This window comes from Ammospiza nelsoni, chromosome 5, assembly GCF_027579445.1.
Source record: "Ammospiza nelsoni isolate bAmmNel1 chromosome 5, bAmmNel1.pri, whole genome shotgun sequence".
Classification (NCBI taxonomy): domain Eukaryota; kingdom Metazoa; phylum Chordata; class Aves; order Passeriformes; family Passerellidae; genus Ammospiza; species Ammospiza nelsoni.
Window position 1 is genome coordinate 1,437,983 of NC_080637.1, and position 141,624 is coordinate 1,579,606.

Sequence of the window (141,624 nt, forward strand, 5' to 3'; positions counted from 1 at the left end):
TGGGATTTCAGGGATTTGGGGTTGGGATTCCAGGGATTGGGGTTGGGATTCCAGGGATTGGGCTTGGGGTTGGGATTCCAGGGATTGGGGTTGGGATTCCAGGGATTGGGATTGGAATTCCAGGGTTTGGAGTTGGGATTCCAGGGATTGGGGTTGGGAATCCAGGGATTGGGATTGGGATTTCAGGGATTTGGGGTTGGGATTCCAGGGATTGGGGTTGGGATTCCAGGGATTGGGCTTGGGGTTGGGATTCCAGGGATTGGGGTTGGGAATCCAGGGATTGGGATTGGAATTCCAGGGTTTGGGGTTGGGATTCCAGGGATTGGGGTTGGGATTCCAGGGATTGGGATTGGGATTTCAGGGATTTGGGGTTGGGATTCCAGGGATTGGGGTTGGGATTCCAGGGATTGGGCTTGGGGTTGGGATTCCAGGGATTGGGGTTGGGATTCCAGGGATTGGGATTGGGATTCCAGGGCTTGGGGTTGGGAATCCAGGGATTGGGGTTGGGGTTGGGATTCCAGGGATTGGGGTTGGGATTCCAGGGATTTGGGGTTGGGATTCCAGGGATTTGGGCTGGGATTCCAGGGATTTGGGGTTGGGATTCCAGGGATTGGGGTTGGGATTCCAGGCCTGAATCCCAGCTGGAATTCCTGGAATTCCTGGGGCACCTGGAGCTTTCTGAGCTGGGATTCTCCTCCCCCTTCCAAGTTTTCCATTTTTCCCAACAATCCTGGAAAATCCCAGAGTTTTCCCCACAAGAACAAATTCCTCCCAAATCCTGGGATCCAGGCTGGGAATGCTGAATGCACTTTATGGGGTTTTAGTTTGAATTTTCATTTATTTGTTCATTTATTTATTCCTCCCTCCCCCTTTTTTATCCCCCAAATCCCAATCCCTGCTGTTCCCATCCCGAGGTTTGGGCTGGGATCCCCAGAAATGTGAAATTGTGGGAGCTCAGGGAAGCCCCAGGGGGGTTTTGTGGGATTCATCCCTGGGGATGGCAGGGAAAGCTTTTGTGGGACAGCTTAGGGATCCCAAATCCCTTTCTAGGATCCCACATCTCTTTTTAGGGATCCCAAATCCCTTTTCAGAATCCCAAATTTATTTTTAGGATCCCAGATCCCTCTGGGGGGATCCCAAGTCCCTGTTTTGGATCCCAAATCACTTCCTAGGATCCCAAATCCCTTTTCAAGCATCCAAGTCCCTTTTTAGGGATCCCAAATCTCTTTTTAGGATCCCAGATCCCTTTTCAAGGATCCAAATCTCGTTTTAGAATCCCAAATCCCCTTTAGGGATCCCAAATCTCTTTTCAGGATCCCAGATCCCTTTTCAAGGATCCAAATCTCGTTTTAGAATCCCAAATCCCTTTTCAGGGGCTCAAATCCCTTTTTAGGGTTCCCAAATCCCTTTTGAGGATCCCAAATCCCCTTTAGGGATCCCAAATCCCTTTTTAGCATCCCAAACCCCTTTTGAGGATCCCAAGTCCCTATTTAGAATCCCAAATCCCCTTTAGGGATCTCAAATCTCTATTTAGGATCCCAGATCCCTCTGGGGGGATCCCAAGTTCCTATTTTGGATCCCAAATCACTTCCTAGGATCCCAAATCCCTTTTCAAGCATCCAAATCCCTTTTTAGGGATCCCAAATCTCTTTTTAGGATCCCAGATCCCTTTTCAAGGATCCAAATCTCGTTTTAGAATCCCAAATCCCTTTTCAGGGGCTCAAATCCCTTTTGAGGATCCCAAATCCCCTTTAGGGATCCCAAATCCCTTTTTAGCATCCCAAATCCCCTTTAGGGATCCCAAATCCCTATTTAGAATCCCAAATCCCCTTTTGAGGATCCCAAGTCCCTATTTAGAATCCCAAATCCCCTTTAGGGATCTCAAATCTCTATTTAGGATCCCAGATCCCTCTGGGGGGATCCCAAGTTCCTGTTTTGGATCCCAAATCACTTCCTAGGATCCCAAATCCCTTTTCAAGCATCCAAGTCCCTTTTTAGGGATCCCAAATCTCTTTTTAGGATCCCAGATCCCTTTTCAAGGATCCAAATCTCGTTTTAGAATCCCAAATCCCCTTTAGGTATCCCAAATCCCTTTTTAGGATCCCAAATCCCTTTTGAGGATCCCAAGTCCCTATTTAGAATCCCAAATCCCCTTTAGGGATCCCAAATCCCTTTTTAGCATCCCAAATCCCATTTTATGGTTCCCAAATCCCTTTTTAGGTGATTTTTCCAGCCCTGCCCACACCAGTACAATAATGGAATTCCCAAATCCAAATTTCCCTTGGAAAAGCAAAAAGGTTCCTTGGAGAACCCACAGGAAATTCCCCAAGCCCGAGGACTCCGTCCTCATTTCCCTGATTTTGGAGCCTTCCTGGGGAATCCCAAACTTTGGGGTTTTGTCTCAAATCCATTGGAGGAATTCCTGCTGCTGGGATTTGGGAGAGCTTCAGGAATTCCAGCTGGGAAAACTGGGAATGGCATTGGGGCTGTGAACGCTCCTGATCCATGAATTGCTGGGAATAATCCCATTAATTCCATTATTTATCCCATTAATCCCATTTTTTCCCATATATTCAATTTATTCCATTTATCTCATTACTTAAATTTTTCTAATTTATCCCATTTTTCCCATATATTCAATTTATTCAATTTATCCCATTTAGTCCATTTATCCCATTTCCTCAGTTTATCCCATTTCTTCAATTTTTCCCATTAATTAAATTTATCCCATTTATCCCATTTATTCCATTTATCCCATTAATCCCATTTATTCAATTTGTCCCATATATTCAATTTATGCCATTTATCCCATTTATTCCATTTATCCCATTAATTCCTTTTATCCCATTTATCCCATTAATTAAATTTTTATCATTAATCCCATTAATCCCAATTCCAAACCAATCCCAGTTTATTTAATCCCAGAATTTTTGGGGATATTCCCTGGGTTTTTGGGATCACCTGGATCTCCTCTGGATCAGGTTTGGGATGAAAACCCAAATCCAAGCACCCCAATCCCTCATGGATCTCAGGGTCTGGGGACGTTCCTGGGGATTTGTGGGATTTGGGATTTCTGGGAATGCCAGAAGCAGCTGAACCCTGGAATAATGGGAACGAAGCCCTGCACTGTTGATTTTGGGGTCCCTTTGGAAAATCCCTTCCCCCTTAATTCCCAAATCCAGGCCTGGACCCATCCCAGATCCCACCAGGCCATTCCTGCTTTGTCCTCCCCTTCCCAGCTTCCAAACCCAGAAAATTTGGGATAATTCCCCTTCCCTGGGGGTTTGCTGTGCATGCAGCAGGGCAGGGAGTGATCCAAATTCTGATCCCATTTTTATCCCCTTTCTGATCCCCTGTTCCTGCTGTTATCCCATTTCTGATCCCCTTTTTCCCATTTCTGATCCCCCTTTCCTGGTTCTATCCCATTTCTGATCCCATTTTCCCCATTTCTGATCCCATTTTTCCCCTTTCTGATCCCCTTTTCCTGCTGTTATCCCATTTCTGATCCCCCTTTTCCCATTTCTGATCCCTTTTTCCCCCCATTTCTGATCCCCTTTTCCTGGTTCTATCCCATTTCTGATCCCATTTTCCTGCTGTTATCCCATTTCTGATCCCGTTTTTATCCCATTTCTGATCCCATTTTTCCCATTTCTGATCCCATTTTTTCCCCATTTCTGATCCCATTTTTTCCCCATTTCTGATCCCATTTTTCCCATTTCTGACCCCATTTTTTCCCCATTTCTGATCCCATTTTCCAGCTGTTATCCCATTTCTGATCCCATTTTTTCCCCATTTCTGATCCCATTTTCCCCCATTTCTGATCCCATTTTTCCCCATTTCTGATCCCATTTTTCCTGTTTCGGATCCTGTGATCCCGTTTTGATCCCGTTTCTGATCCCAAATCCCAATTCTGATCCCAAATCCCAATTCTGATCCCTCCCATTTCCCGCTTTGGGAATTTGCCTCCATCCATGGGAATCTTTGGGATTTCTCCTGGCTGCAATTTGGGCTGGAGAAGGGGAGCTGGATCCTGGCAGCTTTTCCCAAAAATTAAATTTATCTGGGATTGGATTGGAGCCATTCCTTGGGAAACTGGAAAATTTCACTCCTGGATCCCCTGGCTGAGGGAAATCCCTGTGGGGTTTGTGCTGCAGCTTCCCAAATCCCTGGAAAAATCTGGGAAAAGGGGAAATTCCCATAAAAAACAGGATTGGGATTCCTGATTTCACCTTCAGGGCTCTTGGAGTGAGGGGAGAAAATTCCCAGGAGTTTTCCTGAGCTTTGCACCCCTCAGCTCCTCTGGAATGGGGCAGGAGCAAAGCTGGAATTGTGTCCCACCTGAATTTTGGGAATAAATCCACCCAAACACCCAAATCTGGAGGATTTTCCTGAGTTTTTCCGCGCCCTCCTTTTCCCAGGAAAATCCAGGGTGATCCTGCAGAGCTTTGGGTGCCCATCCCAAACTTTTGGGTGGATTTGGGGAGTGTGGAGAAAACCCCAGGAGCAGCAGGTCGTGGTTTGAGCCCCAAATTCGACATTTTGGGGTTACAAAGCAAAGCCCAGGGGGGATCAAACCCCACGGATTTGTTGGGATTTCTGGAAAATTGGGGGAATCCTGTGGCTGTTCCCAGGAGGGATCAAACCCCACGGATTTCTTGGGATTCCAAAATTGGAAAATTGGATTTCTTGGGATTCCCAAATTGGAAAATTGGATTTCTTGGGATTCCAAAATTGGAAAATGGGAGGAATCCTTTGGCTGTTCCCAGGAGGGATCAAATGCCATGGATTTCTTGGGATTCCAAAATGGGAAAAGTGGATTTCTTGGGATTCCAAAATGGGAAAATTTGGTTTCTTGGGATTCCAGAATTGGAAAATTGGATTTCTTGGGATTCCCAAATTGGAAACTTGGGTGAATCCTTTGGCTGTTCCCACCCCTCCTGCACATCACAAAATCCTTGGATCCTAAAAAACCCAAACTCCCTCACTTTGAGATGGATCCTGAGCTTTTGGTGGTGCCCTAAAACCGAAATCCCGGATTTTCCATGGATTCAGGAACTTGGGAGGTGCTGGAAAGGGCAGGAACTCCTCAGAGTTGGGAATTTGGGCACCTGGGATTTATTCCCGATTAAAGGGAATCGGGGAAGGGGAGAGGCTGGGGCTGCCCCTGATCCCTGGAATGGCCAAGGAAGGATTGGAGAAATCTGGGATGGTGGCATTGGAATGGGATGGGCTTGAAGGGCCCTTCCCACCCAAACCATTCTGGGATTTGGGACACTCAGAATCCATCCCCAGGGATTTTTATGGAAGTTGGGGATGGCAAAGGGAAGGGAGACCCTTCCTGGAGTGCTGAGATTGCCAGTGAAGCCCCCAGACCCCAAAATCCCTTCCTGGAGAGGAGTCGGGGTGGGGATGGATCCAATGCCAGGCTGGGAGAGCTGGGAATGGAGGGAATTCCCTGGAGAGGGAGCCTGGGGTGGGATTTTGGGAAGGGATTCCCAGAGCAGCTGGGGCTGCCCCTGATCCCTGCAACGGCCAAGGTTGGGCACTGGGATCAGGAATTGTCCCTGCCCTTGGAATGGGGCTGGAATTGGAGGATCCTGAAGGTCCCTTCCCACCCAACCCATTCCATGATTCCATAAAACCCCACAATGTCCATCCCCTTCCCAAAACCTTTCATTCCTCATTTTCCATAGAAAACCTGGGAAGGAAATCTGGGACTGGGGAATCTCCCTGAGAAATCCTGAGCTCTGGGAGGAATCAGAGGTGGAAAAATCCCAAAAAACTGGGAGGGAAACGATGCTGGGAAAAACGGGAAAATCCCTTTTTTATTTTCCCCTTAAGGAATCCTCTCCGCCCACTCCTTATCCCGGAGCCGCCCGGGATGTCCCTCGTCCCCGGATGGGGAAGAGCCGCCCGGGGCTTTTGGAGGAGGAAATTTTGGGAGGAATCGTGGCTCAAATTCCCACAGTTCCCACACGAACCCTCTGAAACCCTCAGGATTGGGATCGGGAGCCTCTCCCCGGCGCGGCGCCGCTGGGCGGAGCTGCTGCCCCCGGAAAGCTCCGGGAACGGCAATGCCCGAGCGGCCGGGAGTGCCCGCCACCCAACCCGGGACTTCTGCTGCCCGGATCCCAAATCCCTCCGATCCCAAATTCCCTTCGATCCCAAATCCCTCTGATCCCAAATCCCTCCGATCCCAAATGTCTCCGATCCCAAATCCCTCTGATCCCAATTCCTCTGATCCCAAATCCCTCCGATCCCAAATCCCTCCGATCCCAAATGCCTCCGATCCCAATTCCTCTGATCCCAAATTCCCTTCGATCCCAAATCCCTCTGATCCCAAATCCCTCTGACCCCAAATCCCTCTGACCCCAAATCCCTCTGATCCCAAATCCCTCCGATCCCAAATGCCTCCGATCCCAAATCCCTCTGATCCCAATTCCTCTGATCCCAATTCCTCTGATCCCAAATCCCTCCGATCCCAAATCCCTCTGATCCCAATTCCTCTGATCCCAAATTCCTCTGATCCCAAATTCCTCCGATCCCAAATCCCTCTGATCCCAAATCCCTCTGACCCCAAATCCCTCTGACCCCAAATTCCCTTTGATCCCAAATCCCTCTGATCCCAAATCCCTCCGATCCCAATTCCTCTGATCCCAAATCCCTCCGATCCCAAATCCCTCTGATCCCAAATCCCTCTGATCCCAAATCCCTCTGATCCCAAATTCCCTTCGATCCCAAATCCCTCTGATCCCAAATTCCTCTGATCCCAAATTCCCTTTGATCCCAGCAAATCCCAGTCCCAAACACGGATCCCGCTAATCCCGGAGTTGGGAATTCCGATTAGTTTTTGATTTTTGGGAATAACACATCCAGAGGGTTCAGTTCCCACCTCCAGACTCCCAATTCTCCCGGTCCCAAAAGGAATTCCGGATCTGAAATAAAATTCCCTCTGCTCTCGGCTCAGGGCAGGCGCGTTTTTAAGGAGAAAAACTGGAATTTCGGGAAAACTTGGAATGGGAGGGAATGGGGGAACGGGGAAGGCTGTGCATCTGGATGGGCTGAAAATCGGGAAAAACGGGAAAATTGTTATTCCTTCTTTTCAGCTTATTTTATTTTATTTTATTTTATCTTATTTGTTATTTTATTTTATTTTATTTTTTAATCTTAATTTATATTATTTCATAATATTTTTATTATATTTTATATTTTATATTTTATATTTTATATTTTATATTTTATATTTTATATTATTATTTATTTTATATTATTTTCTATAATTTTATTTTTATTTTATTTATTATATTTTATTTTAATTTATTTTATATTATATTTTATTTTATTTATTATTTATTTTATTTTATTTTTATCTTATTTTATCCTTTTATTATTTTATTTTATTTTATTTTATTTTTTTAAATTTAATTTTTTTTTTTTTTAATTTATTTTTCTCCTTCCCAGAGCTTATTTGGGATCAGTTTGGGAATTCCAGGTGGGTTTTTCGAGGGAAAAGTGGAGCTGGGAATGGGGGGTGTGGGAATTTTAGTTGTTCATCCCTGGGCTGTTTCTGGAGCAGCAGCTCCATCCTCCTGCTTATCCCGGAGGGAAAAAAGAGAGAAAATATTCCCAAATCCCTCCGTGGTGCGGCGGGCTGAGCTCCTGTTCCCATAAATCCCCGTCTGTGGAATTCCCGTCTGTGGAATTCCTGTTTGTGGAATTCCTGTCTGTGAAATTCCCGTCTGTGGAATTCCTGTTTGTGGAATTCCATCTGTGGAATTCCTGTTTGTGGAATTCCCGTCTGTGGAATTCCTGTTTGTGGAATTCCCGTCTGTGGAATTCCATCTGTGGAATTCCTGTTTATGGAATTCCTGTCTGTGAAATTCCCGTCTGTGGAATTCCATCTGTGGAATTCCCGTCTGTGGAATTCCTGTTTGTGGAATTCCCATCTGTGGAATTCCCGTCTGTGGAATTCCCGTCTGTGAAATTCCCATCTGTGGAATTCCCGTCTGTGGAATTCCCGTCTGTGGAATTCCGTCTGTGGAATTCCCGGCAGCTCCAGCGGGGCTGGGACCCGAGGGCTGGGGTGTGACCCCTGTGGGACTCCCGGCGTTCCGGGAATTTGGGGGATTTGGAGAGGGTTTAGTGGGAATTCAGCCCTGCCGGTCCCTGATGGCCGCCCTATGGAACCTGCGGGTCCTGGTGCGGCTCCGGCGGGATTTGGGATCTTTCCCGACGTTCCCGAGCCCCTCGGGTGCCCCAGGCTCCTTTTCCCGGTTCAGGAATTCCCTCCCGGCCGGGCTGGAGCCGCCTGTGCCCATCCCGGCTGCTGGAATCCATTCCCTGCTCGGAGTTCTGGATCTCGGGTTCCCAATTCCCCGGATTGATCCCGGGGAATGTTTTGGGAATTGAGGTTTGGGGACGCCCTGGGCAGGGAAGGGGAGAGGAGCCCTGTGGGGTGTGCCAGGATTGTCCCATCCCAGAGCCTCGTCCTTGTCCCCTGGTCCCCTCTCCGGTGCCACTCGTCCCCATCTCCTGTTTTCTTCAGCTCCCCCTTTCTTGTCCCCTTTTTCTCCTGTTCCCATTCGTCCCCAGCCCAAAGTCTTCTTGTCCCTTTGTCCCTTCTGATCCAGCTTTTCTCCATCTCTTGCTCCCACTTTTCCTTGTCCCCTGCTCTCTCCTGCTCCCACTTATCCCAAACCCCAAGACTTGTCCTCATCTCCTGGTCCCACCAGTCCCTTCTCCCGATCCAGCTTTTCTCCATCTCTTGCTCCATCTCTGTTTTTCCTTGTCCCCTGGTCCTACTGGTCCCCTCTCCTGGTGCCACTTGTCCCCATCTCCTGTTTTCTTCAGATCCCCTTTTTTGGTCTCATTTTCCTCCTGCTTGTCTTTATTCCCAGCCCAAAGTCTTGTCCTTGTCCCCTGGTCCTTTCCCCTGATCCAGCTTTTCTCCACCTCTTGTTCCCAAATTTTCCTTGTCCCCTGGTCCCCTTTCCTGGTGCCACTTGTCCCCATCTCCTGGTTTTCAGGTCCCCTTTTGTCATCTCTTTCTCCTCCTGTTCCCATTTATCCCCAGCCCAAAGTCGTGTCCCTGTCCCCCTGTCCCTTCTCCTGATCCAGCTTTTCTCCACCTGTTGCTCCTGCTTTTCCTTGTCCCCTCTCTTGTCCCCTGGTCTCTCCTGGTGTCACTTATCCCAAACCCCAAGACTCGTCCTTGTCCCCTCTCCTGGTGCCACTTGTCCCCATCTCCTGTTTTCTTCAGATCCCCTTTTTGGTCCCATTCTCCTCCTGTTCCCGTTCATCCCCAGCCCAAAGTCCTGTCCTTGTCCCCTTGTCCTTTCTCCTGCTCCCATGTGTCCTTATCCCACTGGTCCTTTCTCTTGATCCCTGGAAAACCAGGGAGGAAAATCCCTTTAAAACAGGTTACAAAAACACCCCTGGAAACGGAACCATTTCTTTTTTCCATGTTTTGGTCACATTTTCCCCTCTCCTGGTCCCTCCTGTCCCCTCCCTTGCCCCCAGCTCTGCTCCCCTTTATTTCCCTCTCCCCATCCCATTTGTCCCCTCTCCTTCTCCCCATTCCCATCTCCCTGTCCTGCTTGTCCCCTCTCCTCATCCCCTGAATTCCAGGAGGGATTAATGCCAAAAAAACCCAAATTTGGAGATAAACCCAAATCAGGGATTTTCCCCCAAAGCTTTCCCCATGTGGTACAACCTCAGCCCCAGTGTTGGAATTGGCACCAAATTCTTCCCTTCTCCATCATTTTGGCCATCCCTGGATGATGCTTCCCACATTTCCCCGTGCCTGATTTTGGGATGATTTGTGTGGTTTTTTCACTTCTCCCACAGACGGGATTGTCTCCTTCCACAAAAAAACCCCAAAAGTGGAAAACCAGGGTGAAAAATCCCTTTAAAGCAGGTTAAACAAAAACACCCCAGGGAAACGGGACCATTTCTTTTTTCCAAAGCAAACATTGGAAAAATGAGTTTATAAATGGAATTTTGGGCTTTTTGTGCAGAACCTGCCTTGATTTCCCAGCCCAGCTCCCCTCACCCACCAACCTGCAGCAATCCTGCTTCCCAAGTTTTTCCAGACTTTTTGAACCATTTTCCCAGACTTCTGGAGTAATTTTTCCAGACTTTTGGAGCCATTTTTCCAGACTTTTGGAGCTGTTTTCCCAGACTTTTGGAGTCATTTTTCCAGACTTTTTGAGCCGTTTTTCCAGACTTTTTGAGCCGTTTTTCCAGACTTTTGGAGCCGTTTTCCCAGACTTTTCTCTGGCAGCCGGAGGTGCAGGGGCCTCCCCTTCCCGCAGACATTTCCCAGGCACCACGTCATGTTTGCTCGGGGCAGAGTCACTGCTGGGGAGGGGGCAGGGAGCTCGGATCCACAGGGCTTGGAAAGGGGAAAAATGGGGGAAAACTGGGGAAAAAATCCTGCTTTTCCTCCGGGAAAACCCTGGGAGGTCTGGGGGTTGTTTTCCCAAGTTTAATTAATTGTGGTTTTCAAGCCTCGTTGTTGAAAGGGGATGGGAACGTCTCGGGTTGCTGAAATTAAAGGGAATGGGGAGAATTTGGGATTTATCCCACAGGGTTGGAGCAAACATCTCTGGTCCTTTAGGATGAGGGGGCTCCTGAGCTGCTTTTTTTCCTTAAAAGTTCAATTTTAGGGCAAAAACAGTGTCCAGGTGAGCAGGGAAAGGGGAGCAATGGGGGCAGAGCTGGATTTGTGTTTTTGAGCGGTCCTGGAGCCCTCAGTGGATTTTTTGGTTGGAAAATACCTGGAAAAGTGGTGGGAGGTTGTCCGTGGTGGAGGGGGAGCAGCTGGATCCAGGAGATTTCCCCTCCAGCCACATCCCAAGGGATGCCCCAGTCACATCCCATTCCAGTGATCCCATGTCCCACCCTAAACCCACCCCAGGTCCCATCCCAGGGGTTCCTCATGGCCCAATCCATGGATCCCAGCGCAGATCCCATCCCAGGTGATCCCTGCTCCAGGTCCCACACTGGATGATCTCACATGACCCCTATCCCAACTCCTGCACGGGATGATCCTCCAGGATCCACTCCAGGTTATCCCTAACTCCAGATGATCCCCCAGATCCCATCCCAGGTGATCTCTGTCCCAGATTCCACACAAGATGATCTCACAGGACCCATCCCAGATGATTCCTATCCCAAATCCTGCACGGGATGATCCTCCAGGATCCATTCCAGGTTATCCCTAACTCTGGATGATCTCCCAGATGCCATCCCAGGTTATTCCTACCCCAGGTCCTGGCTTAGATGATCTCCCAGGACCCATCCCAGGTGATTCCTATCCCAGTTCCCAGGTCAGATGATCCCACAGGATCCATCCCAGATGATTCCCTATCCCAAATCCCACACCAGATGATCTTTCAGGTCCAGTCCCAGATGATTCCTATCCCAGGTGATTCCCAGTTCCCATCCCAGGTGATCCCTGTTCCACATCCCATCCTTCAATCCCCATCCCCGGGTGCAGGGAACACCCTGACCAAGCTTTAGGGTGGAAAATCGGGATCAGGGAGGGATCAGGGATCCTCCAAACTTCCCAGGCTCCAAGTGCATCCCCTGGACCTTGATCAATTTAATAATTGACCAACATCAGATGGAATTCCACCGGTCATGGATCCTGCAATTCCATCAGCTCCTTCTCCTCCAGAGGGACACTTTGGGGATGAAAACCCACTTTGGGGATTTGGGAAGCAAAATCCTCTCCTTTTCCTGCTGAAACAAACAGGACCATCCTGTCCATCCATGTGTCCATCCCAAAGGATGCTGGTGGGAATTTCCCACTGCTCTCCCGAGCACCAAATTTGGGGATAAATGGGAAAAATGGATGAACTTGCTCTGTTGTTGATGGAGCTGCTGGGTTGGGATCCAGGCTCCCATTCAGGATCATCATCTGGAAAAACCATCCTGGGATAAGTGGAAAAAACACTCTGGAAATTAAACAACCCAAAAATAGAAGGAGAAAAAAAGGTCAGGCCTAAAAATACCAGGATCAGTTTGGTATGAAATAAATAATCCAGGTTCGTGGGCAGGACTAATTTTAGCCATTCATTGCCACAGCCCAGCGTGACCCTGGCATTTTTTCCAGCTGGATTTTGGTGGATTTGGGGATTTTGGTGGATTTGGGGATTTTGGGGCTGGACTTTGCCCGGCTCCCACCCCGGGAGGGTGAGGGAGAAGGAGCTGGGAGCGAGCGTGGGCGCGCTGGGCTCTGCCAGGACCCGCCCGCTTTTCCCGGGAAAACAACCGGGATTGCCAAAGTTCCCAGCCCCGGGGATGGGCGGGATCCAAGGTCCCCACGGAGCAGCTCGGCCCCGTTTGCTCGTTAACGACGGAGCATTAATTACAGCCATTAAAATGAACTTTCCTCCCAATTCTTCTGTGGAGGGAATGATCCCATCCCAGGGTTGCCCCTCGTTGCGGGGAAACCGAGTCACGGCGAGTTTGGGAAAGGTGAATCCTGCTCTGCTCAGCTTTGGGGTGGGGATTAGGGATAAATCCAGTTTTTCCTAGGTTGGAAGAGGGAAAAGGACCCCTGAGATCCTGGGGTGGAGGCAGATCCCAAAATGATGAGCTTTGGGGTGGGGATGGCCACATCCTGGTCTCCAGCATCTTTCCAGCTTTTTGGGAACAGGGATGGGGATGAGGAGGGGTTTGAGCCTGACCAGGATGATTTGAGGGAACATTTTCAGCAGGGATCCCAAGGAGAAGCCGAATGAAGCAGCCACCAGGATGTGGGGGGACGTTTTTATTGGACTCAGGGATGTCAGGGAATTCTCAGTGGCCTCTGGAATATCTACAGACACGAGAATCCCACGGGGACCCCAAATCCATCTGCACCCCACACCCGATGCAGACACCGTTGGTGACGCTCCAACTGGGATAAAAGAGGATTTTTCCAGCCTGGAGAAGGTGGGAGGGGATGGAGGGGCTGGGGGAGAACCACCACAACCTCTGTTCCCTATGGGGAAAAAAAAGAAGGAAAATTAAAAAAAAACCTAACAAAGCACCGCAAAAACCAATTTTTCCAACCCCCAACATGAGGAGGGAGAGTCAAGATTTGGGGATTTTCCATGGACAATGCATCCCAGGGAGTTACCTGTGGAATGGAGCTGGAGGTGGCTGGCGGGGCCGTCACTTCTCCGTCATCATCCTCACGAACTCCTCGTAGTTGACCTGCCCGTCGTTGTTGCAGTCGGCCTCCTTGATCATCTCGTCCACCTCCTCGTCCGTCAGCTTCTCGCCCAGGTTGGTCATGACGTGCCGCAGCTCGGCCGCGCTGATGTAGCCGTTCCCGTCCTTGTCGAACACCCGGAACGCCTCCCGGATCTCCTCCTCGCTGTCCGTGTCCCTCATCTTCCTCGCCATCAGCGACAGGAACTCGGGGAAGTCGATGGTGCCGCTGCCGTCGGCGTCCACCTCGCCCACCATGTCCTGCAGCTCGGCCTCGGTGGGGTTCTGGCCCAGCGAGCGCATGACGGTGCCCAGCTCCCGCGTGGTGATGCAGCCGTCGCCGTCGCGGTCGAAGAGCGAGAACGCCTCCTTGAACTCGGCGATCTTCTCCTCCGACAGCCGCTCGGCCATGGCGCTCCCGCCACACGCGGCTCTGCCCCGGCACGCCGCGCCAGGAGGACGAGGAGGAGATGGAGATGGAGCCTCCTCCCTCGCAGGGCCTCTCCCTGCACCAGGAGGAGCGAGGCAGGAATGGGAATGGATCCAGGAGCTTTGGGAGCTGGGGAAGAGGAGTCACCCAACCCCCTTGGGCTGCCCTGGCTCTCGTCCCGCTGCTCCCAGGGTGGAGTTTCAGATCCCAGCAAAGCCCAAATTAGGGATCCGGGCTCTGGTTTCGGGGCAGGCGGCACTGGGGGTGACACGTGATTTCCCCAGTTTTAGGGTGTTTGGGAGAGGATTGGGCTGTACAAAGGAGGGGAGGGTCCCCCCCAGTCTCCCCAGCCCCTGGCGGTGCTGGCAGCGCATCAAAGGCACCAGGGGAGGATCCCCGAGCAGGTCCTGGCAGATCCCGGCTGTCCAGAACTGCCGGGGCCCTGAGTCACCTCCGGGGCCTCCTCCGGGGCTGGAGCAGGGCAGGGCTGTGGGGTCCTGCCCTCTTACTCAGGGCTGGGCTGAGGGATCTCCCCATTGTCACGCTGGGTTTACTCATCTCTTACTCAGGATGTAGAGGGGGGGACAGTGACAAACGAGGGAGTGTTTCTCCATCCATCCATCCATGGATTCCATCCATCCATCCATCCATCCATGGATTCCATCCATCCATCCATCCATCCATCCATCCATCCATCCATCCATCCATCCATCCATCCATCCCTCTTTCCTCTGTGCCCACAACAGCCCAGTGACCTTTCCCCAGCCAGATCAAGGAGCTGCTGGACCCAGAAGTCCCCCAGCAGAAGATAATTTCACTTCCTCAGCTACAGAAAATCGGCACCAGTTGATCCCATTTAACCCAGTGAGGAATTTGAGCCATGGGATTTGGAGGGAAGGGCACAACCCAAAACCCAGCCCACAGGACACCTGAGGAATGGTGGGATCAGTCTGGGAGGGTTTTGCCCTCCTGGGGAAAAGCTCACATGGAGAAAGCTCAGGGCGTGTGGAACGCTGCAATTCCCGGGAGGAATTGTGGGAGCGGTGCTGGGAACCTGTCTGGTGAGAGGTTTTGGGGAGGGGAGGCCCTGGCAGCTCCTCCTGAGCAAGAGCTGCTCCCTAATTACCTGTCTGATTGCCCTCACTCGCTGCTCCGCTCCAGCTTTAATTAGCTCCAACCCAAACCGGCGGGAAGAGCCCAGGGGAGGCGGAGCTGGCTCGGACCCGCCCGGGAGAAACAAATCCCAACAGATCCCCGGGGTTTGGAGGCCTGGGAGGGCTCAGGTGCCGGTCCAAACCGTGGCAGAGGGGCTGGAGCTCAGCTGGGGGGGATTTGGGGTCCCTGTGTCACCTGGCTGGGGCTGGAGGGGTGGCCCTTGGTGAGGACCAAAGCTGGAATCTGCTGCTTCCTTCCCATGAAATCCCTGTGACTGCATCCCATTGCTGGCAGCCGTCATCTCCCATCCCATGGATCCTATCTCATCCCATCCCCATGAGCAGCACCCATTGCTGGTATCCATCATCTCCCATCCCATCCCATCCCATGGATCCCATCCCCAGCACCCATCATCTCCCCATGACCTCTCCATGACCAACACCCATCATCTCTCATCCCATTCCATCCCATCCCATTCCATTCCCATGACCAGCACCCATCACCTCTCATCCCATCCCATTCCTTTACATCCCTGTGACCAGCAGCCACTGCCAGCACTCACCATCTCCCATCCCATCCCATCCCATCCCACATCAATTTGCAGGAGAAGGTCAAAGCCAGCCCTTGATTTTGTCTGTGCTTTAAGTGCACCTCATTTATCAGGATAACGATCCCAATAAAACCTCCTGCCGCCCCATAAAATCCCAGGATTTATGGCCCAGTTACAGCATCGGGGTGGGCTGTGGGGTCGGGCAGGGAAGGGGAGACCACCGCGGTGGGATGGGGAGCGCGCAGCCGCCGCTGCCGCCGGGTTTGGCGGCTGAATTTCCCGGGATGGCTCCACCTGGAGCTGGAAAGTTGGAGCTGTGATGGAGGAGGGGCCCCCCAAAGCCTCACACGGAGCTTTCCAGGCTCGGTGTCTGGATTTGAGGGGCCCCATGCAGGGAACGGGGGGAAATTCCTGCAGTGCAGGAGGTGCAAAGCTTCCAGCTGGATCCTCCCGCGGCGCTCGGCTGCCAGCGCCAGCCCAGATGTGCACAGATGTGTCTGGGTCTGCAGCTGCAGACACGGCGGGGGGCGGCAGGGGGATGAATCCATGGAAAAAGAGAAAGTTGGGAGGCGGGGAGGGAAAGGGCTCCGGCAGAGAAAGCTCCGTGGGGCCCTCCTGGCCCTGCACGGGCCCAGACCGATCCCAGGCTGTGGGGAGGGGGAGGGATCTGCACAAATCCCGGCAGAAACAACGCCGAGGTTTAGTGTGGAAAATGGGATTTGGGAGAGGGTGGGCTCGGGGTTGATCCCAGGATGGCTGTGAGGGTCTTGGGGCTGTTGAAGTAAAATTTGGGATTTTGTGGTTTGTTTTAGAGTTTGCTTCCATGGAGTTCCCAAAGCCAAGGGCAGCTCCCAAAGCTGGAGTGAAGGGACCCTGATCCCCGATGTCCCCATGGAGAAGAGGCTGGGATTGGGAATTCCCGGAGATGACTCCGCCCGGCTCCGGGAAGGTCCCACCCGGGCACCCCGGGCTCGTGGCAGCGCTGCGGAGCCGGGCGGGGCGCGAGGGCAGAGCCGGATCCCGGAGCTGCTTACCCAGGGCGGAGGCGCCACAGCCCCGGGCACGGACCCGGCCCAGCCCCTTCCTGGCACCGGGATGGCACCGCGGGCTCCCCTCCGCCCTCGGGAACTTCATCCCGCGGCATCCCGGGGCTCCACACCCATGGGATCGGGGTCCTGGCTCAGCAGAGGCACGGAGAGCCGGGACCCCGTGGGATTCCATGGTTGGAATCCAGGGGAGCGGGGATTGTTTAGTCTGGAGGAGGGAGGGCTGAGCCGGCTGCACATTCCTGTAGGAGGGACGGGGCAGGGATGGGAACCGGCAGGAGTTGTGGGGAATTATTTAAAGGGAATTGCTTCCAAAGGGAGTGAAGGAGTTCTGGCTGATTTGCTGTCGGCTGCAGGGTGAGGAGACACAGACCCAGCCCGGCAGACAGGCCTGGGATTTCCTCTCCCCACTCCAGAGCTCACTGATGCTTTTCTGCAGGCAGAGCCATCATCCCAGCTTCTCCCTGCTCGGGAGGGGCTGAATCCCCTCTGGATAAATCAGCCTCAGAGGTCAGGGCTCAGCTGGGAATCCTGTCCCTAAAACCCAGCAAACCGAGCTGCTCCTTCCCTCCCGGGGGAGCGGGGCCAGCCTGGGGCCGGGATCACTGATGCTGGGAGAGATCCTGGTGTCCATCATCTCCCATGCCATGGAACCCATCTGTAAATGTGCAAATCCTGTCCCTAAAACCGAGCTGCTCCTTCCCTCCCAGGGGACGAGACCAGCCTGGGGCCGGGATCACCCACCCTGGGAGAGATCCTGGTGTCCATCATCTCCCATGCCATGGATCCCATGCCGTCCCATCTATAAATGTGCAAATCCTGTCCCTAAAACTGGATTTAGGGAGCTGCTCCTTCCCTCCCCGGGGACAGGGCCAGCCTGGAGCTGGGATTGCTCTCCTGGAGCTGCAGCCAAGCCTGGACACCCCATGCAAGTTCAGGCTGGAGGTTTTTGGGAAAACTGGATGGGTTTATCCTGGTACAGCAACTCCCTGGAAGCTTCCTTGGGATCAGCCCAGCAGGATCCCCCTCCCAAGGATTTCACATTTACTAAATGAGGACCCTGCTGCTAATGGGGGTGGAATCCCACTGCTCCCCTTTCCTGGGAACTGAGCACAGTCCATGAACTCTGGAGCTGTGAAATTCCAGCTTGTCCTGCCTGGACGTGGAACAATCATGGCAGGGGACAGGGGTTCCTCCTGGTGCCTCAGCTTGGAGAGATCCATCCTTACCCAGAGGCAGCTCCTGAGCACGGACACAGCCCTCCCTCCCAGCAGGACTCGGTGAGGCAGGAGAGGCTGTCAGGAATTTAATGGAACTTGGCACTGGAAACTGTACAACATTTACAGAGAACCACACACTGTGTCTATGTACACCCTCTGCCCATTCCCAGAGCTCCCAGCCGGACATGGACAGGCAGTGACAATCCTGGGATGCGGAGTCACCGCTCCCCAAGCCTGGATTTTGGGATATGGCTCCCCAGTCCTGATTTCAGGTGACAGGGACTGCAGAATCCCACTCCCCAGTCCTGGATTTTGGGATATGGCTCCCCAATTCTGGATCCCAGGTGACAGGGATTGCAGGATCCCAATCCTGGATTTTGGGTCACAGGGACTGCAGGATCCCAGTCCCCAGTCCTGGATCTCAGCTGACAGGGATTGGAGGATCCCAATCCTGGATTTCAGGTGACAAGGACTGCAGGATCCCAGTCCTGGATTTTGGGTCACAGGGACTGCAGGATCCCAGTGCCCATCCTGGATTTTGCTGTGCTCAGAGCTGTCACCACCTCGCTTCCCATGACTCTGCAGTGCCATTCCCAAGCTGGGTCTCTCCCTGGATTTTCCCTGCATCTTTGGAGTGCTAGAAGATGGCAGTGCTGCCACCCTGAGTATTTACAACCACTCCTCCTCCTCTCCTCACAGCTCCAACTCTTCCTCTCCTCTACCTTTCTACCACATGCATGAACCCCTTGGTTGCCTCCAAGTCCTGCTTCCCTGTGGGAAGTGTTTCATTTCCAAAAGGCAACAAAAACACGGAATCTACCTTCACTCCCTGCTACCCCTCTACTCACTGCTCCCCAAACCCTTGTACAACGTGCCTACAACCTTCCTACACCCTAGAGTAAAGCAGTTCTCTTTCAGTAGTGTCTCCCCCCAGCCCGTGGATTGCTCTGGGACAGTTGGGACATCACCCCTCGGAGCACGAAGGATCAAGTACTGGAAAGGAAATGCCAAGTCTGAGCAACAAAAATACAAAAGTAAAAAAAAACAATCAAAGGAAACAAAAAAACCCCAACCACCCCAAAATCCCAACCCCCAAACTTGAAACAAAACTAATAAAAAAATTTAAATAGTTGGCAGGATACAAGAGTGAGACAGAGGAATGTACAAAGGACACACAAAGATCAAAGATTCCAGTAGGTGAATTGAGAACCTGTTGAATTGGGGTCTGTTTTTGTAGGATTTTCCTTTTGGAACATGCAAATTTGCAGGAATTACCATAACCACACACCAGAGTGACTTCAGGTGTTGAGTCCTTTAAGGGACTTTTGCAGTGTTGATCAAAACCCCCAGTGCTGCCCAAAATTCCACTTTATTTTCCATCCTCTACCCCCAAAATTCCACTTTAATTTCCATCCTCTACCATGGCTGTGGGAAACTTCCAGGAGCCCAAATTTGCTCTTCAGAATGCCATGAGGGTTTTGGACATCCCTCATGGGTTCAGAGTGTAAAAACAGCCCCCAGCTCAACAGTAACCGCACACCAGTAGCTGCCATTCCAACACAAACTCAGGCTCTGATCCGCAGAGCGCTCCCAAGCGCTCCCGGTACAAAATGTACACGGAATTATTTATAAATTAACAGTTTTCCCAGCCCCAGGTGCCTTTCACCGGGCTCCCGTGCCTCCTTACGCTACACCAGCGTTTCTTTCCGCTTCCCGCTGAGCTGCTTCTCCCTGGATTTCCGGTGCCCCGACGAGCTCCTGTGGGATTTGAGCCCCTTGGCTTCCCCCGAGTCCGGCAGGGCCGCGCGCTCGGCCGCGCTCTGCTCCAGCTCCGCGTGGGACGTTCCCGTTCCCTGGCGCTGCCGGGCCGGCGCGTGGGGCACGCAGGGACCGCTGGGATTGTTCTCCTCGCACTCCTCGCTCAGCTCGGGCAGCTCGGCGAGCTCGGGGCCGGGAGCGCTCCTGCGGAAGGGGGCGATGGCGGCGCGGATGCAGCTCAGCCACTGCTGCTTGTGGAACACGTCGTTGGCCTGCAGCGTGTGCGACTGGCCCGGGCCGGGCTCCTGGAAACGCACTCGGAAGATGTTTTTGGCTGGGGATAAAGGGAAAAGCTCATCAGATCTGAGCCGGCATTTAGAGATTCCATTGGTAGGTTTGAAATCCCAACAAAACCCCCCCAGTCCCAAAAATCCAGCAGGGAGACAAAGATGTCTTCTAATCCAAGCCCCAGCTGTGAATTCATGGCTGACTGGATCCGTGTTGGGGAAGATGAAACAGGAAAGCCTTATAAATATGATTGTCTGGCAAAAGATTTTGAGAATATGGAAACTATGAGTGAGATTGAAATGAAAGCAAGCTTTGAGATCCCTCAGTTACTGAACAACTGGAAAACAATGGTGTGGCTGGCTGAAGGTGATCCCCTTGTGATGGAACAACACTCTCTGTTTGCAGGCAGGCCCAAGGGTCAGAGCAGACCCTACAGCTTGGCAGAAGGGCCCAAAGAGGAGTTTTTAGGGTTTCAAAGGTAACACAGTGTGGTGATGTAGTGATTCTTATAGGCTGTGTGGAAATGCTATAGGATTTGTGTATTGTACTAGACTGGTTAGTGAGAACCAGAATATTCAACACAGAAGGAGATTTATGGTATTGTAATGGGAACCTCGCTCTCTTACGTTTCTGCTCTCTCACCCTCTCATCCTCTCTCCCCCTCTCTTCTCTCGGGCCTGCTCTGAGCAGTGGCTGCAGCTCCAGCAGGGCCCTGCACCCAGGCCCTTTGCAATAAACCCCAAATCCCAGCAGGGCCCTGCACCCAGGCCCTTTGCAATAAACCCCAAATTCCACGGCCTGGCTGCAGAGATCTCTCGTCTCCATCCATCCCAACCATCCTACCCCCTATGCTCCTAGAGATCCGTACCTTTATCAGAATTGCCAAAAGCCCCTCGGAAGGAGCCCCCCATTTTGACATCTCCATCCTGGAGGTCCTCGAGGAGCAGCTCCTGCACAGGGATGGGCTGCCGGTACACCTGGAACGCCTGGCGCTCGTTGCGGGTCACCGGCCGTGTCAGCACCAGGATTTCTTGGAAGAGGAAGACGTAGAGCTTCTGGAAGAGAAAACATCCCAGTATTCACTCTGTGCTCCATGAGGTCACACATCCTGTGGGATTCAAGGCCACCTTATCTGCAGTTTCACCCACAATAACTTTCAGAGTCTCCGGTGACAATGGCAAGGTCTGGCACACACCAGGATTACATCATGGGCTTTATTATTTTATTGATCCCTAGAAAGGGAATGAATGATGATTCCCAGGATAGGATGATTAGGAGTCATATCTTTCCTGTGTCCATGGAATGCACGAGTGAAACAGCCAATTAAACAAACAAAACCCCCAATCAACAGAGAAAACTTGAGAAGATTTGAGGTTGAAATCAGGACAAAAGGCAGCAAAGCCCAGAGTGCAGTGGGTGGGAGATAAACTCCAGGCAGCCCAGCCCAAAGCAAACAGGCTTCATAGGAACCCTTTTGTTTGGAAGAGCCAGGGCTCCTAATGGGGAATGTCAGAGCATTACTGGGAGTAAACAGTGGCAGGAAATCCCTCTGGATGGATGGAGAGCACTTTCTGTGGGCACTCTGTGCTAATGATTTTCCAGCTTCCCAAAGGCAATTGTGGAGCTGTCAGCAGGAAACTTTCCCTTACAGCCTAAATGAGGCTGACAATTATGAGATTTTCCTCTGCTCTTTTATCCAATATCCAAACTACCCCCAAGGATGGAAGGCTCCCAGTCCTGCTCTGAGTTTAAACCAGGTTTCAGAATTAATTAGTAAAAAAGGAGGGACTCACGTGTCCATTTTTGTTCTTCAGCTCCCCGTGGCACAGCAAAGCTTTGCTGCCTTCAATCCTTGGATCCTTCTGCTTCTCATCCAGGTACTCCAGCTTGTCAATGTAGTACTGGCACTCAGACTCGCCCTTTTTCAGGTTGATGTCAGAGAGGACTCCTTGGATTATGGATATCTAAACACCCAAACAAATGATTAAGAGGGATTAAGTGCTTCCCTGTGTGACCTCTGCTTGTCTCCTTCACAACTCCCAAGGATGCAATCCACGTGGATCGATCCCTCACTTTCCCTGTCGTGGATTTGAAACCCCCCCTGGGAACTGCTGAGGTTTAAGGAAGATTTGTGGAGCTCCCCCATCCCACGCCTGGGTCAGAACAAGCAAAGCAGGATCACTCACAGCCTCCTCCAGGATGTGGATGTCGGGGTGCTCCTTGGGGGTGTGCCTCAGGATCTCCTTGAGGAGCAGGGGGTATTTGACCAGGCGGCTCCGAGGGATGTCCAGGAAGCTCCACAGGTCCAGCTTGCGGCTGAAGGGAGACTCGAGGCAGCGCTGCAGGAAATCCTGCACCCTCCTGTCCTGCTTCTTCTGGTCCAGCAGCGCTTTGGCTGCCAGCTGGTTGCTGCAGTAGCCTTTGTAGGCGTGCAGTCGGGGTAGCTGCAGGGAACAGAGGAGATTTAGGAGTCAGATTCCCTGTGGGAAAAGCAGATGTCACTCACATGGCAAACTCAGGGACTTCTACAGCACTCACTGGGGAATTTTTTCCAATAAAAAGATAAGGGAGGGTCTCGTGAGGAGGATGAGGACACAGAGCCCATGAAGCTCCCAATGTCTGGATGAGCACAGGGAGCCCATGAAGCTCCCAATGTTTGGATGAGCACACACACAGATCCCATGAAGCTCCCAATGTTTGGATGAGCACATGGAGCCCATGAAGCTCCCAGATTTTGGATCCTGTGAGGAGGATGAGCACATGGAGCCCATGAAGCTCCCAATGTTTGGATGAGCACACAGACAGAGCCCATGAAGCTCCCAATGTTTGGATGAGCACACACACAGATCCCATGAAGCTCCCAGAGTTTGGATGAGCACACAGAGCCCATGAAGCTCCCAATGTTTGGATGAGCACAGGGAGCCCATGAAGCTCCCAATGTTTGGATGAGCACATGGAGCCCATGAAGCTCTCAATGTTTGGATGAGCACATGGAGCCCACGATGCTCCCAGAGTTTGGATCCTGTGAGGAGGATGAGCACAGGGAGCCCATGAAGCTCCCAATGTTTGGATGAGCACAGGGAGCCCATGAAGCTCCCAATGTTTGGATGAGCACACACACAGACCCCATGAAGCTCCCAATGTTTGGATCCTGTGAGGAGGATGAGCACATGGAGCCCATGAAGCTCCAAATGTCTGGATGAGCACACAGACAGAGCCCATGAAGCTCCCAACGTTTGGATCCTGTGAGGAGGATGAGCACACAGAGCCCACGAAGCTCCCAGAGTTTGGATGAGCACTTGGAGCCCATGAAGCTCCCAATGTTTGCAATCAGCAGGGATAACACGTGTGGAATCACTGGGACAAAGAGTCCAGGAGACACAGACATTTCAACCCTAGATCAGGGTGAATTCAGGTCCAATTTCAGCCATCACAATCCCACTGTTTTCAGCACTGCCAGGATTTCCCTTCCAGTCTGCACTGAGGGCCACTGAAGCCCCAGAGCTCTGCAGCTTCTGCCTTTAAATGTTCCCCAAGCTCAGTTTTAGCCTGTTGATGTTGATTCCAAGTTCTGAACTCACCCACTTCACAAGGATAGGCCCAATCTGCTCCACGGTTCCATCTGGTTTTGTTGCTTCTCCCAAGCTTGCCAGTAAGTCTGGAATGGAAACAGGGGAAGAGGAATTGCACCAATGCCCTAATGAGTAACAGGAGAAAGCAGAGAGGTTCAACCCTAGCGAGCACAAAGCACCCAGCTGCTCTTACCTTCATGCAGAGGAATGTAGGAATCCAAGTCCCCAAAAATGTGGGTGAGCTCCTCCTCAGACATGATGGAGAGTTTCAGCATGGGGTCGTGGTAGGCCTGTCAAATGAAATATATTCAAATGTGCCTCAAAGCTGATGATTTAAACAGATTTAAATGTGCCTCAAAGCTGATGGTTTAAATTGATTTATCAGGTGAAAGAAGTGAAGGCAACAGAAAGATAACACTGATTTGATGCTAGAATATTCACTAAGTGTGAAGTATGGAGGAATTAAATGAAAAGCATTTTCCTGTGTGGATATTCCCAGCTGGGAGAGGGAGTCCCCAGGCAGCTCTGCACAATCCTTTTATGGCTGGGTTTGCTGCAATCACACCAGTGCTGGCCCAGTGCTCACGTCAGCTTTCAGACTGGGGGTTCTGGGCTGATAAAGCTCCCACGTCACGTCTGCAGGTGGAAAAAATCCCTCACTATTCCCTGGAATGTCGTCACTGACTGCAGGAAAAACCCCACTCACCTTTCTGGCCAGCTTCAGGTCTTCAATCAGGTCCTGCTCTCCCCTGGACATTTCATAGATGGCCTGGGAGGGAGGATAAAGCACCCAGAGTTATTCTGAATGCCAGTTTTCTCAGAAAGAGCCTTTCAGCTCCCATGATGAACAGCCTGCCCTGAATGGGCCCTTGGCCACCCCAATCCCTCGGGGGGCACCTGGGCATGACAACCCTGAGTAAATCTGCAGTCCCAGCCCTGAGAAAGCAGCTTTGCTTCCAAGTGTGTGAAAGCCCTGCTGGCCCCTGCACGAGCCAAATTAAACACCAGAGCCTTTTAAATCAGTGCCTTTAGCCAGGCAGGGCTGCAGACACAAAACCCCCGAAACCGCAGCGGTCAAAGCCCAGGCGGCTTCCGACGGCTCCACAAGATTTGTCCAAGAGCTCCAGGAAAAGGGAAGCCAAGGCCTTGCTGCCTGGCTCCCAAGCAAGTGTCAGGAGCTTTAGCAGAAAGACAGCTGGCTCTGTGAGGAACCTGAGGCTGGGGCAGCTGCAGAGCAGCCAGCGGGGCCGGGGCTGCGATTTCAGGAATGCCGTGGAAAGTTTGGCATGTCCAAAGGGTCACACTGGGGAGGTGAATTCAGAGTGGAATCCTCCTTTTCCCATGGCTGACAGAGACATAAATCTCAGCTTTAGGTGCACAGAAGATGCAGCCCCCCCCAAGGCTGTTCCTCCTTTCCCAGCAAGGGAAGGGACCGAAGGCCTCGGCTGCTGTTCCCAATCCCGTTTTCCACGGGTGTTTCCATGAGGTTTCACCTCCTGGCGTTTGATTTCCTTGGTGCTCAGGGATTCCTTCGTGTTCACATCCAACATCTCAGACCAAAGGACACTGTTCCTTCTCTTGGGGGGAGTGGGAGCAGCAGACCTGCTGCATGATTTCTGGGCACAGCCAGGGGATTTGCTGTCGCTGCGGAGGGTGAACGACTGCAGGGATTGAAAAAATAATGAAAAATATTAAAAACAATGTGGAGAGCCAACATTGCAGGAGTATTAGATTATCCATTCCCAATCCTTCATCCCCCTGGGTTATCCAGGGCAGGAAAACACACCCAGACACTTTTCCTCAGATAAAGGAAAGCTTTAATCAAGCTGCTGAGGAAGCCCAGAGCTTGGCAAGGCTTTCCGTGCCCCTCTCCCTGTGAGGAAGAAGGGAAAGCAAAGCTTGGCTCTGTTTCCCAGGTATGAGGAAGTAAATAAACAAAGATCATAACTCTTGCTCTGAAGAGGTTAATGAGAAGCCACTTGAACTTTGCCCTGTGCTCTGCAAGGCTCCTATGCCAGCAGTGCTGTTATCTGCAGGTGAGAGCAGAGCTCCTGGCACGGCTGCAGTGCCAGTGCTGGGCAGCAGGGCCAGCTCCCATCACGGTGCAGCACACGTGGGGGCACTTTATCAGCTCTTTATCTGCAGCACTCGATTGTATTTACTGTTGAACCTGTTTGTACAGCTCTTTATACCTGAGCTCTCCTGAGGGAGCACCTTCCAGCCCCAAGAAAGCTCACACAGAGCTCCAAGCCTGTTCCACCCTGTCCCATCAATCCTTGCCCAAATCTCCAAGTTTTGCCCTGTTTTTACCTGGATTGTCTGCCCAAAGCATGGAACTGCCCCATTTCTGACAGGGGACATCAGGTTGGCCAGGGAGGTGACTCGTGCTAAAGCTCACACAGGGCTCCAAGAGATTTCCCAAACCCCTGTTCCACCTCATCCAAGCAATCCCTTGCTCAAACCTCCAAGTTTTGCTGTGTTTTTACCTGGATTGGACATGGATTGTACACCAAATTGAGCACCACCTCACATCGAACCACCACTTTGGATTTGAAGCAGCTGCCTGATACTGACACTTCGTAGATGTCCTATGATTATTCCTCTACATTTCCATCTGCTGATGAGGATCTTACTCTTCTAGTATATTAATTACAATCGACTTCCAATCCTTAGAATCTGGTTCAAGCCCAGAGAAGAGTAATAAATGTAATCCTATTCACACTGGTCCTATCATTGACCCTAAGCATCCTCCTAACTGCACTAAAAGTGTCAAACTGCCCATTTCTGACAGGGGACATCAGGCTGGCCAGGGAGGTGACTCGTGCTAAAGCTCACACAGAGCTCCAGGAAATGCCCCAAACGCCTGTTCCACCCCATCCCACCAATAAATCACCAAGTTTTGTCCTGTTTTTACCTGGATTGTCTGCCCAAAGCGCCGAACTGCCCCATTTCTGACGGGGGAGATCAGGTTGGCCAGGGAGGTGACTCGTGCTAAAGGCCGGACCCGTTTCGTGCTTGGCTCCTGCAAAGCAAGCCGAGAACAAATTGTCCTGGCTGTGCCTCCCTCGGAAATTTCTCAGGCAGCTTCCAAAAGCATAAACCCACTTAAGGAGTGGCAAACACAGCAAGGAGAGTGTTTGGAAGCAGCCATTCATCTTTCAAGGCTATAAATATTTGTCTGAACTTTAAGGCTGCAATTAAACTGCAGAGGTTTTTGCCCAGTGTTAAAAGAGGTGAGAGAACATCAGCGAGAATTCAAAATAGGGCTCCAACAGGGACTGTTATGCTTTGAACAGAAATAGATTAAAGTGTTTTCTGACACTCTGTGGCAGCTAAAGATGGAGCTGGGATGTGCTTCTTCATTTTCTCATCTTTTCCTCTGGAGCAAGAATGTGTTTTTCCATTTTATTTTGGAGAGCAGGGCGGCAGTGGGGGCCCTGGGCAGCTCCTTGAACAAGCAGCAAACAACCACAAGCAGAACATTCCTGCGAGGGACAGGCACACAGATAAAGCTGAAATCCTTCACTTTGCACAGTTTCCTCCTCCTGCTGCTCTCCCCCACCCCTGCAACGACTGCAATTTTTCTTACACGTTGTTTAGATTTGAAAGCTGGAGCTTCTGCTTTTCCCCACCGCTAATCCCTGCCCGCAGCTCAAGTCTGTGCCGACCCAAACGCTGCCAAGAAAGAGGAAACGCCCCTGGAAAGCTCCTGCTGCCTCAGCTTTGAACGTTCTGTTGGCAACTCGACGTGTTTGACATCAAAAACGTTGTGTGGGGAGGGCTGGGCAGGAAAGGTGTGCACAGGGGGAAGTGGGCAGAGATGGGCTCCGAGTTTAGGCTGGAAAGGGCTGCAGGATTGTCCTGGTGCTGCCAACAGCTGGCACAGGGCTGGACTGACTCATCCTCAGGAGATGCTCAGCACCAAGCTCTCACCAGGACAGCGAAGCAGAGCAGCCTGGTTTGGGTTCATCTCGGTTAAAATTGGTTAATTATTGCTGGATTTGTACTCTTTCAAAAGCTCTGCGCTGTTTCCATTCCCAGCCCAGCTCGGGGGCCAAACCCTTCGCTCAGAAGTGACAAATGTTGAAAACAAAACTAAAAAAAAAAAATAATAAAAAGGGGAATAGGAACACCCAGAGCTGGATTCCAGTCATGAAGGAGCACAAAAGCTACGTGTGTGTGTAAGATCTGATTTCAGCAACCCGAGCCCAGCAGCGGCCCTGCCCACACGCGGCGTTGGGCAATGCAGGAGGAGGAGGAGGAGGAGGAGGAGGAGGAGGAGGAGGAGGAGGTGAGCTCACCCTGAGCTCAGCCTTCAAACTTGCAGGGGGGGAACATGAAAAGAAACAATTTATGAGCCGTGCAGGAAGAAAAGAGCTCTTGGCACGGCACAAAGCTGTGCTATAAACGTTTGGGGAATGTCAGAGTTAGGAGGGCACCATAAACATGGAGAAAAGCTGTAAAAGTGTCCTCGGTCATGGGATCCTCAGCTGGGTTTAAGTGGGACACCAGGAACTCCAAGTGGGACACCAGGAACTCCTCCACTGACTCCAGACACAGACAGACAGGGAAAGGTTGGATAGTCAGGCCAGACTCAAAGACAACAAGGAAGGTTAACGTGTTACAGATGTTTCTGAGTGGAAGAGAAGGGAGGTGTTTACTTCTAGAAATTCATCTATCAGAGAGGAGGATAAATAAAGGGACGTGGGCCTAGAGAAGCTTAACAAAGTGCAGGAGTGAATCAGGGAAGATGCAGACACAAAGCCACCCACGGCTCCGGCGAGGCCAGGGATAAAAATAGCCTGGAAAAGCAAAATGTGACACTGCAAATGAAAAGTAAGAATCCTCGAGGCTCCAGCAGGTCACTGGAGAGGGGTCAGCGCTGCTGAGATCCAGTGACAGGGCCGGGAGCCCGGGAATGCGGGAATGCGGGAATGCCGTCCCTGCACATCTGTGACACGTGCCCGTGCCCGAGGGCTGGCAGCAGGAATTCCTGAGCTCGGCTCAGCAATCGCCATCTTTCCTCTCTTAAAAAAAAATAAAAATTCCCACTTTGTGTCTGAGCGCTCCTCAGACACGGCCCGGCTGCCAAAAACCCATCTGGTTGTTGTTCTCCTCCCGAAGATCGTTTGATCCAGAGCAGGAGGAGGAAAATCAGACCCTGGCAACTCCCCCTGGCTGAGCTGCGCTGGAGCCGGGTCAGGCTCCCCGGCCGGCCGGTGTAAGCCGAGACTCGGGCGGTTCGTGCTGCGGATAACTCGGGCTCGGGAGGGTTTTTTTTAGCTCTGTACTCGCAAACAATGACTCTCCTGTCTCCACGCCGCCTTCCTTACAGGAGCCGGATTACAATAAAGTCTGGGAGGTTTCTGTAACAATCCAGGGGTGTTACAGCACTCGCGAATAATTCAAACCCCAGCGGGGTCAACAGCTCCATCAGGAAATATTATTTTCCCAGAGAACTCTTTATTAAAACTGAATTAACACATCACGAGAGCAGCCACTAAAGGTAATTTTGTGCCAGGCGAGATTTCACACCCCTGAAATTCCTTCAAGTGCTCCTAAGTGCAGGTTAACTCCTGAAAAGATTGCACCTTGCTGGAAAGAGAACCAGGCATTACTTTTGAGCAAGGTATTTTTTCTTCAGCAGCACGCCCACAACCTTTCCCCTGTGCTGGGTAATAATTAGTGGTTTTTACGAGGATCCCTTGCTCGAGTGCGATTCCTACGTGCCGCACACAGCTCCACACAACACGGTGAGCAATGGCAAAACCACGCGTGACAGAAACTCCTCCTCCCGAGCCAATTCAGCAAAAGAAGGGATTTTAGTCAGCGGCCTGAGTAATTCCTGCCAGAAATCACCAACCACCTGAGCACCGCCATGGGAGAGTCACACGCAGAGCCTCAAGATGAACAATCAGAGCTTTCCCAAATCCAACAGCCCCCATACTCCCGACCAAACCAGCTCAGACAGAAGTGTCGGCTCACTCCAGAATTCAGAATTCGAGGCGACTTACTCCCCTCCCAGAGCTCTGGTTTCTGTTATTTCTCCCCCAACATCTGGTTTCCCTTTTGCACAATGGGATTGCCCAAGTTTGGCTGTTGCAAAGCCGGCATTTGCTGAGGTTGGTGACTCGGCGCTGAGCCCTCAAACCCCAGCCATGTCTGGAGACGCCTTTTTTTTTTTTTTTAACTTTTCCAGCTCATCTCGCCACTAATCTGAGCAATAAACCCAGCCCAAGGCTGCCGGGCCCTACCTGGCTGCTGAACTTTTGCTCCTGTCGCAGCAGGAGGCTCGGGAACACCTCCGAGGAGCGCAATTATTGCATCTGCATAACAACACGCGATAAAAATAACAATACTGCCAGCGAACACACCGGCCCTCAAAGCCGACCAACCCCACCGGGGGCTTCTCTAAGGTTTAAGCAGCAAATAAGCACCTAATTAGGAAAAATCCTGTCAGTGGAAAGAGCGCTGAGAGACAAGCGATTTTAGAATGGAAACGGGCGATTTTTAAATGAGAACAGGCGAATTTTTAATGAAAAACCACCTGGGGGGGAGCGGGGTCAGGTGAGGCACCGAGATTGGTTTTGGCTCACTCTTTGGGGCTACGATCTTAAATACAGATCTATCTGTAACGTATATACATGTATATAAAATGCATATAAAAAAGATATGTACATGGACTTAAACATATATACAGTTTATAAATGGCTGGGTGAGGCGCCTACATCGGGTGTGGCTGCCTGACCCCACTCTTTGGGGGCTATGAACTTAAATATATCGCACATATATATATATATATACACATATATATATATATGTACACACACACACACACATAAAATATACCTACACATAGAGATGAACTTAAACATATATGTATAGAGAAAGAGTTTTTTAAACCACTGGCTACCCCCCGCTCTGGCCGGCTCGCCTCCGCCCCTCAGCCGCGGAGAGCGGGAAGCTGAGGGGGATCCCCCTCCCCACTCTCCCCTCAACTAAACCCCATTTTTCCCCCTGTTCCGCTCACCTCCTGCTCCCTGAAGTGCTGGTTCTGCGCGTCGATGACCCGGATAGTCCTTTTGATGGGCAGCAGCCCGCCGAGCTCGTCGTGCGCCACCATGGCGGCGGGACCCCCAACCCTCCCTCAACCCGCGCTCATCCCGCTCTGCGCCCGCCGAGCGCCGCACCCGCGACCTCACCGCAGGGGGCGGGGCCAGCGCACAAACCACGCCCCCCTGTATGATAAACCACGCCCCTTCATTGCCCGGGCACTGCGGACCCTCCCGGAGCCCCAAATCCTTCCAGAACTCTCCCAAAAAATTCTCCCAAAAAATGCTCCTGCTCCTTCCTCTGAGTGCTGTGTGCAGCTGTGGGCTCCTCAGGACAGGAGGGAACTGGGGCAGGGCCACAGGAGGGATGTGAGCATGGTTCAGGGCCTGCAGCATCTCCGTGCCCGGGGGAGGCTGAGGGAGCTGGGGCTGCTCAGGGCAGGGGGACACGGCTGAGGAAGCCATCCATGGGCACAGAGCCCATCCATGGGGATCCATGGGCACAGAGCCCATCCATGGGATCCATGGGCACAGAGCCAACCATGGGCACAGAGCCCATCCATGGGGATCCATGGGCACAGAACCAACCATGGGCACAGAGCCCATCCATGGGGATCCATGGGCACAGAGCCCATCCATGGGCATCCATGGGCACAGGAGCCCATCCATGGGCGCAGAGCCCATCCATGGGATCCATGGGCACAGAGCCCATCCATGGGCACAGAGCCCATCCATGGGGATCCATGGGCACAGAGCCCATCCATGGGCACAGAGCCCATCCATGGGCATCCATGGGCACAGGAGCCCATCCATGGGCACAGAGCCCATCCATGGGATCCATGGGCACAGGAGCCCATCCATGGGCGCAGAGCCCATCCATGGGATCCATGGGCACAGAGCCCATCCATGGGCGCAGAGCCCATCCCTGGGATCCATGGGCACAGAGCCCATCCATGGGGATCCATGGGCACAGGAGCCCATCCATGGGCGCAGAGCCCATCCATGGGATCCATGGGCACAGAGCCCATCCATGGGGATCCATGGGCACAGGAGCCCATCCATGGGCACAGAGCCCATCCCTGGGGATCCATGGGCACAGGAGCCCATCCATGGGCACAGAGCCCATCCATGGGGATCCGTGGGCACGGGAGCCCAGAGTGGGGCTGGAATTCCCTCCCTGGGGACATTCCCGGACACTGCCCTGTGCCCTGGGATGGCCCTGCTGGGGCAGGGAGTGGGACCCGTGACCCACTGGGGTCCTTTCCAAGCTCACCCATCCTGGGATTCTGCGAAAAACGGGACCTCCAAGAGGCTCTGCTGCAAGGAGGGCAGAGTCTGTCCCATCCCACAGAGCCAAGCCTATATTTGCTTTTTTCCCCATTTTTAGTGTTTTTTCCTGGCACTTGCAGCATGGCGGGACAACCTCCTGTTAACAGCAGCTCTCCTTGCCAACGCTGGAGTATATAAAACCTTTGCTGCTGCAAAATGTTTAAAAAAATATTAATTCTTGTCTAGACCTGTGCTTTAAAGTCTGCTCTGAGCTTTAAAGCCGTGCTGGCAGCGCTGTGGGCTGGGCTGAGCCTCTCCCCCTGCTCTCCCAGGGGAGCCTGTCTCGGCAGGCCCGGCTGGAGCTGCTCAGCCTTTGGATTTTCTGTTTGTTTGTTCAACTCCTTTTATTCCTGGCACTGCTGAAGAAATAAAAGCTTTCTTGTGCTGGTAAAAATAAACTTGAGTTGGTTTGGCTGCCTACCTGTGCTGCTTCAAGGGGAGAAATTTGGGGTGGGTTCCAGCAAACAGCGTTTATCAGAGTCAAGGAGGAGGAGAAAAAGGAAAATCCTGCTGTCCCCTCCCCTGGATTTTTGATTTTTGGCTTTGTTTGCTTCTCTCAGCAAATCTGCAGCCACTTAACCTCTGCCATGCAAGGCCAGCACACTGAGGATTCCCAGAAATTGAGGATACACCGAGTCTCCCCTTGCTGAAGGGACAGACTGTGACTCTTCCAGACACAAAAATGCTTTCCTGGATTACCGAAATCTGCTATTTTTAACACCAAAGTGACGCTGACTCTGGGGAGGAGCACACAAACCCTGCCTTGAACTGGTTTTTTTATAGAGAGTATCAAACCAATTTCTCCTAAAATCCACGGTCTGAGCCTTGTTAAACTCGACCTAAAGATTCAGGATAAAATCCAAGTTCCAAGCCTTGTTAAACTCGACCTAAAGATTCAGGATAAAATCCAAGTTCCGAGCCTTGTTAAACTCAGCCTGAAGATTCAGGAGCTCATTTCTCTGCGGGGAGATGGGAAAAGGCAAACAGGGGATGAACAGGAGTGAGGGGAGGTGAGGCAGAGTCACACTGAGGTGACACCGACACGCTCCCAGTGTGTCCTGTGTCCCAGAGCTCCTCCTGGGGACATCTGAGGTGTTTGGGGACATTTGGTGACGCGGGTGTCACACTGTCCCCAGGGCAGGGCCACGTGGTGCGGCCACGGGTGATCCCTGACTCTGCGGTGACACCTGGGCAGGTGAGGAACTCGTGGTGATGCAAGGCCAGGTGAGGTGACGGTGAGGTGACATTCCTGGCCTGATGGGACAGAGCTCCAGGGCTGGCTCTGGGCCAGCAGAGGGATCTGTGTCCTGGGACATGCCCTGCCTGTGGAGAAAGGCCTGGCAGCCACCAAGGCCCTGAGAGGAGCAGCTCCCAGCTGGCCACTCTGGGGTGGGATGGATTCTGTGGGGCAGCTGGGTCTGTACAAAATCAACAGCAATGGGGCAAATCCATCCTGAGTGCTGCAGGTGAGCACCATAAACCCACCCAAGGGATGGACATGATCAGAAATCCATCCTGAGGGATGGACATGAGCACCATAAATCCATCCCAAGGGACACAGATGAGCACCCTAAATCCATCCTAAGGGATGGAGGTGAGCACCATAAATCCATCCTGAGGGATGGAGATGAGCACCTAAAATCCATCCCAAGGGATGAAGATGAGCACCATAAACCTATCCTGAGGGATGGAGATAATCACCATAAACCCACCCAAGTGATGGACATGAGCACCATAAATCCATCCCAAGGGATGGAGATAAACACCACAAACCCATCCCAAGGGATGGAGATGAGAACCACAAATCCATCCCAGGTGATAGACATGAGCCTATCTTGGGTGATGACCACCATAAACCCCTCCCAAGGGATGGACATAAGAACCATAAATCCATCCAAGTGATGGAGATAAACACCAACAATCCATCCCAAGGGATGGACACGATCCCCATAAACCCAACCCAAGGGATGGACACGGCCACCATAAACCCATCCAAGGGATGGACATGAGCACCATAAACCCATCCCAAGGGATGGAGATGAGAACCACAAATCCATCCCAGGTAATAGACATGAGCACCATAAACCCATCTTGAGTGACGATCACCATAAATCCATCCTAAGTGGTGGAGATGATGACCATAAACCCCTCCCAAGGGATGGACATGAGAACCATAAATCCATCCCTAGTGATGCAGATAAACACCAAAAATCCATCCCAAGGGATGGAGATGAGCACCATAAACCCATCCCAAGTGATGCAGATAAACACCAAAAATCCATCCTAAGGGATGGAGATGATGACCATAAACCCATCCCAAGGGATGGACATAAGCACCATAAACCAAACCCAAGTGATGGACATGAGCACCATAAATCCATCCAAGTGATGAAGATAAACACCAAAAATCCATCCCAAGGGATGATCACCATAGACCCATCCAAGGGCTGGAGATGATGACCATAAATCCATAAACCCATCCAAGGGATGGAGATGAACACCAAAAATCCATCCCAAGGGGTGGACACAATCCCCATAAATCCATCCCAAGGGATGGAGATGATCACCATGAACCCATCCAAGGGATGAAGATAAACACCAAAAATCCATCCCAAGGGGATGGAGATGAGCACCACAAATCCATCCCACAGGATGGACACAATCCCCATAAATCCATCCCAGCGGATGGAGATGATCACCATAAACCCATCCAAGGGATGGAGATGATGACCTTAAATCCATAAACCCATCCCAAGGCCACAAACCTGGAGGAGGCTGCAGGCAGCCAGGCTGGGATGTGCCCCAGGACAGGTCCCAGAACCTCTCCCAGGATCACATCCCTGGGACCCCAGCCTGGCTCCAGGTGTGCTCTGATACCTGCACGTCCCTCACCTGACCCTGCTCCACTTATGCCATGGAAGAGGGAATATCTTAAATTTACTGGAGCCCATTGGGTGCAAACCCATCCTGAACAAGGCTGAGCAGCTTGGGAGCGCTCGGATAAAAGCCAATATATGGGAAAAGGAAGGAGCAACAGCCCAGCTTGATGGATTTCCCTATAAACCCTGTGCTGCCATTCCAGCTTGGGACACATCCCTCAATCCAGGAGATCTCCCAGTGCTCCTTCCCCCTGCTCCCCGTCCTTCGGGAGCCTCAGGAACGCGGCCAGGCCAGGCCATGGACACCAGCCATGGAACCAGACCAGTTCTTCCTGCTCTCCTGCCAGGGGGCACCCACAGCCTTCCTGGCCTGCATTCCCATGGAGATTTTCACTTCCAGGAGCAAAATCCCTCGGTGATTTCTGTCCTGGTATCAAATCAGGGAGCTGGGAAGAGCTGGAGTGACAGGGAATCACCCAGCCCTCAGCTCTCCTCTCATTTTCAGGCTGGGGTTTCATTCCCACTGAGCTGTTTTCCTTGAGTCCTGGGCAGCCTCATCCCTGTGACATTCCTGGAATTTATTCCTGGAAAAGCTGGCACCAAATAAAACCCCTCTCTGGGGTATTGCCATGCCAGTTTGTTATTTCAGCCCCAAAGCATCATCCACTAAATTTGAGACTAACAAAGGATGAACTCTGAAGAAAACAAACATTCAAATTCCAAAATTCCAGCATGCAGTTCCAGGCCGATGGAAATTTTTAGGGATAGAAATGCCAGGTTGTTGAAGTGACACCTGGCATCTCCCTTGTGCCAGGGTTTGCCAAAGCGTGGCCATGCAGGAATGTTGTCCCCAGGAGCTGAAAATGTCCCCAGGGTGGACACACACAGCCTGAGCAGGTGGACACACAGCCTGATCCTGCATTTTCTCTTGGAGAAACTCAAGGAAATGAGGTGTTGGAGCAGCAAGAACACATAGAAATCCCAGCAGGATTGGGACCTGATCCCAGCAGGATCAGCCCACCATGATCAGGAGAATCCTTAATGTCGCAGACATTTCTTCACAGAAATCCTTTCTTTCAGATTTCTGCGTCTTCGGGAGGCCAGAGGCCCCCGAAGAGAAGGTAAACAATTATTATCAGCTGCTGTGGAATGCAACAGGATTCACCTCGATTGGCTCATTTCCTATGTTTATAATTAAGAGCCAATCACCAGTTCAAGCCAGGGGACTGAGTCCTTGGCCACAACTTTGTGGTGGGTTCTTTTCTATCTCTTCTTAGCTTAGCTAGCAGCTCTGCAAACCTCTCTCTATATTCTTTTTAGTATAACTATAATGTATTATATCATATATTAATAAATCAAGCCTTCTGATCAAGAAACAAGATTCACCGTCTCTCTCTCACCAGCAGCGCCCACACTGTAAGGACGCTGTAATACCTTAGAGCACCCTGGTCTGGCCATGCCACCAATCCCAAATTATTCCTCAGGGTTTAGATTTTAGATTTTTCCCATTCTGTGCTGCTTTAGTGTGTGGGGCTGGGTTCACATTCAGGGATGGTGAGCTGTGTGCACAGAGCAGGGAGACAAAACAATTCCTGCTCCAGCTGGGCACCAAGGACAAATGCCCCAAATCTCAGCCCAGGAGCACAAACCCCGTGGGCTGGAGAGAGAAAAACAAGCAGGGTGGGACTGCCTGGGCTAAAGCTGCAATGGGACAATGAACTGCAAGGTGCAAATGGAGCAGAGCTGATCCCAGGGACAGACCCCGGCAGCGCTCGTGCATTTTGGGGCCGTTTTGGTTCATCTTGGGTGCAGCCCTGGCTGGGCTCTGGTGCTGCCCAAGGTGCAGCCACGGAGGAGATGCTGTGAATGAATCCCTGCTTTATTCTGGAACTCTGTCCTAGCTCAGATTATCAAGGCATCAGTTTGTGGTGAGCATGAAGGGACACAAGGCATCTGGGAAAGCCCTGGAGCAGAGCAATGTCCAGCTCTGGGATGGCTCCATTTCATCCCCAATCCAAGAATCAGGAATCAAAGCTCTCAGTTGGAGAGGAGAAAGAAATTTGGAGCTGTGGCACTGCATGGTGGGTGCTCCTCAGTGGGCAGTTTTTCCCAATTTTCCCAGATCCTGGAACGTGGAATCCATCAGGATTCCATTCCTTCCAAGCAGAACCTGGGATGTTTTAACCCCTTGGGCAGCCACGACTCTCATAGAAAACAAAACCGCCCAGTCCCTCCCCGTTCCCAGTTTGAAACCCCATTTTTGGGAGCTGCCACCACCTGAACCACCCCTTCCCAGCTATTTTTGCTGGGATATTTTTAGTGGAAGGCTCAGAACGCTCCAGGATGGATAAACAGGATTTTCCACTCTGCCTTTGCCATCCCTGCTCAGTGAGACCCCGGCCGTGGCTGTTTACTGGCCACGAGCTGTGTTTAACATTCCACCCCGGATATTTATATTGCAGCCAAATTCAGAGCAGGATTCTGGAAAATGAGCAAAAGTAGGCGATGACCCAACCAGAGACCATTGGGTCATCCAAAAGCTTGAGGAGCTGCTCTGGAATCCAGGGTTGTTTTGGGATGCTGGGGGCTCACTATAATTAGCAGCCACTCAAATCCTTTAAACAGCCACAAAAAATCAACTCTGACTTTGGTGAAATCCAACCTGGAGCAATCTGGGAATATTTAGGGAAGGTAAAATCCACCCTTGAACATTTAGGAATATTTATGAAAGGTAAAATTCACCCATGAACATTTGGGAATATTTAGGGAAGGTAAAATCCACCCTTGAAGATTTGGGAATATTTGGGAAAGGCAAAATCCACCTTTGAATATTCTGGGAATATTTAGGGAAGGTAAAATCCACCCTTGAGCATTTGGGAATATTTAGGAAAAGTAAAATCCCTCCATGAATATTTAGGGAAGGTAAAATCCACCCTTGAATATTTTGGAAATCTTTAGGAAAGGTAAAATCCACCCTTGAGCATTTGGGAATATTTTGGGAAGGTAAAACCCCCCTTGAATATTTAGGGAAGGTAAAATCCACTCTTGAACATTTGGGAATATTTAGGAAAAATAAAGTCTCTCCTTGAATATTTTGGGAATATTTAGGAAAGGTAAAATCCACCCTTGAACATTTGGGAATATTTAGGAAAAATAAAATCCCTCATTAAATATTTTGGGAATATTTAGGAAAGGTAAAACCCCTCCTTGATATTTTGGGAATATTTAGGAAAGGTAAAATCCACCCTTGAGCATTTAGGAATATTTTGGTAAGGTAAATCCCCCCTTGAATATTTAGGGAAGGTAAAATCCACTCTTGAACATTTGGGAATATTTAGGAAAAATAAAGTCTCTCCTTGAATATTTTGGGAATCTTTAGGAAAGGTAAAATCCACCCATGAACATTTGGGAATATTTAGGAAAGGTAAAATCCCTCCTTGAATATTTTGGTAAGGTAAAATCTCTCCTTGAATATTTTGGGAAGGTAAAATCAATCCTTGAATATTTTGGGAATATTTAGGAAAGGTAAAATCTCTCCTTGAATATTTTGGGAATATTTAGGAAAGGTAAAATCCACGCTTGAGCATTTGGGAATATTTTGGTAAGGTAAAATCCACCCTTGAATATTTAGGGAAGGTAAAATCCACTCTTGAACATTTGGGAATATTTAGGAAAAATAAAGTCTCTCCTTGAATATTTTGGGAATATTTAGGAAAGGTAAAATCCCTCCTTGAATATTTTGGTAAGGTAAAATCTCTCCTTGAATATTTTGGGAATATTTAGGAAAGGTAAAATCCACCCTTGAACATTTGGGAATATTTAGGAAAGGTAAAACCCCTCCTTGATATTTTGGGAATATTTAGGAAAGGTAAAACCCCTCCTTGATATTTTGGGAATATTTAGGAAAAATAAAATCCCTCCTTGAATATTTAGGAAAGGTAAAATCCACCCATGAACATTTGGGAATATTTAGGAAAGGTAAAATCCCTCCTTGAATATTTTGGTAAGGTAAAATCCCTCCTTGAATATTTTGGGAATATTTTGGGAAGGTAAAATCAATCCCTGAATATTTTGGGAATATTTAGGAAAGGTACAATCTCTCCTTGAATATTTTGGGAATATTTAGGAAAGGTACAATCTCTCCTTGAATATTTTGGGAATATTTAGGAAAGGTAAAATCTCTCCTTGAATATTTTGGGAATATTTAGGAAAGGTAAAATCCACGCTTGAGCATTTGGTAATATTTTGGTAAGGTAAAATCCACCCTTGAATATTTAGGGAAGGTAAAATCCACTCTCAAACATTTGGGAATATTTAGGAAAAATAAAATCCCTCCTTGAATATTTTGGGAAGGTAAAATCCACCCTTGAACATTTGGAAGGAGCTCCCCCGCCCCTCCCTGTGCCGAGCACAAGCGCAATTTCCATCTCATGAATATGGATGAGCGGGGCCATGCAGGGATCCCATTAACCCCAAATCCCTTTTTCCTTTTTTCCCCCGATTTCTGGAGCTCCAGGTGATTTCGGCTCCCGTGCCAGGAGCTGTTTTTGGGAGCTGCTTCGGGATCAGAGCCCATTTTCCAACACAAATTTGAATGCTCACCACGTTCCTGCAGGGATGGGCACGCCCAGAAAATTCCCATCAAATCCCTGAGGAGGGAAGGAGAGGTTTGGTTGTTCCTTTAGAGCTTGGGGGATGCTGGGATAGAGGAGGTTTGGGGTTTTTGTGGTTTTGGGGAGGAATTTTAGGCTGGGTTTTATCCCTGTCTGAAGGAATGACAAGGGTTTGGGGGAAATTCATATTTTAGGGAGGAATGACAAGGTTTTGGTAGGAAAGAGAAGGTTTTGGAGAAGAATGAGAAGGTTTTTGGGAGGAATGAGAAGGTTTTGGAGAAGAATGAGAAGGTTTTTGGGAGGAATGATAAAGTTTTGGGAGGAAAGAGAAGGTTTTTAGGAATGAGAAGGATTTTGGGAGGAATGAGAAGGTTCTTGGGGAGAATGAAAGTTTTGGAAGGAATGAGAAGGTTTTGGGAGGAAAGAGAAGGTTTTTGGGAAGAATGGGAAGGTTTTGGGGAGGATTGCGAAGGTTTTGCGAAGAATTATGAAATTTGAGGTGGAATGAGAAGGTTTTGGGGAGGAATAAGAAGAGTTTTAGGTGGAATGAGAAGGTTTTGGGAAGACTTGGAAGGTCTTTGGGAAGAATGAAATTTTTGGGAGGAATCACAAAGTTTTGGGAGTAATACAAAGCTTTTGGGGAGAATGACAAGATTTTGAGGAGGAATGAGAAGGTTTTGGGGAGGAATGAGAAGTTTCTTGGGGTGAATTACAAGGTCTTTGGGAGAAGTGAGAAGGTTTTTGAGAAGAATGAGAAGGTTTTAGGGAGGAATGAGAAGGTTTTTAGGAGGAAAGAACGTTTGGGAAGAATTACAAAATTCTGGGGAGGAATGACAAGGGTTTGGGGGAAATTCATATTTTAGGGAGGAATGACAAGGTTTTGGTAGGAAAGAGAAGGTTTTGGAGAAGAATGAGAAGGTTTTTGGGAGGAATGATAAAGTTTTGGGAGGAAAGAGAAGGTTTTTAGGAATGAGAAGGATTTTGGGAGGAATGAGAAGGTTCTTGGGGAGAATGAAAGTTTTGGAAGGAATGAGAAGGTTTTGGGGAGGATTGCGAAGGTTTTGCGAAGAATTACAAAATTTTGAGGAGGGATGAGAAGGTTTTGGGGAGGAATAAGAAGAGTTTTAGGTGGAATGAGAAGGTTTTGGGAAGACTTGCAAGGTTTTTGGGGAGAATGAAAGTTTTGGAAGCAATGAGAAGGTTTTGGGGACAATTACAAAGTTTTGGGAGGAAAGAGAAGGTTTTTGATAAGAATGAGAAGGTTTTTAGGAGGAGTGAGGAGGTTTTGAGGAGGAATGAGAAGGTTCTTGGGAGGAATGAGAAGGTTCTTGGGGAGAATGAAAGTTTTGGAAGGAATGAGAAGGTTTTGGGAGGAAAGAGAAGGTTTTTGGGAAGAATGGGAAGGTTTTGGGGAGGATTGCGAAGGTTTTGGGGAGGATTGAGAAGATTTTGGGGAGGAATAAGAAGGTTCTTGGGGAGAATGACATTTTGGGAGCAATGAGAAGGTTTTGGGGAGGCAAGAAGGTTTTTGAGAAGAATGAGAAGGTTTTGAGGAGGAGTGAGGAGGTTTTGGGGATGAAGGAGAAGGTTTTGTGAAGAATTACAAGGTTTTGAGGAGGAATGAGAATGTTTATGGGAGGAATGAGAAGGTTCTTGGGGAGAATGACATTTTGGGAGGAATGAGAGGTTTTGGGGAGGAAAGAGAAGGTTTTTGAGAAGAAGGAGAAGGTTTTTAAGAGGAGTGAGAAGGTTTTTGGGAGGAATGAGAAGGTTTTGGGGAAAATTACAAGGTTTTGGGGAGGAAAGAAGGTTTTTGAGAAGAATGAGAAGTGTTTATGGAGGAGTGAGAAGGGTTTTAGGAGGAAGGAAAAGGTTTTGCGAAGAATTCCAAAATTTTGAGGAGGAATGAGAAGGTTTTGGGGAGGAGTGAGGAGGTTTTGGGAAAAATTACAAGGTCTTTGGGAGGAATGAGAAGGTCTTGGGGAGAATGACAAGGTTTGGGGGAGGACTGAGAAGGTTTTTGGGAGGAATGAGAAGTTTTTTAGGAGTGAGAAGGTTTTGGTGAGGGATGAGAAGGTTCTTGGGGAGAATTAGGTCTTTGGGAGGAATGAGAAGGTTCTTGGGGAGAAAAGTTTTAGGAGGAAATACAAAGGTTTTGGAAGGAACGAGAGGGTTTTGGGGAGGAAAGAGGCTTTGAGGAGGAATCAGAAGGTTCTTGTGGAGAATGACATTTTGGGAGGAATGAGAAGGTTTTGGGGAGAATGAAAGTTTTGGGAGGAATTACAAGATTTTGGGGAGGATTGAGAAGGTTTTTGAGAAGAATTAGAAGGTTTTTAAGAAGAGTGAGAAGGTTTTTGGGAAGAATTAGAAGGTCTTTGGGAGGAATGAGAAGGTTCTTGGGCAGAATGAAAGTTTTGGGAGGAATTACAAAGTTCTGGGAGGAATGAGAAGATTTTGGGGAGAATTACAAAATTTTGAGAAGGAAAGAAAAGGTTCTTGAGAAGAATGAGAGGGTTTTTAGGAGATGTGAAGGATTTTGGGAGGAAGGAGAAGGTTTTGCAAAGAATTACAAAATTTTGAGGAGGAATGAGAAGGTTTTGAGGAGGAATGAGAAGGTTTTTGGGAAGAATGAAATTTTTGGGAGGAATCACAAAGTTTTGGGAGTAATACAAAGCTTTTGGGGAGAATTACAAGATTTTGAGGAGGAAAGAGAAGGTTTTGGGGAGGAATGAGAAGTTTCTTGGGGTGAATTACAAGGTCTTTGGGAGAAGTGAGAAGGTTTTTGAGAAGAATGAGAAGGTTTTTAGGAGGAGTGAGAAAGTTTTTGGGAGGAATGAGAAGGTTTTTAGGAGGAAAGAATGTTTGGGAAGAATTACAAAATTCTGGGGAGGAATGACAAGGGTTTGGGGGAAATTCATATTTTAGGGAGGAATGACAAGGTTTTGGTAGGAAAGAGAAGGTTTTGGAGAAGAATGAGAAGGTTTTTGGGAGGAATGATAAAGTTTTGGGAGGAAAGAGAAGGTTTTTAGGAATGAGAAGGTTTTTGGGAGGAAAGAGAAGGTTTTTAGGAATGAGAAGGTTTTTGGGAGGAATGATAAGATATTTGGGAGGACTCCAGCCATGCAATGCCACTCATTGATGGCTTCAGGTGCTCAGCACTGGCTGATTTTCCAGGATTTTCTGGAAACAAGGATTTCCTCCCCTTTCCTTCTTATTTCAAAGCAATTTTTCCCATGAAAAATAAAATGAAATCAGTATTTTCTGCCTTTCATGGAGATGTTGTCATCCCAGCCTGTTCCCTTTGATGATGATTGATGATGAGATGGATTTAAGGTTTAAGATTAAGCTTTCCAACCCAAACCACCCCATAGTTCCACTTCCCAAACTCCTCCAGCCCCAGGAGAAGTTGGAAATTTGGGCTGAAATCCCCCAGAAAGGTGAGGACACAGGACAAGGCTCCTCACTGAGATTCCTCCCTGTCCCTAAATGCCCTCAAGGACAACCCCAGAGGATAAAACACCCCCAAAATTGATTTTTGTGCTCGTTTTGCCCGGGGGAAGCTGAGGCTGTGCCCTGGCAGTGTTTGTTTGGTTGCTAACAAGCACCAAGCTCCACACCCAGCCCTTGGAGAAACACCTGAGCTGCTTCCTCCTGACTCAGGCACTCCTCACACGGCCCCAAACCCACCTGAAATGCAGAAAGAACTCGGATTTAAAGCAGGAAAATCTGAATTTCCTGCCCTTTGTAGCCAATGTTTGTTATACTAAATTATGGGGGTGATTTGGTATCACCCGCGGCCCCAAATTCACCTGAAATGCAGAAATTAAACCAGGAAAAACTGAATTTCCTCAATCGTTTTAATAGTCAGTTTTGGGGGCACAAAGAGCCCCAAATTTACCTGAAATGGAGAAATTAAAGGAGGAAAAACTCAATTTCCTGCCCTTCATTCCTAAGTTTACTATAATAAATTATGGAGGTGATTTGGGATCACCAATGGCCCCAAACTCACCTGAAATGCAGAAATAACTCAGATTTGAAGCAGGAAAAACTGAATTTCCTGCCCTTCATTCCTAAGTTTATTATAGTAAATTATGGAGGTGATTTGGGATCACCAATGGCCCCAAACTCACCTGAAATGCAGAAATAATTCAGCTTTAAAGCAGGAAAAACTGAATTTCCTCGATTTTTTTATAGTCAGTTTTGGGGGCACAAAGAGCCCCAAATTTACCTGAAATGCAGAAATTAAAGGAGGAAAAACTGAATTTCCTGCCCTTCATTCCTAAGTTTACTATAATAAATTATGGAGGTGATTTGGGGTCACCAACGGCCCCAAACTCACCTGAAATGCAGAAATAATTCAGCTTTAAAGCAGGAAAAACTGAATTTCCTGCCCTTTGTATCCAATGTTTGGTATAGTCAATTATGGGGGTGATTTGGGATCACCAATGGCACCAAACTCACCTGAAATGCAGAAATAACTCAGATTTAAAGCAGGAAAAACTGAATTTCCTGCCCAATTTTCCCAGGTTTTTAATAGTTAATTATGGGGGTGATTTGGAATCACCAACAGCCCCAAACTCGCCTAAAATCCAGAAATTAAAGCAGGAAAAACTGAATTTCCTCAATATTTTATAGTCAGTTTTGGGGGCAATTTGAATGACAAAGAGCCCCAAATTTACCTGAAATGCAGAAATTAAAGGAGGAAAAACTGAATTTCCTGCCCTCATTCCTAAGCTTCTTATAGTCAATTATGGAGGTGATTTGGGATCACCAATGGCACCAAACTCACCTGAAATGCAGAAATAATTCAGCTTTAAAGCAGGAAAAACTCAATTTCCTGCCCAATTTTTAATAGTCAGTTTTGGGGGTGATTTGGAATCACCAACAACCCCAAACTCACCTGAAATGCAGAAATAATTCAGCTTTAAAGCAGGAAAAACTCAATTTCCTCGATTTTTTTATAGTCAGTTTTGGGGGCACAAAGAGCCCCAAATTTACCTGAAATGCAGAAATTAAAGGAGGAAAAACTGAATTTCCTGCCCTTCATTCCTAAGTTTACTATAATAAATTATGGAGGTGATTTGGGGTCACCAACGGCCCCAAACTCACCTGAAATGCAGAAATTAAAGCAGGAAAATCTGAATTTCCTGCCCTCCATTCCCATTTCTTATAGTCAATTATAAATTCCATTTTAGAGCAGCTCTAGGCATGATCCCAAGAGAAAATTCCTGATTTTATCCCCAAAGGAGGCACGGCCAAAGAGGTTGAAGGAATCCTGGTCAGATTTGGGGAATATTTGGAAGGTTTGAAAACAGAATTCTCAAAGATTTGCTGGATCTGGTTGGGTTTTGAGTAAAAATAAGGAAATAAATCAAAATAAAGGCTAAAATAAAAATAAATTTCATAGCTCTGGATGATCCCCTGGCCATTCCACATCCCACATTCGCAGTGTGTGGAATAATCTGGATATGGGAGCTTTAAAAAGCATTAAAAATTGCTCAAGTTTTTCAGAAAAAAAATCCAATAATTAAAAATAAAATCTCAATTAATTAAAAAACCTAATTAATTGAAAATTAAATAATCCCCTTAGGTTTATTTTAAAAGCATACAGGGTGGGGTGGAAAAATTGGGATTTTTCAGCTAAATGTGCTGGAGCTGGAATCCCATTTTTGCTGCAGATTTAGAGGGAAAAACCTTGAAAAATCAATTTATCAGGGGCTGGAAATAGATGTGGTTTGATCAGAATGTGACTGAATTATTGTGATTTTCTTTTGTGATTTTATTTCAGTGGGATGGAGCCAAATTTGAGGGTTTGGGCTCATTTTGGTTAAATGGAGACAGAGGAAAGAACAATTTTGGGACTATATATTTTGAAATTTTAATAATCTTGGAGAGTTGGGATCAAAAAGCCTGGAAATTCTAATTCCAGCAGCACCATTCATGTATTTAGCAAATTTTCTACAAAATAATCCAGAATAACTAATTCTGAATAAGTAATTCAGAATAAATAATTCTGAAGAAATTATTCAGAAGCAATTTAGAATAACTAATTCAGAATAATGAATCCAGAATAAATAATTCAGAATAATCCAGAGTAACTAATTCAGAATAAGTAATTCAGCAGAAATAATCCAGAATAACTAAATCTGAATAAATAATTCAGAATAAATAATCTGGAAAAAATTGACAGAATTAATAATTCAGAATAATTAATTCTGAATAGGTTATTTAGAATAAATAATCGAGAAAAAATATTCAGAATAAATAATTCAGAATAATTAATCCTGAATAGGTTATTCAGAATAAATAATCCAGAAAAAGTTGTCAGAATAACTAATTCAGAAGAATTAATTCTGAATAGGTTATTTAGAATAAATAATTGAGAAAAAATATTCAGAATAAATAATTCAGAATAATTAATCCTGAATAGGTTATTCAGAATAACTAATTCAGAATGAGTAATTCAAAAGAAATAATCCAGAATAACTAATAAAAATAAACAATCCAGAATAACTAATTCTGAATAAGTAATCCAGAATAACTAATCCAGGAGAAAAAAAAAATCAGAATAAATAATTCGGAATAATCCAGAATAACTAATTCAGAATAATTAATTCAGAAGAAATAATCCAGAATAACTAATTCAGAATAATCCAGAATAACTAATAAAAATTAACAATCCAGAATAACTAATTCTGAATACGTAATTCATAATAAATAATCCAGAAAAAAAATCAGAATAAATGATTCAGAATAATGAATTCTGAATAAGTAATTCAGAAGAAATACTCCAGAATGAGTAATTCAGAATAAACAATCAAGAATAACCAACCCAGAAGAAATCATTCAGAAGAAAAAGTGATTCAGGAGAATGAATTAATTCAGAAATGCAAATGAGGTGACATCAGCAGGGTGCCCTGGCCATGAGGTCACACAGGAAATGCCCCACCAGCAAATTGCCTTTAATCTCAGCCTAATAAACCTTAAACCTCACTTAGCTAAACCTCAACTGAAGAGGTGTTACACAGGAAAATTCCTTTTTTCTTCCTTCCCCTCTCCAAAGGATCAGGAGGGACAGAGGGAAAATGGGGAGGGATTTGTCCCTCAGAAAAGCAGAAAAAGCTTCACCTCAGGACAGTGGGGGATGAAGGAGTTTTTCCACAAGAAAAGTGGGAAAAGATTCACTTTGGGAGGGATGAAGGAGTTTTTCCCTCAGAAAAGCCTCACCTCAAGATGGATGAAGGAATTTTTCCCTCAGAAAAGGAGGAAAAGCTTCACCTCAGGACAGATAAAAGAGTTTTTCCCTCTGAAAAGAAGGAAAAGCCTCATGTCAGAAGGGATGAAGGAATTTTTCCCCAAGAAAATCAGGAAAAGCTGCACCTCAGGATGGATAAAGGAGTTTTTCCCTCAGAAAATCAGGAGAAGATTCACCTCAGGACAAATTTAGGATTTTTTTCCCTCAGAAAAATGGGAAAAAGCTTCACCTCAGGACCAATTCAGGATGTTTTTCCCTCAGAAAAGGAAGAAAAGCTTCATGTCAGGATGGATGAAGGAATTTTTCCCCAATAAAAGCAGGAAAATCTGCACCTCAGGAGATTGGGAAGGAATTTTTTCCCTCAGAAAAGTGGGAAAAGCTTCACCTCAGAAGAAATTTAGGAGATTTTCCCTCAGAAAAGGAGGAAATGTTCCACCTCAGGACAGTGGCAATGAGTTTTTCCCTAAGAAAAGTGGGAAAAGCTTCACCTCAGGATGGATGATGAAATTTTTCCCCAAGAAAATCAGGAGAAGCTTCCCCTCAGGAGGGATGAAGGAATTTTTCCCTCAAAAAAGCAGGAAAAGCTCCACCTCAAGAGGGATGAAGGAGTTTTTCCCTCAGAAAAACAGGAAAAAGCTTCACCTCAGGACAAATTTAGGAGATTTCCCCTCAGAAAAGGAGGAAAAGCTTCACCTCAGGACAGTGGGAATGAGTTTTTCCCTGAGAAAATCAGGAAAAGTTTCACCTCAGGAGATGGGGAAGGAGTTTTTCCCTCAGAAAAGTGGGAAAAGCTCCACCTCAAGAGGGATGGAGTTTTTGCCTCAGAGAAACAGGAAAAAGCTTTACCTCAGGACAAATTTAGGATTTTTTTCCCTCAGAAAAGGAGGAAAAGGTTCACCTCAGGACAGATAAAAGTGTTTTTCCCTCTGAAAAGTGGGAAAAGCTTTACCTCAGGACAGTGGGAAGGAATTTTCCCCTCAGAAATGCAGGAAAAGCTTCATCTCAGAATGTGTGAAGCAATTTTTCCCTCAGAAAAATGGGAAAAAGCTTCACCTCGGACAAATTTAGGATTTTTTCCCTCAGAAAATGAGGAAAAGCTTTTCATCAGTACAGTGGGAAGGAATTTTTTCCTCAGAAAAGCCTCACCTCAGAATGGCTGAAGGATTTTTTCCCTCAGAAAATCAGGAAAAGCTTCACTTCAGGATGGATGAAGGAATTTCTCCTTCAGAAAAGCTTCACCTCAGGACAGATAAAGGAATTTTTCCCTCAAAAAAGCAGGAAAAGCTTCAGGAGTGATGAACTTTAGGAAGGATGAAGGAGTTTTTCCTTCCGAAACGCCTCACCTCACGACAGTGGGAAGGAGATTTTCCCTCAGAAAATCAGGAAAAGCTTCACCTCAGGACAGTAGGAAGGAATTTTTCCCTCAGAAAAGTGGGAAAAGTTTCACTTAGGAGGGATGAAGGAGATTTCCCTCAGAAAAAGAGGAAAAGCTTCACCTCAGGACAGTGGGAAGGAATTTTTTCCTCAGAAAAGCCTCACTTCAGAAAGGATGAAGGATTTTTTTCCTTAGAAAAGCAGGAAAAGCTTCACCTCAGGACAAATTTAGGATTTTTTCCCTCAGAAAAAGACAAAAAGCTTCACCTCAGGACAAATTTAGGATTTTTTCCTTTAGAAAATGAGGAAAAGCTTTACATCAGGATAGTGGGAAGGAATTTTTCCCTCAGAAAAGCCTCACCTCAGAATGGATGCAGGAGTTTTTCCCTCAGAAAAGTGGGAAAAACTTCACCTCAGGAGGTATGAAGGAAATTTTCTCCAATAAAATCAGGAAAAGTTCCACCACAGGACAGATGGAATGGAGCCTTCCCCTCAGAAAAGCAGGAAAAATTCACCTCAGGACAGTGGGAAGGAATTTTTCCCTCAGAAAAGTGGGAAAAGTTTCTCCTCAGGAAGGGTGAAGGAATTTTTCCCTCAGAAAAGCAGAAAAAGCTTCACCTCAGGAGGGATGAAGGAGTTTTTTCCTGAAAAAAAGTGGGAAAAGATTCACTTTGGGAAGGATGAAGGAATTTCTCCTTCAGAAAAGCTTCACCTCAGGACAGATAAAGGAGTTTTTCTCTCAAAAAAGTAGGAAAAGTTTCAGGAGGGATGAACTTTAGGAGGGATGAAGGAGTTTTTCCTTCAGAAAGGCCTCACCTCATGACAGTGGGAAGATTTTCCCTCAAAAAATCAGGAAAAGCTTCACTTCATGAGGGATGAAGGAATTTTTCCCTCAAATAAAAAGTGGGAAAAGCAGAAAAGCTCCACCTCAGGACAGTGGGAAGGAGTTTAGCCACAAGAATGCAGCAAAAGCTTCAGCTCAGAAGGGATGAAAGAGTTTTTCCCTCAGAAAAAAAGGAAAAGCTTCACCTCAGGACAGATGAGAGTTTTTCCCTCAAAAAAGCAGGAAAAGTTTCAGGAGGGATGAACCTCAGGAGGGATGAAGGAGTTTCTCCCTCAATTAAAAAGCAGGAAAAGCAGGTAAAGTTTCACCTCAGGAGGGATGAAGGAGTTTTCCCTCAGAAAAGGAGGAAAAGCTTCACCTCAGGACAAATTTAGGGTTTTTTTTCCTTCAGAAAAGGAGGAAAAGCTTCACCTCAGGACAGTGGGAAGGAATTTTTCCCTCAGAAAAGCAGGAAAAGCTTCACCTCAGAATGGGTGAAGGAATTTTTCCCTCAGAAAAGCAGGAAAAGCCTCACCTCAGAATGGATGAAGGAAATTTTCCCTCAGAAAAATGGGAAAAAGCTTCACCTCAGGACAAATTTAAGATTTTTTTCCCTCAGAAAAGGAGCAAAAGCTTCACGTCAGGACAGTGGGAAGGAGTTTTTCCCTCAGAAAAGCTTTACCTCAGGACTAATGGAGGACATTTTCCCTCAGGAAAAAAAAAGGCGGGAAAAGCAGGTAAAGTTTCACCTCAGTAGTGATGAAGGAGTTTTTCCCCAAGAAAATCAGGAAAAGCTTCACCTCAGGACAAATTTAAGATTTTTTTCCCTCAGAAAATCAGGAAAAGCTCCACCTCAGCTCAGTAAATCCCTTTAATCCCCGACTTTAAGGACAATTTCCCACCCAGCCAGTCCAGCTGGTTCTCACCCCCACCCAGGGCACTGAAATCAAAATAAAACAGCATTTGAAGAGGCTTTGCAGAGTTTGCCTTCCTGGCCCTTGAGAAATGCTGATTTTGTGGGGAAAACACATTTATTTCACCCAACATCCAACCTGGGGTGGGTTTGGAATTCTTGGGATTGGGGCAGGAGCAGCAGTGTTGGGAGAGGAGACTTAGAAGCCCTGACCCTTGAAAAATGTTAATAAAAATATTAAAAATTGTGTTTTATGGCCAAAAAACACAATTAAAAAGGAGAACTGAACACAAAAAAAAGTTTTTGAGAGTTCTCTGATTCTCAAAGGAAGTTGGAAACTGGTTTGGTCAGCATTTCAAAAGAATTTTAATGAATATTTATATTTCAATAACTCCCAAATTTCAGCTTTTACAGAGCTCTGGCGTCATGGAAAGCATCTTTAAATATTTGGATGCATTTTAAAATGCCAAGAAAACAGGAATTGCACCTTTGCTCCTGCCAGGAGCTCAAAGTGCTGCAGCGGGAGGGCACCAAAAATGATATTTTATAGGCAAAACTCATTTATTTCACACCACATCCAACCTGGGGTAGGTTTGGAATTTGGGACTGAGAAAGGAGCAAACCCAAAGGGGCACGACCCTAAATTCAAACCACAAAAAACTCCACAGAAATTGCCAAAAGAGGGGATTGGAAGTGTTGCAAATTCATTTTTAGGTGCTGTAAATTCGTTTTTAGGTGCTGTAAATTAATTTCTAGGAGCTGTAAATTAGTTTTTATGTGCTGTAAATTCATTTTTGGGTGTTGTAAATTGATTTTCAGGTGTTGTAAATTGATTTTCAGTACCTTAAAGTCAAGGCTGCTCAGGCTGACAGCGTCGTCGTCCTTCTCTCGGCGCTTCCTCTTCTGTGAGAAACCAAACACAATTATGGGTTTGGGGTCGGAAATGTAATTTTAAATACAGTAATCTGGAGATATTTCCTTTTTTTACATCCCCAGCTAAGTGTAAGAACTCAAAAATTAAAAGTTGAACACAATTTTTTTTTTGTTATTTAATGAAGTTTGGCACCTGGAAATTAAATTATTTGTCTTGAAGCTTCTCATCCCTTAATTCTGGTTGGGAATTGAGTTTTTATGTAGGAAATGGCAGCAGCAGGGACCACGGGGAAATGATTTGGGATTTATTTAAAGTATGAAATCCTGGAATGGCTTGGATTAAAAGGGGTTTTAAAAATCATCCTGTTGCAAACCAAAATCACCTCCACTACCCCAGGGTGCTCCAACATGACACTCCAGGGATCCAGAAATTCTGGATTTATTTTATTATTTTATTTATTTATTTATTTATTTTTAATTATTTTATTTTATTTTTGGGAGATAAAAATGAGGTTTTTGGCCTGGGAATTCTCAGTTCTTCTCCCTTCCCAAGAACAGAACCATTGGAATAATGATCAACAAAATCTCCACTGAAATTCCTGATATTTCCCACTGGTTTTGGAATATTAAGTAGAAAATTCCCCTTCTCATGGCCTCCAAATCCTGTGGAAAAAATTCCTTTTCCCAATTTATTAAAGTAGAAAATTCCCCTTTGCATGGCACCGAAATAACTTTTCCCAAAGTTATTAAGGGGGAAAATTTCCCTTCTCCCACACCCAAATCTTGTGGAAAAAATTCTCTTTTCTAAAATTATTAAATTAGAAAATTCCTCTTCTCACAGCCCCCAAATTCAGTGGAAAAATTCCTTTCCCAAAATTATTAAAGTAGAAAATTCCTCTTTTTCCCAGCCCCCAAATTGTGTAGAAAAAACTCTTTTTATTAAAGTTATTAAAGGGGCAAATTTCCCTCCTCATGGCCCCCAAATTCAATGGAAAAATTCATTTTCCCAAATTTATTAAAGCAGAAAATTCCCCTTTGCATGGCACCCATATCCTGTGGAAAAAATTCCTTTTCCCAACGTTAATAAGGTAGAAAATTCTTCTTCTTCCAGTCCCTAAATTATATGAAAAAAATTCCATTTCCTAAAGTTATTTAAGGGGAAAATTCCCCTTCTCCCATCCCCAGATTGTGTGGAAAAAATTCCTTTTCCCAAAGTTATTAAATGGGAAAATTCTCATTTTTCAGTCCCCAAATTAAGTGGAAAAAATTCCTTTTCCCCAAGTTGTTAAGGGGGAAAATTTCTCTTCTCCCATACCCAAATCTTGTGGAAAAAATTTCCTTTTCTAAAATTATTAAATTAGAAAATTCCCCTTTTCCCAGCCCCCAAATTGTGTAGAAAAAATTCTTTCCATTAAAGTTATTAAAGGGGTAAATTTCCTTTCTCATGGCCCCCAAATTCAATGGAAAAATTCCTTTTCCAAATATATTAAAGCAGAAAATTCCCCTTTGCATGGCACCCAAATCCTGGGGAAAAATTCCTTTTCCCAACGTTATTAAATGGGAAAATTCTCATTTTTCAGTCCCCAAATTAAGTGGAAAAAATTCCTTTTCCCCAAGTTATTAAGGGGGAAAATTTCCCTTCTCCCATACCCAGATTGTGTGGAAAAAATTCCTTTTCCCAAAGCTGCTAAGGGGAAAATTTCCCTTTTCCCATACCCAAAATCCTGTGGAAAAAAATTCCTTTTCCTAAAATGATTAAATTAGAAAATTCCCCTTTTTACAGCCCCAAATTCAGCGGAAAATTCCTTTTCCCAAAGTTATTAAATGGAAAAACTCCCCTTCTCTCAGACCCCAAATCCTGTGGAAAAAATTCCTTTTCCCAAATTATGAAACCCTCAGACCCAATTTAAGGACTTTATGGAGCAGAAACTTAAAAAAAAATTACTCAGGAAGGAAAATGAAAATATTTTGGGATTTTATTTCTGAGCAGGGCTGAAAATGGAATTTCAAGGATTGTGAGGAAAGCTCCAGGAAAATCGAAAATAATTCCAGTTAAATTCTGCTTTTTGCCTCATTCCAGGTGTGGAATATTTTGGTTTGCAAGGATCAGAAAAGCTTTTGGTGCTTTTTGCCCAACTGAAGTCAGAAACTTTAATGAGGTTTTAGGATCATTAAATCCACAATTTTCTCCAATTTCCCAGAAATAAATCCTCAAAAATTAAACTGAAATTTAATCAAATTAAATGAAGGGAAAATAAATTAAATGAAGGGAAAGATTCCATGAGGAATTTTGCTTCCACTCAGAGGATCTTACACCCAAACTGATTTAATTTTTTCTTAGAATTCTGTAGAATTCCCTAAAATTCCATCCCACTTTGGCAGACACGGAAAAGTCTTACAATTTTAATTTCTTCCCAAGCCAGGTTCATTTTCCAACCTTTTGACCAAACAACGCCATAAATTATTCCATAAAAAGAGGATTTTTGGGACTGGCATAGGAATATTTGGGAAAAAAATCCCTTTTAATTTGTGTTATTGGAGCACAGAACTTTCAGATTTCAAAAGAGAATTTTTGAGGCTTTGTCGTAGTTAAAAATTGGGTTTGATTGAGCTGAAAGTTTCTAAAATTGAGCAAAATTTGAATTTAGGAGAATTTGGGGGTTTGGTGGTTGGGCTTGGGAAGGGAAATTCTGTAGGTGTGAGGATGGGAGCAGGGAATGAGCTGCAATCCCACCAACCCCAACACTCCCAGAGGGAAACTCCCGAGGGAACCCTCCCCTGTCTGCTCCAGGCCTTGGGAACAAAGGATGGAAAAGAAAATTCACAAAATTTCCCTCTGAGGACCTTCCCACACCAATAAAATCCTGATTTTTTTGCATTTATTAAATAAAACCCCTCATTTTATTTCCCCACTTGCCAGGGCTAAAACAAATCACAAAAATCAGGAATTCAGCCAGGAAAATGTCCAGAATTTCCCTGAATTTCCTCAGGAACCTGGAAAACTCAGGAATTATTCCAAGGAAAATGTTGATTTTCCTTCTTTTCCAGAGAGTTTTCACCTCTGGATTTTGCTTTTCCTTCACATCTGGATTTGGCTTTTCCAGCTGTTGCACTCACCAGGGTGAAATCCCAGTGTGGGCCTGGAGTCAGGAATGTGAAGGAGCTGCCTCGTCTCAGAGGGTACCTGTGAGCAGAAAAAGAAATTATTAATATTAATATTAATATTATTATTACACTGTCATTATTTTCCTATTGTTGTTATTTTTACTATTGTTATTATTTTCCTATTATCAAATTATTATTACTATTATTATTATTATCATTATTTTCTTCTTCTTCTTCTTCTATTATTTCCCCTATTTAGTTTTCCTATTTTTCTTTTCCTGTTATTATTTTCCTATTATCAATTTCCTATTATTATTATTATTATTATTAGATTATCATCATCATCATCATCATCATCTTCTTCTTCTTCTTCTTCTCCTTCTATTTCCCCTATTTAGTTTTCCTATTTTTCTTTTCCTGTTATTATTATTTTCCTATTATTATTAATTTTCTATTATTATTAATTTCCTATTATTATTAATTTCCTATTATTATTATTATTATCATCATCATCATCATCATCATCATCATCATCATCATCATCATCATCATCATCATCTTCTTCTTCTTCTTCTTCTATTATTTCCCCTATTTGGTTTTCCTATTTTTCTTTTCCTGTTATTATTAATTTTCCTATTATTCTTTAATTCCTGCAGAATTGATGAATTCCACGTTTTCCAGCAGCTCCAAGACAAGGAAAGGTGGAGTTTTTTGGGAAGGAGGAAGACAAAAGATTTGTCAGCATTCCCCACCAAAATTTAGAAATTTGGATTCAAAATCTTGATTTTTTGTAATAAAAAGGGGTTCGGTGTAAAACTTCCCACTGGGAATTGCAGGAAAACCTCTTTTTGATGCCAAATTTTAAAAATAAAGGAAGGACACAACAGGAAAATTAAAAACTAATCCGAATTTAGAGCCTCATTTTCCTATTTTGAGCAGGCAGCCTTGGAGCTGCCATGAAACCCCAGCTGGAACTGCCCTGGGGGATTTCCTGCAGGGGATTTTCCTGCAGGTGAGAGGGGGCACACAAAGGGCCCTTTGTAACCCCAGCTCTGGACAAAGCTGAGCCTTTATTGCACCTGAGCAAACAAACTCTGCTCCCACCTTTCACCCTCTGCTGCACTGAGGGAAGTTTTTCCAGGATTTTTTCCAGCTTTTCCTGCCCAGAGGATGGGGGGATCTGTGTCTCTTGGTGGGGTTTTAGTCCCAAGTAGGTCACACAGTTTTTTCCCACTTTTTTTGGGGAGATTTCCCCTTTTTCTCTCTGGCATCTCCTCCTCTTCCTCACCCTGAGATCCCACAGGATTATGGAAAACCTGGGAATAACCAAGGGCTGGAAATCTGAATTTCAGGGATTTTATTCATTTAATTCCCAATTTTTGGGGAAGGAATGTGTCTGATCCCAAATGGGACACACAATTTTTTCCCCACTTTTTGGGGGGGAGATTTCCCCCTTTTGTGGGTTTTTTCCTCCTCTTCTTCATCCCAAGATCCCATGGGATTATGGAAAACGTGGGGCTGCAAATCCTCTGAGTTTCAGGGATTTCACTCCCTTCATTCCCAAATTCTGGGGCGGGAATGTGTCTGATCCCAAATGGAACACACAACATTTTCCCACTTATTTTTGGGAGATTTCCCCTTTTTCTCTCTGGCATCTCCTCCTCTTCCTCATGCTGAGATCCCACAGGATTATGGAAAACCTGGGAATAACCAAGGGCTGCAAATCCTCTGAGTTTCAGGCATTTCACTCCTTTAATTCCCAGATTCTGGGGAAGGAATGTGCCTGATCCCAAATGGTCCACACAAGTTTTTTCCCACTTTTTTTGGGGAGATTTCCCCCTCTTGTAGCTTTTTTTCCTCCTCTTCTTCATCCCAAGATCCCATGAGATTGTGGAAAACCTGGGAATAAACAAGGGCTGCAAATACTCAGCATTCCCCACATGGATTCCTGCACCCAGGATTCCCACATGGATTCCCCACTCAGGATTCCCACATGGATTCCTGCACTCAGCATTCCCACATGGATTCCTGCACCCAGGATTCCCACATGGATTCCCCACATGGATTCCCCACATGGATTCCTGCACTCAGGATTCCCACATGGATTCCTGCACTCAGGATTCCCCACATGGATTCCTGCACTCAGGATTCCCACATGGATTCCTGCACTCAGCATTCCCCACTCAGGATTCCCCACATGGATTCCTGCACTCAGCATTCCCAACATGGATTCCTGCACCCAGGATTCCCACATGGATTCCCCACATGGATTCCCCACATGGATTCCCCACATGGATTCCTGAACTCAGGGTTCCCCACATGGATTCCCCACACGGATTCCTGACATGGATTCCCCACATGGATTCCTGAACTCAGGGTTCCCCACATGGATTCCCCACATGGATTCCTGCACTCAGCATTCCCCACATGGATTTCTGCACCCAGGATTCCCACATGGATTCCCCACATGGATTCCTGCACTCAGGGTTCCCCACATGGATTCCCCACTCAGGATTCCCCACATGGATTCCTGCACTCAGCGTTCCCCACATGGATTCCCCACATGGATTCCTGCACTCAGGGTTCCCCACATGGATTCCTGCACCCAGGGCTGACTCAGGATGGCCCAGGGACATCCCTGGCACGGATTTGAATCCAGCCCAGGTGAGTTAAAGGTCCTGGATGCTGACCTGGAAGCTCCTGGAAGTTTTCCCTGCACAGATCAGCGTGAGGAGAAGCAGAGCTGAGCCCTGCTCCAAACGCCCCATGATGGATTGAGCCCAGCCTGGCTGGAATATTTTAGGATCTGAGGAGAGCAAACAAAGTGTCCAGCTGGAGTTCATGGCCCTGTTCAGGGGACATCCCTGCTGTGTCCCTGCCACCCAGACAGGCCCAGGTTGTGTCAGGACAGATCCCTGACAGAATTCCTGCGTGTGTTTGGGGCAGGATGAGCAGCCACTCTCTGCTCACCTCAGCAGGAGCACAAAGTGTTAATCAGGGCGGGCTGATTCATACCTCACAGTGATTAAGGAGTTCAGGGTCATGAGGAGGCACAAAAATAAAGTTTGCAGATGTAAAACATCGAGGCAAAACAAATCCCTCCAAACCCAGGCCAACCTTGCAGAGGAAAGAACAAACATTTCTGTTTTGGTACCCTCTGTTTGCTCCAAGAAATGAAATGTTCCAGGCTTTTCCCCAGCAAGGGATGGCACTGCCAAGAGAAAACTGCTCTGTTCAAACACAGATTGCCATGCTGATGATCCACGGGGAATATTTTTAACCTTCAGAGAGACAATTCCAGGTGGATTTTCAAGTTTGAAAAGGGATTTTCGACTTAGGAAAGTCTCCCCAATCCTGACAGAAAAGCCCTGAAGGCAAAAACCCGTTTGGCAACATAGCAGAGGAGATGTGGCCCCAATAATCTTAATAGAGGAAGTTTGGGTAATTAATAGATAAGGAATTGATAAAGCAGAGTGGGCAGCTGACTGTTTGGCTTCGGGAGCAGAGTAGGAAACGCTCATTGTTCCCCAATTCCTTGGACAAACAGTGGGTGCTCCTGCCAGGATCCCCTGGCAGCACTCAGCACTTGGCCATATTTGTCCTGGGAATGATTTACTCACAGAGCCCAGCAGCACTGCAAAAACACCCTCACATCTTAAAGCTATTTGTCACAAAAAGCAAATTTTTCTATCGAGGCTTACGTTGTTGCTAAGCTTTCACTGCTTTTCTTCACCAGACACAGGTTGGGGGTTTTGTACATTGATTTTTGTTGTTGGTTTTTGTTGTTGGTTTTAAGAAAAGGGGGGGAAAAGCCATAAATGAGATTTTGGGGTCAGCAGGAATGCAAAAGGAGCCACAGAGGGCTGCAAAGAGCTCCCATGAGGCAGAGGGGGAGGCACAGCACAGCAAATTCCCATTAATGTCATTTTTCTCCTTTTTCCTGTAAATCAGCCCTGCTCACTCAGCACCATTTGACAGCCTGCCCCTTTTTCCCTTCTTTTTGATGACTTCTCCAGCAAACTGCAGAAATGCTTTGATCTGGCAGGACTCTGAATTTTTTGGAAGTTCCAAAATAAATTCTCCAGGCTGGGCAGCAATTTTGTGTTTCCTTCCCCTCTGACTTCCAACCTTTTTTTTTTTTTGTGTTTTCAGAGCAAGATGTTCTTGAATACAAACCAGTTTTAGGATGGTGAAGAGAACAGGAATAGATTAAAATTAGTTTTTTTCCCCCCAGACAAGTGAATCCTGCTTGGAATGATAAGAACGAGAAAGCTCCACAAAGAAGTTTTGAATTTTGATTTAAAGCTTTTCTGCAGGGGGAAAGCAAAGAAGATTTTCAGCTTGTTAGGGCTGATATTTTACAATATGCAGAGGCTTTGGCTGCTGGGAGAGGCCTCCCAGGCTGTGTGCAAACAAAGCCTGACTCAAGGCACTTAGGCTGGGCTTGTCAGGCCTCCTTATCTTGCACAGCCCCAGGGGAAAAGCTCGGCTTGAAGAAAACTCTGTTGGCAAACGTTTGAACATCTAAAAGCAAGGCACAAGAACTCAGGATTTTAATTGTATTGAATTGGAAAATTTGGTAAACTTAGCCTGGAGTTCAAGTGGGATCCTTGCAGCCCTAATTAAATAGGATTAAACAGGAATCTGGGTGGCTCTCTGGAAATGTGGGTTGAAAACTGCAAGAATTTGCAGGGAAATTCCAATTTAGGAATTGCAGCAGGCTCAGCTTGCCAGTGGGAGCTAAACAGGGATGGGAAACACTCCCAGGCATGGAAGGTGCTGGAACCTGGGATGGGAATTGGAGAATTCTGTGCTGGGAATTGGAGATTTCTGTGCTGGGAATTGGAGAATTCTGTGCTGGGAATTGGAGATTTCTGTGCTGGGAATTGGAGAATTCTGTACTGGGAATTGGAGAATTCTGTGCTGGGAACTGGAGAATTCTGTGCTGGGAATTGGAGATTTCTGTGCTGGGAATTGGAGATTTCTGTGCTGGGAATTGGAGATTTCTGCGCTGGGAATTGGAGATTTCTGTGCTGCCAGCACTGACCCCCAGAGAACCCTGCACTGCCCTGAGGCCTGGAGAAGCTTCCAGAATGGAATGGTGGAACTGGGACTGTGGGTGTGCAGTTTGAATGGAAGTGTGTGAGATCATAGGGGGGGAAACTCAGAGTTTAAGGGTTTAGGATACAGTAATATAAAGCAAGATGGAGGCTTTGGGTTTGGGGCTGATCCTTCTTCTTTTCCTTCTTCTCCATGGGTTTGGGTGGGTTTGTGTCATTGGATAAAAAAGTCCCCATTGAGGGCATGGGTGGTTGGGTATTGGGTTAAAAGTAGAAATAATTCAGGTGTCATTTCTTAATTGGACAGTTTATCCTTCAGAGACTTTGTAGAGAAAGACAGTGAGCCATTTTGTAGCTACACAATTAGAATTAGTAACTCTAATTCCTAACTCTGTAGTAGAATGCTGTAGAACTCAGGCCTTGCAGGACTGTGCTATAGATAAATAACAAACATTTGGGTCTGAACACCAAACACATCTCAAGTGCTCCAATCCTGAGCCTGAGAGAGGCAGAAAAGGAGTTGAAGGGACTGACATAGGACGGGACTGAGCAGCACTGAGAACTCCCTGTCCTTTGCTGGAATTGCCATGATTTTGTGCCTTTCCCTTGGCAAGGCCCTGCCCCTCAAAGGCTGGAATTGCAGAGGAACATTGGGTTTGTGCTCAGTTCATGGGATTGAGCTCAGGACAGGCTGGAACTGCAGAGGAACATTGGGTTTGTGCTCAGTTTATGGGATTGAGCACAGCCTGGCTGGAATTGCAGAGGAACGTTGGGTTTGTGCTCATTTACGGGATTGAGCTCAGGACAGGCTGGAATTGCAGAGGAACGTTGGGTTTGTGCTCAGTTCATGGGATTGAGCTCAGGACAGGCTGGAACTGCAGAGGAACGTTGGGTTTGTGCTCATTTATGGGATTGAGCCCAGCCTGGCTGGAATTGCAGAGGAACGTTGGGTTTGTGCTCAGTTTATGGGATTGAGCCCAGCCTGGCTGGAAAGGCCATTTTGCAGGCAGGGTTGCTCTGGCAGTACTGCAATAGCCCAGCAGCAATCCCTGGACTGGAGATAAGGCTGAGGGGATGAAACAAGCGCTGATATCCCAGAATGATCAGCCCATGTGCAGGGCAGCGGCTCAGGCTGAGGCTCAGGGGTGTCTCTGGGCACACACTTCCCTCTGATCCAACGCCGTCCTCCCTCTTTGCCCTCACACTTCCCTCTGATCCAACACTTCCCTCTCTGCTCCAGCAAATCCAAACTCCCTCTTAGGGCTGAGGCAGGGCTTTCCAGAGGGGCAAAGGGATCGCAGGAGACACGCACAGCTCCTCTTTCCCATCCCAATAATGGATCCAAACCTACTCCAGGCTTCTCTTTTCCCCATCCCAATAATGAAAACAGGACACCCCGGGCTTCTCTTTTCCTATCCCAATAATGGAAAAAAAAGAAACTCCAGGCTTCTCTATTTCTATCCCAATAATGGAAAAAGGACACTCCAGGCTCTTTTCCCCATACCAATAATGAAAAAAACCCACTCAAGGCTCCTCTTTTCCCATTCTAAAAGTGGGAAAAAAGGACACTCCAGGCTGCTCTTTTCCCTATCCCAATAGGAAAAAAACCCATTCCAGCCTCCTCTTTCCCCATTCCAATAATGAAAAAAGGACCCTCCAGGCTCCTCTTTTCCTTATCCCAATAGTGGAACAAAAACCACTCCAGGCTCCTCTTTTCCCCATCCCAACAGGGAAAAAGGACACTCCAGGCTCTTTTCCCATCCCAATAATGGAAAGAAATGAAACTCCAGGTTCCTCTTTTCCCCATCACAGCAGTAGAAAAAGCCCCAAAACACTCAAGGCTCCTCTTTTCCCCATCCCAGCTGTGGAAAAAGGACACTCAAAGCTCCTCTTTTCCCACCCTAATAGTGGGAAAAAACCCCACTGCAGGCTCTTTGCCCCATCCCAATAATGGAAAAAAAATCCACTCCAGGCTCCTCTTTTCCCATTATAAAAGTGGAAAAAAGGACACTGCAGGCCCCTCTTTCCTCATCCCAACAATGGAAAAAAGGAACTCCAGGCTTCTGTTTTCTCATCCCAATAATGCAAAAAGGACACTCCAGGCTCCTCCTTTCCCATGCCAATAGGGAAAAAGAGGAGCCTGGAGTGGCTTTTTTTCCACTATCAGGGTGGGAAAAGAGGAGCTTTGAGTGTTCTTTTTTCCACAACTGGGATGGGGAAAAGAGGAGCCTGGAGTGTCCTAATAGGGAAAAAGGTTTCAGCACCCTCAGAGGAAAGAATTCCTGATATTTATCCCAAATTCCCCCTTGAACTTGTACTTATCACAACAACCTGAACCTCCTGATACCGGTAATGCCTCAGAGCACCCCCAGCTCTCCCCTCACCAAACATCAACCTCCATCCACTGGGTTTTTATGGAATGTGGCAGGCACAGAACTCCAGTCCCCAAACAGCCCAGAGAGAATTACGGCAAAAATTCATCACTGGGAGGAGGAGAGGGAAGGGAAGGGAAGGGAAGGGAAGGGAAGGGAAGGGAAGGGAAGGGAAGGGAAGGGAAGGGAAGGGAAGGGAAGGGAAGGGAAGGGAAGGGAAGGGAAGGGAAGGGAAGGGAAGGGAAGGGAAGGGAAGGGAAGGGAAGGGAAGGGAAGGGAAGGGAAGGGAAGAAATCAGTGGCCCATAGAGGCTGGATGGGGAGAAAAGGAATTTTCAGGGAGTTTTATGGAGCAGAGTGCAGCTCTGTGATGTTTAATGAACATTTCCTAATTAACTTCACCTGCCTTTTGTTCATTCCCACCAAAGCAGCCCCCCAGGGCTCCATGAGAACACAGATTTGTGACCATTTCCAGCCATCAGTGGCATTTGTGACCATTTCCAGCTGGCATCAGAGGATTTAACCCTCCCTGAGGGTGCCCCCCGAGCCCCTTCCCTGGATCCCTATTTTGAGCTCTCCCTGGGGACTGGGGTCTGGCCAGAGGAATTCCGAGAGCCCAGAAGCCCTGGGAGCCAGGGGGGACCAGGCTGCCTCAAATGCAGACAACTATTTTGAGTTCTTGTGGGAACTGAGCTGGGCCCAATAAACATCAGCAGTTATCACAGGAAAAGCCAGAGGGAAACACACACTGAGTGCTGACAGACACAAATCCCCTTTTTAGCTGGGATTTCAAATGAGGGAAGGCAGCATTTTTCCAGTTCTGCAGAAGCCATAAAATTCAGTGGGATTGAGGTGGGGGAGATCAAATCTCCTTTTTTTCAGCGGTGGGAATGATACCTTGAGAATCTGAGCTAGGACAGAGGCTGGGCAGAGTTCCAGAATAAAGCAGGGATTTATGGAAAGGATCCATGGATCCCCCTTGGGCAGCACCAGAGCCCAGCCAGGGCTGCACCCAAGATGAACCAAAACGGCCCCAAAATGCACGAGCGCTGCCGGGGTCTGTCCCTGGGATCAGCTCTGCTCCATTTGCACCTTGCAGTTCATTGTCCCATTGCAGCTTTAGCCCAGGCAGTCCCACCCTGCTTGTTTTTCTCTCTCCAGCCCACGGGGTTTGTGCTCCTGGGCTGAGATTTGGGGCATTTGTCCTTGGTGCCCAGCTGGAGCAGGAATTGTTTTGTCTCCCTGCTCTGTGCACACAGCTCACCATCCCTGAATGTGAAGCACTAAAGCAGCAAAGAATGGGAAAAATATAAAATCTAAACCCTGAGGCACCAGAAACACCCCAAAGAAACAACTGAGCTGCAGAACTCCTGCCAGAAGTCATCCTGGTGGGATCAGGATGAGACTGGACAAGGACTGGAAAAGAGAATTCAGCTGATAAATTTGACAGATCAAGCTGAAAACTCCAAAAGTGAAGGGAAAAGGAGCCTCACAAACATCGACCTCACAAACATCGACCTCACAAACATCAACCTCACAAACATCAACCTCACAAACATCGACCTCACAAACATCGACCTCACAAACATCATCCCTGTCCTGTTCAGCACCCAAACCATTGCTGGCATCCCTGGAGCACAGGGAGCTCTGTCCTCAGGGAAATTCACCTTGCTGCCTTCAGCAGGGCTATAAAAGCTGCCCTGCATTGCTCAGGGGGATTAACATTGATCCCACAGGAGAAAAGAGAAACGGGGCCAGGAGCAGATTTGGGCAGGAGGACAGGCTGGGAATCCTGGAGGAGAAAATGGAGCTGGAAGGAGCAAAGGAATAATCAGGAAAAAATCCTGGAGGAGAAAATGGAGCTGAAAGGAGCAAAGGAATAATCAGGAAAAAGTCCTGGAAAAAATGGAGCTGAAAGGAGCAAAGGAATAATCAGAAAAAATCTTGGAGGAGAAAATGGAGCTGAAAAGAGCAAATCAGAAAAAAATCCTGGAGGAGCAAATGGAGCTGGAAGGAGCACAGGAATAATCAGGAAAAACCCTGGAGAAAATGGAGCTGAAAAAGGAATAATCAGGAAGGAGCAGGAGGCAGGAAATGGCTGCAGGGTGCAGCTGGGCTGCAGTGCCTGCTCAGCTCCAGGGCACATGGAAGAGAAGCAGGCCGGGCTGCTGGGGGTAAGGCAGCACGGAATGACTTCATGTTTGAAATGTTTAAACACTGCAAGGAGCTGAAGGTGTACTTTGCCCTGACAGAAGAGTTTGTTCAGTGCTTTTACTTTTCAAGGCCCTTTCACTAAATGCACCCAAGCAAACACATTTAGGGCTGGGAGGGCAGGCAGGAGGCAGCAGCAGTGACCTGGGCTCAGGGGACACAGCCAGGACAGGCCTGAGCCCCAGCAGGGTTTGCTCTCCTTCATCCCCTTCACTTCCAGCCCTTTCTCTGCTTAGGAAAGGTGAATTCCCTTTGCAGGCTGCTGGCACCTGGAAGCAGCTCCCTGCAGCAGCACTGCAGCTCCTGGGTTCCCTCTGCAGCTCCTGGGTTCCCTCTGCAGCTCCTGGGTTCCCTCTGCAGCTCCTGGGTTCCCTCTGCAGCTCCTGGGTTCCCTCTGCAGCTCCCTGCAGCAGCACTGCAGCTCCTGGGTTCCCTCTGCAGCAGCACTGCACACTCCTGGGTTCCCTCTGCAGCCCCTGGGTTCCCTCTGCAGCAGCACTGCACACTCCTGGGTTCCCTCTGCAGCCCCTGGGTTCCCTCTGCAGCAGCACTGCACACTCCTGGGTTCCCTCTGCAGCTCCTGGGTTCCCTCTGCAGCTCCTGGGTTCCCTCTGCAGCAGCACTGCAGCTCCTGGGTTCCCTCTGCAGCAGCACTGCACACTCCTGGGTTCCCTCTGCAGCCCCTGGGTTCCCTCTGCAGCTCCCTGCAGCAGCACTGCAGCTCCTGGGTTCCCTCTGCAGGCTTTCAGCTGAACTCTGGGAGGGGCTGGGAGCTGGGGCTGCACTCACAGAACACAACAGAAACCCAGACATGAATTGCTGAGCCCTGCTGCCCCTCTGGGTGTGCCTGGATATCTCCTGGTTTCCTGGGACCTCCCTCTGCTTCCGGGAGGGAAAAGAAGAGAGGAAAAGCAGCTCTGTGATGATTTGGGTCAGGTCCTGGATCACTGAGATCCCTTTTCTTCTTCTAGTCCAGACATGGATGGGTGGGATCAGCTCTGACTCAAAATTCTCCTTGTGAGCATGAAAATCTTGGATTTTCTTTGGTTGTTTGCCCATGGGGGTTTTAGAGGCAGGAGCAGATAAAGGACAAAGAAAAGAAAGGATAAGAAGAGCCTTTTTTTAGTTTGAGATCCCTTTTCTTCCTCTAACCTAGGCATGGCTGGTGGCAGGGATCAGCTCTGACTCAAAATACCCTGGAGGGGATGAAAATCTTGGATATTTTTTGGTAGTTTGCCCATGGAGGTTTTGGAGGCAGGAGCAGAGAAGGGACAAAGAAAAACAGGCCTGGAAGGAGGAAAAATGAGATCTTCCTCTCCTTCCTGATGGGAAAACAAGAGAGGAAAATCAGCTCTGCAATTAAATCTCCTTGTGAGGATGAAAACCTTGGATATTTTTAGTTATTTGCCCGTGGAGGTTTTGGAGGCAGGAGCAGATAAAGGATAAAGAAAGAAGTCCTGCAAAGAGGATAAGAAGAGCCTCCTGTCCTTCCTGGTGGGAAAACAAGAGGAAAAGTAGCTCTGCAATTGTTGGGTTTTTATTTCCAACATGCAGTGATTTGGTTCAGGTCCTGGATGGATTTTCCAGCCTGAGATCCCTTTTCTTCTCCTTGTCTAGACATGGATGGTGGCAGGGATCAGGTCAGACTCAAAATACCCTGGAGGGGATGAAAATCTTGGATAACCCAGACATGGATGGGTGGGATCAGGTGTGACCCAAATTCTCCTTGTGAGGATGAAAATCTTGGATATTTTTGGTAATTTGCCCTTGGAAGTTTTGGAGGCAGGAACAGATAAAGGATAAAGTAAAGAAAGGATAAGAAGAGCCTCCTCTCCTTCCTGGGGGGAAAACAAGAGAGGAAAATCAGCTCTGCAATTGTTGGGGTTTTATTTCCAACATGCAATGGTTTGGTTCAGGTCTTGAATGGATTTTCCAGCCTGAGATCCCCCTTTTTCTCACAGTCTAGACATGGATGTGTGGGATCAGGTTTGACCCAAAATCTCCTTGAGGGGATGAAAATCTTGGATTTCTTTGGTTATCTGTCCATGGAGGTTTTGGAGGCAGGAGCAGATCAAGGAGAAATAAAAGAAAGGGTAAGAAGAGCCCTTTTCCAGCCTGAGATCCCTTTTCTTCTCCCTGTCTGGACATGGATGGGTGGGATCAGGTTTGACACAAAATCTCCTTGTGAGGATGAAAATCTTGGATATTTTTGGTAATTTGCCCTTGGAAGTTTTGGAGGCAGGAACAGATAAAGCACAAAGTAAAAAAACCAGCAAGGATTAAAAACCCAGAGTTTGAGCCCGAGCCAAAAGAGGAGCGAGAGCTGAAGGGCAGCAGGAGCTGCTCCTCCAGGGAGGGCTCTGCAGCTCAGGGCCCAGGCAGGGACAGAGGAGAGCTCAGAGCCTCTCATCCCCTGCCACGGCACCAACACAAACACAAACACACCTGAACTCTGTCTGCAGCTTGGAATCAGTCAGAAAGAAGTTTTATTAAAGCCTCACGGTAATTCCCAGCTCTAACAACAAACAAACCAACCACCCACACACAAAATAAACCTCCCAGTGCTGGGGAAAAGCAGATTTTGATTTAACGATTTTTTTAAGAGAGGAGAAAGTCTGCTAGACATGGCCACAGGAAAACCATGATTGAACCTCCCTCAGCTCGAGCTCACGTTCAGGAGAACATTCCTGGGCAGTGAGTAGGAAAATGAATGAGTCTGCTCTAGAGATTATCCACAAACACACAAAGAAATCCGAGTCCAACTGAGAACCAGCTCAGAGCTGCCCCCTGACGTGGAGCAGCGACACTGCAAGGAGAGAATCACCAAAAAATCCCAATTCATCTAAAAACCTGAGGGGTTTGTAGGGAATCAGCAATAGCCAAGGAAATCAGAAATATCCAAGGAAATCAGAAATAGCCAAGGAAATCAGCACTATCCAAGGAAATCAGAAATAGCCAAGGAAATCAGAAATAGCCAAGGAAATCAGAAATATCCAAGGAAATCAGAAATAGCCAAGGAAATCAGCACTATCCAAGGAAATCAGAAATATCCAAGGAAATCAGAAATATCCAAGGAAATCAGAAATAGCCAAGGAAATCAGAAATAGCCAAGGAAATCAGAAATATCCAAGGAAATCAGAAATAGCCAAGGAAATCAGAAATATCCAAGGAAATCAGAAATAGCCAAGGAATTCAGCAGTATCCAAGGAATTCAGCAATAGCCAGGGAAATCAGAAATATCCAAGGAATTCAGCAATATCTGAGGAAATCAGAAATATCCAACTGTACAAAGTCCCATGGAACAAATGTCATTTGTGAAGGAACCTGAGTGCAGGTCATTAATTAACTAATTAATGCCTCCTATTGCTCTGGGTAATATTTTTCAAGCAGTTAAGGATGAAACGATTTGGGGTTGGAAAGGATCTTTAAAAATTCTTCCATTTCCATGGGCAGGGAATGGAATATTTAATGGAATATTTAGTGGAATATTGACAGGTCTAAATCCATTCCTTGTTATTTTAATTTCAATTTTGCAGCTTGCTTGGTTCAGCTGGGGAACTTCAGCCCTTTGCAGTGAGACACAGAAATAATTCCAGGGTTTCTCCCCACCTGCACTGCTGGTTTTGGTTCAGGTCCCTGCACATCCCAGGGGTCCAGGGGCAGCCTCAGGAGGAGTTTGAGGGACTCAAAATTCATTCCTTGTTATTTTAATTTCAATTTTGCAGCTTGCTTGGTTCAGCTGGGGAATTTCAGCCCTTTGCAGTGAGACACAGAAATAACTGCAGGTGTGGAGAAATGCTGGAAATCTCCATCCCAGGCTGCTCCAGCCTGGCCTTGGACATCCCAGGGGTCCAGGGGCAGCCTCAGGAGGAGTCTGAGGGACTCAAAATCCATTCCTTGGTCTTTTCATTTCAATTTTGCAGCTTGCTTGGTTCAGCTGGGGAACTTCATCTGAGAAACAGAAATAATTCCAGGGTTTCTCCCCACCTGCAATGCCAGGAAATCTCCATCCCTTGGACACCCCAGGGGCAGCCTCAGGAGGAGTTTAAGGGACTCAAAATCCATTCCTTGGTCTTTTCATTTCAATTTTGCAGCTTGCTTGGTTCAGCTGGGGAATTTCAGCCCTTTGCAGTGAGAGAGAGAAATAATTGCAGGTGTGGAGAAACCCTGCAATGCCAGGAAATTCCATCCCTTGCACACCCCAGGGGCAGCCTCAGGAGGAGCTGAAGGGACTCATGAACACAACTGGAATTTGAAAACCACCCCAGCAATGAACCCACTCAGAGTCACTGCAAAAGCTCCTGTGTCGAGGTTAAACCTGGAGTTACAGGAAAACCTCCTTAAAGCTGAGTTTAACCCCAGCCAAGCTCTGAGTGCTCCTCCCCGAGCCAGACACGGAGCAGCTCCGAGGTCTGGTGTGTGGGAGGAAAATCAGTTGAATGAGATGACACCTTGAAATGCAATCAGCACAGCCCAAAGCACCCAGGCAACTTCTGCTCAGCAGCTTCCAGGTGAGGAACAGGCGAGGAACCTCCCAGCCCACCCAGGGCTCAGAGCCTGCAGCAGCCTGGACACCTCCACCTCCTTCTCCTTTTTATTCTTCTTCCCGTCCCAGGAGCTGTGAAAGTTCAGCAAAGGGCCAGTGTGGTATCTCAAAATATTTAAATTTAAAAATATTTAAAACCGGGTTGGACGGAGCTTGGAGTGCCCATGCTAAGGGTGGGATAAAAAGAGCTTTAAGGTTCTTAAAATCTTTTGTGATTTTATTGGTGCTTTGGGATTTCATTGGTCCTGTGGGATTTTATTGGTCCTGTGGGATTTCATTGTTCCTTTGGGATTTCATTGTTCCTTTGGGATTTTATTGTTCCTTTGGGATTTCATTGGTCCTGTGGGATTTTATTGTTCCTTTGGGATTTCATTGTTCCTGTGGGATTTCACTGTTCCTTTGGGATTTCATTGTTCCTTTGGGATTTCATTGTTCCTTTGGGATTTCATTGTTCCTGTGGGATTTCATTGGTCCTGTGGGATTTCATTGTTCCTGTGGGATTTCATTGTTCCTGTGGGATTTCACTGTTCCTGTGGGATTTCATTGTTCCTTTGGGATTTCACTGTTCCTTTTGGATTTCATTGGTCCTGTGGGATTTCATTGGTCCTGTGGGATTTCATTTTTCCTTTGGGATTTCATTGGTCCTGTGGGATTTCATTGTTCCTTTGGGATTTCATTGTTCCTGTGGGATTTCATTGTTCCTTTGGGATTTCATTGTTCTTTTGGGATTTCATTGTTCTTTTGGGATTTCATTGTTCCTGTGGGATTTCATTGGTCCTGTGGGATTTCATTGTTCCTGTGGGATTTCACTGTTCCTTTGGGATTTCACTGTTCCTTTGGGATTTCATTGGTCCTGTGGGATTTCATTGTTCCTTTGGGATTTCATTGGTCCTGTGGGATTTCATTGTTCCTGTGGGATTTCATTGGTCCTTTGGGATTTCATTGGTCCTGTGGGATTTCATTGTTCCTGTGGGATTTCATTGTTCCTGTGGGATTTTATTGTTCCTTTGGGATTTCATTGTTCCTGTGGGATTTCATTGTTCCTGTGGGATTTCACTGTTCCTTTGGGATTTCATTGTTCCTTTGGGATTTCATTGTTCCTGTGGGATTTCATTGTTCCTGTGGGATTTCATTGGTCCTGTGGGATTTCATTGGTCCTGTGGGATTTTATTGTTCCTTTGGGATTTCATTGTTCCTGTGGGATTTTATTGTTCTTTTGGGATTTCATTGGTCCTGTGGGATTTCATTGTTCCTTTGGGATTTTATTGTTCCTGTGGGATTTCATTGGTCCTTTGGGATTTCATTGTTCCTTTGGGATTTCATTGTTCCTTTGGGATTTCATTGGTCCCTTGGGATTTTCCAACCCAAATCTTTCTGTGAGTCCATAAATATTAATTCTGTGAAAAAAAAAGCACCTTGAAGTATTAAGGAATTAATTCTTTTCAGCCTTGCTGTGTTTGACTGGGTAAAATGAAATAGATGCAAATTATTGGAAATGTGAAATATTTCACCCAAAACAGGAGTGAAATCTCAACGGTGTGGTTGGACTGAAAGGAAAAGCTGATTCCCAATCCAGTGGTGACACCTAGAGGGAGAGGAAGGATTTGAGGGACAGGAAAGATTTCACCTCGAGGGAGAGGAAGGGAATGAAAAAGGAATTTTTGTAAAGCTCTGCCTGAGCCAGAAGCGGCTCTGGAGCCCTTTGGTTCATGCTCTGGAAGGAGAAAACAACAAAAACAAAACCAGAGGGAAAAGGGAGAATCCCGAGGCTCTCCCAGGGCTCTGGAGGTCTCTGCAAACCCCGGGAGCTCTGGAATCCGTTTAACCCTTTCCTGCCACACCTCCCCTCCAGGCTGATCTCCACTTTTTGGGGTTTTTTCAAGCTGTTCTTTTCCTCTCTGAGGGAACTGTGGCACCTCAGAGACATCAGAGACTGTTCATCCATGGGATTTCCTGCTCCAACCTGCAGGAAAGCTCGGCTGGGGTTGTTCCTCCACCTCCACACAGGTGGGGCCCACCTGCATTTGCAATTCCAATTCCAAGCAGATTTCTGGCTCTGTGCCTTTTTTCTGCTGTTTAGTCTGGGCTTTCTTTGGCTTCACCAAAATAAAGGGGAGCAGAGAAACACCCAAATGGGAGCTTGTGGGACTTGTAAATGTGTTTTGTTTGATATTCTCAGAGCATAAATAATTTTTTTGAGAACTTCTTGACAAGCACAGGGTGCTGCTGATGGAGAAAAAATCCCCTTGTCCATGTGGGATCCATCCAAAGTCAGGGCTGCAATAACTGTGGAGTTTTTTCCTCACTCTTAAAATTATTGGGAGATAATTCTCACCTCGCCTCACTTGAATTTCAGGGCACACTTCAAGGAACCCCAAAGAAAATTGCTGTGATCAGGCCTCGCCTTCCTGCCCAGGAAGATAATTAATAATAATCCCTCATTAATTCCAGTGAGGGCAGCACCTGCAGGGAGGGTTTCTCCTCCCCAGGATGTGGAGCTGTGGGACCACCACACCCCAAGAGGTTTCCTGGTGGGGAAACCCTGGAATTGTTTCTGCCTCTCAGCTGAACCAAGCAATGCAAAACTGAAATGAAAATAACAGAGAGTGGATTTAGACCCGGAAATATCCACGGAACTGCAGCTGCTCCCTTGGCAACCACACTGGAACACGTGACAGAACGGACCAGATTTCCTATCAACAGATATCGGCGTGTTCTGCACCCTCCACGCTGCTCTGGAATGAGACACAGTAAAGATTTATTCTAAATTAAGTGAAGTGTCTCAGAAAAGTGAAAAATCTGTGAAGCCAAAGCTGAAAGAAAAACTCGCATGCCGAGACAGCAAAGAAACAGAGAGAGAAAACCAGAGAAGACCACAAAGTCAGTTTGCCCCCGACTTAGAAATCCCTTTGATAAAGAACTGGTGCTAAATGTCATGCAGAATAAATGTGTATGAACTTACTGTGAAACTGTATGCATATGCATTTAAAAAAAAATGAAGGAGGACCCGAGGTCTTCAGAAGCACGCGTGCCTTGTTAAGAGACTTGTGTCCGGCGCGCCGTAAATAAACACACCGGGATTTACAACTTTTATAAAGATGGGAGGTTTCTTCTTTCCTCCGCAAAACAGGAGCATCCCTGCATAGTCTCACTCCAATGATAAATAGGGAATAATAATAATAATAATAATAATAATAATAATAATAATAATAATAATAATAATAACAATAATAATAATAATAATAATAATAATAATGCAAAATATATTATATGTTTAATATATTATGAATACATTATCAATATACTATTAATATATATTAAATAATATATAATATATTATTATAACATAATAGATACTATCTTATACATAAACTATAATTTTATTATTATTAATATAATTTTTCAATAATATTTAATAATTTATGTTAATTTATTAATAATATATTATATAGTAATGATTGTCAATATATTATTAATATTATTATCTTAATATTATTACTGTAATTATCTAGGATAATGATAAACAGGGAATAAAAATATAATATATAAAATTTATATATCTATAATAACATAATAAATAATAATATATAGTAATGATTGTTAATATATTATTAATATAATTATATAACAATTATAGAAAATATTACAAATATTAAATAGAAAATACTCAATATTATATAGAAAATTATATTTAATATTATATAGAAAATATTTAGTGCATAATAAATATAACACATAGGGAATACATTATATTATATTATATTATATTATATTATATTATATTATATTATATTATATTATATTATATTATATTATATTATATTATATTATATTATATTATATTATATTATATTATGTTGTATCATGTTATATTATATTATGTTGTATCATGTTATATTATATTATGTTGTATCATATTATGTTATGTTATGTTATGTTATGTTATATTATATTATATTATATTATATTATATTATATTATATTATATTATATTATATTATATCATATCATATTATATCATATTATATCATATTATATCATATTATATCATATCATATTATATCATATCATATTATATTATATCATATTATATTATATCATGTTATATTATATCATGTTATATCATATTATTTTTAATAGCAATAGTAATGATATAATATTGATATAATACTGATATAATGACAATAATGATGATGAAGAAAACGATAATAATATTAACAATAATACCAGCAGCCAGTTCTCCTGGATTCTGAGGCTCAGGGGCTTTTCCTGGGCAAAGCTCAATCCCAGTCCATAAAACTCTTGCTCTTGTGCACTGGGAACCTTGGTATGAGACTTTTTATCTCTTTATCATTTGTTCATTTAGAAATTATGAAATATTTCAACAACCTGTCTCAGACACCAGCCCTGCTGCAAGCGCTCCTGATTTCTAAATGAAGGAGTTTTTATGAACAATTCCTGCAGTTCCTCCCAAGGAAAAGGGGAAAAATCTCTGGGTTTGATTTCTGGCTCAAAAGGCACCGAGGGCTCATCCCTATGGCCAAGGACATTTCACAGGAGATGCTCTCACCTTTCTGAGATTTTGGAGCTTTCCCAGCCTGCCACGAGCTTGCCTGGAATTATTCATTAAACAGCACAACCAAGTGCGCTGGGCATTGAGGATAATCATTTGTGAGGGAAGATAATTATTTACTAATTGTAGCTTGACTTCTGCTTTACCGGACAATAATGAGCAGCCTATCACCAGCACAGAGTAATTAAAAGCCTGGTGTTAAGATAATCAACACTTACACCCAGGGACGCTGAGTGCTGAAAGGTTTTATAGGGTTTGATCACTGCAGCATGGGTTAAAACCAGAAAATACCTGTAAAATCTTTTCTGCTACCTTTACCTCATCCTTGCTATGAGAAAATTCATTTTTCCAGCATTTCCAAGCACAAAGTAATTAAAAGCCTGGTGTTAAAAGATAATCAACATTTACACCCAGGGATGCCCAAGAGACAAAGGACATGAGTGGGGTTTAAACACTTAAAAATCTTATTTGATTTTTTTTTTTAATTAATGATTTTACTCAGGGATAATTTCATCCCAGCCCTCTCCCTGCTGCTGGAACATTGTGGAATTGCTGTCCAAGGAACAAAGCACACAAGTGAGGTTTAAATACTTAAAAACTCCTATTTGATTTTTTTTTTTTTTTTTTAATGAATGATTCCACTCAGTTTTAGGGAGAATTTTTTTACCAATTGCTGAAGATTGTGGAATTGTTGTGCCAAGGAACAAAGGACACAAATGGGGTTTAAACACTTTAAAACTCCTATTTTTTTACATTAATGACTCCACTCAGGGATAATTTTTTCCCAACCCTCTCCCTGCTGCTGGAACATTGTGGAATTGCTGTCCAAGGAACAAAGCACACAAATGAGGTTTAAATACTTAAAAACTCCTATTTGATTTTTTAAATGAATGATTCCACTCAGTTTTAGGGAGAATTTTTTCCCAGTTGCTGGAACATTGTGGAATTGCTGTCCAAGGAACAAAAGACACAAATGGGGTCTAAACACTTTAAAAACTCATATTTTTTTAAATGAATGATTGCACTCAGGGATAATTTCTTCCCAGCTGCTCTAAGATTGTGGAATTGTTGTGCCAAGCCCAAAGAACAAATGACAGAGGTTGGGTCTGAACCCTTAAAAATGATGAGATTTTTAAATGACTGATTCCCAAAGTATCCATAGTATTTCCAGTAACTTCAGGCCAAAATAAGGATTCATAATTTGGGATATTCTGATCTCCTGGGAATTGTTTAGGGCCTCTGGAAGGACGAGAGCCTGCAGCGCTTGTGGGTTCCTCACACTCCAGACACTCACAAGCTGCTCTTGGAAAAAAAACCAAACCCAACCACTGGGAATTGGAGCCTTTGGACATTTTCTCCAAGCTTGGAGCTTCCAATTATGCTAAAAGCTGCATTTTGATCACCACCTTCTTCAGGGGAGGGAAAGCTTGCAGTTTGGGTGAACTTTGATGTGATAATGGCAGGGAGAAGTGTTTGTACTCGTGGGGAGGCTCCGAGCAGCCCCAGGAGCTGCTGGAGCAGAGCTTCAATCGCAGCCAGGATCAAGAGCAAACAAACATCGCTGGCAGAAAGCCGTCATTGGGGAGGAGAAAGGCAAGAGAAGCACCGGCATCAAAAGCACTCGGCCCTCCCAGCAGTGAGGTCGGGGCCAACAAACTGCCTTTAATGGGATAAATGTGCCAGGGAATAAATCAAAGGCAATCGGATTTATTGCAGCTTGTGCAGGTGATCAGGGAAGGGTTTAAAAGCGTTTTGGAAATCTGTAATTCAGGAAGGACTCTCTGTCTGTCTTGAGATGCCTCGTTAAAGCCAATCCTGGAGAGGCGAGAACAACAAATTGCTCGCACACAAAGCTCGCCCTGACAAAATCCCTGCGTGGATGGGAAGGGATTTGTTTCACGTGAAACCTCTCAGGCTGCCACCAACAAAATTCCACCTTCCTCCCTTCTGCATCCCTGCAAGCCTCATCCAGCACTGCCACAGGGAAAGGTGGGAGGGTAAAACCTGACTTCTGTCACAGAATTTACAGAATCACCAGGCTGGGAGAGCCCTTCAGGGCCCTGGAGCCCAGCCCAGCCCCTGGCACCCAGTGCCACCTCCAGGCTGGTTAAACACACCCAGGGGTGGTGACTGCACCCCCTCCCCGGGCAGCCATTGCAGAACTTTCTCCCCCTTGCTGGAAAAGCTTTTTGCTGCTCTCCAAGCTGGATTTCCCTCGGCCCAGCTCAGGCTGTGTGCCCTGGGTGTGCCAGTGCTGCTGCAGACAGAGCCCAGGGGCAGCTGGGCACAGGCACCTTTCAGGAGCTGTGAGAGTGCTGGGGGCACCCTGAGTCTCCTTTCCTGCAGGCTGAGCACCCCCAGCTCCCTCAGGGCTCCCTCAGGGTTTGTGTCCCAGCCCCTCTCCAGCCCCGCTGCCCCTCTGGCCCTGCTCAGTGTCCCAAGGTCCTGCCCGGGCTGAGGGGGCACAGCTGGCACAGCCCTGGAGCTGAGCCCTGCCCGTGCCAGGGCACAGTGACCTCCCTGCTGCTGTGCCCTCCAGTGTGGCACAGCCAGGTGGCACTGGGCCCTTGGCCAGGGCACACCAGGGCTCCTGCCCTGCTGCCCACTGGGTCCCTCTGTGCCTGGCGCTGCCCAGCCTCACCATCCCCAGCCCGTGGCACTGCAGGGGTTGTTGTGGCCAAGGTGCAGCACTGGGCACTTGGATTGATTCAATTCCATCCTGTTGGACTGTGCCCATCCCTGCAGAGCCCTCCTGCCCTCCAGCAGAGGGACACAGCTCAGTGTCACCTGCAGAGCCACTGATGAGATGTGGGAGCCCAGCACATCCCTCTGGCTGTCCTGGGCAGCCCAGACCCTGCCAGGGGCTCACAGACCCTGGCACAGAGCCCACGGTGCCCCTGTGGTTTGGATATGGCCCATGGAGCAAATGACCAAGCTCAGATGAAGATCTGCAAGCCATGACAGTTAAGTAGAATGACGGTGAATTTATCACGGGGTGGAAAAGTAGATTTTGGGGTTTCTAGAATGGGGGTTCAGGGGGCAAGATGGAGGGATCTGGGTGTGTCCAGCCCCTTTCTCCTTCTTCTTCTTGGCCTCCATCTCCTGCTGTGATGGTGGCACTTCTGGATTGGTTTGGAGTAGCAGCTCACTGCCTGACATGGGTGATAGGGATTGGGAAGTTACTGTAAACATTGTATACATAATTTTTAGTATAAAGTCATAACACCACCCTGGAGGCGGGCAGAGTGGCTCTGTCTTGCTGAATGGACCTCAGCTGGGCAGGAGAAAGAATTTTATAGATAAGAAACAATGAACAACCTGAGACCAAGAAATGAAGAGCCCTGACTCCTTCTTCAAGCACCGGGCTGGGAAAGGAGGCTTTGTGACACATCTTGGGGTCACTGTGACCAGCAGAGACCCCAGGAACGACAGACTCAACCCCCTCATCCACATCATCAATAAAGACTGAACAGAGCTGGCCCCAGCACAGAGCCCTGGGGACACCAGGGGTGCCCAGCACAGAGCCCTGGGGACACCAGGGGTGCCCAGCCCAGCACAGAGCCCTGGGGACACCAGGGGTGCCCAGCACAGAGCCCTGGGGACAGCAGGGGTGCCCAGCCCAGCACAGAGCCCTGGGGACACCAGGGGTGCCTGGCCCAGCACAGAGCCCTGGGGACACCAGGGGTGCCCAGCCCAGCACAGAGCCCTGGGGACAGCAGGGGTGCCTGGCCCAGCTGGATGCAGCACCGCTCAGCAGACCTCTCTGGGCCGTCCTGACAGCTCTTTATTCTTTTTAACAAATTCAAAAGCAAAGCACCTCCCCAGTGGGGCTGGAGGCTTTGGGGAGCCTGCCCTGGGCAGCAGCTCAGGGCTGAGGATTTGGCTGAGCTCTCCTCCTGCTCCTTTGGCAGCCTCAGGGTTGGTCCCAGAAGGAGCTGCCCGGCCTGGCTCTCTCAGCCCTGAGCATCTTTTCCTCCTTCCACCTTCAGAAAAACACTTTTAATCCACAATCGGCCAATCCATCGGGATTACTCTCATTGGAGTTGATGTTTCCAGGTGTCAGAGAGAACAGCTGGCTCTGGAGAGAGGTAAAATCAACTTTGCAAGCTCCAGGCTTGCCTGGCTTGGAGGGCTCCTTCTCCCAGCTGGAAGGAGCTGCTCCAGAGCCATTCTCCAGGAAAATGAATTCTCCAGGGAAATACAAAGTGTCTGGAGAGGAGAGAGGCCTCAGCTTTATTTCCAAGCTTCACCTGGATTCACCTCCAGATTAGACAAACAGGGAAGTTGGGAACAAGATTAGAGAGTAAACAAGCAAACCCCACAGTAAATGGGGTTTTGTCTGTCCCAGATTAAAGTTTTTGTCAGGTTTTTTTGTTATCTCCTTGCAGCAAGAGTTGGAGTGGGGGAAAGGTGGAGAGGAAATCACTCATCCACTTGTGCTGCTAAATTCTGGGAAAACTTCTGGAAAAAGAGGGAAAGCCATTCTTTATTTTTCCTTCTGAGCACACTCTGCAGCTCCCTCTGCAATCACCTCCCACTTTTGAACCTGAAACCCGACACGAGAGCTGCAGGTGCATTGCCAGGGAGAAAAAGAAATAAAAAAGCTAAATGGAAAACGAGAAGATGTGAGAAGCACCCCGAGCTCAGACATTCCCCGCTCATAACCCGGTGCAGTCACCGTCTCCAGGGCCGTCTCTCCCTTTTCAGACACCACAACCAAACGCTCTGTCCCCTCCCACCTCCCTCTCTTTGGGCAGATCGGTGAAATCGGATCCTTTAAAAACCCCCACACAAACAGCAGCTCCAGCCCGCTCGGGAATGCTGCAGAGAATTCCGGGCTAATAAAGGGAATTACCTCGCCCTGCCTTGGTGTGACACGGGACACGTTTATAGAAGTGACAGAAAGCTCTCAGCTGCTGGCAGCTTGTACACGCGTCTGTGAAAAGGCATTTTAAAGGGCAAAGACACCCGGGAGTTTTGTCTTTTCTAGCAGGCAGCTGCAATGCATGACAAAGCCATGAGAGAATTGCTTTTTTTCCTTACAGAAAAATCTCCATAACACCAACAAGAGGGACTTCTCTCCCTGAATAAACTAATTCCACAAGCGGTAAAGTGACTGAAATTTTAGGGTTTGTTTCTTTACACTGTGGGAAGAGAAAGCTGTGGGGGGAGGAGAAGCATTCTTAAAGTTTTGTTCTTGTTTTCATTACTCTTTCTTTTAGTTACTGTTAATAATTTTTTCTTTATACCCTTCCAAAGTTTTAAGCCTGCTTGGCCTTTCTCCTACTCCTACCTCACAACGAGTCCCTTAAAAACTCCTATTTGATTTTTTTTAATGAATGATCCCAGTCAGTTTTAGGGTTAATTTCTTCCCAGTTTTTGGAATATTGTGGAATTGTTGTGCCAAGAGCAGCTGAGGAGAAGCACCAGGAACAAAGGACATAGGTGAGGTTTTAGCCCTTAGAAACTCTTATTTTGCTTTTTAATGAATGATTCCACTCAGTTTTAGGGTTAATTTCTTCCCAGTTGCTGGAAGATTGTGGAATTGTTGTGCCAAGGAACAAAGGGCACAAGTGAGGTTTAAACACTTTAAAACTCTTACTTGGTTTTCTTTATAATATGAATTATTGCACTCAGGGATGATTTCTTCCCAGCCCTCTCCCAGTTGCTGGAATATTGGGGAATTCTTGTGCCAATGACAGCTGAGGAGAAGCACCAGGAACAAAGGACATAGGTGAGGTTTTAGCCCCTAAAAACTATAATTTTGCTTTTAAATGAATTACTGCACTCAGTTTTAGGGTTAATTTCTTCCCCGTTGCTGGAAGATTGTGGAATTCTTGTGCCAAGGAAAAAAGGGCACAAGTGAGGTTTAAACATCTTAAAACTCTTACTTGGTTTTCTTTATAATGAATTATTATACTCAGGGATCATTATAATTATTATTACTCAGGGATCATTTCTTCCCAGCCCTCTCCCAGTTGCTGGAATATTGTGGAATTCTTGTGCCAAGAGCAGCTGAGGAGAAGCCCAAAGGGCAAAGGACACAAGTGAGGTTTAAACACATAAAAACTCTTATTTGATTGCACTCAGGGATGATTTCTTCCCAGCCCTCTCCCAGTTGCTGGAATATTGGGGAATTCTTGTGCCAAGAGCAGCTGAGGAGAAGCACCAGGAACAAAGGACATAGGTGAGGTTTTAGCCCCTAAAAACTATAATTTTGCTTTTAAATGAATTACTGCACTCAGTTTTAGGGTTAATTTCTTCCCAGTTGCTGGAATACTGTGGAATTCTTGTGCTAAGGACAGCTGAGGAGAAACCCAAGGAACAAAGGATCCAAGTGATGTTTTAGCCCTTAAAACCTCTTCTTTTTCTTTTTAATGAATGATTGCACTCAGTTTTAGGGATAATTTCTTCCCAGCCCCGTCCCACCAGAGCTCCGGGTTCCCTAACGGCACCCAGAAAGTGAATGCAGTGATAATGAGCCAACACTGAAACCCGCCACGCTCATTAATTAGCACACTCTCAAATTAGCGCCAGCAGCCGCTGCCGGTGCCCGCTGCGGAGCCCGGAGCGCCGCTCCCAGCGTGCCGGGGCTCGGGGATCCGGGCGCTCCCCGGGGCTCGGGGATCCGGGCGCTCCCCGGGCTCGGGGATCCGGGCGCTCCCCCGGTTCGGGGATCCGGGCGCTCCCCGGGTTCGGGGATCCGGGCGCTCCCCGGGTTCGGGGATCCGGGCGCTCCCCCGGGTTCGGGGATCCGGGCGCTCCCCGAGCGCTGGGGCTGGGGCAGAGCCGGGCGCGCAAGGCGGGCTCGGGTTACGGATGGGACAAAAGCTCCGTCACGGATGCGCACGCAGGGCTGGGTCGCTTTCCGGCATTTATTGAATATATTGAATGTATTTATGGTGTGTACGGAGTGGAGGCCGTGCTTAAATCCCAGCCAGACCCTCGAACATAAAACAGATTTTGCACGTTTGGCTAAAGTTTAAAATCTGACTGCTTCCACATTTTGACCCGTTTCTGGTTTTTTTGGGTTTTTTTTTTTAATTTAAGCAAACAACCCCTGTGTCACTGTCCCCAACAGCTGCGAGGATTAAACAACTGAAATTCTGGTATTGGGGGTTTGCACAGAGCTCAAACGGTGCCAGCTGGGATTTGGGAGATGCCATCTGGACACTGGGAGCAGATCGGGATTTCCCAGTGCAAGGAACAGCAACTGGGGCACAGTGATGGGCAGGAGGCGTGGAGGGACTGGGAGCTGGCAAAAAAGGATTTAGGGAAGGGGAAAATAAGGGGATCCAGCCAAGGGGGAAAGAAAAGGGATTTAAGGAAGGAAAAAGGGGATCCAAGGAAGGCAAAAAGGGATCAAAAAGGGAGGTAAAAGAGGATCCAGGGAAGGCAAAAAGAGATTTAGGGAAGGGGAAAAATAAGGGGATCCAGGCAAGGGGGAAAAAAATAAAGAGATCCAGGCAAGAGGAAAAGAAAATAAAAGGGGATCCAGGCAAGGGGGAAAATTTAAAAAAGGGATCCAGGCAAAGGAGGAACAAAAAGGGATCCAGGCAAGGAGGGAAAAAAAACTAAAGGGATCCAGCCAAGGGGGAAAAACTAAAGGCATCCAGGCAAGGGGGAAAATTTAAAAAAGGGATCCAGGCAAGGGGGAATAAAAAAAAGGGATCCATGCAAAGGGGGAAAATTTAAAAAAGGGGATCCAGGCAAAGGGGGAAAGAAAAGGAATTTAAGGAAGGTAAAAGGGGATCCAGGGAAGGGGAAAAGAAAAGGGATTTAAGGAAGGTAAAAGGAGATCCAGGAAAGGCAAAAAGGGATTTAAGGAAGGTAAAAAAGGGGATTTAAGTGCTGTCTAGACAATCTAAAAAGGATCGAAGCAGAGCCGTTCCCGTGCACAAGCTGCAGCAAGGGAAGTTTCCAGTAAATCCAAGGAAAATTGCCCCGCAGTGGGACCAAGCTGGGAGAGGTGAGGAAATCCCCTGGAGATTTGTAGATCCCACCCAGCCAGTGCCAAGCTGACCTGAATTTAAACTGGGCTGGAGATGTCCCAGTTGAAGTTTTTAATTTCTCTAGCGGAGCCTCAAGCAGCAGCACCCTGAGCTGCCGTGCATCAGCTCGGGCGTATCTGCATTCATTCGTTCCTGGTTTAATCCCAATTCCTGTGGCCTCACCCAGCACTGCCCGACCGTCCCAAGCCACCAAAGCCTTCAATTAAAGCTCTGCTTTTCCCAGCGTGCTAATTAGGCAGCTCCAGGTTGGTTCTCAAGGCACATTTCCTTGAAAACATTTCTTGTCCAAACCCTCCCGCCGCCCAGAACTCCCCGACGCCTGCAAACCCCGAGCTCTCAATGTTTATTTTGCTTTTCTCGCCTAATTAACAACATCCACTGCAGCCCCTGGGAAACTTCTCCAAAACACGGGCTTGCTCCACTCCCCTTCCTCGCTGCCATTTCCATGGACAAACGAGGCTGGAGGAAAAGCAGGAGCGTCTCTCAGCCCTCCACGCCAAGCTGGGGTGCGAAGGTTGGTCCCTGCTCACAGCCAGGAGTAAATTCCGGTCCAAACCCAGCGTCTGGAGGTGGGAACTCTGTGCTGAGGTAAACATGGCCACTTGGGCCAGATCCATGGATATTCCCAATGCCGTTTGTACATGAATATACCAAATCCCATTTTTACATGAATATACCAAATCCCATTTTCACACGGACGTTCCCAATCCTATCTTTGCTTGCATATTCCAAATTCCATTTTCACATGGATATCCTAAATCCCATTTTTGCTTGGATATCCCAATTCTACTTTTACATGGATATTCCAAATGAAATTTTCACATGGATACTCCAAATCCTGTTTTCACGTGGCTATTCCCAATCCCATTTTTATGTGGATATCCCAATTCCATTTTCACACGGATATTCCCAATCCCATTTTTATGTGGATATCCCAATTCCATTTTCACATGGATATTCCCAAATCCCTTTTTTTCTTAGATATTCCCAATCCCATTTTCACAAGGATATTCTCAATCCCGTTCTCACATGGTTATTTCAAATCCCATTTTTACATGGATATTTCCAATCCCATCTTTGCTTGGATATTCCCAATCCCATTTTTACATGGATATTTCCAATCCCATCTTTGCTTAGATATCCCAATTCCATTTTTTACACGGATATTTCAAATCACATTTTTACATGGATATTCCCAATCTTTTCACACGGATATTCCAGGTCCCATTTTCACATGGATATCCTAAATCCCATTTTTACATGGATATTCCCAATCCCATTTTCACATGGATATTCCCAATCCAATTTTTACATGGATATTCCCAATCCAATTTTTACACGGATATTCCCAATCCAATTTTTACACGGATATTTCCAATCCCATTTTTACATGGATATCCCAACTCCATTTTTACACGGATATTTTAAATCCCATTTTTGCTTGGATATTCCCAATCCTGTTTTCACTCAGATATTCCCAATCCCATTTTTACATGAACATCCCAAGAGGTTTCCACAACACCTGCACGCTCGGAGAAGTAATTTCCTAACCTTGAGGGCAACAGAAAACCCAAACCTCTGCTGATCTGGGGCTGTCAAATCTGTTTAAATGCTTAACACATCCCGGTAACATTTTGGGGTCAACACCAATAAGATGAACTGAACCTCAGGGTGAGTTTCTTCCTAAATTTCTTTCAGGAAAATCTCCCAAATTTCACATCTCAGAGCAACAGTAACACACAGGGGTTTAAAGATCAGAATAAAGGCACAGCTGGTGCTGCTCCTGGGGTCCCTGCAAGTGTCCGGAGCAGCCTGGGACGGTGGCACTGGATGATCCTTAAGGATCCTTCCAGCCCTTTAACACTCCGTGACAGGAGCAGCTACAGACTCATTAAGGGCATGCTATAAAGGTGTTATAGCCTGATAAAGCTGTTAGAGCCTGAGGAATGAAGCGTGTAACTCATGAGGCTGAAAGGCAAAGGATTCTCCCACAGGAAAATAATTCACCTCAGGAGATGGGAAGGGAGACCCTTGAACATAAACCGGGGTTTTATAGGAATGGAGGGCATTTCCCTGGAAAATCCCCTCCCAGCTGTCCGGGGGTCCCTTCCCAAGGCAGCCAGGAAGTTAAAGGGAGAACCGGCGGGATCTCCTCTGAGGGCGCCCCGCGGCTCTCCCTCAGCCCCTCACGGGGGACGCGGGGGGATCGCGACTCCTACCGGCTGCAGGAAGCGGCCACACCGGGGGTTCCGCCCGCCGGGGGCGAGATGCTGACCCTGCTCCGTCTCCTCGCAGAGGGTTTCTGGCCCAGGAGCTCTGCCTCCATGGGGACGGGGACAGCAGCGGCGGTGGCGGCGGCGGCGCCTCAGCCCGGGGAGAAATGGCGGCGGCGGCGGCGGCGGTTTGAAAATGGCGGCGGTGGCGGCGCTGGCCAATCAGGAGCCGCGGGGGGCGTGGCCAGAGGCGGCGGCGGGCGCAGCGCCCCCTGGCGGAGCGCGCTGAGGGAGCGCTCTGAGGGGCAATGGGGGAAACTGAGGCACGGGGCGGGCATCGCCCTCCGTGTGGAAAAACGCCAATCACTTGGTTGTTTTTTAAATTTTAAAAGTTTAATAGTAATAAAATGGTTATAAAATAGTAATACAATTAGAGTAATAATAATTCGGACAGTTTGAATTAGGATAATATGAGACAATAGAAACAAAGAGTTACAGACGGTCCGGGTACCTTTTCTGGGCAAAATAAGCCCGAAAAAGGCCCCACGTTAACAGAGGATTAACTCTTAAAAACAATAACCTGTTGCATATTCATACACCTCATACATGATGCATAAATTCCATTCAAACACAGGATTGTGTCTGGGCAGTGTCAGCTTCTTCCTCTGAATCCTAACCAGCATCTTCATGGCTGAGCAAGGCAGGAAGAAGTTCATTTCTCCTGATTTTGGAGCAATAAATTCTTTTTTTCTGAAAGATTTAGGTGTCCAGCCACAGGACTGGTGGCTGCTATCTCAGTGTGAGTCCTTTCTTTAAAAAAAGTATCCTACAAAGCATAGTTTCTATTTAAACATTTTGTTATAACCTAAAACTATATTTAACACACTACTTAAGAGATTTAATACAGTATTACCTTATGACGCAACACATATAATATTAATTTTAATATTTGTGAAAAGCCAATCATAAAATAGGCATTTTTCACACTTTGCATCCCGGGATTCCTGGGAATTGTGGCGTTTTGGAGGCTGGAGAGACGTTGGAGACCATGGAGCCCAATGTGTGGCCAAGCTTTGGCCACTTTGTCAGACCTGAGTGCTGAGGGCCGTGTCCGGTCGTTCCTAAACATCTCCAGGGATGGTGAGTCCAGGACTTCCAGTGTTTAATTGCCCTTTCTGCTGCCTCAGGGTTTAGCTTTTCTATTTTTCCCATTCTGTGCTGCTTTAGTGTGTGGGGCTGGGTTCACATTCAGGGATGGTGAGCTGTGTGCACAGAGCAGGGAGACAAAACAATTCCTGCTCCAGCTGGGCACCAAGGACAAATGCCCCAAATCTCAGCCCAGGAGCACAAACCCCGTGGGCTGGAGAGAGAAAAACAAGCAGGGTGGGACTGCCTGGGCTAAAGCTGCAATGGGACAATGAACTGCAAGGTGCAAATGGAGCAGAGCTGATCCCAGGGACAGACCCCGGCAGCGCTCGTGCATTTTGGGGCCGTTTTGGGTCATCTTGGGTGCAGCCCTGGCTGGGCTCTGGTGCTGCCCAAGGTGCAGCCATGCAGGAGATGCTGTGAATGAATCCCTGCTTTATTCTGGAACTCTGCCCAGCCTCTGCTCTAGCTCAGCCTTCACATCAGTTCCATGGAGAAATTGTCCCCAAAATCCCCCCTAGGGCTGCCCTGGCCCAGCCTGAGGCCGCTCCCTCTGCTCCTGTCCCTGTTCCCTGGAGCACAGCCCGACCCCCCGGCTGTGCCCTCCTGGCAGGGACTTGTGCAGAGCCACAAGGGCCCCTGAGCCTCCTTTGCTCCAGGCTCAGCCCCTGCCCAGCTCCCTCAGCCCCTCCTGGTTCTCCAGACCCTTCCCAGCTCCCTCAGCCCCTCCTGGTTCTCCAGACCCTTCCCAGCTCCCTCAGCCCCTCCTGGTTCTCCAGGCCCTTCCCAGCTCCCTCAGCCCCTCCTGGTTCTCCAGACCCTTCCCAGCTCCCTCAGCCCCTCCTGGTTCTCCAGGCCCTTCCCAGCTCCCTCAGCCCCTCCTGGTTCTCCAGACCCTTCCCAGCTCCCCCAGCCCCTCCTGGTTCTCCAGACCCTTCCCAGCTCCCTCAGCCTCTCCAGCCCCTTCCCAGCTCCATTCCCGGACCCTCTCCAGCCCCTCCAGGCCCTTCCTGCCCTGAGGATCCCAGAGCTGCCCCCAAGGTTCCAGGGGTCCCTCAGCAGTGCCGGCTCAGGGGACAGTCCCTTCCCTAACCCTGCTGGCCCCTCCATTCCTGCTGAAATCCAGGTGCCAGCGGCCTCCTGCCCACCTGGGCACACTTGAGCATGTCCAGCCACTGTCACCAGCACCCCCAGGGACATTTGCAGCCCTTCTGGAACATTCCATGAGGTGAACCTGGCCCTTGGTCATGTTGGAGCTCCAACCCCTCCATTCCCAGCTCCATCCCTGATCCCTGGAGCAGCTGGGGCTGTGTCAGGTGGGCTCAGCCTGGATTTTAGGAAAACTTTTTCCTGAAAAGGGGAGCAACAGCTTCACCCAGTCTGAAAGAGGCAAAAAAATCAGCTAAATTTTGGAGGAGAAACAGCTCTTTACTAAAAAAAAAAAGGAAAAAAATTCCACCTCAGACGTCAGCTCAAACCCCAAAAATTCACCTCAGTCACCTCTCTCAAAACACCCCCAAGGAGGGATTTAAATCGTGAGGCACAAAACCTCTGCCTGACCCATCTGTGGTGGGGTTTTTGAGTGAGATGGAGCTGGAAAGAAGCAGCTGTTTGGCCAGACATTGCAGCAAATCCCCCAGGCCTGCCTTGAGAATCCATCAGGAGCCCTGCTGCTGCTCCCATCCCTCAGCAGGGTCAGAGCTGCTTCCAGACACTCTCTGGGAGGATTTCTGGATGCTCTCAGGTAAAGGGAAATCTGGAAATCTGTCCCGCTTGGCTGGGATTTGGATTTTGCTCCATTCCAGCCTTTTCCCTTTGCAAAATGTCAGGGATGAGGAGGGAATGGGGTCTGTCCCCTCATGGGGTGACACCCCCAAACCATCCCCAGAGCAGGGGGTGGCTTTGCCCTGCTTTTAAATTTGAAATATCTCTCCTCAACAGCAAATCTGCCTTTGGACCAGACAGATTTGGCAAAATAAGAAATCTCTTTTTAACAACTCTGCCTCCCCAGTGCTGGGACAGCCTTTTACTCTCCATCAGCTTCACCAGGCTGAGCTCAGCTTGGATGAAGTTCTTTCAAACCTATTAAATTCTATTTGAAACCCATTAAAAAAACCCCAAAAATCCCACATGTGCACAAAGCATTTCACTTTCCTGGCTGTATTTAAATATAAAAAAAAAAAAAAAAAAAAAAAAAATCACAAATTGATTCTTCAGAGATGCAAAAGCCACAAGTGGGACCTTGATCGAGACAAGGAGATGCCCCCTCTTTAAATTCTCTTTAAATTGCCAAAAAAAGCTGCACATAACCAGATGTGAGAGTGAGGATTTAAAGGTTTTAGGAGGATTTTGTGCTGATTTTTTGGGGAAAAAACCATAAAGCATCCATAGGGATGGGAGAGGGAGCATTGCTGGGGCACCAGGTGTGCCAGAGGACTCAGAGGCAGTGTGGAAACGATGCCAAAAAAAGGGAATTAATTTTTTATTCAAAGAAAAGGGAATAAATTTTGTTTGTTTAAAGAAAGTGGAATTATGTTTTTATTCAAAGAAAGGGGAATTAATTTTTTATTTAAAGGAAAGGGAATTAATTTTGCTGTTTTTTTATTCAAAGGGAATTATTTTTGCTCTGTTTTATTAAAAGAAAAGGGAATAAATTTTGCTCTTTATTCAAAGACAATGGAATAAATTTTGCTCTGTTTTAATTCAAATAAAGGGATTTTTTTTGCTCTTTTTTATTCAAAGGGAAATTATTTTGCTCTTTTTTTTATTCAAAGAAAAGAGAATAATTTTTGCTGGTTTTTTATTGAAATAAAAGGGAATAAATTTTGCTCTTTTTATTCAAATAAAAGGGATTTTTTTTGCTCTTTTTTTATTCAAAGGAAATTAATTTTGCTCTTTTTTTATGCAAAGAAAAGGGAACAAGTTTTGCTTTTTTTTATCCAAAGAAAATGGAATTATTTTTGCTCTTTTATTCAAAGGGAATTATTTTTGCTCTTTTTTTTTTTTTTTATTAAAAGAAAAGGGAATAAAATTTTTCCCTGTCCTTCCCCACAGCTGGGACCTGCCTTGGCTGCGCCCTCATTTCTGCACCAGCCATTCCCAAATTGCTGCGTCCTGCTGGAAACTGGGGCAGAATTCCAAACTTCCCAAACTTCCCAAAATTCCCAAACATTCCAAAATTCCCAACTTCCCAAACCTTCCAAAATTCCCAAACTTCCCAAACTTCCCAAACTTCCCAGACTTTCCAAACTTCCCAAACTTCCCAAACTTTCCAAACTTCCCAAACATTCCAAACCTTCCAAAATTCCCAAACTTCCCAAACCTTCCAAAATTCCCAAACCTTCCAAAATTCCCAACTTCCCAGACTTCCCAAACTTCCCAAACCTTCCAAACTTCCCAAACTTCCCAAACTTCCCAAACCTTCCAAAATTCCCAAACCTTCCAAAATTCCCAACTTTCCAAACTTCCCAAACTTCCCAAACTTCCCAAACCTTGCAAAATTCCCAAAATTCCCAAACTTCCCAAACCTTCCAAAATTCCCAAACTTCCCAGACTTCCCAGACTTCCCAAACTTCCCAAACCTTCCAAACTTCCCAAACTTCCCAAAATTCCCAAAATTCCCAAAATTCCCAAAATTCCCAAAATTCCCAAACTTTCCAGACTTTCTAAACCTCTTGTTCTTTGCATCCAGCTGCACCCCCGGCTCTGAATCCCCCCTTGGGATTTGGGAATTGGGAATTGTGGATTTGGGAATTGTGGATTTGGGAATTGGGAATTGTGGGTTTGGGAATTGTGGAATTGGGAATTGTGGATTTGGGATTTGGGAATTGTGGGTTTGGGCACCCAGAATTGTGGATTTGGGAATCGGGAATTGTGGATTTGGGAATTGGGAATTGGGAATCGTGGATTTGGGAATTGTGGGTTTGGGAACTGGGAATTGTGGATTTGGGAATTGTGGGTTTGGGAACTGGGAATTGTGGATTTGGGAATTGTGGAATTGGGAACTGGGAATTGTGGATTTGGGAATCGTGGATTAGGGAATTGGGAATTGTGGATTTGGGAATTGGGAACTGTGGATTTGGGAACTGGGAATCATGGATTAGGGAATTGGGAATTGTAGAATTGGGAACTGGGAGCTGTGGATTTGGGAACTGGGAGCTGTGGATTTGGGAATTGTGGATTTGGGAACTGGGAATTGTGGATTTGGGAATTGGGAATTGTGGATTTGGGAACTGGGAATTGTGGATTTGGGAATTGTGGATTTGGGAACTGGGAATTGTGGATTTGGGAACTGGGAATTGTGGATTTGGGAATTGGAAACTGGGAATAGTGGATTTGGGAATTGTGGAATTGGGAACTGGGAATTGTGGGTTTGGGAATCATGGATTAGGGAATTGGGAATTGTGGATTTGGGAACTGGGAGCTGTGGATTTGGGAACTGGAAATTGTGGATTTGGGAACTGGGAGCTGTGGATTTGGGAACTGGGAATTGTGGATTTGGGAATTGTGGATTTGGGAACTGGGAATTGTGGATTTGGGAATGCCTTTCCCATCAGCACAGCCCCTGGGAGGTTTTCCTTTCCCTGCTGAAAGCTCAGGAGGGCAGAGCAGATCCAAGCATGGATCTCCCAAGGGGTGATCCCATTTCTCTTGGATCCTGTTTTTTAGGAAAAATTGGTTCTCCTCCAGGATTTTGCTGATTTTTGGCCTCTTTTGGACAAGGTTGTTCCTCTCTGAGAGCTGTGGGGTGCTGGGTTTGTGTGCAGGGTGAAGGATCACAGGATCATGGAATATTCTGGAATATCCTGAGCTGGAATGGCCCCACAGGGATCAGCCACCCCAATTCCTGCTCACGCACCCCAAAACCCCACCCTGGCACCCCTGGAATGCGGTCCTGGAGCAGCCCTGGGAATGTGCCCATTCCCTGGGAGCCTTCACCCTCTGGGGAAGGAAATGTCCCCAAAATTCCCGAAATCCCTGAAATCCCCGAAATCCCTGAAATCCCCGAAATCCCCGAAATCCCCAAAATCCCCGAAATCCCCGAAATCCCTGAAATCCCCGAAATCCCTAAAATCCCTGAAATCCCTGAAATCCCTGAAATCCCCGAAATCCCCGAAATTCCTAAAATCCCTGAAATCCCTGAAATCCCTGAAATCCCCGAAATCCCCGAAATCCCTGAAATCCCTAAAATCCCCGAAATCCCCGAAATCCCTAAAATCCCTGAAATCCCTGAAATTCCCAAAATCCCCGAAATCCCCGAAATCCCCAAAATCCCTGAAATCCCTGAAATCCCCGAAATCCCTAAAATCCCCGAAATCCCCGAAATCCCCGAAATCCCCAAAATCCCCAAAATCCCTGAAATCCCCGAAATCCCCGAAATCCCTGAAATCCCTAAAATCCCCGAAATCCCCGAAATCCCTAAAATCCCTGAAATCCCTGAAATTCCCAAAATCCCCGAAATCCCCGAAATCCCCAAAATCCCTGAAATCCCTGAAATCCCCGAAATCCCTAAAATCCCTGAAATCCCTGAAATCCCCGAATTCCCCGAAATCCCTGAAATCCCCAAAATCCCCGAAATCCCCGAAATCCCTGAAATCCCTGAAATCCCCGAAATCCCCGAAATCCCTGAAATCCCTGAAATCCCCGAATTCCCCGAAATCCCTGAAATCCCCGAAATCCCCGAAATCCCTGAAATCCCTGAAATCCCTGAAATCCCTAAAATCCCCGAAATCCCCGAAATCCCCGAAATCCCTGAAATCCCTAAAATCCCTGAAATCCCCGAAATCCCCGAAATCCCCGAAATCCCCGAAATCCCTGAAATCCCCGAATTCCCCGAAATCCCTAAAATCCCCGAAATCCCCGAAATCCCCGAAATCCCCGAAATCCCTGAAATCCCTAAAATCCCCGAAATCCCTAAAATCCCCGAAATCCCCGAAATCCCCGAAATCCCTAAAATCCCTGAAATCCCCAAAATCCCTGAAATCCCCGAATTCCCTGAAATCCCCGAAATCCCCGAAATCCCCGAAATCCCCGAAATCCCTAAAATCCCCGAAATCCCCGAAATCCCCGAAATCCCTGAAATCCCTGAAATCCCCGAAATCCCTGAAATCCCTAAAATCCCTGAAATCCCCAAAATCCCCGAAATCCCCGAAATCCCCGAAATCCCTGAAATCCCCGAAATCCCCGAAATCTCTGAAATTCCTGAAATCCCCAAAATCCCCGAAATCCCCGAAATCCCTAAAATCCCTGAAATCCCTGAAATTCCCAAAATCCCCGAAATCCCCGAAATCCCCAAAATCCCTGAAATCCCTGAAATCCCCGAAATCCCTAAAATCCCTGAAATCCCCGAAATCCCTGAAATCCCCAAAATCCCCGAAATCCCTGAAATCCCCGAAATCCCCGAAATCCCTGAAATCCCTGAAATCCCCGAAATCCCTAAAATCCCTGAAATCCCCAAAATCCCCGAAATCCCCGAAATCCCTGAAATCCCTCAAATCCCTGAAATTCCCAAAATCCCCGAAATCCCCGAAATCCCCAAAATCCCTGAAATCCCTGAAATCCCTGAAATCCCTAAAATCCCTGAAATCCCTGAAATCCCCGAAATCCCTAAAATCCCTAAAATCCCCGAAATCCCCGAAATCCCCGAAATCCCTGAAATCCCTGAAATCCCCGAAATCCCCGAAATCCCCGAAATCCCTAAAATCCCCGAAATCCCCGAAATCCCTAAAATCCCTGAAATCCCTGAAATTCCCAAAATCCCCGAAATCCCCGAAATCCCCGAAATCCCTGAAATCCCTGAAATCCCTGAAATCCCTAAAATCCCCGAAATCCCTGAAATCCCTGAAATCCCCGAAATCCCTGAAATCCCCGAAATCCCCGAAATCCCCGAAATCCCCGAAATCCCTGAAATCCCTCAAATCCCTGAAATCCCTGAAATCCCTAAAATCCCCGAAATCCCTGAAATCCCTGAAATCCCTGAAATCCCTAAAATCCCCGAAATCCCTGAAATCCCTGAAATCCCCGAAATCCCCGAAATCCCCGAAATCCCCGAAATCCCTGAAATCCACCCCCGCCTGCCCTGCACAGCCTCAGGCATTCCCTGCACTCCCCAAAGCTCAGCTGCTCTGAATTTGCCCAGGGACTTTCCCAAATCCCATTTTGGCATGGATATATCCAATCCTGGTTTTGTTTTGATATTCCCAATCCTGTTTTCACCTGGATATCCCAAATCCCATTTTTGCATGGATATTCCAAATCCCTTTTTTTCTTGGATATCCCAAATCTCATTTGTACATGAATATTCTGAATTCCATTTTTGCTTGGATATTCCTAATCCCATTTTAACATGAATATTCCCAATCCCATTTTTACATGGATATTCCCAATCCCATTTTTGTTTAGATATTCCCAAACTCATTTTTACATGGATATTTCCAATCTTTCTTTTACATGGATATTCCCAATCCCTTTTTTACATTACTATTCCTAATCCCATTTTTACGTGGATATTCCCAATCCCATTTTTCTTTGGATATTTCCCAATCCCATTTTTTGCTTGGATATCCCAATTCCAATTTTTCCTTGGGTATTCCCAATCCCATTTTTACATGGATATCTCAAATCCCATTTTAACATGGATATATCCAGTCCTGTCTCTGCATGAATATTCCCAATCCCATTCTTCCTTAAATATTCCAAATCCCATATTTGCTTGGATATTCCCAATCCCATTTTTCCTTGGCTATCCCAATCCCATTTTTACATTAATATTCCCAATCCCATTTTTCTTTGGATATTTCCCAATCCCATTTTTTTGCTTGGATATCCCAAATCCATTTTTACATGGGTATTCCAAATCCCATTTTTACATGAATATTCCCAATCCCATTTTTCCTTAAGTATTCCAAATGCCATTTTTGCTTGGATATTCCAAATTCTATTTGTACATGAATATTTCCAATCCTGTTTTTCCTTGGATATCCAAATTCCATTTTTTACATGGATATTTCCAAATCCCATTTTTGCTTGGGTATTTTCAAATCCCATTTTTACATGGATGTTCCTAATCCTGTTTTCACACGTTTTTTTCCAGATCCCATTTTGTTTCCCATTTTCAGGGAAAATCAGCAAAAATCAGCAAAATCATGGCAAAAAAATCAGCAAAAATTAGCAAAACCCAGCAAAATATAAGCCAAAAAAATCTGGCAGAAAATCAGCAAAAAAATCAGCAAAAAAATCAGCCAAAAAAAAATCAGCAAAAATCAGGCAAAAAATCAGAAAGAAATCAGAAAAAAAATCAGCAAAAATTAGCAAAACCTGGCAAAATATCAGCCCAAAATAGCAGCAAAAAAATCAGCAAAACCTAGAAAAATACCAGCCAAAAATCTGGCAGAAAATCAGCAAAAAAATGCAGCAAAATATTAGCAAAAAAATCAGCAAAAAATCAGCAAAAAATCAGAAAAAAACTCAGCAAAAATAAGCAAAACCTGGCAAAATATTAGCAAAAAATCAGCCGAAAAAAATCACAAAAAATCATCTAAAAATCAACGAAATAAGTGGATAGCCAAAGGATTGGTTGGATCAAAAAGTGGATTTCCCTTGGGAAGTGAAGATGGAAAAATGGGATCAGATTGAAGCAGGCGAACAATTAAATCTGGGAGCAAATTCCTGGAATTGCAGAGTTTGGAAGTGCCAAACTCTTCTAGAATTCCAATTTTTTTCAGCTCAGCCAACCAGTCCAGCACAGGGAAAAATCCCTGAAACAAAAGGATTTTTTTCCTATTAAAAAAAAAATTAAAAATTTAAAAAAAAAAGAACATTAAATCAAATATTTTCTCTTCTGAGGGCCCAAATAATTTGATTTTAAAGGGATGTTTGGGATGTGGGAAGCAGCAGCAGCTGCGAGCTCTGGTTATAAAAATCCTCTGGGGGTGGGATCTGCTCGGCTCCTTCTAAATCCGGCCTGGAGATGGAATCCCACAGAGTTCCCCTCTGCCAGCTCCAGAAATTCCCTCTTTTCCTGTTCATTTTCCCCCCAAAAAACCCAAATTTTGGGCTTGGAGTTGCCCAAAATCCCCATAATTTAGTGAAGAAACCACTGAAATTCCTCATTTTTTCCTCCAGAAAAGCTGAAATCCCAGGGAATTTCTCTCTGCCACCACCAGCTCCAGAAATTCCCTCATTTTCTTCTCATTTCCTCCCAAAAAGCCCCAAAATCTTGGGGTGCCCAAAATACCCATAACTGAATGAAGAAACCAATGAAATTTCTCATTTTTTTTCTTCAGAAAAGCTGAAATCCCAGGGAATTTCTCTCTGCCACTACCAGCTCCAGAAATTCCCTCATTTTCTTCTCATTTCCTCCCAAAAAGCCCCAAAATTTTGGGCTTGGGGTGCCCAAAAAACCCATAACTGAATGAAGAAACCAACGAAATTTCTCATTTTTTTCTTCAGAAAAGCTGAAATCCCAGGACGTTTCTCTCTGCCACCACCAGCTCCAGAATATCCCTCTTGTCCTTCACATTTTTCCAAAAAAAACCCCAAATTTTGGGCTTGGAGTTGCCCAAACCCCCCATAATTTAGTGAAGAAATTTCTCTTTTTTCCTCCAGAAAAGCTGAAATCCCAGGGAATTTCTCTCTGCCACCACCAACTCCAGAAATCCCCTTTTTTTCTTTCACACTTTTCCCCAAAAACCCCCAAATTTTGGGCTTGGAGTTGCCCAAAATCCCCATGATTTAGTGAAGAAACCACTTAAGTTCCTCATTTTTTCTCCAGGAAAGCTGAAATCCCAGGGAATTTCTCTCTGCCACCACCAACTCCAGAATATCCCTCTTGTCCTTCACATTTTTCCCAAAAAAACCCCAAATTTTGGGCTTGGAGTTGCCCAAATCCTCCATAATTTAGTGAAGAAACCACTTAAGTTCCTCATTTTTTTTTCCAGAAAAGCTGAAATCCCAGGGAATTTCTCTCTGCCACCACCAACTCCAGAAATTCCCTCATTTCCTTCTCATTTTTCCCAAAAAACCCCAAAATTTTGGGCTTGGGGTGCCCAAGAAACCCATAACTGAATGAAGAAACCAACGAAATTTCTCATTTTTTTCTTCAGAAAAGCTGAAATCCCAGGACGTTTCTCTCTGCCACCACCAGCTCCAGAATATCCCTCTTGTCCTTCACATTTTTCCCAAAAAAACCCCAAATTTTGGGCTTGGAGTTGCCCAAATCCTCCATAATTTAGTGAAGAAACCACTTAAGTTCCTCATTTTTTTTTCCAGAAAAGCTGAAATCCCAGGGAATTTCTCTCTGCCACCACCAACTCCAGAAATTCCCTCATTTCCTTCTCATTTTTCCCAAAAAACCCCAAAATTTTGGGCTTGGGGTGCCCAAGAAACCCATAACTGAATGAAGAAACCAACGAAATTTCTCATTTTTTTCTTCAGAAAAGCTGAAATCCCAGGACGTTTCTCTCTGCCACCACCAGCTCCAGAATATCCCTCTTGTCCTTCACATTTTTCCCAAAAAAACCCCAAATTTTGGGCTTGGAGTTGCCCAAACCCCCCATAATTTAGTGAAGAAATTTCTCATTTTTCCTCCAGAAAAGCTGAAATCCCAGATGAGTTCTCTCTGCCACCACCAACTCCAGAAATTCCCTCTTTTCATTCTCATTTTTCCCAAATAAACCCTAAACTTTTGGGCTTGGTGTTGCCCAACAAAACTCCATAATTTAGTGAAGAAACCACTGAAATTCCTCCTTTTTTTCCAGAAAAGATGAAATCCGAGGCAGGTTCTGTCTGCCACGAGTTCCATAAATTCCCTCTTTTCCTGCTCATTTCCCCCCCAAAAAACCCCAAATTTTGGGGTCGAGGTTGCCCAAAACCCCCATAATTTGGTGAAGAAACCACTGAATTTTCTCATTTTTCTCATTTTTTCTCCAGAAAAGCTGAAATCTCAGGAAGTTTCTCTCTGCCACCACCAGCTGCAGAAATTCCTGTTTCCCCCCCAAAAAACCCCAAATTTTGGCCTTGGGATTGCCCAAAACCCCCATAATTTAGTGAAGAAACCACTGAAATTTCTCTTTTTTTTTTCTCCAGGAAAGCTGAAATCCCAGGAAATGTCTCTCTGCCACCACCAGTTCCAGAAATTCCTTCACATTCCCAAAATTCCCTCTTTTCCTTCACATTTCCCAGAAAAAAACCCCAAAATTTTGGGCTTGGGGTTGCCCAAAAACCCCCCATAATTGAATGAAGAAACCACTGAAATTCCTCATTTTTTCCTCCAGAAAAGCTGAAATCCCAGGGAATTTCTCTCTGCCACCACCAACTCCAGAAATTCCCTCATTTCCTTCTCATTTCCTCCCAAAAAGCCCCAAAATTTTGGCCTTGGGGTACCCAAAAACCCATAACTGAATGAAGAAACCCGTGAAATTTCTCATTTTTTCCTCCAGAAAAGCTGAAATCCCAGGGAATTTCTCTCTGCCACCACCAACTCCAGAATATCCCTCTTGTCCTTCACATTTTTCCCAAAAAAACCCCAAATTTTGGGCTTGGAGTTGCCCAAAAATGCATAATTTAGTGAAGAAACCACTGAAATGCCTCATTTTTTTTTCCAGAAAAGCTGAAATCCCAGGTGGGCTCTGTCTGCCACCACCAGCTCCAGAAATTCCTTCTTTTCCTTCTCATTTTTCCCAAAAAACCCCAAAATTTTGGGCTTGGGGTTGCCCCAAAACCCCATAATTTAGTGAAGAACCCAATGAAATTTCTCAATTTTTTCCCTCAGAAAAGCTGAAATCCCAGGTGGGTTCTCTCTGCCACCGCCAGAAATTCCCTTTCCCCTTCCCATTTCCCCTCCAAAAAACCCCAAAATTTCGAATTCTGCATTTCCCAAAAAGGTGATTTAGAGCTGAAACCCCTAAAAATCAGATTTGGGATGCATCCAAGCATCAAAATTCCCCAAATCTTCACATTCCTGCTCCAAACTCCCCAAATTCCCGGAGAGTTGAAAGCTCAGGGCTCAAACCCCATTCCCCGCCCCAAACCCACCCAATCCATGGATTTTGCTCAATGGGAATCCCAAAGAAAATCCCAAAAATGCTGAACAAAGGGGGAAATTCCTGCTGCTGCTCCCATTTGGGATGTTCTTGTCTCCCCCAGTGCCCAGCTGGGATTTGGGATGGATCAAAGGAAATTTGGGATTTTTTAATGGGAGGTGAAAAGGTAAAAAAGGGAATTAGGGGAAAAGTCAGCAGGACCACACGGGCATTTATGGGATTTGGGAAATGCTCAAATTTGGGAATGGGGACAAAAGGGATTCCCGATCCTCAGGAGGCAAAAATGAATCCTGAAGGAATCCAGAGGGGCTGAGAATCCCAGGGGTGAAAATCCCAGCAGATTCCCATGAAATCCTGGATGATATGGGGGGAAACGCCCCAAAATTTAAAGGATTTTGTCAAAAAATTGATAAAATTAGGAATATTATTGTCAGTGCTGTGAATAATGGAAAAGGCAGATTGGTCCTGCTGGATAAAGGGAATTATGTGGGAACGCACAAAACTTTTCCTCCCAAAAATTGCCAGATTTTGTCTAAAAATGGACAAAATTAAGAATATCATTGTCAATGCTGCGAATAATGAAATAATTGGTCCTGCTGGATAAATGGAATTATGTGGGAACACACAAAATTTTTCCTCATAAAAATGGCAGAATTTTGTAAAAAATGGACAGAATTAAGAATATCATTGGCAGTGCTGTGAATAATGATAAAGGCAAATTGTTCCTGCTGGATAAATGGAATTATGTGGGAACACAAAAAACTTTTCCTTCTTTTTTTTTTTAACCAAGCCCAGGCTTGAAAATCAACTTTTATTCCTCTTCTAGTAAAACCCTTTAAAAAAAAGGGGGGGGGGGGGGGTAAAAAAGGGAAAAAAAAAAACAAAAAAAGAAGAAAAAGAAAAAAAAAAGAAAAAAAGGGGAAAAAAGGAAAAAAGAAAAAAGGGGGGAAAAAAGAAAAAAAAAGAAAAAAGGAAAAAAGGAGAAAAGGAAAAAAGGAAAAAAGGAAAAAAGGAAAAAAGGAAAAAAGGAAAAAAGGAAAAAAGGAAAAAAGGAAAATAAAAAGGAAAAAAGAGGAAACATAAAAGAAAAAATAGAAAAAAAAAGCCAAAAAAAAAAAAAAAGAAAAAAATAAAAAAAAGTAAAAAGGGGAAAAATAAAATAAAAAAAAAAAAAAGAAAAAAAGAAAAAAAAAGAAAAAAAGAAAAAAAGGGAAAAAAAAGGGAAAAAAAGGGGGGAAAAAAAGGGAAAAAAAGGGGAAAAAAAGGCAAAAATCTGCCATGACACCGCCTTTAATCACAGAAATCCTTCAATCTAGGCAGGATTCGATCCCGAATTTTTCGGGATGGGAGGAAAAGGACTCTGCTCCTTTAAGCTCGCAGAAACTTTTTAAATCCAGGTGGAGTCAGGATTTCTGGGCTATAAAGTTGCCGGGAGAGGCAGAGCTGCAGCTGCTCTGCTCAGACCCTGCCGGCCTCGCCATGGTAAGAACATTCCATGATTCAGTTTCCAATTTTTCCCACTTTTTTCCCAAAGTTCTGAGCTGAAAATTCCTTTTTTTTTTTTTTTTTTTTCCTGCCGGGGGTTTTCATTTCCAGCAGCTTCTGTGGGGTTGCTCGGGACCTTGTGGGTTATTGATTCGGGGTTTGCTCCTTATAAGGGAAAAATGAGGGATGTGCTTGGGGTGCTTCAGTGGCCTCTCGGTGCTTTTCCCGGTGGGGTCTGAAAACTTGGGAAGTTTTTAAAAAATTTAGGATTTTTTATTTTTATTTTTAAATTTTTTTTTTTTTTTGGTGTATGTGTGTAGAAGCAGGGAAAAAAAAACCACCTTATTTTTCATCAGCTAAGTTATGAATTAAAATCAAAATTTTCCATCCTGCTGCTGCCTTTGTCCTAAAATTTTAACACTCCCAATGTGCTGCAACAAGCACAACTTTTAGGGTTTTTTTTTCCCTTTAGGAACGAGCTGCCATGTTGCCTTTGTCTGCCCTAAACCATTGGGATTATTTTAAATGGATAAAAATCCTCTTTTTCCATCTTGTTTTTTCATGGAATCCCTGCCCCAAAACGTTTGCAGCTGGGAAAGTGGATTAAAAAAAAAAATCTGGAATTCTGATTATTTCTGATTATTTCTGCCTGCTCCAGCTGAAACTTTTTGGGAATGAGGATCCCAACTTTGTTTTAGTGGATGCAAAGGAGCAACTTTGGAAAAAATCTGGTTGCAAATGGGAGAAAACTTCAAAGTGGCTCCCAGGGATTTGGCTTTGAACTTTTCCTTTAGTCTGAGGATTTCTGGTCTGGCCTGGCTGGAAAAGTGTTAAATATTTACATGGAGCTCCCAGGGGAAAATCAGCTGGACAACAATGGGCTGCCCATGGCCAGAGTCTGTGAAATCACTTCAGCTGGATGCAAATGTTGGGAAGTTCCCAAACAAAAAACCCCAAAAAAACCCTCTGGAATATTTAAGAGGAGGAGAAAACCTCCAATAAAACTCTGCACTTTTTTCCTTCAGCAGCTCCCACATATTTCATTTTTATATTTCATTTTTGTATTTTCAATTTTATATTTTGCTTTTATCTTTTCAATTTTTGTTTTTTTACACTTCACTTTTTACACTTCACTTTTTACACTTCACTTTTTACACTTCACTTTTTGCACTTCACTTTTTGCACTTCACTTTTTGCACTTCACTTTTTACACTTCACTTTTTACACTTCACTTTTTACACTTCACTTTTTACACTTCACTTTTTACACTTCACTTTTTACACTTCACTTTTTACACTTCACTTTTTACACTTCACTTTTTACACTTCACTTTTTACACTTCACTTTTTACACTTCACTTTTTACACTTCACTTTTTACACTTCACTTTTTACACTTCACTTTTTACACTTCACTTTTTACACTTCACTTTTTACACTTCACTTTTTACACTTCACTTTTTACACTTCACTTTTTACACTTCACTTTTTACACTTCACTTTTTACACTTCACTTTTTACACTTCACTTTTTACACTTCACTTTTTACACTTCACTTTTTACACTTCACTTTTTACACTTCACTTTTTACACTTCACTTTTTACACTTCACTTTTTACACTTCACTTTTTACACTTCACTTTTTACACTTCACTTTTTACACTTCACTTTTTACACTTCACTTTTTACACTTCACTTTTTACACTTCACTTTTTACACTTCACTTTTTACACTTCACTTTTTACACTTCACTTTTTACACTTCACTTTTTACACTTCACTTTTTACACTTCACTTTTTACACTTCACTTTTTACACTTCACTTTTTACACTTCACTTTTTACACTTCACTTTTTACACTTCACTTTTTACACTTCACTTTTTACACTTCACTTTTTACACTTCACTTTTTACACTTCACTTTTTACACTTCACTTTTTACACTTCACTTTTTACACTTCACTTTTTACACTTCACTTTTTACACTTCACTTTTTACACTTCACTTTTTACACTTCACTTTTTACACTTCACTTTTTACACTTCACTTTTTACACTTCACTTTTTACACTTCACTTTTTACACTTCACTTTTTACACTTCACTTTTTACACTTCACTTTTTACACTTCACTTTTTACACTTCACTTTTTACACTTCACTTTTTACACTTCACTTTTTACACTTCACTTTTTACACTTCACTTTTTACACTTCACTTTTTACACTTCACTTTTTACACTTCACTTTTTACACTTCACTTTTTACACTTCACTTTTTACACTTCACTTTTTACACTTCACTTTTTACACTTCACTTTTTACACTTCACTTTTTACACTTCACTTTTTACACTTCACTTTTTACACTTCACTTTTTACACTTCACTTTTTACACTTCACTTTTTACACTTCACTTTTTACACTTCACTTTTTACACTTCACTTTTTACACTTCACTTTTTACACTTCACTTTTTACACTTCACTTTTTACACTTCACTTTTTACACTTCACTTTTTACACTTCACTTTTTACACTTCACTTTTTACACTTCACTTTTTACACTTCACTTTTTACACTTCACTTTTTACACTTCACTTTTTACACTTCACTTTTTACACTTCACTTTTTACACTTCACTTTTTACACTTCACTTTTTACACTTCACTTTTTACACTTCACTTTTTACACTTCACTTTTTTACATTTTCTTTCATATTTCTTTTTTATTTTTGTTTTTCTTTTCCTTTGTTCGGGGGCCCCGGCTGTGAATTCCCGTGCTCCCGGTGCAGCAGGTGCTGGGACGGGGTTTGGGAGGAGCAGCTGTCCCGGGGAGAGCTGGGCTGGGGAACAATCCCAACCACGCTGGGCAGGGCAGGGCGGGCACTGCCACAGGGAGCGGGGACAGCTGGGACACAGGGACGGGATCCCAGCAGGAATGGGGTCACCCCAATCCCTGATCCCGGCAGGAATGGGGTCACCACAGTCACTGATCCCGGCAGGAATGGGATCCCAGCCTCTCCTGATCCCGGCAGGAATGGGGTCACTCCAATCCCTAATCCCGGCAGGAATGGGATCGTCCCAATCCCTGATCCCGGCAGGAATGGGGTCATCCCAGTCACTGATCCCGGCAGGAATGGGATCGTCCCAATCCCTGATCCCAGCAGGAATGGGGTCACCCCAATCCCTGATCCCGGCAGGAATGGGGTCACCACAGTCACTGATCCCGGCAGGAATGGGATCCCGGCCTCTCCTGATCCCGGCAGGAACGGGATTGCCCCAATCCCTGATCCCAGCATGAATGGGGTCACCACGGTCCTTGATCCCAGTACCTCCTGATCCCAGCAGGAATGGAATTGCCTCGGTCCCTGATCCCGGCAGGAATGGGATCCCAGCCCCTCCTGATCCCGGCAGGAATGGGATCGCCCCAATCCTTGATCCCGGCAGGATTGGGATCAACCCTGATCCCAGCATGAAAGGGATCCCAGTAGCTCCTGATTCCAACAATCCCTGATCCCAGCAGGAATGGGATGGTCCCAGTCCCTGATCCTGGTAGGAATGGATTCACCCTGATCCCAGCTCCTCCTGATCCCATCAGGAATGGGATCACCACAATTTCTGATCACAGTAGCTCCTGATCCCAGCTGGAATGGGATGGTCCCAGTCCCTGATCCTGGTAGGAATAGATTCACCCTGATCCCAGCAGGAATGAGATCGCCCCAATCACTGATCCCAGCAGGAATAGGATCACCCTGGTCCCTGATCCCATCAGGAATGGGATGATCACAATCCCTGATCCCAGTAGCTCCTGATCCCAGCAATCCCTGATCCCAGCAGGAATGGGATGGTCCCAGTCCCTGATCCTGGCAGGAATGGGATCACCCTCATCACAGCAGGAATGGGATTGCCCTGGTCCCTGATCCCATCAGGAATGGGATGATCACAATCCCTGATCCCAGCAGCTCCTGATACTGGCAATCCCTGATCCCAGCAGGCATGGGATCGCCCTAATCCTTGATCCCAGCAGGAATGGGATCCCAGGCCCTCCTGATCCCATCAGGGATGGGATTGCCCTGGTCCCTGATCCCGGCAGGAATGGAATCACCATGGTCCCTGATCCCAGCCCCTCCTGATCCTGGCAGGAATGGGATCGTCCCAGTCCCTGATCCCGGCAGGAATGGGATCATCCCAGTCCTTGATCTCAGCAGGAATGGGATCATCACAATCCCTGATCCCAACATGAAAGGGATCCCAGCAATCCCTGATCCCAGCAGCTCCTGATCTCACCAATCCCCTGATCCCAACAATCCCTAATGCCAGCAGGAATGGGATTCCACCAGCTCCTTATCCCAACAATCCTCGCTCCCACCAACCCTCTGATCCCATCAGTCCTGGATCCTGGCAGCCCCTGATCCCAACAATCTCTAATCCCAGCTGCTCCTTATCTCGACAATCCCTGATCCCAACAATCCTGGATCCCAGCAATCCCTGATCCCAGCAGCCGCACACCCTGCAGACCTGGGGCTCTTGTCCCACGCTGGGATTTGGGGGTGTTGGGGCAGCTCTGGGTCGGTGTCCCCGTGTCCCAGGAACGATCCAGCCCTGCCTTGCTCTGTCTTGGCTCTAGTGGCCTCTGGAGTTCCTTGAGGAAAGGGAAAATCTTGGCACATCCACGCTTGGAGAACGGGATGGAAAAGTTCCATTGGATATCTCCCTGCCACGAGTGGTTGGTGCCTGGGATGTCCAGCTGGAATCTTCTGGAGACTCCTGGGCGCTTTGGGTGGTTGTGCCCAGGAGATTTGGGATCTGCTGTTCCCAAAGCTGGGTTTACCTGTGGAGACCCAGTTTGGAGATTTGGGATCTGCTGTTCCCACCAGTCCCCTCTAAGCCAGGCTTGCCTATGGAGACCCAGCTTTGGGAGATTTGGGATCTGCTGTTCCCACCACCCCTCTCTAAGCCAGGTTTACCTGTGGAGGTTTGGGATCTGCTGTTCCCACCACCCCTCTCTAAGCCAGGTTTACCTGTGGAGGTTTGGGATCTGCTGTTCCCACCACCCCTCTCTAAGCCAGGTTTACCTGTGCAGACCCAGCCTGGCGAGGTGAGGTGGGGCCTGAGCCCGGCTGCTCATGGATGATCCCACAGATAATGGGATCAGCCTCCCTGCTGGTGTTGTACGGTGGAGCTGGAGGAATTAATGAGGCCAGCACTCACTGTGGCTCCAGTGCAGCTCTCTCCAAGTGAGGTATGGAGAGGGTCACTGACCCCTGTGTGTGTTCAGCTGGGAATTTCATCCCTCACCTGTGCCCTCTCTGATGTGGAATTTCTCCTGCCTGTGTAACTCGGCAGAAAATGTAAATTCAGCGTGAGGACATCAGTGAGACCAAGGACATTAACAAGAGCGACCCCTTTAAGTTTTAAGGTTTGCGTTTTCCCCCATTCTCCTGTTAATGATGTGCCAGTTTGGTGCTGCGGGAGAGAGAGAGAATCTGCATCTGTGGTAGCCCAAGCTCAGAGGTTTCACCTGCGTGTCCTTCCCAGGTGGGATCAGCTCCCTTGGGAAGCAGCCATGCAGTAATTGGGTTCTGGCTGGGATGTGGGCCAGGAGGCCATGCCACGCCTTTGATCCTGGTGTGGTGGCAGCAGCAGGTGCCAATTACCCAGGGCAGTGCCCAGGGAGCCTCCAGGAGACGCCGCTGCCCGGAGTCACAGCCTGCTGGAGATGACCTGGATAAACCCAGACTGGGAGCTGCTCAGGGAGCCCTGCTCTGCCCCGGGGCAATCCCTGCTTTCTCCAGCCTCTGTGACTCCAGCTGGGCTCAGCTTTTCCAAGCTTGGCTTCTCCCTGAGCTCTTTTTTCCAAGCTGCTGCTGCTGATCCATCAGGATGGGAGGGATGGGCAGAGGCTCCCTGAGCTGGTGCTGCTCAACTGCTTCCCGCCCCAGCATGGAGCCAGCAGCTCTTTTTTCCTTTTTTCCTTTTTTCCTTTTTTCCTTTTTTCCTTTTTTTCCTTTTTTCCTTTTTTCCTTTTTTCCTTTTTTCCTTTTTTCCTTTTTTCCTTTTTTCCTTTTTTCCTTTTTTTCCTTTTTTCCTTTTTTTCCTTTTTTCCTTTTTTCCTTTTTTCCTTTTTTCCTTTCCTGGGCCGGGAGAGCCTTTCCCAGGAATGCTGTGTCCACCAGATCCCACTTTGATTCCAGGTCCTGTGGTGGGTGGACACTGCCTGTTTCCCTCATCATCCCCAGCAGGGCTCCGAGGGGAGCTGTGGGGGCTGGAACTCCCAATCCCCATCCACAGGATGTGTGAAATTCCCCCTTTTCCAGAGGGAGTGCATTTCCATCCACATCCCTGTGTGAAATTCCATTTTTCCCTTTTCCAGAGGGATACATTTCCCTGTTGTTTCCCTTTTCCAGAGGGATATTTCCATCCACATCCCTGTGTGAAATTCCATTTTTCCCTTTTCCAGAGGGATACATTTCCCTGTTGTTTCCCTTTTCCAGAGGGATATTTCCATCCACATCCCTGTGTGAAATTCCATTTTTCCCTTTTCCAGAGGGATACATTTCCCTGTTGTTTCCCTTTTCCAGAGGGATATTTCCATCCACATCCCTGTGTGAAATTCCATTTTTCCCTTTTCCAGAGGGATACATTTCCCTGTTGTTTCCCTTTTCCAGAGGGATACATTTCCCTGTTGTTTCCCTTTTCCAGAGGGATATTTCCATCCCCATCCCTGTGTGAAATTCCGTGTTTTTCCCTTTTCCAGAGGGAGTGCATTTCCATCCACATCGGGCAGGCCGGGGTGCAGATGGGCAATGCCTGCTGGGAGCTCTATTGCCTGGAGCACGGCATCCAGGCCGATGGGACCATCCCCGGCTCCAAGCAGGTGAAATCCATGGATCCCAACTCCGAGCAGGTGGATTCCTCCTTCGAGACCTTCTTCTGTGAGACAGCCTCTGGCAAGCACGTGCCCCGGGCCGTGTTCATTGACCTGGAGCCCACTGTCATTGGTAAAAATGGGATTTTTTTCTCTGATCTATCTTTATCCATAATTCCCAACCCTTTTTCCATGGGATCCTGATGTTCCCGCTCCTCTGCTCTGGTTAAATGTCCCCAGCCACTGGGAGCAGACAGAATTTACCCTTCCAAAGGGACCAGGAGGGACAAACCCGTGGTTGTCACCGAGCTGTCTTTGTTCCCTCCTTTTGGGACCTTCAGCAGGTGGAAAATGTCCTGGATTTGCCAGCCATGGTGGTCCTGGCTGGAATTCCACCATCCCACGGCCAGATGTGGCACATCTGGTTCTGATGCCACCCGCAAAGTGGGGTGACACACGTGCCACAGGTTTGTGGGACCTGGCTGTCCTGTCTGGCCAACTTCATCTTGGAGCTCTCTTCCAACCTGATGGCTTCCCAAAAATTCCCACTTTTCCAACCTGATGGCTTCCCAAAAATTCCCACTTCTCCTTCCAGCTCCCTCAGGGATCTCTGGGTGTTTGTTTGTGTGGCACCTCAATTTGAGGCGTCTTCCTAGAGAATAATAATTATTTGTTTAGGAAATGAGTCCAAGTCCAGCCACCCGCTCCTGCCTTCCAGGCTTCTCCTCCTATCTTTCCACCTGGGCTGTGACTCATTCGTTCCAATTAAAGGGTTTTGCAGGCTTTTGTTTGGGTTCTGCTTAATTTACAGACACCTCATTAAGGTATCAAGTGGAGAGCTTAATGAGTGAGCCAGGAGATTATGGAATGTGTTTTATGTTGGAATGGAGTGGATTTAAAAACCCTCTGGAGTTGGGTCAGGTGGAAATGTCAACACTGGAGGGGTTTTGTCTGTGTCCCCTCCTGCTGGAGAGCAGAGGATGGAGCTGGAGCTTCCAAATTTTTCCTCCAAGCTGCCTGTGGTAAACAATTCCACAAAAACTCTGGAACTGTGGTGTCCTGGCTCATTAAACCAGATTAATTCAGGATTTGAGGCTGGGTGTAGGGTGGAGTTCTGGTAGGACATTACCTGTGTGACAAGAATCTCTCATTTGAGATGTTCTTGTCTCCCCCAGTCCAGAGCTGGTGGGATTTGGGGTGGATCAAAGGAAATTTGGGGATTTTTAATGGGAGATGAAGAGGTAAATAAGGGAATTAGGGGAAAAGTCATGAGAACCACACAGGAAATCCCACGGGAATGGGGCCAAAAGTGATTCCCAGTCCTTGGCAGGAGGGAAAAATGAATCCTTAAGGAACCCAGAGGGGCTGAGCCGCCCCCTTCCATTACTCCCACAGCCCTTCCCTGACCATGCCATACCCTCCTGCTGGACATTCCACGGATTTTGCTCCATCAGCTTCTCCCAGAACCTTTCTTTGTGCCCTGCTCTGGCTGATTTCTTCCCCTGGTGCAGATGAGATCAGGACGGGGCCCTACCACGGGCTCTTCCACCCGGAGCAGCTCATCAGCGGCAAGGAGGACGCTGCCAACAACTACGCCCGCGGGCACTACACCATCGGCAAGGAGATCATCGACACCGTGCTCAGCCGCATCCGCAAAATGGTGAGGAAAACACCAAGTTCTGGGTTAAAATAACGCCCTTCTGGGTTAAAACGGTGCCCTTCTGGGTAAAAATAACATAACACCCTTCTGGACAACACTGTGGAGTTTGGGGTAGGGGTCTTGAAATGAAAAAGTCTTAAGTTAAAAGATAGCTTTAGGTGAGGTCCAAGCGTTGTTGTGGCTGTTGGGATTTGGTTTGGGGCTTGGGAAGGCCACCTGGATTTGTGTGTTTGTCCTAAAAGTAGAGGATTGTTGTGGTAAAACTGGGCTCAAGATGGTCAGTGAGTGCTTTAAGCAGAATTTTGTGCTGTATTACTTGGGATAGTTGTCCCAGTCCTTAAATGGATAAATATCCATTTTTTTGGGATAGTTATCCCAGTTCTTAAATGGATAGATATCTGTTTTGTTGGGATAGTTATCCCAGTTCTTAAAGAAATAAATATCCATTATTGGGATAGTTATCTCAGTCCTTAAATGGATAAGTATCCAATTTTTTTGGGATAGCTTTCTAATCCTTGGGATAAATGTCCAGTATTCCTGGGATAGTTACTCCAGTCCTTAAAGGGATAAATATCCATTTTCTTGGGATAATTATCCCAGTCCTTGCAGGGAAAAAGATCCAATATTCTTGGGATAATTATTCTGGTCCTTACAGGGAAAAATACCCGTTTTCTTGGGATAATTATCCCAGTATTCTTGGGATAGTTATCCCAGTTCTTAAAGAAATAAATCTCCACTTTTGGGATAGTTATCCCAGTCCTTAAATGGATAAATATCCATTTTTTGGGGGGATAGTTATTCCAGTCCTTACAGGCATAAATATAGAATATTCTTGGGATAGTTTTCTAGTCCTTGGGATAAATCTCCAGTATTCTTGGGATAATTATCCTGGTCCTTAGAGGGAATAATATCTGTTTTCTCGGGATAGTTATCCCAGTCCTGAAAGGGATAAATATCCAATATTCTTGGGGTAGTTTTTGGGTACTTGGGATGAATATCCAACATTCTGCTGCAGGCTGACCAGTGCAGTGGACTCCAAGGCTTCCTGGTCTTCCACAGCTTCGGAGGAGGCACTGGCTCCGGCTTCACCTCGCTCCTCATGGAGCGGCTCTCCGTGGAGTACAGCAAGAAATCCAAGCTGGAGTTCTCGGTGTACCCGGCCCCACAGGTGTCCACGGCCGTGGTGGAGCCCTACAACTCCATCCTGACCACGCACACCACGCTGGAGCACTCGGACTGCTCCTTCATGGTGGACAACGAGGCCATCTACGACATCTGCCACCGCAACCTGGACATCGAGCGCCCCACCTACACCAACCTCAACCGCCTGATCGGCCAGATCGTCTCCTCGGTCACGGCCTCGCTGCGCTTCAACGGCGCCCTCAACGTGGACCTCATCGAGTTCCAGACCAACCTGGTGCCCTACCCGCGCATCCACTTCCCGCTCACCACCTACGCGCCCATCGTCTCGGCGGAGAAGGCCTACCACGAGCAGCTCTCCGTGCCCGAGATCACCAACGCCTGCTTCGAGTTCTCCAACCAAATGGTCAAGTGCGACCCTCGCCGCGGCAAGTACATGGCGTGCTGCCTGCTCTACCGCGGGGACGTTGTCCCCAAGGATGTCAACGCCGCCATCGCCGCCATCAAGACGCGCCGCTCCATCCAGTTCGTGGACTGGTGCCCCACCGGTTTCAAGGTGGGCATCAACTACCAGCCGCCCACGGTGGTGCCCGGGGGGGACCTGGCCAAGGTGCAGAGGGCTGTGTGCATGCTGAGCAACACCACGGCCATCGCCGAGGCCTGGGCCCGCCTGGACCACAAGTTTGACCTGATGTACGCCAAGCGCGCCTTCGTGCACTGGTACGTGGGGGAGGGCATGGAGGAGGGCGAGTTCTCCGAGGCCAGGGAGGACCTGGCAGCCCTGGAGAAGGATTATGAGGAGGTTGGAAGGGACTCGGCGGACGGGGAGGAGGATGAGGGTGAGGAGGATGAGTACTGACAGACTGCGGCCTGGTCTTGAGCTCGGCTGGAATCCAGACTTGTGTCCCGAGTTCCTGAGGGCCCGGGGGTGCCCGAGGACCGGCCACGTTTGATTTATTAAACCTCCCCTGCTTGCATAGGGCTCCTCTCTAGCCTGGGTGTCTTGAGCTTTATCCCACTGCTGTTTATTGGTGAGTGACGCTGAGCCGGGCCTAACTCAGGCCTGACATCCGGCCTAGCCAGGAGATCCCGGTTCCTAACCCGGGAATGTCTCAGCTGCCTGCTTTGGCTGGAATGGCAAACTCTTGCTCTGGCTTTTTCTTGTAAAAGCACTTTGGTATTAGAAATGCACCTGTAAACTTCTATGCAAATGGCTTTTTGTATATTAATAAAGAGGGTTTTTTTTGGCTCAGAATTCCTTGGATTTTCCCCCCAGGGGGTTTTGTGGGGAGGCTCCTGCTCGCAGGTGGCCTGAGGAGAAGAGCAGATGCTGATCAGGGTGTGCTGTGAGAGTCATCATTCCTAATTAGTGTTGTGGGGGAAGTGTCCTATATCCTGTGGGAATTTCTGTCTGGGGCTGGCTCAGGGAACTCCACATCTGGGATCAGGGAATCACTTCTGGGTTGTGGGGAGCAATTTTCATCCTCCTCCCCACCTTTGGTGAAGCTCAAGTGTTGCCTGAGCAAATCCTGGTGGTTTAGGGGAGTGCTGAGGATTTGGGAAATATTCCCAGAGCAGGGAAATCCAGCCAGGAATGGGGAGAGGAGAGGGGGGAGCTGTGTCTGATATTTGGGACAGGAGGTGGAAGGATCCCAAAACTCTTTGGTGGCCCTAAAAGGACCAGGTTGGCCCCTGGGAAGGCCCAGGTCCCTTGAGCCACCCCAGAGGTTGTCACCCCAAAGTCCCCATCCCTGATTGTCCCCAAGAAGATTCCAGGTCTACACAGGGAAAGGCAGGGGAGCTGTGTGGGTGGAATCACCAAGGAAAGGAAAGGAAAGGGATTTTGGGGAAAATCCCACAGTTTTTGGGTAGCTGGAACCTCCAATTCTCTCCTTGAGAGGTGAATCCTCGTAGAGTGACTTCAGCTTTATTTTCCCTCCTTGGGAATAGCAAAGCTGCTCCTACAGAATTCCAGCCTGTGGGAATGTTCCCATCCCTCTTCCAGCCCATCCACTCTTTTTAATTCTGTTTAATTCATAATTAATCCATTGAGTGAATTACTTTGTGCTGATGGTAAATTCTACAGAACCTTTTGTTAAATTGTTTTAGTTAGGCCATTAATTAAGTGCTTTAATTTGAATTTCATTTTTTAATTTAAAAGTCAAAACCTTTAAACTGTTGATGAAGGGGCTCAGTTTGATTAAGGGACTTCAAGATTCCATGGGAAGATCTCCCTTATTCCTTTGATCCTTTCCCATTTCCAACCTCCACACAGCTCATTTTTGATTATTTTTGCTTTCAGATTGCTCAAATTTAGGTTTTATTTTGCTTTTTCCCTGAGCTTTGCCCATCCAGTAAAAGCTGCAGGCTGAGCTTTGCCAAGGAGCTTTGTCACGCTTTCTCTTTCAGATGAAATCCACTTTTTTCCAAAAGGAATCCTTAAACCTCTCATTCCTGCTAAAGCAATCCCTGTCCTGCTGCCAGGGCTGGAAATTTAATTGGGATTGAGATGGGAATTCCAGCACTTTGGAATAGGAAATCCTTTCCCATTCCCAACCTCCACGCAGCTCATTTTTGTTGATTTTTTTTACTCTCAGATTGCTCAAATTTAGGTTTTAGTTTGCTTTTTTCCCTGAGCTTTGCCAAGGAGCTTTGTCACGCTTTCGCTTTCAGATGAAATCCACTTTTTTCCACATTTCTGCCATTGATTCCCTAAGGAATCCTTAAGCCTCTCATCCCTGCTAAAGCAATCCCTGTCCTGCTGCCAGGGCTGGAAATTGAATTGGGGTTGAGATGGGAATTCCAGCGCTTTGGCTCTGTCAGCCTCCTATAAAACCGTGTCCAAGCTGCCTGAAAAAATTCCTTCCCTCTCCTGGCTGCTCCCAGACGTGATGTGAGAATCCCTGGAAGCTGCAGAGGAGCTGGAAAAGGGGATTGAGCCCGACCTCTGCCTGTCCCCGGATTGCAGCTGGGTCATTCCTCCTCCTCTGGGCACTCCCCATGCTGTGAGGGATCCAAGAAAAGCAGTTTGGGCAGGAAAAAAAAAGGGAAGGAAAGAAAGGAATCCAAGGAAAAAAAAAAAAAAAGAAAAATCCAAGGGAGAAAAAAAAAAAAAAAAAGAAAAATGGAAGGGAAAAAAAAAAAAGAAAAATCCCTGCTCTGGATTTTCTATCTCCTGTCCATGTGCTGGGGAGATCCATGAGGAGCTCCTGGCTGGTGGGAATGCCCCAAATCCCGGGATAAGGGGTCCCAGGCAGGAATCCCAGGAACGTCCCAGCTGTGGGACAGGACATTCCAGGAGCAGGGCAGGCGTCCTGGGAAGGGGATTCATCCCACCAGGGATGGCTCCTGGTAGAATTCCCTACAAATCCATCCCAATCCTTGTCCCGTTCCTGCTGGGCATTGCCTTGGTTTTCCCATCCAAACCCCATGGATGTGCACGTGGGTGTGTTCCCCAAGTACTGGGAATGTAATTTTGGAATGTGTCCCTCAGCAGGTGGGGCTGGATCCTCCTTGATCCCAGGATGGAATTGAGGATCCTGCTCCCCTTAGGAATGTGGGAGCTCTTGCAGCACCTCTGGTTTGCTCATGCATTTGGGATAGATCCATTTGGGAGGGGTTAATTTTGAAGGGTCTGTTTGGGAAAGGTTCATTTGGGAAAGAGTTCGTTTGGGAATGTCCCCGTGGGGATCTCATTTCCTCCTGTTGGTGAGCACCCCCTGGGGAAGAAGGGCCAAATTTCTGTCCCAAATTTCTGTCCCCAAATTTCTCTCCACCTCCCAAACCTGCTGCGTGCAGCGAGGAGGGAAGAGGTGGAATTTCAGCGGGGCTGGGAGGTGCAGAGAAAGGTTCAGAGGAAGGGATGAATATTCCAAGGTGGAGGGTGGGAGCAGGGAAGGAGCAGGGTGGGCACGGATGGTTGGTGGAGGAAGAGCTGAGCCAGCTGGAAAACAACAGTGGGAAGGTGGGAAGGGACAGGGGGGATTTGTGGTGGGACCCTGGGTGAGCCACCTGCAGCTCCTGGGATCCAAACCCACCCGGGGCTGTGTGGGTGACAATGGCCAGACCCATCTGGGGACACTGGGGCTGTGTGGGTGACAATGGCCAGACCCATCTGGGGACACTGGGGCTGTGTGGGTGACAATGGCCAGACCCATCTGGGGACACTGGGGCTGTGTGGTGACAATGGCCAGTGCCCATTGTGGACACCAGGGCCCTGTGGGTGACAATGGCTGGGCCTATATTGGGACACTGGGGCTGTGTGGGTGACAATGGCTGGGACCCATGTGGGGACACCGGGGCTGTGTGGGTGACAATGGCTCCATCAGGGGACACCAGGGCTGTGTGGGTGACAATGGCCACACTCATCAGGGGACACTGGGGCTGTGTGGGTGACAATGGCTCCATCAGGGAACACCAGGGCCATTTTGGTGACAATGGCCGTCAGGGAACACCAAGGCTGTGTGGGGTGACAATGGCTGGGACCCATTGGGGACACCAGGGCCCTGTGGGTGACAATGGCCAGGGCGTATTTGGGGACACTGGGGCTATGTGGTGACAATGGCTCCATCAGGAGACACCAGGGCTGTGTGGGTGACAATGGCTGGGACTCATCTGGGGACATCCGGGCCATGTTGGTGGCTCTGGTCCTCTGGGGACACTGGGGCCATGTGGGTGGTAATGGCCGAGACCCATCTGGGGACACCAGGGCCATATTGGTGCTTTGGCCATCAGGGGACACTGGGGCCATGTGTGTGGGGAGGTTGGTGCTGAAGGTGCTGGTGACAAACCCAGGGATGACCCAGCAGGAGGAACTGGGAGATCCCTCCTGGGGTTGTCCCTTCCCGGTGGGTTGGTGGCCATGGCAGGAACAGCTCGTGGTGGGATTTGGGATGGCCATGGTGAGGACAGGGACACCAAACTGGGGGAGGTTCTGGAATCCCTACGGACCCAACGGAGCAGCAGGGGCAGGAGATGGGACAACAACAAAGCCTTGGAAACTCCAGAGATGGCAGCTTTAATCAGGAACCTTCCCGGTGACGCGTCCCCTGCTCCCTGCTGGGGACAGGAACCTCTTCCCTGCGCGTGGAAACCTCCGGAAGGAACGGTGGGGGAGAGCAGGGAGGAGGAGGAGGAGGAACACGGATGAGGGGTCGCTCGATGGGTCACAACCAGCCCAGGCCGATGTCACAGCCGGCCATCTGTCCCCTCGGGTGGCCCCCAGTCACTTCCTGCGGCCGATCTGCGCCATCAGGTGCGCGTTGGCCGCCGCCTTGGCCCGCAAGTTCTTGGCCTTGGCGATGTTGAAGAGGATGTTCATGATGTTGGTGGGGACGTCGAGGGACAGCGTCACCTTGGTGCGCCGGTCGCTCTTGGCCCGGTTCTGCTGGCCCTTGCCCTTGCCCTGCGCCTGGGACGCGTATTTGTGGTGGCCGTCCCCTGGGAATGTCCTTTTCCCCAGCTCCTCCTCCTCCTCCATGTCCTCCTCGGGCGCCTCCTCCAGGGATGTGGATCCGCGCTTGTCCAGGACGGTGTTGTCCTCGGGAAGGATCCGCCGCGGCTCCGAGAGGGCGGCCTGCAGGCAGCTGAGGATGGAGGCGGCGCTGGACAGGCTGAGGGCGCGGCCGGCGCCGGCGGCTGCCAGCAGGACGAGGAGCAGCAGCAGCCTGGGGTGGGACATGGCGCTGGCCTGGCCCGGGGACACCCGGGAGGGCAGAGAGCGAGGTGAGCTTCCCGTGGAAAGAGAGATCCTCATCTCCTCATCTCCTCATCCCTTCCCCATCCCTGAACTCCCTTTCCTGCGCTCTTGGAGTCACCTCCCAGGTCCCATCCAAAGGTTAGAGCAGGTGGGAAAGAGATTCCTTGGGATGCAAGCTCCAGGCCTTAGTTTTGGGGTGCTGGTGGGAGATTGGCTTCCTTGGAGCTTCCATGGAATTTCCATGGAGGTGAGGGTTTGGTCTTTGCTTCCATGGAGCTTCCATGGAGAGGAGGACTTGGCCATTCCTTCATGGAGCTTCCACAGAGAGGAGGACTTGGCCTGAGCTTCCACAGAGCTTCCATGGAGCTTCCATGGAGGGGAGGATTTGACCTTTCTTCCATGGAACTTCCACTGAGAGGAGGACTTGGCCTTTCCTTTCTGGAGTTTCCATGGAGAGGAGGATTTGGTCTTTCCTTCATGGAACTTCTATGGAGGTTCCATGGAGAAGAGGATTTGGCCTGAACTTCCATGGAGCTTCCGTGGAGGGGAGAATTTGACATTTTTTTCACGGAATTTCCATGGAGAGGAGGACTGAACCTTTCCTTCGTGGAGTTTCCATGGAGCTTCCACAGAGCTTCCATGGGGGTGAGGGTTTGGCCATTCCTTCATGGAGCTTCCATGGTTTAGAGGATTTTGCCTTCTCTTCATGGAACTTCCATGGACAAGAAGCATTTGGCCCTTCCTTCATGGAGCTTCCATGGATGAGAGGATTTGGCCTTTCCTTCATGGAGCTTCCATTGAACTTTCATGGAGGTGAGGGTTTGGCCTTTTCTTCCATTGAACTTCCATGGAGCTTCCATGGAGAGGAGAACTTGGCCTTTCCTTCATGGAACTTCCATGGAGCTTCCATGGATGAGAGGATCAGACCTTTCCTTCATGGAACTTCCATGGAGAGGAGGAATACTTAGCCTTTCTTTCATGGAGTTTCCATGGAGTTTCCACAGAGCTTCCATGGAGGTGAAGGTTTGGCCTTTCCTTCATGGAACTTCCATGGAGCGTCCATGGATGAGAGGATTTGACATTTCCTTCATGGAATTTCCATGGAACTTCCACGGAGAGGAGGATTTGGCCTTTTCATAGTGGATTTTCCATGGAGCTTCCACAGAACTTCCATGGAGGTGAGGGTTTGGTCTTTCCTTCATGGAGCTTCCTTGGAGAGGAGGATTTGGCCTTTCCTTCATGGAATTTCCATGGAGGGGAGGATTTGGCCATTCCTCCATGGATCTTTCATGGATCTTTCATGGATCTTTCATGGATCTTTCATGGATCTTCCATGGACCTTTCATGGATCTTCCATGGATCCTCCACGGCACCCTCGTGGCTGCTGCAGGCCCCGTTTGGAACCCCATGGATCCCTCTCCAGCCCCTGGAGTGTCCCTGGGTGCCACCAGCTGCCACAAAGGTGACGTTCCCTGTCCCCTGCTCACCCCGGAGCCACCAGAGATGTTCCTCAAGCCCATCCCACCTCCTCAGTCCCAAAGGGATCTGGGAATGCTGATCCCATGTGATGGCCCTGTGTGCTCCGGGCTTACTCCATCTCCAGGAGCCTCCTACTTGAAATATGGCCATTTTGGGGTCTTTTGGGGTCTTTTTGGCCTGTTTTTGGGGGCTGTAAATCCCTGGATAGCTCTCCTGATCCACAAATCCTCCCCATCTCCCTTTATCCCCACCTGACCTCTCCCAGAAATCCACCAAGGATCTCTCGTGGGGCTTTTTGTCCATTCCAGGATGGAAAAATGTCCCCAGCCAGCCCCGAGGCCACGCGGGCTCTCCAAGCGCCTGGAATCCTGCTGGAATTCCCAAAAACCCTGGAACCCTGATGGAATTCCCAAAACCCTGGAGTCCTTCTGGCATTCCCAAATCCTGGAATCCTGCTGGAATTCCAAAACTCTGGAATCCTGCTGGAATTTCCAAACCCCTGGAATCATTCTGGCATTCCCAAAAACCCTGAAATCCTTCTGACATTCCCAAACATCTGACCTCCTGCTGGAATTCCCAAAAGCCTGGAATCCTGCTGGCATTCCCCAAACCCCTGGAATCCTGCTAGCATCCCCCAAACCCCTGGACTACTCCCAGAATTCCCAAACCCCTGGAATCCTGCTGGCATTCCACAAACGCCTGGAATCCTTCTGGCGTTCCCAAACCCCTGGAATCCTGCTGGAACTCCCCAAAATCTGGACTCCTGCTGGCATTCCCAAAAACCAGGGATGCTGCTGTCATTCCCAATCTTCTGGCCCCATCTTGTGGCCAGCGGCTCGCACGGCAATTCCCGGCCGGAATTCCATCCCGGGCGTGGCGGGGACCTCGGCTGGGGCTGGAATTCCATCCCCGATTTTGGGGTTGGGAGCAGCGGATTCCATCCCGTGGAGCAGCAGGAGGTGTCGGGGATGCCCCTGGGAATGGGGGATCCATCCAAACTCCATCCACGCTCTGGGATCTGTCACCTGCTCAGCCGCGGTCCCCGAAATCGCCCATCCCCATCCGTGGAGGGGGATTTTGGGAAGTTTTATCCCCTAAATTCTGCCCTTTGCCATTCCTTGGAGAGGGAAGGTTGGGCAGGTTTATTCCCTTTAATTCTGCCCTTTATTGTCCATGGAGGGAGAGATTTGAGAAGTTTCATCCCCTAAATTCTGCCCTTTGCCATGCCCTGAAGTGCAAATTTTGGGAGGGTCTTTTCTCCTTAAATTTACCCTTTGCTGTTCCTCAGAGTGAGAATTTTGGGCTGATTGATTCCCTAAATTCTGCCCTTTAGTGTCTCCTGGAAACAGAATTTTGAGCAGGTTTATTCCCTTTAACTCTGCTCTTTATTGTCCAGGGAGGGGGAGATCTGGGAAGTTTCATCCTCTAAATTTTACCTTTTTGCTGTTCATTAGAGAGGGAATTTTGAGTGGGTTTATTCCCTTTTGGTCTGCCCTTAGGTCTGTCCACGGAAGGGGAATTTTGGGAAGTTTCATCCTCTAAATTCTGCCCTTTGCTCCCTTGGAGTGGAAATTTTGCGAAGGTCTTTTCCCTTTAAATTTACCCTTTGCTGTTCCTCAGAGTGGGAATTCTGGGCAGGCTTATTCTGTTTAGGTCTGCCCGTGGCTGTTTCTTGGAGGGAGAATTTTGGCAAGTTTCACCCTCTCAATTTTGCCTTTTGCCATTCCTTGGAGTGGGAATTTTGGGCAGGTTTACTCCCTTTAGGTCTGCCCTTTATTGTCCATGGAGGGAGAGATTTGGGAAGTTTCATCCTCTAAATTCTGCCCTTTGCCATGCCCTGAAGTGGAAATTTTGGGAAGGTAATTTCTCCTTAAATTTGCCCTTTGCTGTTCCTCAGAGTGGGAATTCTGGGCAGGTTTTTCCTTTTAAAATTCTGCCCTTTATTGTCCAGGGAGGAGGAAATATGGGAAGTTTCATCCTCTTAATTCTGCCTTTTGCCATTCCTTGGAGTGGGAACTTTGGGCAGGTTTATTCCCTTAATTCTGCCCTTTATTGCCTATGGAGGGAGCGATTTGGGAAGTTTCATCCTCTAAATTCTGCCCTTTGCCATTCCTTGGAGGGAGAATTTTGGGAAGTTTATTCCTTTCACTCTTCCCCTTGCCATCCCTTGTGGGGAGAATTTTGGGAAGGTCTTTCCCCTTAAATTTGCTTTTTGCAGTTCCTCAGAGTGGGAACTTTGGGCAGGTTTATTCCCTTTAATTCTGCCCTTTGCCATCCCTTGGAAAGGGAATTTTGGGAAGTTCTTTCCCCTTAAATTTGCCTTTTGCTGTTCCTCAGAGTGGAAATTTTGGGCAGGTTCATCCCTTTAACCCTGCTCTTTGCTCTCCATGGAAAAAGGGAGAGATTTGGGTATTTCATTCCCTGAACTCTCCCCTTTCCCTCCTTCCCAAGGGGAGATTTGGCTGTGCCAATCCTCCCTCAGGATTTCAGGGATTTCTGCTCCATTTCCATTCCTTTGCCTCCCATTTCACCCCTTCCCTAAACCCCAAAACCCCCAAATCCAAAACCCCAAATCCAAAACTCCCAAATCCTCCATAATCTCCTCCACCTTTCCCTGGATCTGGATGGGAGAGGAAGAGGAGCAGCCATGGAATGATCCAGGGAAAGCTTTTCCTGCAGGATCAAGGGAGGAAAACCCTTTCCAGGCTCTCAAAACCCACATGGGATCATTGAGAACCCCAAATCCTCCTTTCCTCCAGCCCCAAATCCCACATTTGGCCATTTAAACACGAGCATATCCCCGGATTTAATTTTTCTTGGAAAATAAAATTAGGGGTTTTTTGAGATTTGGGAACAGGGGTTTTTCCATGTGATCCAAGCCTGCGATCCCGAATGGGATGAAGATTCCTCCCACCCCAAAATTCCCTTTTTTCCCCAGCTGTGTTTCACCTCCCTCCACCCTGAGCTCCTGCAGGATGGGATGCTCGGGGTGGGAATTCAGGGAATTCAGGGATTGGGGATTTTCCCACCCCCAATCCTGGATGGGAACGGGAATGTCCCCAAAGCCCCGGGATGCTCCTGCCCCGCCTGGAATCTCATCCCCCTCACCACGGACTGAACCCAGCCCCTTTTCCTGGGATTTTTTCCAGCTTTTCCCGCTCAACAAAACTCCGGGAATCTCAGCTGAGCTGAGGGAAAGGCGGAACAAGGGGAAAACGCGGCTGAGCCATCCACACCCATTCCTGCTCCTCGCCGGGATGGATATCCTGGAAAAGGAGCAGGGATGAGGAAAAAAAACAACAAGGAAAAGCTGATTTTTGTTGGGATTTGGGTTTATTTTTGATAGGGGTGGGGAGGGGTTGTGCCCCTCTGCTCCAGGAAGTTTTTATGGAGCAGGAAAAAAGCTGGAATTGGGGTTTTCTCCTTGCTAAAAAAAAAAAAAAAAAAAAAAAAAAAAAAAAAAAAAAAAAAAAAAAGAGCAGGAAAAGGAGGAAAAGCGCCCGCGGTGGATGTGAGGAAATGGGAATTAAATCCGCGCTGCTGGAGCCGCTCCTCCCGCTGGGAATTGCTGGGAGAGCCGGGAGCGTTTTCCAGGAATTTTACTGGGATGCTGCCGAGCCTGAGAAACCTCTGACAGCTCGGCTGGGAGGGAGAAAATTCCCTCATTCCCCTCGTTCCCCTCGTTCCCCTCATTCCCCTCGTTCCCCTCATTCCCCTCGTTCCCCTCATTCCCCTCATTTCCCTCATTTCCCTCGTTTCCCTCATTTCCCTCGTTTCCCTCATTCCCCTCATTCCCCTCATTCCCTCATTCATTCCCCTGATTCCCCTCATTCCCTCATTCATTCCCCTCATTCCCCTCATTCCCTCATTCCCCTCATTCCCCTCATTCCCTCATTCCCCTCATTCCCTCATTCCCCTCATTCCCCTCATTCCCCTCGTTCCCCTCATTCCCCTCATTCCCTCATCCCCTCATTCCCCTCATTCCCCTCATTCCCCTCATTCCCCTCGTTCCCCTCGTTCCCCTCGTTCCCCTCGTTCCCCTCATTCCCCTCATTCCCCTCATTCCCCTCATTCCCCTCATTTCCCTCATTCCCCTCATTCCCCTCGTTCCCCTCATTCCCCTCATTCCCTCATTCCCCTCATTCCCTCGTTCCAGCCGGGAACAGCGGCATCGCCGCCTCTCCCTGCGGCGGGGGACCGGGATGGAGCGGGATTTCCCCAGGTAGGTGCGGGATAAATCTGGGAATGGCACCTGGAGAACCCCCAAACTCTGCCTGGCGCTGCCCCCGCTCTCCCGGGGCTTTTCCCGGGGCCGATTCCCAAATTCCGGCTGGGATCGGTGGGATGGGGGGGTGGCTGTGCCTCGCTCTCCTCCCCAGCCCTGCAGGGACAACAGGGATTTATCTCCCTAATTTTGCTTTTTCCCAAAATTTCCCAATCCTTCCCGTTCTGCCCATTCCAATCTGCCTCCCAAAATCGCTGGAATAATAAAAAAAATATTTTTCCTAGGAGGGAGGGCGAGGGGAATTACGAATCCCTGGATATCAAAATATCTTGGATTGCTTTTCCCTACCTTGCTTATTTTTTTTTCCTTCCCAAAAAACCCTGGAAAATTCCGTGTCTGGAGCATGGATTTGCCTCCTCCAAGAACGTTTTGCCCTTCCCAACAAAGATTTTGTGGGAAAATCAATTTGTAAGGGAATAAAACTCAGGAAAACAGCCCAGGATGGGATCTGGATGTGGAAAAGTCTCTCAATCCCTAAAAAAAACCCCAAACCCTAAAATCTGATTTTCCAAGGAAAACACTGAAATATTTAAAGTTCCTGCAAATGGGGGAATAAATGAATCCCAGGCACTCACCTGCTTCTCCTGGATGCTTGGGATGGGAAGAATTTGCTGTGGAATCACTCCCAGGAAAGAGGCATCAGGAGCCTTTCCCAAACTTCTCCTCCCTGATTTTTATTTTTTATTTTTTTTTCCCAGGGATTGGGATACTTTTCCCCCTCTCTCTGGAAACCTTTCCCCCCTCCCTGGTGTATTTATAAAAATCCCAGGGATCACGGGGTTGGAGTCGTGATTCCAGCCTTGCTTGGGAATGATTTCATTCCAATGAGGTCAGAGCGAGGCGGTGACGTCACGGAGCCGCTCCCCATCCGCAGGAAAAACCGGGAATTGAGGGGGGAACGACGTCAAATCCCGAAATCTGGGAAGAGTCACCCCCAAGCGGGGCTGGCGTCAGTGCTGGGGTTTGTAGGATCACCTTTGTCCCCGGGGTTTGGGGCAGGGATGTTTGAATTCCGAAGGTTTTTCCGGCTCCGAGGATGCCGTGGATTGAGGTTATCCCAAAAAATGTGGTTTGTTCCCCCAGTGCGGATCTGGAAGGGTTTTCCCTGTTTTTTTCAATTTCCAGGGGATTTTCTCTTCCCACTCATGCAGGGAAAGCCTTTGGGAAATGGGAATTTTGGGAAAGTTCTTCCAGGATTTGTTTGGTGGGAGAGGATGGGAAGGACGAGGTGTGGGATGAGGGGGAAAAGCTGCAATTCCCTAAAACTCCAGCAGGATTAACTGGGATTTGGGATCATCCCAAAACAGCAGCAGGTGGGCAGAATTCCCAGTTTGGGCTCCCAGCACCAGACTGGTCCCAGTGAGCCTGGAGGGGAAACTCCTGGAATTCCCCAAGGTTTGGGAGCAGAAGAGGATTGGGATGGGGATTTGGGAATGGGGATGGGGATTTGGGAATGGGGATGGGGATTTGGGAATGGGGATTTGGGAATGGGAATGGGGATTTGGGAATGGGGATGGGGATTTGGGAATGGGGATGGGGATTTGGGAATGGGGATGGAGATTTGGGAATGGGGATGGTGATTTGGGGATAGGGATGGGGATTTGGGAACAGGGATGGAGATTTGGGAACAGGAATGGGGATTTGGCAGCAGGGATTTTTCCATATGATCCAAGGAAGATCTCAGGTCCCTCTGAAGGCTCCCACCATGGATTTGTGGCTGGGCTGGATTCTCCTGGAGGCTCCAGGACCAAATGATCCAAAATTCCTTGCTGGAACTTCCTTGGAAAAGCCCTTGCCGAGCTGGAGGGGAGCAGTTATCCCTGGGAATGGGGCAAATCCTGCTAAAAATGGGGAAAATCCCTGCAGAAACCCCTGGAGCCAGCAGGGACCCGGGATGGGCTCTGATTTAGGGTGGGGAGATGTTCCCAATCCCAGCCTGGAGAGAAGGAAGAATTCCCAGAACTGTGGGAATTCCTGGATGAGGATCCAGGATCTGAGCCGGGAATGGTGGGAGCTCCCCTTTGCCCCAAACCTTGGGAATTCTGCCCAGTCAGGATCCTCCTCCCCAGCAATTCCTTCCTTTCCCACCTCAACACGGAGCTTCCACCTCCTGGCATGAGGTTTTGGTTTCCCTCCTTCCCTGAGGCCTGGATGGGAATTTTTTCTCCAAATGTTTGGAATTTTGGAGCTGTTTCTGGGAATGAAAACTCCCAGGTGACTCCAACACGAGGGGCTGGGTGGGAAAATCCACCTGAGGGATTTTTCCAAGGAAAAGGTTCAGGGCAAGGGACTGAGAGATTTCCCCACCTCTGGATCCCATCCTGGGCTGTTTTCCTGAGTTCTATTCCCCCATAAATTGATTTTCCCCACAAAATCTTTGTTGGAAAGGGAAAATATCCTTGGAAGAGGCAAATCCACACTCCAGACATGGAATTTTCCATGTTTCAGACATGGAATTTTCATGGTGGTTTTATTAAGGAAAAATAGGGAAAAGACGGCAGCAAAAAGAAGGAATTTCTCAGTTTATCCCTTGAAAAGCAAATCCGACTTTTTTGGCTGCCAAGGTTTGGAATTCCTCACTCTGAGAGGAGAATTTGATGCAGGAAAATTGTGTTTCCAAGGGAAAATTCCATCAAATTCCAAAATTCCATCAAAATATCCCTCGGGAAGGACAGAGCTGAGCCAGGGACATCTGAGGGCACCCCCAGGACCCGGAGGCCCCAAAAGTTTCCCTGAAAAAGTCCCGGGTTTATGAAAAATGCAGGAAGCGAGGAGCAATCCCACACACGTCCCTGGGACCCCACCTCTCCTCACCTTTCCCTGGAGCTGAATTTCCTGGAGTGAATCATTTGCTCATTAAAGTTTCATCTCCACGAGCCGGGGAAAATCGGGGATTTGGGGTCATGCCACCCCAGGAACTTCGAAAACACAAAAAAAAATCCCAAATCCCAGAAGTTTTGCCTGGCCCAGGAGATCCCATTTGGTGCTTCCAGCACCAGAATTCCATGGGGGAATTCCATGGATGCACTGAGGGGAAAAAAGGACTTTTCTGCTTGGCTTTGTCCCTTTCCCCCCCAATTTTTAGGGCTCAATTTGCATTTTCCAGGCTGTGGAAGGAGGAGAATTTCACTAAAATCCTGCAGCAATCCCTTCCTCTGCCTCGAGGCTGATTTAGGGGATTTTATGGGATTTTCTTCCTTCCAACCCCATTTTGGTGGGGATTTTCACTCCTTCCAACAGCTCAAATCCGTAAAGTTTTCCCAAATATTGGAAAACTCCATCCAGTGGGGACAGGAGAGCTGGGAATACAAAATTTTGAATAATTATTTTGCCTTTTTTGCACTTTTTTTCACCTTTTCCGAGGGGATTTGCATCTCTGGATTTCCACAAAGCTCTCCATGTTTCATCTTACTAGGAATTAATTAAATTAGCTCAATTAATTAAATTAAATTAATGAATTCAATTATTTAAAGCCTGGAGCTTTGGATGCCAATGGAATGTCAGGAAAGTTCCTTGGGATGAACTGGATTTGGGGCTATTTTGGAAATTACCAAAAATCGTTTGGGCCAAACCCAAAAATCCAAATCCAGCAGCAGCTCCTGGGCATGGATTTAAACTTGGAAATAAACTTGGAAATAAACTTGGAAATAAACTTGGAAATAAACTTGGAATTAAATTTGGGATTAGACTTGGAATTAAATTTGGGATTAGACTTGGAATTGAACTTGTAATTAAACTTGGAATTTGCTGCTTTCCCTCCAAGGGAAGAGGAAGAAAAAAGTGGAAGAGGAAAAATAATCCCAAATCCTCCAAATTTTCCTGGAATGTTTTTATTTCTTCCCTTTTTTTGCAATTCCTGTCCCTTTTTCCAAAGGGATTTTTGCGCCTCTCTGGCCACGTGGGCAGCACAGACAAAAAATCCAGGAATTTGTGAAGGGAGCCTGGATCCTCACTCAGATTCTGGGAATTTTCTGCGTCCCTATGGAAAATCCATTTTTCTCCCAAGGATCTGAGTCTTGGAGCTGCTCCTGTGCCCAGAGCTGGGATCTGATCCCACAGATGAGGCTGGAAGAGCTCAGGGAATGTTTCATTCCCCCAGGTGGGTTTTGGTGCATTTCCAGGATTATTTTGGGGATTTTCCGGGTGGTTTCAGGTACCAAACGGGGCAGGACCAACAGCCCAGGGTGGGATTTTTCCTTGGATCTCCAGGGACAAACCCATCCCGATTTTCCCCCTTTCCTGCCTGGTGCTGAAGGTTTGCCAGGGTTTTCCAAGGGCTTTTGCCTTCCCAGGGTGAAAAAATGGATTATGGATGGAATTTTGGGAACAGGGATGGGGAATTGGGAACAGGGATGGGAATGAGGGTTTGGGAAGAGGGGTGGGGATTTGGGATTTGGGAAGAGGGATGGGGATGTGGGAACAGGGGTTGGGGTGGGGATTTGGGAACAGGGATGGGGATTTGGAAACAGGGATTGGGATGGGGATTTGGGAACATTGGTGGGAATTTGGGAACAGGGAATGGGGATGGGGATGTGGGAGCAGGGATGGAGATTTGAGAACAGGGATTGGGATTTGGAAATAGGGATTGGGATGGGGATTTGGGAATAGTGGTGGGGATTTGGGAACAGGGATGGAGATTTGGGATTTGGGAATAGGGATGGGAATTTGGGATCAGGGTCAGGGATTTCACCCCAAAAGGATTGTGGATGGCAGGAAAAGTTCCCAGAGAGGATGGAGGGAGCCACGGAGGCTTTTCCAACATTTAGCCCAGGTTGGATGAGGCTTGGAACACCCTGGGATCACGGGAGGTGTCCCTGGCCATGGGATGAGCTTTAGGATCCTTTCCAACCCAACCATTCCAGGATTCCATGATTAAATCCAGCCCTCCATTAACAGCACCTTTAATTGCTCCCGCTGTAAGAACCCATAATTAACGAGCCCAATTCCAGCTGGGAACCCCAGCAGGGATTTCCTGGGCTGCTTTTCCACCTGGCAGGGTTTTGTCGGCTCCTTCCCTGGATCCAAAATCTCCGGGCACGTCCAGAGGGTGCCGGGTGAGGCTCGGCTGGGGCCGTCTCAGGCCTGGCTCGTTATCCAATTACCGAATTATCCCGAGCCAGCCTCTCCTCCCCTCCATCCCTTTTCCTTCCCCGGGGTTGCTTAGGAACTGCTGCGGCACCGGAGCTGCGGCCGGCGGGGTTCAACGTTCCCTGGCTGGGTGCAGGATCCATATTCCAACATCCAATATCCCAGATCCCAGGAATCCCCTCCCGGAGTGCTCCTAAATCCATTGGATTCTCATCCCTGAGCCACAAATCCCAATCCAAAATCCCTCTTTATTTCCAGCACCAGAATTCCACGGGGGAATCAGACATGGATGCATTGAGGGGCGAAAAGGACTTTTCTGCTTGGCTTTTTTCCTTTTTCCCACAATTTTTAGGGTTCAATTTGTGTTTTCCAGGCTGTGGAAGGAGGGGAATTTCCCTAAAATCCTGCAGCAATCCCTTCCTCTGCCTCGAGGCTGATTTAGGGGATTTTATGGGATTTTCTTCCTTCCAACCCCATTTTGGGGGTGATTTTCACTCCTTCCAACAGCTCAAATCCGTAAAGTTTTCCCAAATATTGGAAAACTCCATCCAGTGGGGACAGGAGAGCTGGGAATACAAAATTTTGAATAATTATTTTGCCATGAGGGTTTGTGAGCTGGCATGGTGTGCTCTAAATCCCCGATTTCCACTGCTCAGCTTGGCTTTTTCCAAATCCTTTCTCCAAAGGATGTTCAGGAATTTTCTGCGTCAGAGCCTGGAAAGCCACCAGGAAACCTGAAGCCTCTCCCCCCTCTGCTGCCCTGAGATAATTTCAAGGAACTCAATTAGGCTGCCCTGACATTTCCAGGGAAGCTCCAGGGCTCCGTTCCCGGAATGCCAAAGCCTGGACGGCAAATCCATAGGGAACATTGGATTAATCCATGGAGGATTAAAAAGAATTCCAGTTCTCAGCTTCCCCGAGCTCTGATGGGAATTTGAGCTGGGTTTAATCCACTGAGCTCGACTTTAGACTTGCCTAAATATGGATTTTCGCTTCCCGGCTCTTCCAAACCTGGATTGAATCACTTGGATCCCTTAGGAATGTGGATTTTGGTGGAGGGTTTTGGGCCAAATCATTCCATTGGGAGGCTCTTCCCAACTCCTTTGGATGCCCAAATCTTTCTTGGATTTGGGATTTGGAGCCAAAAGCTGCTGAGAAATTCCAAAGCCAGGGAGGTGAGGTCTGATCTTTAGGGATGGCACTGGGCTGGAAAGGGAAAATGAAGGGATTGTCCCAAAAATTTCTGGGAATAACAACACAGGAAGGGAATTTCCTCGGGCTCCCACATCCCACAGGTCAGTTCCTTCCATCCTGCTGCCTCCAGCCCTGTGCATTCCCAGCCCTGAAAAGGATTTTCATGGAATTTCTGCTGCTTGGGGTCTCCTCAGCCTCGGTGAGAACTTCCCACAACTTTTGGATCCAGATCCAAAATCCTAAAGGCTGGAGAAGGATTTGGCCTCCTGGTCCTGGAGCATGCAGAGGAGTTAGGGAGAGACTCCCAAGGGATCCATAGGGGGAATGAGGGATTTTTACTCTTGGATTTGGGAGAAAATTCCACTTAATGAGCACTTAATTATCGAATAGGTCGTTATCCTTAATGGAATGGAAGGAAGAGGATTTTTAATATGGAGCAATAGGACAGAGGGAGTGGCTTTAAACTGGAATAGGGCAGGGATGGGTGGCATCTTGGCAATGAGGAATTCCTGCCTGGGCTGGCATTGCCACAGCAGCTGGGGCTGCCCCTGATCCCTGCAGTGCCCAAGGCCAGGCTGGAGCAGCCTGGGATGGTGGCATTGGAATGGGATGGGCTTGAAGGGCCCTTCCCACCCAAACCATTCTGGGATTTGGGACACTCAGAATCCATCCCCAGGGATTTTTATGGAAGTTGGGGATGGCAAAGGGAAGGGAGACCCTTCCTGGAGTGCTGAGATTGCCAGTGAAGCCCCCAGACCCCAAAATCCCTTCCTAGAGAGGAGTCGGGGTGGGGATGGATCCAATGCCAGGCTGGGAGAGCTGGGAATGGAGGGAATTCCCTGGAGAGGGAGCCTGGGGTGGGATTTTGGGAAGGGATTCCCAGAGCAGCTGGGGCTGCCCCTGATCCCTGCCATGGCCAAGGTTGGACACTGGGGCTGGAGCAGCCTGGGATGGTGGGAGGTGTCCCTGCCATGGCTGGGGTGGAATTGGATATTCCTCAAAGTCCCTCCAATCCAAACCATTCCATGATTTCATTTTCCAACCAGAGAATCTCCAAGCCTCCGTTTCCCTGATCATTTTTGCCCATTTAATTTGGGAGTGAGATTATTTCCTGGTTATTTAAAATCCTTTATTTCCCTGGATGGTCTCAGCTCCCTTCAGGCTGGAATTCCACTCATTCCATATTCCCTGGGGTGTTGGATTCCAGAGGCTGCAGCATCCCAAGATCAGCATCCTTCAGCATTCCTGGGTAAATTCACACAGGGAAACCAGGAAAATGGGAAAATGTGGGAATGTTTCCCAGAATTCCACTTGGTCCCAATCCCTCCCTTCCAGGTGACGCCGCTTTTCCCACTGGGAATGTTTTGTTTTTTCTCCCAGGAAATATTTTTCTGGAATGTTTTTCCTGCCCAAGATCTCAGGACAGACCAGGATTTCAGGAGGAGAGGCTGGGGTTGTCACTCTGGAAGTGGCTCCTTGCCAAGGTTTACAAAATTCCATGTTTTTCATTTTTGGGGGAGAAAAAGGAAGAAAAATCCCCAGATCTCTGCTCCTCCCTCCTTAGTGCCTGGGACATTTTGGGGCAGGAAAATCCTGGGATTTTGGGAGTGAGGAGAATCCTTTTCTTACCTGTGCTACCAGGAGCAAAGGGCCGACCCCAAATCCTGGGAAATCTGAGCTCAGTTTTATCAAATTTCACGGAAAACTTTTAATAAATCCCTGTTTTCCCGTTGGAAATCCTGGGATTTTGGGAATGAGGAGAATCCTTTTCCTACCTGTGCTACCAGGAGCAAAGGGTGAACCTCAAATCCTGGGAAATCTCAAATCTGGGAACTCTGAAAACTTGGAAATCTGAGCTCAGTTTTACCAAATTACATGAAAAACTTTCAATAAATCCCTATTTTCCCACTGGAAATCCTGTAACCTTTCCCAGGGATTGTCCCATGGAGCAGGACCCCTCTCAGCTGTGTCTGGGTCTCCATGAGACCAAAATTCAGGGATTTGGGATCCCTCTTACTGGGTTTCCACACCTCTTCTTGGATTTCCACAAGTTGCAGCTGCAAGCTCCTCAAAAAATTGGAAGTGGCATTTTTTAGGGAGAAACCTGGCTTGGATCCCTGTTTTTTTCTTGGAGATTTTGGGATGGCTCCCTTTAACCTGCCCAGGGAATTCCCAAGTGGAGGAGAAAGGGAGAATTCCCAGGGAATTTAGGGCCAGGCCAAAAGGGATGGGACTCCACCTGATCCAGCTGGAAAAATAGATATTCCCACCTTTCTCTGCCATTCCCAAGGTTTCCCTCTTCCAGGTGAGTGATCCAGAGTTCCACAGCATCGAGACACTTTTATTTTACAAAAATAAAACTCGGGAATTTGTGCCACCTGGTTTGGCTCAGGAATTCTGCCCTTCCCATCCTCCTTTTCCTGAGCACCCAGAGGTTTCCCTCTCCTCATCCCATAACGTCCATGATTCCAGTTTTCTGACATCTTTTTTTCCAGGATTTTGGTGTTTGTTTTCCTTGTCCATCCCGGAGGTGTTGGAGTCACTCCTCCCAATCCCGTTGGATTTAAATGAAGCACTTGGAGCTGCTCATCTCCCTCTGCCTGGTTTGGGAAAAAGAGGGAAGAGGAAACAATGGGAATGTTGGTTGCAGTTTGGGCTCCCTCTTGGAATTCTCAAACTCACAGCAGCTCGGGAGGTCCCTGATACCACGGGATTGTCCCATCCCACACCCACAAAAAGCAAATATCCCAATCCTGACTGGATCCTGGCTCTGTTTAGGATCAGCTAGGAAAAAATGGGCACAGGGAGGACCCAGGGATCTGTCTTGGATTGGGATAAATCCCATTCCCAGTGGTTGTTTCTTCCCACAGACTGTGCTGGAGGTACCTTCAGCTGCTTTGTGAAGTTCCCAGTGGCTCCTAAAGCAAATTCCTTGGAAAAAAAAAAATTTCCTGGGAATGGGGGAAAAAAAAAACCAGGGAATTCCCTGGAAAAAAATTTCCAGGAGTTGGATCCAGGTGGGCAGGAGGAGCTTCACTCATTTCCTGGTGCTGCTGGGCCTGGATTTCAAGCCCTTGGAATTTTCCCCAAAATTATGGATCTGAGCCTTTAATTCCCCTCTCTTTTTAAAGTTTCCCTCAAACCCAGAGCAGATGAACCTCACCAGAGATTTTTTAATGGATTGTGGAGAATTTATGGATTTTTTTTTTTTCCAAAGGTCTGCAAGCAGAGAGAATTCCAAGAGAGGAATATTTTCCTTGGAAGGCTGGGATCAGTCCCAGCTCCTGCCCTGCTTGGAGCAGGGTTTGCATTCCTGCCAGGCCCCATTTTCCCTGGGATCACCTGGAGATGAGGGAAAATCCACACAAACAGATCCCAAACCCCCTGGATCTGGCAACGGGAGCCAAGCTGTGCTTCCAGGAGATTTTCCCATTGAACCCCTGGATGAGGTGAGACCCCAACCACGGGATGTTAATCCAGACCTAAACTGGTCTGGATTAGATTTAGGGCTCTGCCTGGAGATGCCAGAGTGTGCCTGGATGGAACATTCCAAAGGGTTTTGAGGGCACAAATCCCCAAATTCCTGCAAAATTTCACTCCTTGGAGAGCACAAAAGATCCCCAAATCCTGGCAAAATTTCACTCCTTGGAGAGCACAAAAGACATCCAAACCACCAGGACCTGGTGTCTAGGAGGATCCATGCCCATCCCACCCATGGAATTAACCCAGGGAAGATGTCCAGGAGCTCCTGGGAATGATCTGGGAATGGGAAGGGGAGAAAACCCCGTGACTTCCTGGCGCTTCCACCTTAGGGAAGTGGGAATGGGCCGACCCTGGGTGGGTTTTCCTGCCCTGGCCTTGCTCCTGGCTGGAGGAGGAGGGAGTTTGGGGGGCCCAGGCTCACCTGGGGGGCTCTGGCAGCGGCGCTGGCATTCCCGCCGGGATGGGAAGCGGTTGCTGTTCCCGCCGCAGCCCCCGAACAGGAAGGGCCGGCAGGAGCTGGAGGGGACGTGGAAGTACCAGAACAGGGAATGGCGCTGGCAGGAGCCCTCATCCATGGGCTGCAGGCACCGGGCTGCAGGGAAACACCCCACAAAATTCCCAGGGGTTGGATCCCAGTGGGAAAACACCCCACAATTCCCATGGGATGGATCCTGGTGGGAAAACATCCCACAATTCCCATGGGATGGATCCCAGTGGGAAAACACCCCACAATTCCCATGGGATGGATCCCGGTGGGAAAACACCCCCCAATTTCCAGGGGTTGGATCCCAGTGGGAAAACACCCCACAATTCCCATGGGATGGATCCCAGTGGGAAAACACCGCCCAATTTCCAGGGGTTGGATCCTGGTGGGAAAACATCCCACTATTCCCTTGAGTTGGATCTGGGTGGGAAAACATCTCTCAATTCCTCATGGTTTGTATCTGTACGGGAAAACACCCCACAATTCCCCTGGATTGGATCTGGGCTTCATTCCTGCCCAGTTCCACATTCCCTGTGGGTTGGCTCCAGGTGGGAAAGCACCCCACAATTTCTCATAGGTTGGGTCCTGGTGGGAAAACACCCCACAATTCCCAGAGGTTGAATCCATGTGGGAAAACACCCCACAATTCCCAGGGGTTGGATCCATGTTGGAAAACACCCCACAATTCCCAGGGGTTGGATCCATGTTGGAAAACACTCTAAAATTCCCCATGGGCTGGATTCTCTCTGGGAAGCACCCCACAATTCCCATGGGTTGGATTCCCATGGGTTGGATCAGGGCTTCATTTCTGCCCAATCCCACAATTCCCATGGGTTGGATCCCTGTGGGAAAACACTCCGCAATTCCCATGGGTTGGATCCAGGTGGGAAAACATCCCACTATTCCCCATGGCTTGAATCCAGGTGGGGAAACACCCCACAACCACCCAGGGGTTGGATCCATTCTGGAAAACACCCCCACAACTATCCAGGGGTGGGATCTGGGTAGGAAAACACCCCATAATTCCCCACAGGTTGCATCCAAGTGGAAAAACACCCCACACCCAACCCACAGGTTGGATTTGGGTAGAAAAGCACCTTAACATTCCCTTGGCTTGGATCTGGGTGGGAAAACACCCCACATTCCCCATGGGTTGGATCCAAGCGGGAAAGTACCTCACGCCTGCCCCACAGGTTGGATTCAGGTAGAAAAACACTCCCCACACCCTCTCAGGGGTTGGATTCTCTCTGGGAAACATTCCAAAACCATCCAGGGGTTGGATCCAGGTAGGAAAAGGCCACACTTTGGAAAACATCCCCATAACCATCCATGGGTTGGATTTGCTGTGGAAAACACCCCACACCCACCCCTAGGCTGGATCCCAGAGTGGACAAAGGAGGGAATCCAGCAGTGGATTCCCAAAATGGAAAAATTGGGATATCCAGGAGTGGATTCCCAGAGGGGACAAAGGGCACATCCAGCAGTGGATTCCCAGAGTGAAAAAATGGGAATATCCAAGAGTAGATTCCCAGAGGGGACAAAGGGCACATCCAGCAGTGGATTCCCAGAGTGAAAAAATGGGAATATCCAAGAGTAGATTCTGTGAGTGGACAAAGGAGGGAATTAGAGTGGATTTCCAGAGGGGACAAAGGAAAGAATCCAGCACTGGATTCCCAGAGGGGACAAAGGAGACAATCCAGCAGTGTATTCCCAGAGTGGAAAAATGGGAATATTCAGGAGTGGATTCCCATAATAAACAAAGGAGGGAATCCAGCAGTGGATTCCCAGAGTGGAGAAATGGGAATATCCAGGAGTGGATTCCCAGAGGGGACAAAGGGCACATCCAGCAGTAGATTGCCAGAGAGGGATGAGCTCTGTGTTGTTCCATCATCCATCTCTGTGATTCCCACCATGGAGGCCCCTGACCTTTCCCAAGGGATGGTTAAACCCTGGATTCTGGGTGGGATATTTTCACAGGAATGTTTGCATTCAGGGAATTCCAGGAGTGTTTTTCTGGACCCCCTCCAGTTCCTTCACCACCAGCTCAGCATCCCTGGGGCAAGCCCAGCTGCTTTAAGCCAAGACCAAACTGAGTTTTAACCTTGTGCAACTCCTTCAGTGCCACATCCCTTGATCCCAAGGCCGAGCAGCCCTTCCCACCTGGGAAGTGACTTCCCAAAATGCCACTAAATTCCCAGCTTTTCACCTGGTAATTGGCTGTCGGCTTCACCCCGAGACGCTCCCGCCGTCCGCCGCGCCGGGGCTGGGGGGGATAAAAACACCAAGGAAATCACACGGAATGAGGGCGTGCAAACAAATTATCCCTCATTTAAATAAAGCTCCTCGGAGCCTTCCGTGGCTAACGAGTTCTCCTAATAAATGTCACGGAGCAACCGGGCCGCGGGCAGCGAGGAGCCGGCGGCGGCAATAAAACCCTTAATGGTGTTAAACAACTCCGTGGGAAAGGTTGGGCGTTCGTCAGAGAGGATGGCAGTGCTGGTGGTTGTTTGCAGGAGATAAATGTCAGGCTGGAGCTGGGGAGGCTCGGAAAAGCCGGGAGCGATCGGAATCTGGCGGCAATAACGCTCCGGCCGCACAATCCTGTTAACGTCTGGAGCCTCGTCACTTAGCAGAGGGATTTATGAGCCCTCCTGACTCAGCCCCGGCTTGTAATGGGATTGTTGGCTGCTGCCGTGATTCAATAACACCTGGAACGTCCCATCCATCTGATCCCGAGCGCTGCCGCGGTGCAAATCGAGTTTGGATCCAGATGGGAGACTCTGACGTCCGGCACAGACGTCGGGAGAGCACTCAGAGTGGGGATGGCTGGGGTTTGGTTTGGTTCTAGCCTTGGCTGGATGTTTTGGGATGTGTCCATCCCTTACATGGGGCCATCATCCATGGGTTTGACTTAAAACCCTTCCCAGAGCTCTTCCCAAAGCTCCCCATCCTGGGGAATCGTGGAATCCTAGAGTGTGAGCTTGGAATTGGATGATCCTTAAGGCCCCTTCCAACCCAAATTGTTCCATGCCTCAAGTTGGAAAGGGGGCTGTAAAAACCCTGGAATCCAAATCTCTGTTGGATTCCCTGGCCTGGAATTGGATTTTTTTAAGGCCTCTTCCCTCCCAAACAATTCCATGTCTCAAATTGGAAGGGATCACTAAAGACCATTGAGTCCAACTTTCTGTTGGAATCCCTGGCCTGGAATTGGATGATTTTAAAGGCTATCCCAAACCATTCCATGTCCTAAATTTGAAGGGTCCGTAAAAACCCTGGAATCCAAATCAGTGTGGGGCTCCCTGCCTTGGAACTCGATGATTTTTAAGGCCCCTTCCATCCCAAACAATTCCATGTCCCAAACTGGAAAGAGGCCTATAAAAATCCTGGAATCCAAATCTCTGTTGCACCTCTTGAATAATTTTTAAGGCCTCTTCCATCCCAAACCATTCCACATCTCAGATTGGAAGGGATCAATAAAGACCATTGAATCCAACTTTCTGTTGGACCCCTTGGCCTGGAATTGGATGATTTTTAAGAGTATCCCAAACTGTTCCATGTCCTAAATTTGAAGGGGCTGCAAAAACCCTGGAACACAAATCACTGTTGGACTCCCTGGCCTGGAATTGGATTATTTTTAAGATCTCTTCCATCCCAAGCCATTCCACGTCTCAGATTGGAAGGGATCAATGAAGACCATTGAGTCCAACTTTCTGTTGGAATCCCTGCCTTGGAATTGGATGATTTTTAAGGCCTCTTCCAACCCAAACCATTCCATGTCCCAAATTGGAAAGAGGCCTGTAAAAACCCTGGAATCCACATCTCTCTTGGACCCCTTGGATGATTTTTAAGGCTTCTTCCATCCCAAACCATTCTGTGTCCCAGACTGGAAGGGATCAATAAAGACCACTGAGCTCAACTTTCTGTTGGAATCCCTGGCTTGGAATTGGATGACGTTTTAGGTCCCTTCCATCCCAAACCGTTCCATATCCCAGACTGGAAAGAGGCCTGTAAAATCCCTGGAACCCAAATCTCTGTTGAACTCCCTGGCCTGGAATTGGATGATTTTTTAGGCTATCCCAAACCATTCCATGTCCCAAATTTGAAGGGGCTGTAAAAACCCTGGAACTCAAATTAGTGTTGGACTCCCTGCCTTGGAATGGGATGATTTTTAAGGTTCCTTCCATCGCAAACCATTCCACATCCCAAACTGGAAGGTGTTGGAAAGATCATGGAATCCAACTCCCTCTTAGACTGGAATTTGGAGCATTGAGACTCCCCTAGAGGATATTTTTGGGGTGACCAAGAGGATTTAATGACAGTGCTTGATCAAGTTTAATTAAACCCCAAACTCTCAGGCTGGAAAAGCATTCCACTGCTCCATCTCCCTAATTTGGAAGAAATTCCCCAAGAGCTTCACACTTGCATCCCATAATAAACCCCCACACCTGCAAACTGCAGGGCAACACTGCAGCTGATTTTGGGGTGTAAAGGCGACAACACTGGGGTGTCTTGCTCAGTTTTTAAAATTATTTTTAAATTTAAATGGGGTTTTTAATTTATTTTCAATTATTTCTCCAGCTGTGCCATCCATTGTACCCAACCCTCCTCCTCTTCCTCCTGGTGATAAAATCTGAGCATCTTCATTGGCTGAATTACAAGAAATGATCCCAAAATCTCCCTCCTGTTTAATCCTGTCCTGAAGTTTGGATTTTGAGCCTCAAGTAGGAGGAATCCTGCCACAAACCACCCCACAATCCCTCAATTTCCCCCTGTCCTGTTTTCCCTCTGTCCCACCAATCCAGATGGAATTCCAAGCCCTGGTGAGGAGATCAGGAGGTCCATGGGTGGCTCTTGCCCTGCTCTGGAGCAGATCTGACTCTCCCAGGGCCTTTCCCTCTTGGAAAACACCAACAGGAACAGCTCCAGTGGTTTTTCCACAAGGAAAACTCATGGAAAACATCTTTTCCCATGTTTTTAAGCTGTGGTTTTATCTTTTATTACAATGTTCATGATGCCCTGGACAGGAATAGTCTGGGATGAGGGTTTGGTCTCAGAGATGCCATTTCTGCCTGGCTGGAAATTTTACTGGAATTTGCCAAGGATGTGGTGGGAAAAATGGGACAAAACCAGCCTGGAAATGGCTGCCTCCTCCCAGCTTTTTAAAAGGAGCCCTTTGGAAGGTTGGGTTCACCACTGATCCCACGAATATTTAGGTTTTCCTCACTTTCAGAGGCACGGGCTCGTATCTTCTCCAAGAGTGTGGGAGCCCTCAGTGGGAATCCCATCCCTGCCCAATTCCAGGGAAGAGGATTTACCATGGAATGCTCCAGAGGATTCATTCCATGGTTGGGAAGATGGGAAGGAGGAGGCTGAACTCACCTGCAAGGAGTGGAGGTGGCTCCATGAAGGGTTTCACTGGAGCCTCCAATGTGGTCTTGCCGTGAGTTGTGCCAAGCTTTTCTTCCCAACTTCCACCATTCCTGGTGTATTCCCGAGGCTGGGAATACCCTTGGAGCCTCCTGTGGACTTCAGCCACCTCCAGACCTGCGGATTGAGGGTCACTGAGGATAAATCCAAAGCTTTGGGGTGGGCAGATCAGCTCTCCAGGCTCCGTGGACCATTGGATTTGAGGGTTCCATGAGTCCTGGAGCTGATCCTGGGGATGGTTTGGGATGTGGAGCAATCCCAGAATTTTGTGGGCAGGGATTGGGGTTCCTGTGGGCTCAGCTTTAAAAACTGGGAGTCAGGAAGGGATTTGAGCGCGTCCTGGAGGAGAGGGTGAAAACAGGAGACTCCCAGGCGTCCCTCTGATCCCTCAGATTCCTCTCAGGAAGACCCATCCCCCTCAAACCAGGATCCAAAAGCCGTTGGTGATCCAACATTTTCTGCACTGAATCCCAGGAAAAAAACCCCATTTATTCCTAAAAACAACTTTTCACAGTTTTGGGCTGATTTGGGGCAAGGAGAAGATCCTTTCCTGCATGAATTCCCAGCCTTACCCTTTTCCATGGACATCCTTCCCAACTCACCTCCACAACCTGCAGACAGAAGAGACAGGGAAGAGTTTGCTGCTTTTTTTCCCCCCAACATAAATAAGATTTTCCAAGGAAATAATTATTTTTCTGGATTATTTTTCATCCCTTTCTCCCCCTTTTCGAGGACACAAATGCTTCCTAATAACTCCAGTGGTGGTGAACCTAAAAATCTTCCATATCCATAGGGAAAGCCCTGGGAATGGGGCAGAAAGGTTCTGCTGGATCTCAAATAAATGGATTTCTTCAGGACAAGGAAAGCAAGACCCCAAAAAGTTTCAATGTTGGGATTCTGGGATAAAACCATCCCCAGATTTGGTTGTTGTGGTTTTTATTTTTTGTTTTGTTTTGAATTATTGTTTGTTTTTTTGTTTGTGGGATTTTTGGTGTGTTTTTGTTTGTTTTGGGGATTTTGTTTTGGGTTTTGGTTTGTTTTTGTTTTTTTGTGGTTCTTTTTTTTTGGTGGTGCTGGTGGCAGTTATTCCCTGTGGGAGCAGAGAATTCTGTGTGCCAAGGAATGCCACAAAAAACTGGGAATTAAAATGTTCAGTGACCTCCAAGTGACCCTTCCCAATCCACAAGGAAATGGGGGAAAGATTCGCTGACAAAACCAAATGGGAAGGGGGGGAGGTTTTTAAGGGATAAAAATGAGGAATTTCAGAGGTTAGGAATCTGCAGAGCCTGGAATTCCAGACTCCTGGAGAGGGGCCCCAGCTCCACCTGCTGCTGACGGTGACATTTGGGAGCGTGCTGGCGCGGAAATGGCTCCAATTCAGCTGCTGGCAGGGTCACCACGGGGCCAACTCACCACAAATCCCTCGCATTTCGCTCCTCAGCACTTCCTTCACCTCTTCCTCCTGTGCCAGAGTGGGAAAAACGGAATTTAGAGATGAATTCCAACCCTGGCACCATCTCCTTGCTTGTCCCTCTGAGGTGGAGCCACCTCATTTGGGGTGTTACGAGAGCAGAGGTTTGGTGAGACAGGGAGCTTGGTTCAAGATTTGCACCTCATTCCCTCTGGGAATTCCTGGTTTTCCTGAAGCCAGCTCCTCTGGCACGAGGGATGGGATCCCAACCCAAATCACACCTCAAACCTGGGCTGCTTTTCCAAGGAGTGTCCCCACCCTCCTGGCATTGTCCCACTGATGTGGAGCCACCTCGTTTGGGGTGCGATGAGATTGGAGATTTGGTGTCATGGTTCAAGATTTGGGGCTCATTCCCTTCAGAAATTCCTGGTTTTCCTGCAGCCAGCTCCTCTGGCCATGAGGAATGGGATCCCAACCCAAGTCACCCCTCAAACCTGGGCTGGCTTTCCGAGGAGTGGATGATTTTTAAGGTCCCTTCCATCCCAAACCATTCCACGTCCCAAACTGGAAGGATCTGTAAACACCCTTGTCACCCATCACCCCATGTCACCCCTCAAACCTGGGCTGAGTGTCCCCACCCTCCTGGCCTTGTGCCCAAAGCCACAATCTCCCAAACTTCCCTGAGCTCTGGAAAGCCATGGAGCCACCTGCACCCAAATTATCCTCCAGCATTGCCCCTTGGGAATGTGGAACCACATTTGATCATTTGGAGCTGCACCTCCTCCTGCTTTCTCTGCCTCCTTCCCAGCCAACGCTGTTCCCCATGGAATGAAACCTCCAATCTCCTGGATTTGGAGTCCATCCTTCATCCCTGGGACAGCCAATGGACACTGATCCCATTGGGAATCTTCCCTGTGGGATGGTCAATGTCCTGCTGAACTTTTTGGGGTCATCACTCTTATCCTTCTTGGGATTCCAAATTTTGGGGCATTTTCCCATGTAGGGAGCTGGAATTTTCAGCAGCCCAAATTTAGGAGATCCTTTCCATGCTAAAATTAGTCCTGCTTGGGAAATTAATCCACACCCTGGGAAAATGGAAATATTGTCTCGTGTCAGTCAAGTGGCACAAAATCCAGGATGAAGGGATGTGGAGGGAGCTGCCACAGGAATTTTGTCCTGATCCATGTGGCTCAACCCCTCCTTCTCCCTCAGGATTTGGAAGCCCAGGGCAGCAGCTTTTCCCTAAAGGCTTTGAAAATGGGGCACATTTCCCTCTCCTGCTTTTCCTTTGGCTTGGATCAGCCCTGGAGCACCGATCCTGTGGGACAATCAGGAGTTGGGAAAGATGGTTTAGGAAAAATCTGCTTAAGGCTTGGCTTTGTAGAGTCCAGCTCTGCTGTCCCTGGGTAACACCACAGCCTCATTTCCCAGATATTCCCAGAGCAAATCCGTTTCTTAACATTTCCCTCCTCCCCTCAGCCTCTTAGGGCTGTTTGGCCGATTTTCTCCTTTTTCCCCCTGAAATGGGAAACGATCTTGGGAGGAAGCACTCACGGAAAGGCCCGGCTCTCCCTTGGCTCCTTTCTGCCCGGCAGGACCATTTTCCCCCTGTTAAAAACACTTGGATCATTATCACATCACTGGAGATTGTCGTGAAATGCTCTGGGGATAAGTGCTCCTCAGGGATGATAGCTGGGAAGGGAGATGGGTAAAAAGCCTAAAAATTTGTAGGTGTTTTCCTATAAATTTCAGGGATATCTGCGAGTGGCTCAGTGGGGTGACAGGCACAGCCTCATCCATGTGTCCATCAGATCATCCCAGATTTTTTGGGAGCTCTGCTCCATCACAACAATATTCATTAAAAACAGGAGCTGAGAGCCATCAGTTGTTTCCCAAGCCTCGGCATTCTGATCCTGGGATAATTAATAACTTGATGTCCTGATCACTTGCAATTATCTCTCCTTGGAGAGGTCAAAATTTCCCCTGAAGAGATGAGAAAGGAGGGGAGGAAAGGGGATGGAAAATCTCCAGAGGGAAATGAGCTGGGAGATGAAATCCATGGATCAAGTCAGGTTTGTTTTCCATCTGGAAGAGGTGGATACATGGAGAGGGTCTGGCCTGCACAGAATCTTTGGGAACAGCTCAAGCAGAAGATTTGAAAGTGGAGCTGCAATTCCAGCACTGGAAAGATGGAAAAACCAGGAGATGTTGAGCTTTGTCAACAAGGGATAAAAACACCCTGACAAATTTTCCACTCAGAACTGCTGGAAACTGGATTTGTGGATTAAGGGTGCTTCAAAATATTAAAGGACAAGGAGCACAAGAAGGATGATCCCAATTAAAGCCGGCAGGATCATTTTTCTCAATCCATGTTCACTTCCAGTGCCAGGAAAAATCACATTATCCACCAGCAGCACATGGAGTTACAGCAGTGCCCCTGCTGACCCTAAAATCCCTGGGGACATTGGGGTTTGCAGGGTGTGGGGACTGACCCCAAACTCGTTGGGATCCAAAGCTCTTGTTGGAATTCTCTGCTGAGCGTTAATTATGCGTTAATTACCCTGCACTGATTATTGGTTAATTCCTGCTCTGCCTCGGGGATGTGCTGATCCAAAGTTTGATGTTTTCCCAAAGGAAAATTCCTTCACCTTCCCCCCAGCTGGAGACACCTCCAGGCAGGAATTTGGGCAGCACTACCCGTGCTCAACACCTGGAATTTGGGATTCCAACAGCTCTGCTCTTGTTGGAAAATCCGGAGAGCTGAGAAATGAGACCTGGAAGCTCCAAGGTTCATCCAGCCCCAGTTTGGAATTTCGGGAGCCCCACTGGATCGTTCCCATACTGACCACTTCTCCTTTTGGCCCGTCCATGCCTGGGGGTCCCTGGAGGCAGAGCTGGGATCTCCCTCTTTTCCCTGGTGGACCCTGGAGAAGAAAAGGAGAGTTCTGTCAGCACTTCCAGAGATATCCCACTTTTTTGGGGAGATTTTCCCCCTAAAACCCAGTCTGGGATGGGAATGTGCTCTGGAATTGTTCCCCCTCTCTCCCAACCCCACAAGCCATTCCTGGAGCTTCTCCTTTAATTCCAGGAGAAGCCGAGGAGCGGTGTGGGTGGAAAGAGTGGCACCTCACAGCCTCTCTTTAATCAGTGTCCAAAAAAAAAAGCCATTTATTATCCCAGACAGGCTTTTCTGGGCTCGCTAATAACATCAAAAATTCCAGCCTTTTTAAATATCCATGAGGGAATCTTGTACCTTCGGCTCCCTCCTCCCTCCTGTCATTCCTTTGATTTATTTTTCATGGCAAGGCACAGCCTGGGGAGCAAGAGGAGGAAGAATAATTTTGTTTCCATGGGCTGGAGTGGGATTTAATCCATATTTTATTGTTCTGGAAGGACCTTTTTCCACCTTCTTCCTATAATCACCCTTCAAAATTCCTTTTAAAGATCCCTGTCACACTTTCAGCATCTTTATTCAGTGACTTCAAGCTCTTATTTTTAAGGAAGGTGCTGATTTCCAGAGGTATTTTCCAGGTAAAATTCAGCTTCCATAAGGGAAATTAGCAGGGAGAAAATCCAAGTGTCTTTGGAGGAATAAAAAAATGAAATATTTAGGAGTTGTTTTAAAGTTGATTTTGTGATAAAGGAGTTGATTAAGGAGATCTTGTGCCACAAAAAAAAAAAAAAAAAAAAAAAAAAAAAAAAAAAAAAAAAAATTGAGAATTTCTGGATGTGGGTTGAGTTCCTTGTTCATCCTTTCTGCATCCTTCTTCTTGCCTTAAATCCCTTTTTTTTGGGAATTCTATGGGATCACACATTTTTTGTCTTTCTGAAGAACAGCCTCATGTTCTGATCAACATCTCCTGTTCAAGATATTGATGTTGTAGTTTCTAATTACTTAATTAATTTTAAAAATTGTTTTTCATGTAGAATTTGCCAAAATCCTGCTAATATTTGATCCTGCTGGAGTAAAAGTTGTCAGTGGAGATCAGCTTGGGAAAAAAGTAGGAAAACTCTGCTGGAATGAGGTGGAATTAAGATTTTTTAGTGACCCATCCATGTCAGAATTCCTGCAAAAATTTCTAGGACAGAGAAATCCAGGAGAGTGGATCTGATGAGATCCAGACTTAGATTTTCCCAGAAAATTGGGAATTGTCCCAACTTCCATCCTCCAAAATCCAAATTATTGCCAGGAATCAAGCTGGGCTTACAGATAAAATTTTGTTTTCCAGGTTATTTTATTCCAGCTTTTCTTTGATTCCTGGATCATCCAGGTAATTTTTGTGTTCTTTAATCCAAGCCGGAAACTGTCCCAGCAAAACCACGGAGGAAATTTTCATTTCCAGCCTTTTTTTTTTTCACTTTGGAAAGTTATTTATTTCTCAGAGCTGTCTCAAGAAAACTTCCAGGGCAGGGTGATCCTGCTCATCAATAGAATTAACATCTCATTTCCCAGGATTTTTTCCCCTGCATTTCTAAAGGTGCCCAGCGTGGCTGGAATGCAAAAATATTCATTAAAAATTCATTAAAAACGGGAGCTGAGAGCCAGCAGCTCCTTCCCAAGGCCTGGCACCCTGATCCTGGGATAATGAACCACTTGGTGTCCTGATCACTTGGAATTATCTCTCCATGGAGAGGTCAGACCTTCCCCTGGAGAGAGGGAAAGGAGGGGAGAGAGGGGAGGGAAAGGAACTGGGAGAGGGAATCTGTGGATTGAGATCCTGTGGGAAGAGGGAATGTGGGAGAGCTTGGCAGAGGGGGGACATGAGGACACTTCAGGGGTGTTCAGGCACACGAGGGTGTCCAGGAGTGGATCTCTGTGGGATTTAGGATCTGTGGGACTCAGGGCCTGCTGGAATTCCTGTGGGATTTGGGATTTTTGGGATTCAAGATCTGTGGGATTCAGGACGTGATGGGATTCCTGTGGGATTTGGGATCTGTGGGATTCCGTGGGATTCAGGATCTGTGAGGGGTTTGGAACCTGTGGGATCCAGGATCTGTGGGATTCCGTGGGATTCAGAACCTGTGAGATTTGGGACCTGCTGGGATTTCTGTGGGATTCAGGACCCACTGGGATTCCTGTGTGATTCAGAACCTGTGGGGTTCGGTTCCTGTGGGATTCAGGACCTGTGGGATTCCTGTGGGATTCAGGATCTGTGGAATTCAGGACCTGTGGGATTCACAATCTGTGGGATTCAGGACCTGTGCGATTCAGGATCTGCTGGGATTCCTTTGGGATCCAGGATCTGTGGGATTCCTGTGGAATTCAGGGCCTGCTGGGATTCCTGTGGGATTCAGGACCTGCTGGGATTCAGAACCTGCTGTGGGATTTGGGGCCTGTGGAATTCAGGATCTGTGGGATTGAGGACCTGTGGGATTGAGGACCTGTGAATCCTGTAGGATTCAGGGCCTGCTGGGATTCCTGTTGGATTCAGGACTTTTGGGATTCAGGGCCCACTGGGATTCCTGTGGGATTTGGGATCTGTGGGATTCCTGTGGGATTCAGAACGTGTGGGATTTGGGACCTGTGGAATTCAGGATCTGTGAAGATCTGTGGAATTCCTGTGGGATTCATGACCTGCTGGGATTCAGGACCTGTGGGATTCCTGTGGGATCCAGGATCTGTGAGATTCCTGTGGGATTCAGGACCTGTGGGATTCCCATGGGATTCAGGACCCGTGCTCACCTGTGGGCCTGGCTCTCCCTGTGGCCCTCGAGGTCCAGCTGCTCCAGCCCCTCCAGGCTTCCCAGGCCATCCCACTTGTCCCTTGAATCCTCCCAGTCCTGGAACTCCCTTGGCTCCCTGGGAATCACAGGGGTTTTAGGGATGGGGCAGCCAAACCTCATCCAAACACTTCCATGGCATTGGGAATATGGGAACACCTCCCACATTCCTTTGCTCTCCACCTTTCCTTGTCCAGAAGGTGCTTGGTGACTTGGATTTTCCATCTAACTATTCCCTGGAATCCCTAAATTCCCAGCTTGCCTAAACAGAACCCTTTCATTTGTAACCCTGAGAAAAACAAGGAAAGAGGAAGATCCCAAACCTACAAATTTCATCTTCACCACTGAGCTTTCTCCTGGAGCTGCTGGAACAAAAAATATTCCCATGAAACCCTCCAGAAGGAAAAACCCAACACCCAGCAGTGGTGGAAAACAAATGTGTGGGAGAGGAGAGGGCCTGGAGAGGAAGGGAATGAGAATTCCTTGGGAATGATCTCCAAGCCACCAACCAGAGACTTCAGGATGTGCTCGACCATCAGAGAATGGGGAACAGATTTGTTATCAATGAAATCATTTAAGATCCCAAATCCATTGGAGAC

General features: G+C 47.4%; 5 protein-coding genes across 5 annotated transcripts; 1 reads left to right on the forward strand and 4 right to left on the reverse strand.

Moving 5' to 3' along the window:
* Window positions 1–12,763: 12,763 nt before the first annotated feature.
* On the reverse strand, window positions 12,764–13,823 carry LOC132073378 (calmodulin, striated muscle). Its single transcript, XM_059472409.1, has 2 exons — window positions 13,130–13,823; window positions 12,764–12,991 (listed from the first exon to the last, which is right to left on the reverse strand). The coding sequence occupies exon 1, from the start codon at window positions 13,612–13,614 to the stop codon at window positions 13,165–13,167; it is 450 nt and encodes a 149-aa protein (XP_059328392.1). The 5' UTR covers window positions 13,615–13,823; the 3' UTR covers window positions 12,764–12,991; window positions 13,130–13,164.
* Window positions 13,824–17,675: 3,852 nt separating this feature from the next.
* On the reverse strand, window positions 17,676–30,382 carry LOC132073646 (neuroepithelial cell-transforming gene 1 protein-like). Its single transcript, XM_059472811.1, has 10 exons — window positions 30,253–30,382; window positions 26,137–26,244; window positions 24,716–24,883; window positions 23,929–23,991; window positions 23,416–23,512; window positions 23,232–23,308; window positions 21,837–22,094; window positions 21,444–21,614; window positions 20,519–20,705; window positions 17,676–19,696 (listed from the first exon to the last, which is right to left on the reverse strand). Exons 1-10 carry the CDS (start codon window positions 30,343–30,345, stop codon window positions 19,293–19,295), a joined length of 1,626 nt encoding a protein of 541 aa, XP_059328794.1. The 5' UTR covers window positions 30,346–30,382; the 3' UTR covers window positions 17,676–19,292.
* A 2,108-nt stretch (window positions 30,383–32,490) lies between these two features.
* LOC132073049 (neuroepithelial cell-transforming gene 1 protein-like) lies at window positions 32,491–82,545 on the reverse strand. The gene is made up of 5 exons (XM_059471737.1): window positions 82,431–82,545; window positions 53,451–53,517; window positions 50,304–50,363; window positions 32,729–32,857; window positions 32,491–32,562 (listed from the first exon to the last, which is right to left on the reverse strand). The coding sequence occupies exons 1-5, from the start codon at window positions 82,535–82,537 to the stop codon at window positions 32,491–32,493; spliced, it is 435 nt and encodes a 144-aa protein (XP_059327720.1). The 5' UTR covers window positions 82,538–82,545.
* Window positions 82,546–97,065: 14,520 nt separating this feature from the next.
* TUBAL3 (tubulin alpha like 3) lies at window positions 97,066–108,010 on the forward strand. Its single transcript, XM_059473064.1, has 4 exons — window positions 97,066–97,093; window positions 103,845–104,088; window positions 105,467–105,615; window positions 106,631–108,010. Exons 1-4 carry the CDS (start codon window positions 97,091–97,093, stop codon window positions 107,612–107,614), a joined length of 1,380 nt encoding a protein of 459 aa, XP_059329047.1. The 5' UTR covers window positions 97,066–97,090; the 3' UTR covers window positions 107,615–108,010.
* Window positions 108,011–111,756: 3,746 nt separating this feature from the next.
* On the reverse strand, window positions 111,757–118,954 carry UCN3 (urocortin 3). The gene is made up of 2 exons (XM_059473095.1): window positions 118,793–118,954; window positions 111,757–112,444 (listed from the first exon to the last, which is right to left on the reverse strand). The coding sequence occupies exon 2, from the start codon at window positions 112,433–112,435 to the stop codon at window positions 111,980–111,982; it is 456 nt and encodes a 151-aa protein (XP_059329078.1). The 5' UTR covers window positions 112,436–112,444; window positions 118,793–118,954; the 3' UTR covers window positions 111,757–111,979.
* Between the last annotated feature and the right edge of the window lie 22,670 nt (window positions 118,955–141,624).

Bases quoted from the DNA above. Each gene is read 5' to 3' on its own strand.
- LOC132073049 (XM_059471737.1), bottom strand. From the start codon at position 82,537: ATGGAGGCAGAGCTCCTGGGCCAGAAACCCTCTGCGAGGAGACGGAGC. The intron at 50,364-53,450 runs GTGAGTGCAACA...GGTTTCTCACAG, and splicing joins CACACTGGGATTTCACCCTG to AAGAGGAAGCGCCGAGAGAA. The intron at 32,858-50,303 runs GTACTGAAAATC...CTGTCCCATCAG, and splicing joins TGAGCAGCCTTGACTTTAAG to GCCAGGAATGTCACCTCACC.
- TUBAL3 (XM_059473064.1), top strand. The intron at 104,089-105,466 runs GTAAAAATGGGA...CCCCTGGTGCAG, and splicing joins CCTGGAGCCCACTGTCATTG to ATGAGATCAGGACGGGGCCC. The intron at 105,616-106,630 runs GTGAGGAAAACA...ATTCTGCTGCAG, and splicing joins TCAGCCGCATCCGCAAAATG to GCTGACCAGTGCAGTGGACT.
- LOC132073646 (XM_059472811.1), bottom strand. From the start codon at position 30,345: ATGGTGGCGCACGACGAGCTCGGCGGGCTGCTGCCCATCAAAAGGACT. The intron at 24,884-26,136 runs GTAAAAACAGGA...CAATCCCTGCAG, and splicing joins GCTTTGGGCAGACAATCCAG to TCGTTCACCCTCCGCAGCGA. The intron at 22,095-23,231 runs GTGAGTTCAGAA...TGTTCCCTGCAG, and splicing joins GGCCTATCCTTGTGAAGTGG to CTACCCCGACTGCACGCCTA.
- LOC132073378 (XM_059472409.1), bottom strand. From the start codon at position 13,614: ATGGCCGAGCGGCTGTCGGAGGAGAAGATCGCCGAGTTCAAGGAGGCG.
- UCN3 (XM_059473095.1), bottom strand. From the start codon at position 112,435: ATGTCCCACCCCAGGCTGCTGCTGCTCCTCGTCCTGCTGGCAGCCGCC.